The sequence below is a fragment of the Podarcis erhardii genome (assembly GCF_964252035.2).
Source record: "Podarcis erhardii genome assembly, chromosome: 1".
Taxonomy (NCBI): Eukaryota; Metazoa; Chordata; class Lepidosauria; order Squamata; family Lacertidae; genus Podarcis; species Podarcis erhardii.
This window is the reverse complement of record NC_138497.1, coordinates 29,941,538-30,085,716: the sequence shown is the minus strand read 5'-3', so window position 1 is coordinate 30,085,716 and position 144,179 is coordinate 29,941,538. Positions and strand designations below refer to the sequence as shown.

General features: G+C 43.3%; 4 protein-coding genes and 1 long non-coding RNA gene across 13 annotated transcripts in view; 2 read left to right on the top strand and 3 right to left on the bottom strand.

Moving 5' to 3' along the window:
* ALKBH1 (alkB homolog 1, histone H2A dioxygenase) overlaps window positions 1–3,097 on the bottom strand; it is a gene marked incomplete at its 5' end in the record, with an annotated part of 22,940 nt that extends 19,843 nt beyond the window's left edge. For all 5 annotated transcript variants that reach the window (XR_014157105.1, XR_014157106.1, XR_014157107.1 and 2 more), the window contains one exon: window positions 2,906–3,097. Coding sequence is in view for 1 of the 5 variants with exons in the window: in XM_081864462.1 (XP_081720588.1) it covers window positions 2,906–3,097 (192 nt within the window). The remainder of the gene's footprint in view (window positions 1–2,905) is intronic.
* SLIRP (SRA stem-loop interacting RNA binding protein) lies at window positions 3,082–10,268 on the top strand. The gene is made up of 4 exons (XM_081867290.1): window positions 3,082–3,215; window positions 3,684–3,742; window positions 5,946–6,053; window positions 10,136–10,268. Exons 1-4 carry the CDS (start codon window positions 3,143–3,145, stop codon window positions 10,199–10,201), a joined length of 306 nt encoding a protein of 101 aa, XP_081723416.1. The 5' UTR covers window positions 3,082–3,142; the 3' UTR covers window positions 10,202–10,268.
* Window positions 10,198–26,706, bottom strand: SNW1 (SNW domain containing 1). Its single transcript, XM_081862198.1, has 14 exons — window positions 26,560–26,706; window positions 24,543–24,696; window positions 23,897–24,058; window positions 20,392–20,487; window positions 20,204–20,310; window positions 19,123–19,227; window positions 18,962–19,031; window positions 17,174–17,239; window positions 15,567–15,683; window positions 15,128–15,269; window positions 14,545–14,641; window positions 12,702–12,819; window positions 10,975–11,141; window positions 10,198–10,896 (listed from the first exon to the last, which is right to left on the bottom strand). Exons 1-14 carry the CDS (start codon window positions 26,571–26,573, stop codon window positions 10,698–10,700), a joined length of 1,614 nt encoding a protein of 537 aa, XP_081718324.1. The 5' UTR covers window positions 26,574–26,706; the 3' UTR covers window positions 10,198–10,697.
* A 6,530-nt stretch (window positions 26,707–33,236) lies between these two features.
* Window positions 33,237–36,000, bottom strand: LOC309345580. Its single transcript, XR_014158312.1, has 3 exons — window positions 35,457–36,000; window positions 33,653–33,709; window positions 33,237–33,355 (listed from the first exon to the last, which is right to left on the bottom strand). It is a non-coding gene; the product is annotated as an uncharacterized lncRNA (long non-coding RNA).
* Window positions 34,929–140,292, top strand: ADCK1 (aarF domain containing kinase 1). Of its 5 annotated transcripts, none has more exons than XM_081862444.1 (11): window positions 34,932–35,203; window positions 38,346–38,491; window positions 40,677–40,760; window positions 71,789–71,992; window positions 110,047–110,205; window positions 111,500–111,658; window positions 118,807–118,923; window positions 134,534–134,683; window positions 135,444–135,641; window positions 137,487–137,680; window positions 139,262–140,292. In XM_081862444.1, the coding sequence occupies exons 2-11, from the start codon at window positions 38,357–38,359 to the stop codon at window positions 139,428–139,430; spliced, it is 1,569 nt and encodes a 522-aa protein (XP_081718570.1). In that variant the 5' UTR covers window positions 34,932–35,203; window positions 38,346–38,356; the 3' UTR covers window positions 139,431–140,292. The 5 variants fall into 5 exon arrangements, with proteins under 5 accessions (XP_081718573.1, XP_081718570.1, XP_081718571.1 ...); XM_081862445.1 differs by lacking the exon at window positions 34,932–35,203 and adding an exon at window positions 36,016–36,099; XM_081862447.1 differs by lacking the exon at window positions 118,807–118,923 and having other exon boundaries at window positions 34,929–35,203.
* Window positions 140,293–144,179: the final 3,887 nt, after the last annotated feature.

The window sequence follows — 144,179 nt, the reverse complement described above, 5'->3', positions numbered from 1 at the left end:
TGTACACATTATAGTTTTATACGTATATACCCCAAACATTTAGGTGGAAGCAAATGCACATATTTCAAGGAAGAATGGGGAGTAAAGACTGCTAATTGAAGAGATCTCTGAGAAAGAAGACGGGTCAGATAAACAGGAATATATCATGAGAAGACACACCAAGGCTCGGTATGTCGGCAATGGGACTGGATGGGGGGGACGACTTTCCTTTCTTTTCTTTATGTGATTAACCAAGAATCCCCCCTCACAAGTCAGAAATGCCGCTTAAATTACCTAAGCTGATGATTTAAGACTGTGTGGAGATAATTTCTAACCAAAAGCATGTTTTAAGGAGATCGTGGAAAGTTTAAGAGCTTTGGGATGACGCAGTAAAAAACAGCGTCGCCATTTTGGCAAGTTCTGTCGAAAGACTTATGTCTGGGAGGAGGAATGGATCTGTTTTCATATTGCGGGTGAGCCTCTTCAGAGGACTAAAGAAGGCGACAGATTTGTGAAGATTAATGATGGAAAGAGTGCTTTTATTTATGGAAGTGATGATATATGGAAACCATCTCGATATGGTGACTGGACGAATGGAAAAATTCACACAGGATTATAACTGGTGTTTACCTGCTTAAGGAGATTATCAGAAGAGATCACAAAGAAAAAATAAAAATATATGAATAAGATGAGATGTGGGAACAGCAAAATAGGACTGGATAGAAATATGAACATTATTTGGACAGATTTGTGGATATTAATGCAGCAGTAAGAAGATGATTGGAATCCCCTTCGGAACTTGAAATATGGGTACCCCCAACAAAAAATTTAAAATTCGGCTTTGTAATTCGGAATTTACGTGATGTGATTTGATTTGATTGGTCGGTTAATAAAAATTATTAAAATAAAATAAAATAAAACAAAACTGAGCAACTAGGCAGGACCCATGTCAGTCTGTTGAGGCAGCACTGAGCATCAGATAAATTTGCGGGAATGTAATTATAACTTCTTTGATTACACATGAAAAACCAGCTATCTGGTAAGCGCACATGAGCATAATTAAAAGTAATCTGCTGAACACGTGAACAATTCCAAGTTGGCCTTCCTGTGTCCAGACAGCGAGTTGTTTCCTTACTGCAATTCACAATCTGAGCACAAGAAGTGTCCGGCGGTGCTGCAACTCTAGGTGTGTATAATGATATTGTATCCAGAGGTAATTTTCTCAAAGAGCTTTATGAAATTAACAGGCTGAAAGTCTAACCCCATTTACCTGGGAGTAAGCCTCACTGATCTCAATGGGACATACTGTGGTACCTCGGGTTAAGAATTTAATTCATTACGGAGGTCTGTTCTTAACCTGAAACTGTTCTTAACCTGAGTCACTACTTTAGCTAATGGGGCCTCCCACTTCTGCCACGCCACCGCTGCACAATTTCTGTTCTCATCCTGAAGTAAAGTTCTTAACCCTATTTCTGGATTAGCAGAGTCTGTAACCTGAAGCATCTGTAACCTGAGGTACCACTGTACTTCTGACTGTAGCCATTTCCCTTCAGTGGAAAAGATTAGAATGCTGGTGACAGATCAGTAAACTGTAGCAGCTGTAAGATGCTAATCTTTTGAAAATGCCATGAATATCAATAAATGTATATTTGCTTGTGCAGCAAAAAAAAAAAGATATCCTAAAGACAACCAGCCTACACTTAGGCCCAGGCTATCCAAAGAACCATTTTCTCTCAAATGAACCTGGCTGGGCTCCAAGATTTTCATGAGATGCCCTTCTTTCAATTCTGCCACCCTCACAGGCATGTTTGGTGGGGACATGAGGGAAGCCTCCTTGGTGACTGTTCCCAGGCTGGAACTCCCTTACTAGAGAGGCTAGACTGGCTCCCTCATTATCCTTCTGCCAAGAAGTGAAGACTGTAATCTTCTGGTGGGTTTGGGGGAGCTAACTGTTTTTAAGGAAAGGGCTTTTAGTAGTGCTGCACTGTTTTTTTCTTTACTAGATTTGTTTTCATATAATTCTAATTCTCTTATAGTTAAAGCAAACATGGATAAAAAACAGAAAGCTAAAAGCATATGAAAGATAATAGTTGAAAAGTAATTGAACTATTATTTTTTATATGCTTTTATCCACGTTTGCTTCAATTTTTATGACCTACTTTTCTGGGGAAAAAGTTGGGATATAAACGAACAAACAAACAAATCATCAGTATTTGTAAACTATTACTGTATAATAAAAGACATTCATTTCTCTAGCTGCCCACAACCGTTCATGAGGATTCAGTTTACCACTCTCCTTCACCCCTTTCGCCAACAATCCCAAAAGCACACACCAATCAGAAATGCAGGGTCATTTTGTGGAAAAGCCACACTTTGGTAATACAGTACTGCGCACTGCCTTGAAGACTAAACGTTCCAGATTTAACCGCTGGCATCTCTCTTATGGCTGGTTAAAAGGCTAACAGTAGATTTTTCATATATGTTAATTCATGCGCCTTATACAAAAATAAAGCAGAATCCTGTATTGCTTCAGACTGCACGTGTGTGAATTATATTTTTGAATGCTTGTGGCTGCTTGCATGCAGCGATAAGATGTACTAGTCTCTTTTTAAAATTAAAATTAAAAATCGACACTCTCCCTACCTGAGGAATTCCACACCTGTGCACATGTTGTGGGTGGCTGGCCTAAACCCGCCCCCCCCCCAATAACTTCAGTTCTGCCACAAGAGGAGCCTTCCCACCTCCATCCATCCGGCATTCCTGCTCAGCTGCAAATACAGAGGCAAAATCTGTACCGGGGATGGAGAGAAGGTTCCCCCTCCTCGGGGGGGGGGCGGCACGTGCAAGAACCCGGAAGGGGCAGCTGTCACCATGGAGACAAGAGCGTGCGTTGGCGGTGCGGTTAGGGCACTACCGTCCGGTTTACCTGCCGCGCCGCTGGCTTCGAGAAATCAATGGCCCCAGAAGGGTCCGAGCCCTCCCACCGCCGGTAGAAGCGAAAGAGCCGGCGGAAGGCGTCCTCGCCACCCTCCCGCGCCGAGACGGCGCCCGTCGCCATCTTAGCGCCGGAGTGACCTTGCTCGCGCTCAGCGGAAAGGGCAAGAGCGCGCCTCCCCATTGGCTGGGCGGCGAGAGCCCGCCTTACTTTCTCCTGGCTTTCAAGATGGCGGCGGCAGGTCCTTCCCGGCGGCTCTTCGAGGTCTTCGTCGCCCGCGTGCCTTGGACGGCGGGGCCAAGTGAGTGGGGTGCGGGGTTAGGGGAGGGAAGGGGTTTTAGAGAGTCCCAAGGGGTGCTGTAAGTCGGCCCCCTTGGCGTCTTAAAAGAAGGATAGCCGGGGTTATAGCGTGGGTGCCTGGCGCTTCCCGCTCCCGAGGTTTTAAGCCCTTTTCTCCATCCCTGCATCAGATGCTTGGGAGGCCCGAGACGTGAGTCGAACCCACCTTCTTTCTTGTGCTGCGGGCTTTGTACCCCGGCTAAAGGGCTACAGAGGAAGGGATTTCGGCTGACGCCATGCAAGCAGCACCCGCCTTTCCTCTGCAACGGTGCAGCGCTCTGAATTCTTTTGCAGCGGTCCATCTTCCATGTGTGCAGCCCTAAGAGGATCTCCACTATTCTCGCCCTAATTTAAAAACCACGTCGTCGTCATGCACAGAAACGCCCCAAGACAACCTGGTTTGATAAATGACCCTCTCTCTCTTTTGCAGATGAAGTAAAACAATATTTTGCTCAGTTTGGCTCTGTGAGAAAATGCTTGGTGCCATTTGTGAGTATCATTGCCGTTAACTGAACCTAAACTCAACAAAATATTTCTTCTCCACCGCGTTTTAGTTTTATACAATTGCAATTTACATATAACAGTAAAATTCAGGTCTGGCACAAAGCCACCTAACAAATATTAATATCCAGTTGGTATCATCACGTGCATTTGGATTTTAAAACGCATCTGAAAATTATAAAAGAAAAATTCAAATGATTGAGACAATGCAGTATTCCCTGCTGGCACCTTTAGAACTGTATTTCAACACACTTAGCAGAGGCCACCAATGGTTCTTTTTCTTCCCATGCATTTTACAAACTTTATTTTCAAATGGACTTTCAGCTAGTCTCTGCCCTCTGTGATATCTGCATCTAAGGGCTGCTTGTGCTCAGACGCTGATATCTCAGGGTTAAAGAAAAGCATGCACTATCCACTTAATATGAAGGGCATACAGTTCCCACTTTATGATAGATTGCTTCCTATCTTGTGCTGTTCACTGCTTGTGTATTTAAATCAGGGATACAGGGACACACACACACACACACACACACACACAGCTTTTGCTGTGCTAACACAATGACAGGACATCAAAAAATGAGCACTTTGCGTTTCATGGGAATGCATTACTTTTGTACTGAAATCTTAATGATTTCAGTGGAAGGGTTAATTATGCAACTATGGCTAGATCATGTTCCAAGTTGAGTATTTTGTGTTTGGATACTGGCAATCAAGTACAAAATGTTACTTGTAGAGTAACTGCTTTCCTTTAAATTTTATATTTACAGTGCAATCACATATGTCTACTCACAAGTAAGTCCTCTTTTAATGAGGATTTACTCCCAGCTTATAGGATTTCAGCTATAACTCCACCCATTCCCAGTGGCCTATCCAAAATTAGTTTCCCCCAGAAAATTCTCAACCCCCCAGTGAGGCGTTCACAAAGTAAAGGAAGGATTGAACTCTGATTAATAAGAATAGACACAGAGACTTGAACCAGCAAGACTCTGGGAAGGGTGCGTATAATATTCTGTCTGTCTGCAGCCCCTGGCCCAGGTAGTTTTATTTACAAAAGAGCTTTTTACAGATTGTTCGTAAGAACCAATCAGATTTCTTCTGAGCATTTCAACAAACCCTCGTGGGAAGAAGAAAAAGAAGAGTTTGGATTTGATATCCCGCCTTTCACTCCCCTTCAGGAGTCTCAAAGCGGCTAACATTCTCCTTTCCCTTCCTCCCCACAACAAACACTCTGTGATGTGAGTGGGGCTGAGAGACTTCAAAGAAGTGTGACTAGCCCAAGGTCACCCAGCAGCTGCATGTGGAGGAGCGGAGACTCAAACCCGGTTCCCCAGATTACAAGACTACCGCTCTTAACCACACCACCACACTGGCTCTCCCGTGGGAACAAGTTAAACCACCAAAACTAATTAACAGAACTACAGAGGAGTCCATTTGGCAACCCCGGAGGTGATAAACAAGCAATACACATGATAAGGAGGACAGCAATCATTATCACCTTCATGTGAGATCTGTTTCCTGGCCCTAAGATTACCATTTCAGAAAGCTGCATCAAAGAAGCTTGCCCACTACCTTTATGGCCCAAGAGCCTGCCTGGCAAAGCAACTGGGCTGTGTACGTGACTTTTGAAGCAAGAGAGGTGGAACAGGGATACAGAGGTGTGGATTTGATAGGAAGAATCCTATCAAAATAGTTTAAACCCAGTCAACGCAATGCTTTCATTGCTGACACAGATGGCTTACTCTATATTTGTTATAATTCCTCATAGCAATCCCACCTGATCACCACCCCAGTAACCCCAATAACTATGGAGGAACCATTCAAGGGTCGCCTTTGTGCATGATGCCTGGTGTTGATGGAAGTTTGAATTAAACAACATGTGGAGGGTACCACATTGGCTACTCCTGAGGCAACTAGTTAGCTTCCAGCAAATTCATTCTTGTCATCCCACATAAACCAGTGAAATAAGTGGCTAGGAAACTTCCTAGTCTGCTGGGAAGAGAATATAATTTGCCAGTTGTGTAACATTTATGATTGGTAATGGCTTTCTGCATGACGCTGTTGTTCACCAGGTTTCTGTTGAAGGTGAAAAGGGCACATGTAGTCCATACTGAAGTAGCATTTAAGCAGTAGTTGATTAAGTACATAGGATCCATCAAATCTAAATCAATTCAATGTACTTGTTTTTGATTAGGATAAAGAAACGGGATTCCACAAAGGTTTTGGCTGGGTTGGATTTTCTACAGAAGAAGGTCTTAAAAATACTTTGCAGAAAGACACTCATATTCTAGAAGGAGCTAAGGTAAGAGGCTATGGTACTGTGCATACTGAATTTCTTATCCTAGAAGAGAATTGCTATTTTATATTTAAAGATGAACATGGAGAATGGCCTGGTTAGCTTGTTTGTTGCACATTTCAGACCTTTCACAAGTTCAGACCTAATAAGTGACTTGAGACTTGCATAAAACAACAGATTTATAAGCAGGGGAGTGAATAGTTTCTAGTTCAGCTTTTTGGACTTCCGGGTTAGCGCGAACGGCTAATGGCGGATTCCCTCCGAGCTCCGGAGGGAATCGGCTCTACTGAGGACGGGTCTTGCCGTGCCGGCGACACGGGGACCCTCAGAAACCGCAGGCGCGGAAGCCTGCGGACTTGGTGACTCGGTGGGCACCTTAAGCGCCCTCCCCGACCCACGAAGAGCCTTTTTAAAGGCTGCGGAGAGGGTACGGAGAGTGGCGTGGTGCTGAGAGTAGACCGCTACCTCAGTAGAGCGAAGCCGCAAGCCATGGCCGGAGAGCGCTGACTTTCTTCCCAAAATTTGGACTGGATAACAAAGGACCCGTGAGTAGTGGAATCTGGACTTTAAAATTTTTATCCTGTGAATTTGGTACGATCGGGGGATGTGTTAAAGGGAAGTCCGCACCCCCTCTACTTATAGACGTTTCAAAGCAAGGAACGGAGAATTAAGGCGGAATGAATACTGTTTTGATGATTTAAAAGTTTCTCACAAATTTGATAGAACAAGATTTTTGTGCTGGAGAGAAAGGGAATTTGGAACTTTGTGTGTATCCCCCCCCAAAAAAACCCGGGAGTGTCCTATTTGGGTGCCGGAGGAAGAAGTGAAAGGAGTTTGACAGCTGTCAAAGAAGCTGTCAAACGGGCGGACAAAGTAAAGAATTTTGCTATTTAACAACTCTTGGAATTAAAGCTGATACATTTGGACTGAGGCGATTGGAAACAAAGTATTGATAATAACAAAGTAACAGATTATTGGAAAAGGACTACTAAATAACTGAAAGCCCCCTAGGGGGAATTAGTGACATTACAATGGCTGCAGAGGGAAAATTACTGGCGGAGATAGAAAAAATGTTTTTTCTCGTGGGAATCCTGCAGGAGCAGAGTATGGCTCTGAGTAAAGTTTTTATGACCTTGAATCCTGAAACAAACAACTCTGCTGAATGCACAAAGGAGACGCATGATAAAAATTCTGCAGCTGAGCAGGAAGAGATGCCTTTGGAATTGACAGAGAAAAAAGAAGGAGTTCAGACACTACAAGTGGAAAATATCAACCAGGAATCTGCAGTGTTAGAGTATGAGCAAGAAGACCTCTGGATTACAGACCTGCGAAAGATGAGAAAGAAGAAGAGAGAAGCCCCTGGAGTACTTGGAATATTAAAACTAGAAAGAACAAAGCAACATGATTGGGACTTTTCTCTTGAGTATGGAAAACTAGATGGTCTTTCGCAGCAAACACTCTTCAACATTCTGGATGAAAGAAAATATGATGTGACTCTGACTGAACTCCTTCGGGGTCTTAGGACCATCAAAGAGGACTACCAATATAGTTGGCAGAGAGGGACTGACAGAGAATCAGACGCCTCGGACGTGAGGAATCCGGGCTAGAACTACTGTTTGTTTGTTTTCTGGACATTTGTCTAGGAAGGGACAGAAACCGGGGCAGGGGGGGGAGAGAATAGAACTATAAAATGTTATGTTTTGTTTTACTTGGTCAATGTGACCTATAATTAATATAATAAAGGGAAAATTTGTGAAGGGGAAGTTAGATCGACCTTAAAAAAAAAAGAAATTAATGATTATAAGAGAATTGGATAGTTGAATATAGATAAACAAAAGAATTTAATCTTTAAAAGCAATGTGAATATCTTTAAGAGGTTAGGTAAGAACTTGCTGAATTAATTTTGGAATTGGGATGTAAGAGGAGGGGGTGGGGGGAAGTCAATGAAAGTGGGTAAAGAAATTTAGGGTATGTAATTGTATTTGTGTGTTTGTTTGTCTTTGTCTTTGTGTGTGTGTCTGTTGTTATAAAATGTAAAAACCCAATAAAAATTATTTTAAAAAAAAAAAAAATAGTTTCTAGTTCAAGGGGCATAATCCCTTGTGGACAACTTTCTAGGCCTACACCCCAGTGGTGGATGGAGTCCAGAAAGTGGGCAGAGCAATGGATGTGACTTACAGTAGGCTACCTAAGAGCCATGCAAAACCAGAGGCTTTATTTAGTTTGGAGCAATGGATCCAAACTACAGGAAAGAAGATTCCACCTAAACATTAGGAAGAACTTCCTGACAGTAAGAGCTGTTCGACAGTGGAATTTGCTGCCAAGGAGTGTGGTGGAGTCTCCTTTTTTGGAGGTCTTTAAGCAGAGGCTTGACAACCATATGTCAGGAGTGCTCTGATGGTGTTTCCTGCTTGTCAGGGGGTTGGACTTGAGGGCCCTTGTGGTCTCTTCCAACCCTATGATTCTATGACCTGTCCATATAGAAAAGCAAGAGGCGGCACCACAGTTAAAGAACATGTTCCAGATTGGTAAAAGAGAAAGGTGTGGACTGGGGAGTCTTGAGAGCCAGCATTTGGTGGCATGTCTTTGTTTTACCCACTCCTGATCTACAGGGTGTAATATATCATCATGGTCTGAGCAAGGAGAGGGTAAGTTTGCGCTCTCCTAACACATTCTCATAGCTTGATTGCGTGGAGGAGGAAGAGAATTGTTTCGTACTGTGTTATAGTAATTCCCCCCCCCCCGCCCTTACAGGCAGCACTGAGTAGGGGGCAATGCTAGTGTTAAGCCTCAACCCACCACTTTCCCAAGCCGAGCTGATCACAGAGAACAGGGCAAGGAGAAAACAACTGACACAGCTGATTTGTACATACAGTGGTACCTCTGGTTACGTACTTAATTTGTTCCAGAGGTCCGTTCTTAACCTGAAGCACCACTTTAGCTAATGGGGTCTCCTGCTGCTGCTGCTGCGCTGCCACCACGATGCAATTTCTGTTCTCATCGTGAAGCAAAGTTCTTAACCCGAGGTACTATTTCTGGGTTAGCAGAGTCTGTAACCTGAAGCGTATGTAACCCGAGGCGTATCTAACCCGAGGTACCACTGTACTCTGTTGTGGTACTTGAGAGGCACCTTAGGTAGCATTGTCATCCACAAACATTTATTCACAACGGATAGCTACATTTATTTATCTACCGCTTCCAATTGCAGCAGAGGTGGTGGGCTGGAGTTGAAATACTCAGGGGCATGTTCTTAAATGTGCTTCTTGGGTCTTTGCAGCTCAGCTGCAACGCAAGCCAGGCTGTAAAGCTATGCTTTGCAAACCTAACTTTCAGCAGGGATCAGTTGTACTAGGGAACTTGCGTAAAGAGCTCCTGAGTGCAACCAGTTCCAGTGGGTTTTGCATTTGGTGCCAATTAAAAGGAGCCCAATGCAATGCCTGCTTGCCAAGGAACATTTCAGAGACCTTGTACCACTTATTTTCTCAGCTAACCCTCCTCATAGGACTGTTACAAGGATGAAGGAGAGGAAAATTATGCACCCCACTTTCAGGTCCTTACAGGAAAGAAGAGAAATAAAATGGCTCTCATGTTCTATCCTTCATAGTTCAATTCATACCTGAAATAAGTTCAGTCTAACAGTCTTTTCACAGACATTTACTTCACAAATGAAATTTTCCAAGACTCATTTTCATGGAGTGTGAGGTTATGGAAATCTATAATGTTTAAAGTTCTAAATGTGAAATGGCATATATTGAATAAAGGAAAGTTGGTTGATCATTAGTCAGTGCATTTACAGTTGAAAGTTGGCATAATTAAATGTTGAAAGCCATTTATGAAGCTGTATCTGAAACACACATTGTAGTAATCCTAGGTAATTTTAATTAATAAGCTGATCTGGTATTTCTTTCAGCCAAAAACGTATTTCATTAGGGGTTCATAAGAGGCCTTGATTCGTAGAAACTTACACAAATGTTTTATGAAAAGTGGAACATCACCTCAAAAATGAATATATTAAGTATATCAACATTGATATGGATATTAAGATTGTTTCTTCTACTGCCTTACTAGCAATTTGTTCAATCTTTCAGCTTGATGTGAAACGTCAGAAAAGCAAAGGCCACTTTTCAAACAGAAGAACTGCTGACATCGGTTAAAGGAAGGAGACTTTATTTCACTGCTGTATAAAGAAACTAAAATAAACTTGGATATGTATTCATCTCAGTTAAATGAATCCAGCTGTTTCTCATAAGCTTAAGATGAATGAACTATAGAATCACAGCAGAGCAAATGAACCACAATACACTTTCTTCCCCCTCTCACATATGTTACAGCAGAAGCGGGGCAAACTATGTACAAGGGGGAGTATTATCAGAGGGAATAAGCAGCTTTAACTAAGAACTCCATATACACCAGGCAGCTTATTCTGACCTTAAGAGAACAGAGCTCCACCTGTGTAAAAACAAAGGGGCAGCACAAAGCTAGAGCCCCAAACACAAAACCTATAATTCAGTGGTCCAGTTTTTTCTTACTTCCTCTGTTCCTTGGGCAAAAGTGTCCCTTTAGCTGGGTGCCTATATCCACTATTCAGGAACTGTCAGGTGGTTTAGACAATCCCCTGCAGTCTTGTTTAAAATGCTTGAAACCAATTCCTTACTCTTTCCTTCTCTTCTTGCCTTCATGCTCATGTTCTTTAGGACGGCTACTATCAGAAGGCCTTTTTGAGCCCCCATGCTGTTTGGCTTCCTCCAAGAATTTGTCTAGACCGAAAGGATCCTCCTCAAACTGAACTGGTCCTTCTCGACCTCTTTGCCTGCGGTCTGAGCCAGAAAATTCCTTATCGGGAACAAACCTGCAAGAGCAAAAGAAAGTAGTAAATCGAGTGTTCTAGTAGTAAAAATACAATTGGAAATACTTGAAATTTCCATACCTGTTAGTAGTTTTTATTCGTGCCTCCAAATCATCGCCATACACGTCCTTATCCACATTTTTACTAGGTCTGTAGATGTTCTGGGCCATGTCTTTACCACTTCTCCAGGGCTGGTCATAGACATTGTAAATTTCATCTTCTCCTCCAGCAAAGCCACTGTCCATACCCTAGCAGAACACCAAAACCATCTATATTAGTTGGATACTAACAAGCACAATGTCCAAAAACAGGTTCCCTTAGAAGTCATCAATACTACTCCGAAGCCTACCTAACCGCATTAGGTAAATTGCTATTCAGAGTCAGAATACAGCATTCTCTGGGAGAACAGAAATTACTCATAAAACCAACAAGTCCCAACTTTGTTGCATACTAGCGTAAGAGAAAAGGATAGAACTATTCAGATGAAAGGAGAAACTTGGTTCTCAATGGCTCGGGATACCAGGTTCAGGTTTAGCCTCCAACCACAGTGGTGTCAGAGGGCACTCTTCTCCGCTAAAGAGAAGTGCTGCATGCTTCAAAACACTATTATAGTGAATGCTAAATTTACCCATAATGAAGGCAATACTGCAGGATAGTGCAATGCATTTTACTTTTAACGTACCCATAGTTTTCTAACCACTGCTCATTGAGGGGCTTTGGTAATATTAAGTTATATTTAGAGGTGGCTTATTTTGTATTAAATTATACTGGAGTGGGCACACATTTTTCCTGTTGAGGGCCACATTACCTACTTTAGGGGTAATTTGGTAGGAGGCACATGATGAAGGGTCAGAGCCAAAGGGGGGGGGGACTCTTCATCTCTTTCTGCTGCCTCCTCCACCTCAGCCTAGCAGGTTGTGGGGGTGGGCAGATTATTGTATGCCAGGGGTTTGAACTGATCACTTGCAGATGGTTTTTAAAATCAGTACTGCATAAAATTTTCCTGAGGGCCAAAGGTTACCCACCCCTAATTTACATGTTGAATTCCTAACAACTGAAAGGCACAGGTTGGTGTTAGAATCTAGTGCTGTAGAGGAAATGAAGCTGTTTAATTGTATCGTCCGGAGGAAGTGCTGAGTTTGCTTTCCTTCACTCACTGTGTTCTAGGATAGGGCTATCCCATTCTTGCTTTAATAGGCCCTTTCCTGTGGCCTCCCTAGGTCTGGAACGCAACAGTAGAGAGTGCTTGGTAGTTGCCCCTTCATTACAGAAATAATCTTGAGGACATGTGTCTTCAGAGTCCAATTTCTTTCCTACCCACGCTCCACCAGCCTAATATTTTCCACAACAAATGTATAACCTGCAAGACACACTAGTTACAGGTTCCTAGTTGTTGTCATCTGAGTACTTTAAATTAGAATTGCTGAAAATTATGAACATAGGCTCAAATAACTGTTTTCAGACCTACAACACAGTGAGCTATTTGGAAAACAAGCAGATAAAATATGGCTTGTTCACTCTATTGGTTGACATGTTATGGCTTAGGGCAGGCATCCCCAACCTTTGGCCCTCCAGATGTTTTAGACTACAATTCCTATCATCCCTGACCACTGGTCCTGTTAGCTAGGGATCATGGGAGTTGTGGCCCAAAACATCTGGAGGGCTGTAGGTTGGTGATGCCTGGCTTAGGGTATTTTTATTTTATGTCATAGCTATCTTTTTAATGCTGTACATCTGGCCATATACATGGCACTTGTCTCCTTCAAACGTAGTGATAACTTTCCAGAGCAATGGATGGCATTACTTACCTTACTCTGGTTGAAGAGCCTTTGGTCATACTGGATCTCACTGGATGTCCGAGGGTTAGGAACACCCAAGGCAATGACTTCACTAATATCTCTGTTCTCATTCCTTTGCAACTTCGACCTGAGTTAACAACAATGTATACTGGTTATGTTGCAAAAATATCAACAATTAAAACTTCCATGTGAGGAGTTTGCCTATTCACAATAAAGATGTTGCGGGGGGGGGGGGGGCTAGACATGCTTTGAGGAAGCAGTGCTGATTTGCTTGAACACAGGAATAACGTAGTCATAAATGACATTTGAACTACCCAGTGGTTTCTTTGAATTTTTCCATCTTCATAAAGCTGACTTCACACCATGACAAACTGTTTTTGAAACTCTCAACTTCAAAAAATAGCCTGCCATACAAGCCTGGACAACAGCAAGGGAAGTGCTCTTTCAGAACAAACAAACCTAAAGTCCTCTTAGGTCGTTAGGAACAAGTTTTAAACGTCTTTGGATTTTGGTATTCAACTTCAAGGAAGTTATCTTGCTTGTAATACAGAATACAGAAAGGTAATACAGGTAATACAGAAAAGGCCAAACAGAAACAGACTGTAAAATTAAACTATTCCCCTTGTCTCGAAAGCAGGTATTATTCTGTTGCGCAAAAGAACTGGGCTGCATAGAAGTTGTGGAATATATTGTATAAAGGTTCTTATTAATTGCTACTTAACACAATTAATTGTGTGTTAATTATTCTAGCAGCTACTTCACATGTATGCTTGCTCAGGAAGTGCGTAAATTAAAACAAGGGAAATGATTTGAAACAATTTAAATCTTCAGATGCAAATTTAATCCATTAATGTTTTTTTTCTGGGTGATTTAAAAATCAATCCACCCTGCAAAGAAATGGTTCTCAAAATACAATAGACAGCTAGTCCAGCTGGCACAAAGTGTGCAGCCTAAGAGTAAACTAGGTGGGGGGAAATCTACATGATGGCCACAGGAGAACCTGACACATTCAAGCCTTTATCCAAGCATCATTCCTGCCTAAGGGTAAATACTGCATTCTACAGTGTCACTCTCCTGTCTGACCATCAAAAACAAGATCATGGTGGTATTATTAAATTTATATACCTCTCTTCCTCCAAGGATTACTGTGTGGTTTACAGTATAAAAACAACAATAAATATCTTAATAATAAACAAAACCATAACCCCTTCCCACATTTTAAAAGGCCATAGATTGTCTAACTGTTTAATGTTCTCCATGCTAATCTTCAAAGTTAACTTGTTCCCATCAAAATATTTTAAAAAATAAAACAATTGTTCAGTAGCACCTTAGAGACCAACTAAATTTGTTCTTGGTCTCTATGGTGCTACTGGACAATTTATTTTATTTTTTTATATATTTCAACTGCATCAGACCAACACAGCTACCTATTTGAATCTTGTTCCTATCAGATGCAGATCCCATCATAATACATCCTTGGTCCCTCCTTTGGGGCTGACAGAGAGAAACTAAGGAACTAGTGCTATACAGAGCCTCAACTAATGCTATGTAGAAGAACACACAAGCACTTAATACATAGAAGCACAAAAATCGACACATACTACTCCTTTTAACATAATAGTGTGCCATAGCACACCAGAAATCACTTCACTACAGGTATGTACATTTCCAAATCATGTAAATTGCTTTGAGGTTTTCTCCAATGAAGTGGTATATAGATTTTATATAAACAGTAACTTAATACAAAAGAACAACCAAATGAATGCTAATTTGTTAGGTTAGAATCAAAAGTTTTACATTTACCTTGATCAAGTAGTATACTGCCCAGTTATTATTAGCTGAACAACTTTACCTTTTGTCAGGGGCTGCTCTGGAAAGATTCCGGTCGTGCTGTCTCTCTTTTCGTCTGTCATGTCTGATTTCGTCACGTTCTCTAGCTTCTCCATCCTCTGCACAGATACATTTGAAATTCAAAATTACATGCAGCCATCTCTTATGTGAGTTAACAGCAACATAGTGGAAGCTGAACTTGCAGCTATGAAGAACACAGTGGATGGTGGACTAAGTACTCAGAAGTTGAAGGGTCTTTTAACATTTCTACACTTGTTCACAAAATACTTAATTTTTTTCTGGCCCAACAAGTTTAGGGCTTTCCCCAGTTTTTATCTAAAGGTTACATTCCATTAACAAGAAGCCATTTAAACTACAATTGTATGCACACCTACTTGGACGCCACTCAACAAAGGAGAACTTACTTCCACATAAACATGCATAGAAATGAGCTGCATTCTTTTTGCATGAGGAACGCTATGCACGTAGAGGCCATCCTTCTGTAACTGCATATAGTGCAGTCTTCCTGATAAGGTCAGTACACTTGTCATGTGCAGAACCCTCTTTGGAATATTTTATGAAAACCGCAGGAGGATGGGATATACCTTTCTCCACATGGGTTTTGATCCCTGCCCTTCGCTCCCTGGCCTTCTGGGCCATTTCCCGGAGTTTCTCCTCATGCTTCTCTTTTTCCTTCTGGGCCATCTTCCGCTCCACCTGGGCTCGCATCTCCACAGCCTCACGAGCCTGCACAAGATTCAGAGCACAGCCGGATGGTAAGGAGAGAACAAGAAGACCTAGTTTTTATGCTTTTGAGTGGTAATATAAAACAGGATGTACAGTCCAGAACTGGAAACAGCCAGCTGCTTTGGGCCAATCAAGAAACTAGGCGAGGGCTAAAAGAACAGTATAGAAGCCATGCCACACTACTGACACAAAGCCATTTCCAAGCAACCGGCTAAAAGTTGCAATGCTGCTCAAATTTATTCTGTGGAAAGAAATTACTCAGAAAGATGCACTGCAGAGAAGCAACTATAGCCTGACCTTCCTGTCAGCAATGTAGAGAGCCTCAGCCAACTTGGCAAAGTTTTCATTAATGTGGACAGTCTGCAGTCCTCTGCCATCCGCAGCCAGACGCTTGTCTAATGGAATGGTGTAACCCTGGAGGAAAAACAGACAAGACAGTTGATCAATAAGGAAAAGACATGGCATGCCAAGAAGCTGCCCCAAATCCTTACTTGTAATTCAATATTAATTAATTAATTAATTAATTAATTAATTTCTATACTGCCCTATACCCGAAGGTCTCAGGGCAGTTCATTTGCTCTAGGTGCAAGTAGTTGCATTGTTTGGCTCCTACTTTTGTAATCCTCCATACACCAAGCCCCTGTTTATGGCATTAGTTAAAGTAATACAATTCCCTCAGTTTCCAGATTTAAAATGGTCTTTAAAACTTCCTTGATTCTATCTATGCAACACATTTTCCCTTTTCACTATTTGTTGTATACTGAAGAATCCCAACAAATGCAGGAGTGATTAGTGCCACCACCACCAAGTATCTGACTGAAGCTGCAATCCTCAGCACGTTTATTTAACAATGGGAATAACGTTCCAAATGAAAGTAGCACCAAACATGTTTAAGTTGCTGGGGAAATTAATCATGTTTCTACAAACTAAAGTTTTATTAAAAGAATCAAAGAAACCCCTGCACCTATGACATATTCAGTGGCCTCAATGTGATATTCTCTTAGTAAGACCTGCCACAGAAGTTTTAAAAACAAGGAGGATTATCCTAAACACCACAGGAATTCATCACTACTCCCTCTTCCTGCAAGTACTGAACTGTCAATGTCATTGTTCTCTGAATAGGACAACAAAGGGCCTTTGCAAAAGAGAAAAATAGCTCAGAGTATAGGAGAGACACAAAGGCAGCTGAGGCAGTTGAAGAATAACCAATTTATTGTGGCACGAGCTTTCTCTAGCAACATCATAGACCTTAGTTGGTAGACAGAGAAGGGGGTACATATACACACTTACTGCAACAGAAGCTAGTTACTATAAATACCATAAATGTGAACCAGTAAATAATTTTATAATTCCTCCCATTTGTATCCTGCTCCAACTCCATTGTGTATATATGATTACTCCAGTCTATAGCAACAGTCCTGTGAAGTATGTTAGCCTGAGTGTACACAACTGGCCCAAGGTAATCATATAGGGTTAATGTGGGAATTTGAATCTAATTCTTTCTGATTCAAGTCCAACACTTCCAATGACTTGGATAAATAGATGCTACTGCAAGAATATATCTTTTTTTTGGTAAAGGCTTGAGAGCATCAGGGCAAATTGGTTTCATACCCTGCAAACAGCAGTATGAGGGAATTTTAAATACTTTCCTTTGCCTAACCACAGCTGATCACGGCAAAACGGCAATTTACTATCTAGCAAATTCTTTGCCCTTGTCATCTTGGCAGTTTTAAGATAAAAGGCAGAGAAGAGTCAAGCCCTATCACTGCAACCTCCTTTCTGAACACAGCTGGTTTACTCAGCTCTGGATGCTTTAAAGTATCATTCAGACTGCAGATCATTTTTTGAGGAGTTTCCCCAGCAGGATGCAACATTACAGTTTGACGTTATGACAAGTTAATTACCTTAGCATTTTTCCAGTTTGAAATGCAAGGAGGAATTTTCCATTCTTGTTGCTCCTTCACGGTCATCTGAACAGAGAAGAGGTAAAGAGATTTTAGATTCCCCCCCCCCCCATTTTTACCAATGAGAGGCGGGGATTCATTCCCATTCTGAAACACAGTAGCTGAGTAGCCATGAACCGTCAAATAGGAAGTGTCAACAAAACACAGTGAAATGTTTTCCCCCCAGCAATTGTCATGTTCATTCAAGCTGCATCTCCTGGAAAGCTAAAACTAAAAGAGAAGCTATCAGCAATTCTGGCAACAGCAGCTGAATGTTTAAACCTCAGATACCAAACCTAGGTCAGTTTATCCAGTCCAACTCCCCAAAATGGGAACTTCCATCCATATTCAATGAGTTTAATTCACATAATCCTTATTGGTAGCACTGAAAGTTTCTTCAACAAATAGTAGCCCAAAGAACATTCATGGCTTTTACAAACATCACCACATTGCTCAAGTAGCTATCAGGAATGAATGAACAAGGTTTACCATGCCAAGGTGCCTACAGAATAGATGGCTCCAGACCTCTCAAGCAAGCAAGTCTAGCCACAAGCTATAGGGAAAAGAAAAACAAAAAATCTGGAACATCACTAGACAATCTAACCAGGGGGAACATAGCTCAGTTGGTAGAACATGACTCTTTAATCTCAGGGTTGTGGATTCGCACCCCACATTGGGCGAAAGATCCCTGCACTGCAGGGGGTTAGACTAGATGACCCTTGTGGTCCCTTCCAACTCTACAATTCCATGATTCTAGCTCAGGTCAAAGATCCATCTAGCCCAACAACCTGTTTCTCAGAGTGACTAGCTTTATTGAATGACCCTGGTTCTAGTATTATGAGACAAGGAGACAAAACAACTTTCTATCCTCTTTCCCCATGCTGTGCATAATTTTATGGCCCTGAAACTTATTTCCCCTTGCTTACATTTTTTATAAACTATGAATCCCCAGACACTGTACTCTTACTTCTAGGGGAGCTGCTGCAGCCTCTGATCCTTTTAGTTGTCCCTTTGTGCACCTATTTTCAGGATTTCAATATCATTTTTCAGGTATGACAAACATAACTACACACAATATTCCAAGTGTGGCTGCAGGCATTAGCAGCAATTATATTTTTGATTGAGATGCCCTAAGGTTTCCTAAAATGGAACTTATCTTTTTCACAGCTGCTGCAGAGCAAGTAGCTGTTTCACTGAGCTCTCCACCACAAACCCGATCTTTCTTTTCTGGTTAGTCACTGCTCTCAGATCTCCTTGGCGTAATATGTGAAATTAGGATCTTTCCCCTCAATTTCCATTGAACCACTTTTGCTATTCTTTTGTACATTCACCTAGTTTATAGAGATTCTTTTGGAGCTCTTCACAATCTTGGGTTTCACCAAACTGAATAATTTGGTGTCAATCTCAACTTGGCCACCACACTGCTTGCTCCCAACTCGAATCCATTGATCAACAAGTTAAAAAGCAGTGGTACCAATACAGATACTTAGAAGAACTTACATCCATCCATTTTTTAAACTGTCTAAACTGACACCTCAAAACTACATTTTATTGTAATCCATGTCCTTCCCACTCTCCATCATGTCTCATGCTGGGATAGCTTGTTAACTTCCCTGAGGCTGGAGAAAAACAGTTCCTGCCCAATGGCCCCCAACAGATTGTCTGTTGATACATACACTTGAATCCTCCATACTTTATGCATCAGATGTTTAAAAATGTTACATAAGAGTTGTCACAGTTGTCCATTACCTTTCTGCTGGGAGAGTGCATTACAGGAGCTGGAGGTGATGGTGGTCCACGAGGAATTTTCTTGTTAATCCTAATGAGTTGAAAAATATAGTAACCTTAGTATGTCAATCTCCACCCCTGGACCCTCTATGGCACAATAGCTGTACATTTCTGATTCTTACTTGAATCTTGGTGGCTCCATGGGGTCTTTTTGCATCTCCACCATTCTAATAACTCTCTGTTTTGCACCAGAGTTGAAGGCCACACCTTGTTGTGATGGTGTGTATCTGAAAAAACAAGGAAGAAATTCAGTTATCAGTACAGACCCTCTAATGAGTCTCTTACTTACAGTGGTGCCCCGCAAGACGAACGCCTCGCAAGACGGAAAACCTGCTAGACGAAAGGGTTTTCCGTTTTGGAAGCGCTTCGCAAAACGAATTTCCCTATGGGCTTGCTTTGCAAGACAAAAATGTCTTGCGAGTTCCTGCGGGTTTTTTCCCCTTTCCCCCCCCCCTTTTCCTAAGCCGCTAAGCTGCTTATCAGCTGATCCGCTGATAAGCCGCTTAACAGCTGATTGCTAAAAGCCGCTAAACCGCTAATAGTGCTAATCCGCTAAGCTGTCAATGGGCTTGCTTTGCAAGACGAAAAAACCGCTATACGAAGAGCCTCACGGAACGGATTAATTTCGTCTTGCGAGGCACCACTGTACTTTGCCAGAATTTTAGTTTTGCTCACAGACATTGGATTGCCAAGCATACACACTTGAGTAGAAGTGCAGAAGTAGATGATGTGTCACTGTTCTTTCAAACTGAGCACACACTGAACTACAGAGCTCTGTTTCAATCACACAGCAGAGCCCGACGTTCTAATTCCTATCCAATTTTACTGGTAGGATAGTAAAAATCTTTCCAACTGGATACCCTATATTTCAGACCTATATATTTGAAGGTAGCTTCACAGCCCTCATTGTGCTATTCACCATTTATGGGCCATAAAAACCATAATATATTTATTGCAAGAAAGTTCATTATCAGAAACAGACCAAGAAGAGAACACATAGCCACACAGTTTCCTATGCATAGCTAAGTACATCACGTTCTCTGTAACAGGACTAATATCACATTTCATTAAACAGCAATAATTTCTTAACACTCATGTAACTGCTTGTGGCCTGAGATAATGGTTATGTTTCACACTCACAAAAAGGCCTTACATTAACTTTGCATACAAAGAAATTTCAACAATCCAAAAATTGTCCAGTACCGAATGTATTGAGCTGGAGCTAGTTTATCAGCTGCTCGGACTGGCATGGCTGCTGCAATTTTCTGGGAGACAGACTTTTCCAGTGCTGCTCGAGTCTTTTCTGTAAGCTGCAATCAGAAATGTTACATTAAACACTTGGACGAGATACAAGTGGCTTCAATAGTTAGGTGCATCACTGACCACAATACCTCTCTGACAGCTTCTTCATCAGGTCTTTGCAGATCAGGGTCATCCACATTCATAACTTCCTTTGGAACCAGGTCTGTGTATTTGCTGTAAATGACCTGAAACATTGAAAACAGCATTATGAAAAGGGAATACTGTAAATGAACAAAAAATCCTGCATACTCGTGGAGCTTCGTTTCCCTCCTCATTTATGGAGCTTTTTTTAATTTAAAAAAAACAAAAAACTAGATTAGCTTTCCAAAATAGAATTGTCCATATGAGGGCCAAACACTATGAATATATTTAGAATTCCAAATCAGAAGCCTTTTTATCATGACCATAGAATCAAAGTTGAGTTGATCAAAAACCTGGAATTCTTTCATACCCTATTTGGAGCTACTGGGATATTTTGCTTATGTCTTTTCCACCAAATGGTACTCAAGGTGGCTAACGTTAAAATACAAAACATAAAAACAGAAGGTAAAAGATAAATAAAATAATAATTGCAAGGAAATAGCTCATCCTCTTGTGCAATGGCTGTCTGAAACTTTAAAAGTTGCACAAATTGCAAGCATTATGGAGTTTGATTGGTTAAGAAAAAGCAGACAACACAGAGTGCTTTGCAAAGCTGTCATATTTATTAATTTTTGAGACCAGAACAAGTGAAACACATTTGTGTCAATAAGCTTGAATTATTGAGGGCTTATTTGTGAGAAGTTCATTTTATAGGCAACTCCGTTTGTGAGGGGGTTGCATGAAATTGCATATAATTTGAACACCCATTGAAGAAGCCTGCAAACACCCAGTTCCGCACCCCCCCCCCATTTTTTCAGGTCACATCTGGGTTTGGCATGATGCATGCCTGTGAGGTTGCACACATACCAGACGCGCCTAAAATGGTTGCTGCATGTACTGCATTTGCTATCAACATCACTGCATTTTTGTGGCAGCTTTCTTCTTTAAAGAATAAGGTCACGTTTTAAGAGCTTCTGGGCAATGTTATTCAGGTTCAAGAACTAGTGCCCCTTTGCCATCTAGAAATGGGATAAGGCAATTATGTTGCAGCAGGATGCATGTATAAACGTGTCTACCAAACTTAATCTATATACCATTTACTATAGACTATGCTAGGAGCCAAGAGAAATGGTAACACGTGTTATTTTTTGTGGTGCTACCAGGTAATTTCTCTCAAACTACTGTGACATGCTTTTGTGATTGCTTAATCTTTTGCCTGTGTGGGAGGCAGTAATACCACACAGTTTTCTCAAAGCATGTGTATAATTACACAACTGTGAAAGCTAAAAAATGTATTATAAACTCTAATATCCAAAACACAACATATACAAGAAAGGATGATGGTAAAAAATAAAGAAATAGAGAACTAAGTCCTAGCAAACCAGGAATTAAGTTGTTCTATATATCCATAAACTGAGACTAATTGCTCAACATTACTCAAGGAGGCAAGTATTCACTCCAAAAGAGATTGCTCTAAGCAGCACCTCTCCATTTTTTATGGCATTTGCCTAACTATAAAAACAGACCTGTAGCTCAACTAATAATTTAGCACAGGAACGATTTTCCAATTCTCATCCAAGTATTCCAGAATTAACAACCCTTTAAATGAGTATCAATGGAAACACATCTCACAAAGCCAAATGAAGGACATTTGAATAGCAATATTTCTTCATGGTAATTAACTATAAAACCCCCAAGAATCTCAAAGCATGAAGAACCAAGCTCACTTTAAGAGCTCAAAATATCCCAGAGAATGAAAGAAGATGATGTTCTAGCCACATTAAAACAAGTAAGCTCTGAATATGATAAAGCCACGATTCATTATCCACTGTTTATGAGAAAATGATAGTAAACCGAGTACCATGTGGTAGCCTTACTGGTAATAACAGGCTTGCAATTACCCACTTGCCCATTCATGTATGGAGAACAAACGTTTCCTCAAAGCAATAAGGTGAGTCCTGCCTACTGGGAGGACAGACCCACATGACTCTTTGGTTCTTTCCCATAGTGCAACTCTTAACACAAGGCTACATGATGGAGGTTGTTCAAAATGCTCTTCGCCCTCTCTTTTCCACATGTTTAGCATTTATATGCATGGAGGCTGAGCATTGGGTACACTGTCTTTTTCCTTGATCCTGGAGAAATAGCTCACACTACTGAAGGAAAAACAGCAGAATATGTCTGTGTGGGGACGATCACACTCTGAGGAACTATTAGGAATACTAGGTAGAAACACATTTCCACTTCACATGACACAAACATCATTTACTTCAAAATAATTAACACAGATTCATCATAGTCTCACACTCACTTCTAAAGCTCACAGTAATTAAGACAGGCTCGATTCCCTATTTGGTTAATAAGAATGCACTGAGAAGAGGCTTTGCCATTCACCTTGGCTGGGTAAAGACTGAGCCAGGTAAGTATCCATGCAGAGTATGCATGGTGTGTTCTAGCCTCAAAAGGCAATTTGCTTTTTAAAGGAGAAGCCGAGCTGCATAACCGAAGAGGCAGCGCTGGTGTGGTCACTTTCATATTTAGCTGTATGTGCAGTTTTGTCTCCCTTTCACTTTAAAGGCTACTGGATCTTTAAGGCAGAACAATTGGTGTGTTCATAGGCTAATATGGTGAAAATATAACTATCTCCACCTTCGCTGTCCTTTACTTCCTGCAACCAAGGAAAGTAGTGCTCAAGCATCTATCCCTTTGGTTGGCTTCCCATTCTTGGGTGAAGCTAAGTAGATTCCCCAATCTCTACTTTCCTTGGTCCCAGAAACATGACACGTAGACTGCGTAGGCATCCACAGTAGTGCAGTGGGCACCAACACTCTCAGCAACTAACTGTGAGAACAGCCAAATCACCTACTCCTTAGTCACTTAAGGACAGGCACCCCCAAACTCGGCCCTCCAGCTGTTTTGGGATTACAACTCCCATCATCCATAGCTAACAGGACCAGTGGTCAGGGACGATGGGAACTGTAGTCCCAAAACAGCTGGAGGGCCGAGTTTGGGGGTGCCTGCTTAAGGACAATACTCTAGGTCCTGGATCTATATATGTAGCAGAATGAGGTGGAAATATTCTAAGATGGTAGAATTGGCTGTAGTACTTCAAACTGAGGATGGAAGGTTGTGTTTTTGAATGCTGCCCTGCAGCCTGAAGTGGTACAGCCCACTCTATTACACAATTTTGCTGCATATGGAGACTAGGCCTCAGTGATGTTGACTATGTGACCACATAAAGACTCACATCCTTATAATAGGCAGATGCTATGAAATGTGTTCCTATATTATTTCTTAAGAGTGTAGCAATTCAGAAAAGTGTCTTCCCATGTTATACTTTCAAGAAATAAATCTCATGTTCTGCCACTGTACTGTTGGACTTGTGAGAAACTCATCTACAGTTCATAACAAAACTTTTCCAGGTTGCATTAGAATTGGTAAGCCAAGTAAAATATAACAATATCCATAACAATAAAACTGTATCTATATACAAGCATCTGGGAAGTCTATTACCTTGTCTTTTGACTGTCCCTGCCGAGCTATAGCATCGTATTTTATTTTTCCTTCTGCATCCACTTGAACAGCTAATGCATTGGACATTTTCTTTTTTCGGCCCATATCCAGAGGATATTGGGCAACATGAATTTCTGGGAAAGCACCTCCATCTCCAAAATCCTATACAGTAAAGTAAATTGGAAAGGATTACAAAATGGGCAAAAGAAACAAGAAGGTATTGTTAGTACTAGACTAGTCATTCAGAAACTAACAGCAAAGGCTAGGATTTTCATTTCATTTCACTTTTAATTTGTATACTGCCTTTTTATATTACTATACACAAGGCGGTTTACAAGCTGAAGAAAAAAGAAAATATACAACAAAGTTCAGGAACAGTAAACCTTTGGCTCTGCAGATGTTGTCACACTCCAAATCCCATCAGCCTCAGGCAGCATGAGCAAAGGTCAGGAGTGACGTAATTCAACATCTGGCAGGCCCCAAGTTTCTCACCACTGAACTAAATGTTAGGATGGGTATCTATGTAAGCAGCAGAGTTATAGAAACAGACATATTATAGGCCCTTACATTCAAAAGCCAAGATCTCACTTCTCTAAAGTAACTAAAATAATTATTCTTGTCAACAACTGTGCACACCACTCTTTACCTCTAACATTCGTGGTATCCATCCTTTCCGATAACCGTAAGGGGGTGGCTCCCTTCGTGATGACACCAATGCAGTCTGTCTCACCCTTTGAGATCTTGCCCTCTCTTCTAATTCCAGCTGGTCTTGAGATAGCTGAGTTGGTGCTGGCAAAAAACTAAGTAAAAAGAAAGAAGGAACTTAATATTTGGATTATATCTGTACACATTAGAACAACACATGAAATATTGTTCTTATTCCATTAAACTGTTTTACAAAGAAACTGCAGTTCTGCGCTTTTGATTTATTTCCTCTAATTTGCCTCTAAAGAGCTCTTTTCCTTCCTAAACTTCAGGTTCCTGGTGCTACAGTTCTGATACAAAATCCAAGGTGGTTTAGGTAGAGACCATTCTGAGTTCTTGTGACAAAGTCATTCTTCCTTTCCACTGGTTTGCAATGCTGATGTTACAATAAACATTTGGTTTAAAGCATGAGCATATCTGAGCATTACTCCAACTAGACAGAAAAGACAGTGGGCTGTATCCAACATTGTAGCTCCACTGGCACAACAGATTTCCATGTGTGCAAAATAACTTTATTTCCCTTGCGTATCCCCTCCAGCCTCTAAAGGTAAAGGGACCCCTGACCATTACGTCCAGTCGTGACCGACTCTGGGTTGCGACGCTCATCTCGCTTTACTGGCCGAGGGAGCCGGCGTACAGCTTCTGGGTCATGTGGCCAGCATGACTAAGCCGCTTCTGGCGAACCAGAGCAGCACACAGAAACAACATGTCAGAAAAAATCCTGAAACCTGCACATGGTTTGATAAAGTTGAATACAATGGTACATCGGGTTAAGAACTTAATTTGTTCTGGAGGTCCGTTCTTAACCTGAAACTGTTCTTAACCTGAAGCACCACTTTAGCTATTGGGGCCTCCTGCTGCCGCCGCGTGATTTCTGTTCTCATCCCAAAGCAAAGTTCTTAACCCGAGGTACTATTTCTGGGTTAGCGGAGTCTGTAGCCTGAAGCGTCTGTAACCCGAGGTACCACTGTATATTAAGTATTTTCACCGTGCATACATGTGATTAACATGTAACAATGGCACATGAAAATGTAAACATGGCTTTCACACTGTCTTGCTTATTTCATACATGCACTGCATCAATTGACTACTCCTGGTAAGCTGAAGGTGTAAACAGAGCATATTGAGAAACATTTTGTTTGAGGAAACACAAACTGCAATGGTCCATTTAGCTGTTGCAGAAGATTTTAGGTGTAAGTATTTCCCAGCCCTACCTGGAGCAGCCAATGACTCAATATAGAACCTTCTCCATGCGAAGCAAGTGTTCTACTACGGAGCTACAGCCCACTTCATGCCACAGTCCCCAAAGCCTTGTTCACACGTTACACTGAACAGAGGTACAAACCGTCTCTACAAATGAGCACGTGCGTTCCGTAGAGCTCAACTGTCGTAGCGTGTGAATAACGCTACAAGTGCACAGCTCAAATTCTGTGTATAGAATTGAACGTAACGTGTGAAAACCCCGCCTGGACATAAATCATGCGAAGAAGCCCTTTCCCAACACAACAGGGCATCCCGTATGAAAACCGAGCGGGGTACAAAAACAGTTTCCAGGCTGAGGTTAAATCCTTGCCCAGGTGCGGCCGACAGCAATCCAAAACCACGTCTCAATCAGTGTACCCGTATCCGGCAACCCAGATCATCGCCCCGCCCCCATCGCGGTCGATTCGCACCAGCCGTGGATGGGAACCCACCACCGTTACTAGACATGCCAGAGGGAGAGAGGCCTCCCCACCCCCACGAAAACAGCGAGGCCTTCGGATCAACCTCTCAGGAAAATGCCCGGATCGGTCCAGGCCTCACTAGCGAAACTGCGCCGCCATCGTAACCTCCTCACAACCGACTACCATAAACAAAAACCTGGGACTCCGGTTCAAAAGAAAACGAGTTCCGGAAAAGAGAGGGGGGGAATCTGCTCCCACCGCCTCGCAGGGTGCCGCTTCAGGCCCTCAACCAACCTGGTCAGCGCCATCTTGCCGTTCTTCCTCTTCTCTCGGCCTCGCCAGCGGTTCCTGACAGCGTCGATAAAGCAAGGCTCGCTTGGGAGCCAAAGGCATTCTGGGAATTGTAGTGCCCGCGCTTCCTTCGTTTGCCGACGTGAGGTCGCGCGGCGGCTTTCGGCGCATGCGCGTCAGTGGCCTCTCATGCTTCTGAGATGGATGCGTGGGAATAGTATGCCATGGGGATGACGGCTCCCCCACCCCACCCGCCTGGCAGTATTCCCTACCACTCCCTCCACTACGGGCAGAAAAGGAGAAACTTGAAAACGAGACAGGTCAAGGAAAATGCTGTTTCGGCTTTGGACTACATGGAACTCAAGGGGAGCATATAGGAACTAATTCTGCAGTCTCTTGATAGAAAATCCACATTCCCTTCAAGTTGGCGCAAACTCCATTCGAGGAGAGCGGGGTTGCATCCTCTGAACAAAATAAAAATATTCGTTCCAGTAGCACCTTAGAGACCAACTAAGTTAATTAATTGTATGAGCTTTCGTGTGCATGCACACTTCTTCAGATACACAGTGTGCATGCACACGGAAGCTTATACTAATAACTAATTTAGTTGGTCCCTAAGGTGCTACTGGAAGGAATTTTTTTATTTTGTTTCGACCATGGAAGACCAACACGGCTACCTACCTGTAACTATCCTCTGAACAGTCTGTGCAATAAAGGAGCGCCGATGATAGCGCACACACACACACACACACACACACACACATGATAGGGCTGTGGTAGATAAGCAGTGCAGTCCTATGAAACCCTCCTGACATCCTTTTTATTGTGCCTTCCTAATGGAATTTTAATATTGCGTCATGTCCATTCAGGGCTTGTCCTGTAACTTTCTGCAAAAATCCTGTAGCTTCTATACCACCAGTGTTTGGGGGTTGGTTGGTTGGTTTGTTGCACACTAGTACAAAGTTCCCCTTACACAGACAGCAGTAATACGAACAATGGGGAGTCATCACAGAATGATTAATAAAATGGACCAATGTGTGGATGGTCTAGTATCAATCCACCGCTAATGCACTCCAGCAGACATAGGCAAACTCGGCCCTCCAGATGTTTTGGGGCTAGAACTCCCATCATCCCTAGCTAACAGGACCAGTGGTCAAGGAAGATGGGAATTGTAGTCCCAAAACAGCTGGAGGGCCGAGTTTGCCTATGGCTGCACTACAGTATTACTGCATCAATGACATGTTGCAGAATGTTACAAGAAAATAACACCAGGCTGGAGGGGCTCTATTCCAAAGTAAATTTAGTTATGTAACTTGAATCTTGATTTTTGGAATTGTTTTTATACGTTGGAATGAACCATTGAATAATTCAGTTAAGCCCCACCCTGCCATCCCATAAAAGACCGAAAAGCAAAGGGAGTTTTAATATTTATATATCAGTAAAGGGCGCAATTTTCATATACATTAATATTCACTTAGTACTACTTGGGCTGTAATTACAGTTGGTTTCTTTTATGCCATGTTTGCCTGGTGTGTACTTTTCACACTAATCTTGTTTAGCACTTTCCTGGTTAGCTGGCAGTTGTACAAAGTGCACTACACCTCAAAAAAGGCTTGATGTAGGATTCCACACACCCCTTCTGCTGCACCTACTGTACTGCATTCAGCCCAAACCTGTGTGTATTTACATGGAAGCCTCACTGAGGCTGCCTGCATTCCTGCAAAGTTTGTATTATAAAGTGTAGTTTGCACTTTGACATTTTTATTGCCAATTTTATTTATTCCTTGTAAGCCACCTTGCATGGTAAAAAGTGAAAAAGGGATATGAGTAAGTAATACAGTGGTGCCTCGCAAAATGAAATTAATCTGTTCCGCGAGTCTCTTCGTCTTGCGGTTTTTTCGTCTTGCGAAGCAAGCCCATAGGAAAATTCGTCTTGCGGAACGACTCAAAAAACGGAAAACTCTTTCGTCTTGCGAGTTTTTCGTCTTGCGAGGCATTCGTCTTGCGGGGCACCACTGTATGTGCATTTGCGTGGAAGCCTTATTGAATCTAGTGGCATTTACTTCTCAGTAAATATTTTTATGACAGAGCTAAATGTTTCGTATTAAAGATGCAATTGTAGGTAGTGGGCTTACTCAGCAATTTAAGAATTGAATTATGCCATTTAAGCCTTGCTTTCCACTACTGTACTGTACTTATTATTTTCAATACAGAATATCACTTTCCTATTTGCAGAAAATGCTGTGATCCTAATGGCAAGTGTGATATCAGTTTTGATGTTCATGCTGTCTTTGATTTGCCTCCTGTGAATATTTAATGCCATCACATGTCTGGAAAAATATAAATATCAGGAAGACCTTTCAGACCGTAAGAACTGTTTGACAGTGGATCGGTCTCCCTCGGGAGGTTGTGGACCCTTCTTCCTTGGAGGTTTTCAAGTAGAGGTTGGATGGCCACCTGTCATGGATGCTTTAGCTAAGATTCCTGCATTGCCGGGGGTTGGACTAGATGACCCTTGGGGTCCCTTTCAGCTCTACAATTCTGCAATTCTATGATTATATACAATGCAAAAAGTTACTTCCAACCAACCAATCATTTTATTTGTATGCCGCCTTTCGAAAGTCAAAACTGTGTTCAAAGCAGCTTACAAATATATTAAAAATTACATAACTACAAACACAACAAAAATAGTCATAAACAGCAGGCAACACACCTGGTAGTAAAGGTTTCCCTAGACTGCACTCCTTGAGGCTGCCAGTGGGATTGCATGGTTGAATACTTCTCCTTGGGAAGTATAGGTGATTTTTGCATTAAAAATGAGCAAAAAGAGAAGACATGAGAAATGGGGTTTTGTTTTTTTGTTTTTTGTATGCAGGGAGTATTCAGACATGTAGTCCTTTACTTGCATCATGAAGTGGTAGATAATCGTTTATCATTTTCTTTTTCAGGACAATCTTTCACCATTTTCTTCTGTTGATTGAATCAATTGGTCTTTAGTGTTTTGTGGGTAATGCGTGAGCAAGCTGTGAGCTTATGCAGGATATTTGAAATTGGTTATTTGTTTATCAAGAAGATAAAAGCATTCTTCCTTGGCAGTTTTGGATAATCTCTGAATATTTTTGTACTTAAAAAACCCCCTGAGCTATTTCTTCAGGCACCGTCACACAAAGAGGAAATCCAATCACTCTAAGTAGGTGCACATTCTAATAATAGAATAGTTTGGCTTTGATTATAGAATTACCTCGTGTTCTGGGGCACATGGTATTATACAATTGGGGTATTCTTCCTTTGTCGCAGCCTCAGATTTTGATTATTTAGTTAAGAGCCACAAGAAGCAGATTATTTTGCATCAAGAGAACAAATGCAGATAGAAGGCAGATATAGACACATATTTCCCTTTCGGACAAGACTTGTGATCCCGTGATTAAAAGAAAAAGTAGGTTGGAATTCAAGGCAAATCATGTTCAACATCTGTTTCGACAGATAGCAGAGCACTGGAATTAAAAGTGATTACATCAGTGAAACAAATCCTAAGCAACAGAGTAAGCCATTAAAACCATCAAATGCTCAGTGTAACATTGTAACATTGTGTATGGGTGGGTAGAACAATGAAAAATGAAAAGTAAATGGGACTTCAAAAGAACTTCATTCAGAATTAGTTTTGATAGACTCAGTATGGTTAAATGTGCAAAAGTAAGACAGACCCTTGCCCAGGTTGCATGAGTTATATATTCTAACATTCCAACATTAGTGCTCCTGTTCTGATTATCCTAGCTTAGTGGGAAATGATGTTTTTAGGCTGCTGTAGCACCACAATATGGTAAAACGTCACATTTACACAACTGCTATGCATACAAAAGTCCTAATGTTGAACAATTGGCCAATTAATGTACTTATAGTTGTAGCAACACCCTAGAGATCCCAGGCCCTAAGGAAGTCAGATTAGCCTTAACCAGAGCCAGGGCCTTTTCAACATTGGCTCCAGCCTGGTGGAAAGTTCTATCTCATGAGGCCAGGGCCCTGCAGGATCTGATTTCTTTCTGCAGGGCCTGTAAGACAGAGTTGGCTTGGAATCAATTTGATCTCCTCCCCCTCTTTCCTTTTTCCTTTCTCCTTCTGTGATGGAATTCCTATTTGGGGACTTCCCTGGCTTTTTTCTGGCCCACATAGGACTAGTCTGGATAGTTGGCCTTGATGAAGATTTTACGTTTTCATCCCAAAAAAAGTTTTTGATTTGAGTTTCTACTGAAATAAGGCTGCATTTTAATGTTGTATTTTAATCTTGTTTTTAAGTTGTATTTTAATCAATTGTTTTTATACCTGGTGTTAGCGGCCCTGAGCCCGGTCTTGGCTTGGGTGGGCAGTGTATAAATAATATTTATTATTATTATTATTATTATTAAAATATATTGTGGGAACAACTTAAGGATTTACATTAATCTTGTAATCTCACTGTATACAAGTTGTACATGTGACAATAAAGTATTTCAAATTAAATTGGAATGCCACAGGGTTCAGCAGCCTGCAAGGCACATGAACATTAGTGGGTACTATTTACTGGACATTCCTCCGTATCTGCTTGGCTGGAGGCTGAAAGGAACTGTTGGACAGGTCTCCTGCATGACCTCTCCTGATCTGGATGTTTCAGAGAAACAGAGCTGGGCATCAGCCCGTCTCCATTGAACCACTGATGGCATTGCCTCTGTGGCTGGTAACAAGAGGTGCTGAAGGGATCTTGGTGGCTACATTCTCCCCTCAAATTTCAAAATCTCTGTAACCCTCCAGTACTCTCTTCTCCCTAGGAAACTCGCCCTATAGAAAGTCTGCCCCTGAAACTTCCTACCAAGTCAGCAAAGTGCAAAACAAGCTTATTGGTGTCCCAGAAAGAGCATCTCTATATTGACAATGCTACGGCTCAGTAAAAGATGCTCTGTTCTCTTTCTTGATTCTCCTAGAAAATCTATTTTAAACTTTTTTTTAAAAAAAAAAATCTGTTTAGCATCATCATAATTATTCTACCACAGCTTTAGAAAAGAAATCAGCTCCATCTTCCTGGAAATGGTGATGTTCGTCATTATTCTCCTTTCTGGTGGTAGGGAGGCCCGAGTTAAAAGCCAGCTGTACAGGAAGCTTCATTCCTCACACCTGCAAATGTTTTCCCTTGTCATCAACACTTCCATTGTTCCTAATGAGCACATTTATCCTTGATTATTGTCAGTGGTGGCAGTGGAGAGATGTTGGGGGGGGGATCCATTTTATGGAGGATTTTGATTCTTGATAAAGATATTGAATATGAGCTGGGGTATGGGAGGAACTACTGGAGGTTTTGCCTATTATACGGGAAAGGGAAGCAAACATGTCATAAAACAGCATTTTTGCCAAAGTGGGCTGATGGGCAGAGTGCCACATCTTGAAGGTCTAAGTCCTATGTCTGCCACTGTGTAAAGTGCTTTGCAGATACAATGAAGCCACTCCTATCTTCCTTTCTCTATGGCTTGGTTGCATTTGACATTTAATGGACAGTAAGTTAACCTGATACAAAGGAGGCCAGCCTCTCTTGCACCTTTTAATTTGCATAAGAGGGAAATTCAGCAAAGGTAGCTTGTAACTCAAATCCCCTCTTGTTGTCCTCCATCTGTCTTGGGCGACAGTGGAAGTGTGCACCTTTGGGGGTAAAGTCGAACCATTGGAGAGTTACAGTGCCTGCTGTGGCTGTACAGAAGGATATGGGGGAGACATGTTTTATTACAGGTGGGGCAGATTGAGGTGTCCTGTTTTGCTGCTGCAGGTACACTACGGCATTTCTTCTGTCTGCACTCCTCCCAGTGGTAATAATAATAATAAAAATTTATTATTTATACCCTGCCCATCTGGCTGGGTTTCCCCAGCCACTCTGGGTGGCTTCCAACAAAATATTAAATACAGTGGTCTGCTAAACATTAAAAGTTTCCCTAAACAGGGCTGCCTTCAGATGCCTTCTAAAAGTCTGGTAGTTGTTTTTCTCTTTGACTTCTGGTGGGAGGGCGTTTCACAGAGCGGGCGCCACTACCGAGAAGGCCCTCTGTCTGGTTCCCTGTAACTTGGCTTCTCGCAGTGAGGGAACCACCAGAAGGCCCTCAGTGCTGGACCTCAGTGCCTGGGCAGAACGATGGGGGTGGAGACGCTCCTTCAGATATGCTGGACCAAGGCCATTTAGGGCTTTAAAGGTCAGCACCAACACTTTGAATTGTGCTCAGAAACGTACTGGGAGCCAATGTAGATCTTTCAAGACCGGTGTTATGTGGTCTCGGAGGCCACTCCCAGTCACCAGTCTAGCTGCCGCATTCTGGATTAGTTGTAGTTTCCGGGTCACATTCAAAGGTAGCTCCACATAGAGCGCATTGCAGTAGTCCAAGCGAGAGATAACTAGAGCACCACTCTGGAGAGACAGTCCGGGGGGAGGTAGGGTCTCAGCTTGCGTACCAGATGGAGCTGGAAAACAGCTGCCCTGGACACAGAATTGACCTGTGCCTCCATGGACAGCTGTGAGTCCAAAATGACTCCCAGGCTGCACACCTGGTCCTTCAGGGGCACAGTTACCCCATTCAGGACCAGGGAGTTGTGGGAGTCCCCCACTGTTGTGGGAGTCCCCCACACCCGCCCGCCTCCTGTCCCCCCAAAACAGTACTTCTGTCTTGTCAGGATTCAACCTCAATCTGTTAGCCGCCATCCATCCTCCAACTGCCTCCAGACAGGGTTATTCCTTTGCTGGTCATTGCTGTGGATACACAACCTGTCTGTCTTCAGGCACTGTGGTCATCTGCAAGGGATTCACATAAAGCAAGGTTAATTTTGTCAGCCTTCATGCCACGTTTGCAGACATCTTTGTGATGCAGAGTTTTTCTGCCAAGACGCCTAGTGCCTGAAGTTAGCTCCACATAAAACCCATTGGAGTTTCTGCTGTCTTCCATTCTGGCCTTCCTACCGGCATCTGGGTCCTTGTTCCTAGTGCAATCCTTGAGCAGATCAGCACAAGCATAAGGCTGATGATGACCCCCTCATTGACCTCACTTAGGGCCTCACTGAGGGTTACCAGTGTAGCAGAATAGTAGAACACCTATGTTATGGTCTTTGTTATTGGCCCTGGCAGGATTCAGATGTGAGCATCTGGGATCTGTAGAAAAAGATTTCCAGTGAAGGTTTGTATAAATTAATACTTTAATACTAAACTGTCTTTCACCTCCTAAGGTGCACTTCTCCATTGTTTCCTGAGACAGATGGATGCCAACAACACATATATGATACCGTCAGTGCAAATCTGGTTATAATTTTGCCACCCAGTTGGTTGTATTCCCCTGCATTGTGAGTAACCTCAATAGGGATGCATCAGTGCAAACCCTAACGTAGAACACCAAACCAACAACAACAACTTTTTTATATGCCACCCATCAGACTGGGTTACCCCGGCCACTCTGGGCGGCTTCCAACAAATTAAAGCACTACTCTGTTGCACCCACTTAATGTATCTATTAATTATAGGTTTTCTACCCCTACCCTTCAAGCAAATTATCAGACTGGCTTCCACCAAATATTATACTGGTATATTAACAAATTACTATAATATACTGGTGGTGGCTCAGGGGCGGGGCAGGCAGGTAGCAGTACAATCCTAAATGTGTTTACTCAGAAGTGGCCTCTGATGTAAACACAACACAGTCTAAGGCACTGCTTTCAGTTTATGCAACCAGATATTTTAGGAGACAGCAAAAGCCACCTCAAACCTAGGCAGCATTGATATGCAATAATTGTTTAGGATGGCGACTGCCTCGAGGACCATGAGGATTGGGAAATTGTACTTCTAAAACAGGAGTGGGTGATGGGGTTTTAAAAAAATAGTTTTTAAATCATTATTTCATTCTATATGTATACAAAACAGAGGTGACCATTAGACAAAACTTTAAAAATGAGAAACAAAATTATATAATAGGTAGAATGAATAGTTTACACATGAGTTAAAACAAGTACAGACTATCATCTGTATCAAATCATTAATTATATTTCCAGATTTGCCAGGCTTGTCTTGAAAGCAGGAGCGGTTTGTCCTGTTTTCCCCACTAGCTTTCACAGAGCACGACATGCTTGCCTATTGCAAAACTACCAGCTTTGTTGCTGATACAGGTGAACACATGTAAAAGGCTGACTTACAAACAGGCAGATAGGTAGCCGTGTTGGTCTGCCATAGTCAAAACAAAACAAATTCCTTCCAGTAGCACCTTAAAGGTATCTGAAGAAGTGTGCATGCACACGAAAGCTCATACCAAGAACTGACTTAGTTGGTCTTTAAGGTGCTACTGGAAGGAATTTGTTTTGTTTTTACAAACAGGCGTCAGCGAAGGCGGCCTCTCCGGCTGACAGCAAAACACGCCGGCGCTTCACCCCCCCCCCTCTTCCCTTTCAATGAGCTCGCCCGGTGGCTCCGGCCTTGTAGTTCTTCGAAGCCCAGGAGCCCCTACAGATCCCGAGGCTTTGGCATCCGCGAGAAAACTACAAGTCCCAGCATCCCCGGCAGGGGAAAGCCTGTACTACGTGCGGGAAGCAGGGGGTGGGAAAGAGAGGGGAGGAACCTTGGATTCCGCCGAATAAAAGCGTCCCTGTGCCCAGAAAGCCGGTAAGTGTGGAGAGCGGCGCTGTCCTTGTTGGCTGTGGCTGGACGGCCAGATCAGGGGGACGGGGACCGGGCGGGCAGAGGGTCCCCTTTGGAGCCATTCCGGCGGAGGGACAAACCTTTGTGGAATCTAGAACGTCGAGTAATGAATGAGAAGTCAGCAAGGGGTTCGAAGGGGCCGAAATGGGACCTCCCCCGCACGTCCCCGTAGCCCAGTCACGAAAGTAAATTTAGGGTCCTTCCGTATCCACTTCACCTATGCGCTGCATTCCTTCCTAGCCCCACTTATGGGACCGGCTTCATTCAACGCTCATTTCAGTGTGTCGATTTGCCCAGTAGCACCGTGTCCTGACCTTTTAGTTTTTCCAGAAGTGCTCTCAGTCCCCCTTGATCTTCGTGTCCCCCTTTTACTACCGTATTCAGTCCCCGGCTCGCTTTACGTAAGAGCTCGGCCGTTCATTCACCTGCCACCCACTCTCGCCCCACCCACAACAGTCCACCTGAAATTTCCCTGCTTGTAGGTTGGGGGAAGCAAGATCGGGTGAGTTGTCAACAGCTTCAGGTACTGCTGGCCATGCTCCTCCCATCGCGTCTCAGTCGGAAGGAGAGTCAGTGGTGAATCTCACAGACCCATCTTTGGGAAAAGAAAGTTTGGCACTGAAGGCAGAGGCCATGAAACATGAAATTTATTACAGTCAGAGACCGGCTTGAGAAACACAAATGGAACTACAATCCCAATAGCAAAACATTTAAAATGCAGAGGCCAATTTAGTGAGTGCTGTTTGCTTAACTGGAAAATGTTGATCTTCCTTAAGGATGAACACATTTAGGCTGCAGTCCTGTGCTCACTTACCTGCAAGTAAGCCCCACTGAACTCAATGAAACTTATTTCTGAGTAGGTATGTATTTTGTTGACTATATCTCTTAACCAAAGTTCATAGCATAGCGTAGCCACTGGCCAGAGATTATGGGAATTGTAATTCAGCACCTGGTGGACCACAGGTTAGCCACCCCTTTGTTAGATGAAATGAGGCACAAAGTTCTTCTTGCATGCCTTTAGATGGGCTTGCCACTTGGGCATCCAGCCAGTTGAAAAGTGTACAGTATATGGAAAGCCTGTGTTGATGTCTCTATGCCCTTTTTGAAAACTAACTTTTGGCCTTTTTTCTTAACAAAAGTTGGCCTAATTCTCCTCCCCAATATTTGTGTTTTTACTTAAAAAAGTATTTCTATACAGCCATGTCAGAAAATATCAGGGTGTTGTGCAACAATAAAACATAAAACACCATTAAAAACATTGCAAATAATAATTAAAGTGACTGGCTAAACAGCTGCAAAGGCCAGTCAGCACAGAAAGATCTTCAAGAGACCCCTGAAAGTTAAAAGTGAGGATACCTGTGTACCTTTGCTGGAAGAGTGTTCCACAGCATGGGAACAGCAGTGCTAAATGCCTTCCTTGTAGCTGAGGCCTGTTGGGTGCCCTTAGCGACCACATTTAAATGGTAAGGATTTTGATCATGCTGATATCGTTGCAGGATGGATCTCTTGCTATTCTCGCTTCCTACAATTACATCATTTAAATGGTAGAGATAGGTTGCATCATCTATGCTAGATTTATGGGAGCCCCTTGCTATTTGTCTTTCCTTGCCTTTCTACTGGAAATTGAAGGACCACCAACGTGGATGGTTTAAAAAGAGGATTGGACAAATGCATGGAGGACACAGCTGCCAACAGCTACACACCACAGGGTGTCTCTGAAGACCGGTTGCTGCGAGTTGCAGGTGGGCAGAGTGCAGTTGTGCACATGTCCAGCTTGCAGGCCTTCCAAGGGCATCTGGCTGATGACTGTGATAACAGGATGCTGGAATAGATGGGCCACTGGCACGATCCAGCAAGCTCTTTTTGTGTTCTTATGACTCAACAACATTGAACCTGTTTTCTAAAAGTGTTTTGCTGCAGGTGCTACATAGCATCATATGTGAGACTGTGGAAACAAGGACTGGAACAATCCTAAACACCTAGCAGAAAACTTCTAGCGCACAGACAAAGTCCCTAATTGACACCAACAGTTTTAATAATGAAATGAACTTACACTGGCACTCTGGTTCTCACATCTTTTGCAATAGCAAAGCTTCAGTAGGATTTCTGCTGTTGAGAATCGGGGTGTTAAAAACATACCGTACATACATTTACGATTCCCTCCAGGGATGTCATAGTTGCTCGTTTACATGCGAGAAGCACACCGATGCCTTGTGGAAAATTTCCAAAGCAATTTATTCTAACTGTTGTTTTCACCTTATATATTTTTAATAACTCCATTTTTATTGCAAGGAGAAATTAGCACAAAACCAGGTGTCTTTGTTGCTTAAAAGCTCAGCTGCCACTCTGCACCCCCCCCTTGAAGCCGCCATCCTGTGGTAGGTGTTGCAATTAGTGGAGATGGCAATAGTCGTGATGACACAAATGGCACAATATGGCTTCAGGTGAGAATAAACAATGGTAGCAGATGGAGTTTTCAGGCACAGGATCTTAAAAAATAATAAAATGAAGGAGGTGGGGGAAAGAGAGCTGAAAAGGAAGGTGGATTTCTTTAAAAGCAATTGCTGCCAAAAAGAACTAGGCCTCAACAGCTACTATAAAAGGAAAGCAATAGGAGTAAAAATGTTATTCGTTAAAGAAAAATATGGTTTTGAAGGTCCCCACCCACTGAGTGCAAACCTAAAATGGAAGATTCTGTGACCATCCTGGCTAAATTACTTGGTGGTTGCTATAGTTAAGAAAGACTTTGCTGTAAAGTTTAGCCTAGATATGAACAGAGGAGGTTGTCTTGTACTCACTGAGCCTGAGATCATTGATTCATCAAACACAGAACTGCTTCCTTTGATTTGTAGTGACTCTCCAAGGTCTCAAGCAGAGATCTGCTGCATGAAATCACTTTAACTGGAGATGTGAGGTCTTTAACCTGGTTCCTTCTGCACACAAAGGAAAATTTGACGTTGTAATGGGAATGTCTGGGATTCCCAGTCTCCATAGTTAGGCCCATGCACCCTCCATTTGTCTTGTAATTCTCATTCTGCCAACTCATTTGAGAATCTCTCTCACATCTACCCCATCAAGTAATGACTCCTGCTTTATTTCTCCTCAGTGTTTGCTGTCATGGCCAGAAGGGCTTTAAAACTCGCATCGTTGGCCACTGCAGCAGCAGCCACCACTGGGTTTTACCTGTATGGCAACAAGCACTTGGATCCCAACGATTTTGGAGTTGTTCGAGTAGGCAGAGCATTTGCCACAGTAAGTTTCATTCTGGCATCTTGTGTGAGGGAAAGCATAAAGTCATCTTGAAATCCACAGGACCTATATGTTGCCAAGTAATAAACCTGATTTGAGTATTTCTGGTTTACAGCGGGCATTTTTCATCAGGAATCCATATTTTAGAGCACTTGTGTTGCGACATTTGATGAAAAAGGGAAACTTGTAAAAGGAATATAGAAAGAATCTAGGGAAAAGCTGATATAAAATATGACAGAAATTGTGCAGGAGGTGGGTATCAACATTATTTTAATCAAAAGTACAAAAATCACTGGAAGGACAGATTGTTAAGTTGGGGCTCCAATATTTTGGCCACCTCATGAGAAGACTCGACTCCCTGGAAAAGACCCTGATGTTGGGAAAGATGGAGGGCACAAGGAGAAGGGGACGACAGAGGACGAGATGGTTGGATAGTGTTCTCGAAGCTACCAGCATGAGTTTGACCAACTGCGGGAGCAGTGGAAGACAGGAGTGCCTGGCGTGCTCTGGTCCATGGGGTCATGAAGAGTCGAACACGACTAAACGACTAAACAACAACACAACAGTAAGCTGGGACCTAGAGATTTCTATTAAAGGAATGCTGATACCCATTTACTGAGCACTTCTGTCATTCCCTACCCACCCCCCTGCAACAGAGCAGGGATGGGGAGCCTGTGGGTCTCCAGATGTTGCTAAACTACAACACCCATCATTCCTGACCGTTGGTAATGCTGACCGGGGTTGATGGGAACTGCAGTCCAACAAGTTCTGTAGGGCCACAGGCTCCCTAACTGATAGAAGGATATGAATGTTCTTGATTCTTGAGGTGATTGGATGGATTGGTTTAGGTCCACCGTTCTCAAGGTTGAGAGCAATCTTAAGCAAATGTTACAGGTACGTTGTGAACACCATCCCTTCTGCTTCCATTCTCTCACAACCCGCCTCTCTAAGTACAGGCTCAGATTTGCATCAGATCCCTCCCTGCCAGCTCATTGGATCCCCAGTAGTCTTGTGTTGCTCTAATTTACATTTGCCACCTTTCTGTTTTCTGAGAGATGGTAGTATGTGCCTTCAAAAGCTGTCAGAGATACATCAGCTGCAGTTTTCCTCATCTCTGCAGCTCTGTAGGAGAAACATCACCTGCTGTACTTCTGCCCATTGCAAAGTTGTTAAAGACACAAAACCTGTGTCAGGAATAGGGTGGAAAAGCAACCTTAATTAGATTGCATAACCTTACAGAGACAAAGCAGAGAAATGATCTAGCAAAGGTGACAATTCAGAAAAGACAGTTTTCTGTTTCCTGAACCATCTGGACCTATGCTTTTGGTGTGTGATAGGATCTTTATTTGTTGTCTTGGTATCCAAGTCGTATCCATGCTAAGGCCTAATATTTAGTCACTATGACAACAGGTATGATGTCACTATAGTAGATTGTGATGCCACCAGCTTTAGGCTGCTTTCTGTCAGGACTTCAGACTATTGAGTCCCTTGTTGATGAACATCCAACAGGCCAGGGCAGACCATTGTTTCCACTGAGTTCCTGACTTCATGTTCTGCATGTCTGAATTAGAAAACCCCTGATCTATTCGTCAGAAAGGTTGTACTATTGAGATTATTCCCTAAAAGGTAGTCCATAATTCTTGTCATCTTTTTTTACACTTGCCCTATATATTTTTAGGTATTGGTGGGCAGAAAGTAGATAGAGATCTACTGGTAGATCTCTGGATGGCTTGTAGGAGATCAGGAAGGGTGTTTGACTCACAACTCTTTGACAAAATGACATTTTCATTTCTGCTGCTGTAATGGAGAAAAGGCTGAAACCTGGAAGGGACTTTTTGGTAAAATCATTTTGAGTTCAGTGAAAACAAATTCCCAGGATGAGAATGTGCTCAGAGACAATCTGACCATTCTGAAGCCTGCCCACTCATGCTTTAGGGTAAACCTGAATTTGGAAATGAGTTCTAAACAAAGTGCCAAAGGTTTTAGGAGGAAGGTGAGGACCCAGTGTGCTTGGGATGCTCTGGTAGCTTTCTGAACTGAGGATTCATTTCTAGACGGGTAGAAGTGGGAGCAGTGAAGCCCAATGGCTTAAGAAAGGACCATACTTCTGGATCAACCACAAACTCATTTTAGTAAAACGAGCCATAGGATACTTTGCTTATGCTGTTGTTTCTGACTTGTTTTGCAGACAGCAGTTATTACCTTTGACTACCTCACTTCTCTCCGGAGTGTTTCACGCGGGACAGAAGAATATGAATCTGTCAAATCACAGGTAAAGGGCCAACAGGAGGGGAGAGTACCTTACCAAAGGCCATTTTCAAAGCAAGCCCACCTGATTGCTGACTTTGCAGTCTTAAGGGCTGGAGAAGAAATGGATTTGACTTCCCACAGCCTGGAATCATGCGTAGAGTTGGTAATTCAGCTAGTGCAGATGTAAAAACACAGATTACTTGATCGGGTTAGCAGGAATCCTTGGGTAGAAGGCAGTGGCTACAGGGAAGATCAAATGTGTGTGAGAGAGAGTTGGATTGGGGCATGGGCAACTAAGGCCTGGGGGCCGGATCCGGCCCAATCGGCTTCTAAATCCGGCCCACATATGGTCTGGGAATTGGTGATATACATATTTATATATTGCTGCCAAGCAACTGGAAAGTTAAATTGAGAGCATCCCAAAAGAGTGATGAAAAAGAAATAAATGATGGTCAGATTTAGTTATGCTGTATGCAGTTCAGAAGACACCAGGGGGAAGTTGGTTGGACAACTGCTGCCCATCTCACACTGCAGAAAGAAGTGGAAAATCAGTAGAAGTAGCAGCAACAGCAACTAGAGAGTTTTGCAGTAATACATGACTTGCACCCAGATTCATTGGAAACGTGACCTGTGTGTGTTTTTCTTTCTGGAGGCAGGGGGAGGCAGAGGGTGTGGTGCCCACGGCTCTTGCTCCAAAATCCAAATGTGCACACAGTCCTGAGAAGGCTGGTGGCCCTTGCTGTTAAGGGATGCAGATTTCTGAAAGATCTGAAGCTTCTAGATTGCAATCCTGCCATTCTGGAATCTTCCTTGGCCCTAGTGCAATTGATTAGGAGCGATAATGACCTTGACACCTTTACCTACAGAAGAGTTGATTGTGGTTTCCTTCTGTGCTGCAGGCAGCTTGTGGTTGGATGGTTGTTGCCAATAGCCCCCCCCCCCCGAAGCTTTGACCCTTGGCCTTGTGTCTCCATGGCCTCATTAACCTCTGTCAGGCGCCGGCTGATTTTTTTTGGTTAATGTATGGGGGAAAGGCTCAGTTCATCTCAGCTGCATCCTTCTTACTTGGCAGCCTAGTTGTCCGTGATTCAGCATTCAAGCCTTGCCAAGGTTAGTGGTTAGTTAGTGCAATGCGTATCAAGAAGATTTTTGCTGTGCTCTCTCTGTGTGCCTTGAAGCCTATAGCCTTGAACCTTCCCAAGCTAGGCCTGGATAGAAAGAAACCTGTTGTCCGGCAGGCTGTTCAGTGCTCTGTAAAAAATAAAAATACTTAATTGAAATCTACTTCACTCTCTGGTGGGCAGTGATCAATCAAACCTGTAATCACTACTGGACTTCCTTAAGAAGCTGAACTCTCTTTTTAACCATAGCAATATGGCTTCCAAGTCATGGTGAAGGAGAAACAAAGGCTGTGCAGAGTTGGAGTATTTGCTTTGTTCCATTTCCTGTGTGGAAAGCCTTAAACCAGCTTGCTGGTTTTCTTTTCTTTTGTTCTGCCCTGATAATTCCCTCCCCCCAGCCCCCCGTTTGTACTGACTGCCTGTTTCTCCTTAGCGTTCCCTTAGTTTAGCAATGCTGCCCAAACCATTTTTTCCCCTCTTGAATTGAAATAAAATAGTCCCAAGAAACTGGTTCTGTGAATCTTCTAATACTGGAGTTTCGTATAGGGCTGCAATACGTCTGGGTTTTCCTGGACACATCCGGGAATCAGGCAGCAAAATGGCGTCCGGGAGGATTTTCGCTAAATCGGCAAAATGTCTGGGAAAACTGGCAAGTAGGGCAATTGTTTCTTCTTCCAAAAAATGCTTTAAAAAATCAAAGTAAAGCCCCCAAATGTTTTTTGGGGAGATGTTTCCAAAAGAAGTTCAACAACTTTGACCCAAAAACAAAGGAAAAAAGAGGAAAAAACAACTTTGTCCTGATTTTCACTTTTGGGAATATGGCAACCCTAGTTTTGTATGTGCTTCCTTCCAAAACTTGTTTTGTGGAACAGAATATTATTTCGGTGTGCGAGAGATGGAAATCTCTGAGTTGCCATATGAGAGACTTTGCTCTCATGCTTTTAACTAGTACAGGTACACTCTGTTTTTCACTTCTCACCTTGTAGCTGTTGCTTTACCCCTGGAGATAGTGTCTGCTGTGATTGTGGACAATGCCCTGTAATTAATAGTCTGTGTTGCTTAATAGAACAGGCATAAATGGTAGTTGGGAGATAGGAAACCTCAGTGCCAGGCCGGGTCCCTGAGCCTGCTGGGGCCAAACAAGGACATTGTCATTAGGAAACAATTACACAGAAAGAAGATTAAGCAGGGAATGGGCTCCCCATGGGCACCTAGCAGGCTCCTATTTAGCTTCAAGGAAACATCATCAGTTCCTCTCTGTTTTCCTTTCATGTGTGAGCTGCTCTTGCTGCTAATTCTCACAGCCGGGCAGTTCCTAGCATCGCTTTATGGGCAGCAAATTGGGGGACTATTTACTTCTTTCTGTAGGGAAATGAAACCAAACCTGCTTGCTTGGATTCTCCAGAAATATTAAGCAAGCATCTTTCTCCCAGTTAACTCTTTTGGCTTCAGAACTGCTGTGTCAGGGCCATTTGGGGAGGTTAATTATCTCTTTTATTTTGGCGAGCAGAACTGGGATATTCTGTGCTTCTGAGGTACTGGGTTTTTTTGAGCTGAAGTTATCTGAGCAATTTGTTCCGATGCCATGTGAGGAGCTGCAGTGGGAATTTTTTTATGATGTCAGGAGAATGCTAGGCTGATCTTGCTGAGTTTTTTTGTCTCCTCAACTCAAACTAGGATTTCACTGCTGACAGTACAAATGTACTAAGAATTGGAGGAGACCAAACCTCAGCCAGTCCCTAAAACTGGGACCTTTGCTAACACCACTGCACCTTTTAATTATTTCTTAAGCAAAACCTGAAGTTTATATATTTATTCATTTGTATGCCGCCCATCTGACTGGGTTGCCCCTGCCACTCTGGGGCAAAGTGGGTCACAACAACCATATATACATGTGAAAAGCACATAGAAATTTAAAATTGGATCACCTACTATCATAGAAAGATACTTTCTTGATTGCCTGAATAAGCTTGGTGGCACAGAAAAGTTTCCAGCAGATGTTTAAAGGTTAAAACAAGAGCCTCCCACAGAACTGGGCTGAGGACTCTGAAGGCTTGGTTTTGTGTCACTGTCAGATGAGCCTCACCACCTTGGGGAATGACCCTCAGATAATTTCAGTGATTGAGCTGGAATATAAAGGTTCATTCAGTCCTAAGGTACCCTGAACGTAAGCTGTGTGGGGCTTTGTAAAAGAAGACAATGTCTCCAATAACGTCAACAACCATTCCTCCATATTAAACAATAATAAGTTTTTCCATCTTTGTCCACACAAGAGTTTCTCAGCTATGATAGTTCATTAAAATAATATTCCATAGTTCTTTACTTATTATGTATTCATTAGTTTGTACCTGGTTCCGTATCTTCTGTTCCCATTTCCTGTTGTATTTGCCGTAGTTTTTCATCTTGATTTTTAAAAAATAGTCCCTCCGTTTACGCTTCTTCTATCCCCCCCCACAAGAAAAGTGACAGAGGTTTGATAGCTTTATCATCTGAACTGACTCCAAGTTGTACGCAGAGACCTTTCACTCTCAACTCTATCACTGCCAGTTCAGGATGTCTCTTCATCCATGACTCCATTCCACTCCTCCAACTTCCCAACTCTGCCATTTGGTTGTTTCATTTCTCTAGTCTAGGCACATATATGAAGGACTTTTCCACTTCACCATCTGTTGCCTCCAACTTCACCACCTCACCCTCTTGTTCTGGCAATCCTTCATCCATATTGCTCTCTGAAGTCTCTGTGTCCTCTTTAATTCCATTTTCTATTTCATCTTCCTCTAGTCCGCTTTCATTCACCATTTCACCAATCTCAGCCCTAAGCTTTTATCTGCTTATCAAACAATTGCTGAATGATGCCAACAGTCAATGAGAATGTCCAACAATGTATTAGCTATACTGTATGTTTTTGATCTTATTAACAATTCATATTCCTTTATGCCACAGGCGTGACAATTGCCAGAAATTGGAAAAAAGAATTTGTGCCAAGAAAAATGGAATGGCAGGATAAATTACTAAATTATATCGAATTGGCTAGATTAACAGAGGCAATTAGGGGACTCCCCAGACAAGAATTTCAAAAAGAATGGGGAAAATGTAAATAATACTTTACAAAACAGTGCCCTAAAATACACACTTGGACTTGTTTCGATTAATGTCTGCAAGAGACTTGGTGTTGTTGTTTTTTTTAAGTCATAATTTGAAAATAATAATAATAATAATAATTCATAAAGGAAACAGATTATAAGAAGTAAATAAGGAGACCATGTACAGGATAAAGGAAGTATTTTATTTTGTCATTTGTTTCATTTTAAGTTATGTTTATTTTATGTTATGTTCATGTCTAATTGTGGTGGATTCATTTATTTGAGTTGTGGTGGATTTATGTTGTAAATAATAATAATAATAATAATAATAATAATAATAATAATAATAAAACCACACACACACACACACACACACACACACACACACACAATTCAGTCTCCACCTTGAGATCTCCACAATCTCCACCTTAGGATCTTCAGTCTCCCTTCTCCACCTTAAGATCTGCTGTGATGTAAGCTTTGAAGTCTTGGTTGTTAAGCACTCACCTGATTTTCTTACCCTGTGCTTAGACTATGCTTGATCTTTATTGTTCATTCTGATTTGTTTGCAGAGAGGTTATATGATAAGGAGCATTTTTCTTGGTTTGTCTGCATGGTATTTGTATATTTCCCTGTTAATCATTTGCTCACCTCACATGTTCCCTGTCACTTTCCTAACTGCAAAAAGTCTCTTGTTGTGTAAAAGTGAATTTGTTGTGCTAGAGCAACATAGGGCTTTAAGGTCATCATTGTTATTGTTTAATAATAATAACAATAATAATTCCCTGACAGGGACTCAGGGCGGCTTACAGATAAAATAAGAACAGCTTGAAATATAGGGGGAAATAATTAAAAAACAATTAAATATTAATACACACACATATAAATTTATTAAAAACATACAGACAATCACAACGAAAGCAGCAAGGCACCAGCCCCCTCATTAAAAGCAATCAGTTACCAAATCTGGTGGAAGTACAACAAGGAGCCACTCTGATTTCTCTAGGGATGGAGTTCCAAAGTCTGGAAGCAGCCGCCAAGAAAGCCCCTCCTGCTTCCCCACCAAATGTGCGTGTGAGGGTGTCGGTATTGGAAGAAAGTCTCAGAACCAGGGCAGGTTCATTTGAGGGAATATGATTTTTCACCTAGCTTCATCATCATTTTCCACAGGCATCCCAAGGCAATGGAGAAAATCCACTTCACATGTACAAACCTTGATTTCCAGTGTGCTTGTATCCATTCTCCAAAATGGTGACAGTCCTGGAGGTGACCATGTCTGTTTGGTTAAAGGGTACAGTTTCAGCCTTTTGAGAGGCTTCTTTTTTTAAAAAAAGGAGGGGACATGTTCACTGTGACTTTTAATAGGTACACTTTGGATAAAATTACGTAAATGGTGCCTTGTCGGGCCAGCACCTTTCACTTCAGTCGGCGTTGCTCTTCATTGCCTTCCATCCTGTTAGTAGAACAGTTATTTAAACCATGTCTGATTTAATTCCCAAGATAGGATTGAGCTATATGCCACTCACAAAGAAGATACTTCTCCCTGGTTTGCAGGCCTGGTTCTATTTATTTATTTATTTCATTTTATTTCATTTTATTTAAATAAATAAATAAATAAATAAATAAATAAAATTCTGCTTTCCCTGATTTATTCCTATATGTCACCTCCAGGTGGGGCTGTTCCTTTGTTGTTGGATCAAAGATAGGCCTAATAGATTTATCTCCTTAAAGGACTTCGGCCCTTTCCATGACAATTAAAAACAAAGCAAAACTGGTTTTCCATCCTTGGGGCTCTTTTCATGTTTGTCCCAGTTCACTGCCAGCATTGTGATGTCCCCTTCTCTTGTACTGGATTGTGAAGTGGCAGTGGTGGGGATATATCTTTGCCATGGTGACAGGCTGTACTTGAGTTTCTCTCTCGTTTTTAATCTGGAGAGTTTTGGGGACACGTGGCTTTCAAAGAGGTGTACAAAAATTAATAGCCAACAACAATGCCATATAGGTAGTTTTCTATTCAATAAGGATTTCACTGATAATGAGCGCCATGTGTGCATTAAAAGAGGTGCGAAGGCATATTTGCAATTTGCCCGTCAGGAGAACATCAGTTAATCATCTGCCCTATTAATTCTAGTTTCCTCAATTCCCCCCCAATGGAGAACTTTCCATCGTAGGGTGACTCTGGGAAAGTGGTTTTGCCTTGTCTTGAAAGCTACCCTAAATGTAAACTGCTCTTTTGTAAAAGGAAGCCATTCGAATGAAGGCCCCAGATCTACCCAAGCCTATAGTTTGACACTACTCTCCCAAATAATAGGGTATTTGTCCAATAAATGCAGAGCTATTACTCATTTGCAGTATAGGATCCAGATTATTGCCTCCACTCCCACTCAACACTTTTTGTGAGATACCAGCAGTCAAACCCTGGTATGCTGTTGCTAGAAAAATGTGATTCCGCTCCCAAGCCAGTTAAGGCTATATTAAGCCCAAGTTGCACATAATGGTAAGACAAAGTCCAAACAAGCAATGCCTGACCATTCATGAGCAGTGCACCTACCCTGCTTCTCCCTCTTCTGTGCCAAGAGGAAACAAATCACAGTGCTGGCTTAGCAAACCAGCACTCATGGTTTGTTTCTCTCCAAGCAAACTATGACAAGTAAACCAACAACAAAGCAATGGCTTCCACCAGTGCTAACCCAGTGCTGTGGTTTCTTGCCTCCCTGCACAGCAAAAGCTGGGGTGGGCACAGTATGAGCAGCGCTCACCAGCGTGCTGTTCATCCCCAGTAAACCATGGTTTGTTTGGACTATGTTAACAAGCGAACTGCAGCACTTTGTGGGCTCACCTGTACAGTGGTGCCTCGCAAGACGAAAAGAATCCGTTCCGCAAGTCTCTTCGTCTAGCGTTTTTTTCGTCTTGTGAAGCAAGCCCATTGACGGCTTAGCGGCTTAGCGCTATTAGCGGTTTAGCGGCTTTTAGCGGTTTATAGGCTTAGCAGATAAGCGGCTTAGCAGCTTAGAAAAGGGGGGGGGAGGGGGGAAAAACCGCAGGAACTCGCAAGACATTTTCGTCTTGCGAAGCAAGCCCATAGGAAATTCGTTTTGCGAAGCACCTCCAAAACGGAAAACTCTTTCGTCTAGCGAGTTTTCCGTCTTGCGAGGCGTTCGTCTTGCAGGGCACCACTGTATTACCATTCAAAGGCAGGAGTACAGATCCATTTCTGTACTGTTGGATGCCTCTGCACGGCAGGCTTCCGCTCAGCTTCCCTCCGTGGTTGTGTATCCCCTTCTGTGCTGAAGGGCACAAATGGTTATTAAAAGGGCTGTGTGTGTGTGTGTGTGTGTGTGTGTGTGTGTGTGTGTACAGCAGCGCAGTGTTTTTAGCTGTCTGAGTACCAAATGGATTTTTCAGGCCACAGGAAACATCTCAGCTTGCAAAGCAAAGGTCACTGTGCTCTTGTTAGGTGACATTGTACGGATTGTTGTTGATATCTGGACCTCTTATAGGAGAAAAACTGGTCTGGGACCGTAATAAATTTCTATCTATCTTGTAGGAGAAGTCGTCCTAGATTCTGAACATCACTTGGGGAGGGGTGAAGGAAGAAAACAATTCTTAACCCAAAGGGATGGCTCCTAGTGTGTGTGTTTTAAAAGGCAGTGCAATTTATTTAAGAAAATGTATCATGTAGCCCTCCCTACCACTGTAGTCACAGTGACTCTAACTTCTTTAACTGTCTATGGTTTCTGACAGAAATCTTCGTTTCCAAATAACTATAATAACTTTACTTGGCAAAATAAAACTTCACAAAAATGAGCAGCTCAGGGTGACGCTCATGCAGCAGTTAGTGTGGCCAGATACAACATAGGACAGGGCTCCTAGGCCTCTAATAGTTGTGTAGAACCGGGAATTTCAGCATGTGTAGACTTCATGCCATGCCATGCCTGCTGAAATTCCCTCTTCTCCACAGCTGTTAAAAGGGTAGGATCCTTGTACCCATTTGTATTGGGCCACCATAGCAGCTGATAAGGATGTCCATTCAAACATGGGGATGTGCCATAGCTCATATGCTGTTTGCCAATGCCTTGAACTATAACTCAGTACCTGGGGTCCTTTAGACATGGTATAAAACCAGCCAGACTAACTTTCTAAGAAAGCAAAAGTGATAAGTTTTTCTATTATTAGCTATAAAAAAGGTAATATAAGCTCTCCATCTGTAAACAAAAGTCACTTGCTTTGTAGCCTTGCTTTGAGGAAGGACGAAGGAAGCCTTGTATTTTTTAATTTAAAAATTTCAATACGCTAAAATGATGATCACCATTTCATTTTGAGATATTTGCACATGCTCAGTGAGTTGTTGGGTCAGGAAAGCATTGATGAATTTATACACGGACTACGAGAGAAGAAGAGCAACAGGACTAAATTGTTTCCCCCTGGTATGCTTACCATATAGAAAAGATGTTGGACTGCTGGTATTAGACTTGTTGTAGCAAGTTAGCCACTGGATCATGTAAAGGATTTTTGCAAGGATTGAATAGCAGACTTAGCATAAATTCTGTGGGCTTCTTCTGCTAAACCAGTGACCTTATCAAAATCTCCCTAAAGTGTATCAGATGAAGGAAAGTGCTTCAGGCTAACACACAATTAGCTTACCTGTCAAGCCAACGTCTTCATTTTACCCTGCTCCGTCAGTGCCAAGGGGATAACTGAAATTGGTATTGGCTTGTAGATACTTCTCCAAATTAGGGAAGGATCTTAAGGGTGATTCGCACAACCATTGGGTTGATTCATATGTTTGCTGCTTTGAAGCCCTTCTGGTGGAAAGGCTTGACAGAGTAAGCTAAATAAATAAATTTAAAAATCGGATGCCCACTCCTTGTCCGTTGCCAGCTGCTTGTGTGCAGGTGTGTGCAGGATTAAGCTTTGTATGTGTTACTGCAAATGCTGGGAAACTCAGTTTTCAAGTGTTGTGCAAAAGGCTTAGTTTCACACATGGCGGCAGCTGTGTGTGGTTGGCTGACAACTAGGGGTAAGCTGACATGGGCAGCTTTTGGAGTGGCTACCCTTCCTGGTTGTGTGAGTCAGCCTTCAAGGGTCCACCTAAATGTTGGCAGTTAATCTAAGACCTTGGTTAACCTGCTTAGATGAAAGGTGCACCGTGCCCCCCACCCCCAAGCTGCAGCAACTGCTGATTTAATTTGGAAACAATAAAATGGAATTCTGTGTCTGTAGCCTTTGCCTGAATAACTGAATTGTCCGGGTGCTTGATCCAGTAAGATGGGTAAGAATGAGTGTGTTTGCTTCTGTAAATCTAGGCAATCATCTTCGAACAAGGCCATATTGAGCTATACTTGGGAGCATCCCAAAGTCTGGAGATGGTTACAGGATCATAGCTGCAGCATACAGTACTCTTGAAGGGCACATATGTTAAAAGAGTGGGTAGGTGAGCTAGGCAGTGGCATAAAAATCCTAAAACTGACATTTCCCGCTTTCTTCTTCTTCTTCCTCTTCTTCTGTCATTTGTAGCTGAGTAAGATTGTCTTTCATGAACATGGTCCTAACAGTGAGTCTGTAAGTGGCTGTTCTCCAGTTGGGGCACTCACAGGCCAGTGTTCTCCAGTTGTCAGTGTTTATACTACATTTTTAAAGATTTGCCTTGAGAGAGTCTTTAAACCTCTTGTTGACCACCAGCATTACGCTTTTTGTGCATTATATAGCCAACGTGTTTAAAGTATGTTTCCGAGCACAATTCAAAGTGTTGGTGCTGACCTTTAAAGCCCTAAACAGCCTTGGTCCTGTATACCTGAAGGAGTGTCTCCACCCCCATTGTTCAGCCCGGACACTGAGATCCAGCGCCAAGGGCCTTCTGGCGGTTCCCTCATTGTGAGAAGTGAGGGAACCAGGGAACCAGACAGAGGGCTTTCTTCGTAGTGGCGCCCACCCTGTGGAAAGCCCGCCCATCAGTTGTCAAGCAAATAAGCAGCTATCCTATTTTTAAAAGACATCTGAAGACAGCCCTGTATAGGCAAGTTTTTAATATTTAATGCTGTATTTAATGCCCAGAGTGGCTGGGGAAACTCAGCCAGATGGGCAGGGTATAAATAATATATTATTTATTTATTTATTTATTTATTTATTTATTTATTTATTAATTATTAAGTCAAAGCTAGATATAGCCCTGTGTCTGCATAGAGCAGGGATGGGGGGACTTTTTCAGCCTGAGAGCTCATCCCCTCATCTTATGGAGGCCGTGTGCCATTGGTGGACAAAGCTAGAGGTAAAAATGGATGAAGCAATGGATGTGACCCTAAACTTTGTGCCGTAAGGCTACATTCCATCCATGCAAATGCCACAGGTTTCTACACATATACACACACTCTTACACTCATTTTGCCTTCTAGGCAAACAGGAAACAGTTGTTGAGGGAGTACCCGGAGCGTGTCCAGTGAGGGATGTGGTCTGGCATACAGGTGTAGCTTGAGGAAAGTCCCAGGGGTGGGATAGTGAGGCACGGAGGGCCACATTTAACCCTCAGGGCTGAGGCTTCTTGCACTAGTGTAGACGGATAACTTAAGATATTACATACACTGATGACAGCATAAAGCAGTTGTTGTTGTTGTTGTTGCTGTTGTTAAAAAACAGAGTCCAGGACAAACTGGGATCTTTACTTTAAAATAATTATGTGAGAACAGTATTTTTTATCTGCTCCTTACAATTAACCAGGCTTCAGACAGCAGTTGCTGTTTCTTCATCGCACGCCAGAAGGAGAGTGAATCTGTTCCCTGTTTGGGGGAAAGTTGAAATGGTGATAACATGCTCATAATGAAGAGCAGAATGGCTGTACTCTCCTCTTTGCATCACTGCAGATCTTTTTTTTTTAAAGTGTGGAGTTAGCAGCTCAAAGGGGAGGCTTTGGGAAGTCTGCTGCTATATTCCGCAAGAGTTAAATCTTCCAAACTGTCGCCAAAGCAGCCCTGCAAAGTTACATTTTATTTCAGAATGTACCCTTAGCTTTGTTTGCTGAGTTCTGGAAGGCTTTGCACAATACAGATGGTCAAGCTATGGCATGGCTTCAGCGGCAGTCATTTGCAAAATCCATGTATGATGATTTGTGGGATTTTAAATAAATCCAAACCCACAATCTCACCTTGTAGCAAGTGTGTGCCCCCCTCTTTCTCGCTCTGTGTTTTATCTTATCTAGCCCACCTTAACTTGCTTGAGATTGAGTAATTGTGGAACATATGTGCAATTAATGGATGTTTCTTAAATATATAAATAAACTGTTGACTGCTTGTAAATTGTGGGACATATGTGTAGTTAATTAAAGAGGAAGAGAGGCATAGATTAGGCCACTACTGCACCAACCCGCCCCCCTCCTGCCATTCCCCAGTGACAGATGCCCCCCCCAAACCTGGAATGCTTTTAAAAAAATGTTTATATTCAGTTGGAAAATGTTGTTTCAATCACAACATGCCCCGTAATTAATTGCATAGCAATTCCAGTGTGCAGCTCTGTCACCCATGATAGGGACAGGGGAATGGGAATGGGGGAAGGTGTTGATATTTTTGTTGATGGTTGAACATTTGTTTTCCTCATCATTTTGACATCAGAGGTAATTGCCATCCCTGAAATATTTTTCTTGCCGCTATTACAAGGGAACTGTTAGGGACAAATTAATTATGAAGTCTCTTGCTATGGCAGATTAATAGGCCGATGGAAGAGATTTCTTCCTGTCTTCTACAACTTTTGGCTGGCAGGGTGTTGGGCATTTATGTACTAAAACATCAGGCTTTTCTCAGACACATGATATAAAGCATGTTATCTATATACAGCAGCAAACTAGCATATCAGTTTGTTGCCGAAGGCAAATTGAAAAATTAAGAATAACAATCATAATGGGCCCAACCTGACAGAAAACAGAACCTTTCCACTGCAAGCCAATTCCGTTCTTTTTAAAAGCGCTTGTGTCTACCAGGTTCTTTTTGCAGAAATAGGTTCCATTGTGCATGGTGCAAAGGGATTGATCCCTGCCCTGAGGGCCTTACAAACCAAAATCTGAGATGGGGAGGCAGGGAACTGGAGTCATGGTGCTAAACTAGGGAAGAATATGCAGGCATTCCTGTTACATGTACTTAGGCTTAATTTGGAGAGGGAGGATGAGTTAAAGGACCACTTTCCCCCCCTAGAATAGGGTTGATCTTCTCAAAATGTTCCTGTTGCATGTTCAAATTCAGTAGAGAAGGCTCTGTCGAGAGAGGAGGTTGATTATGTGATGGAGAAGACAGATACTTTCTGTACCACCAAGGCCTTTGTGATCAGATATTGCCCACACATTTCTTAAAGGTCCCCCTCCGCCCATATTTACAAGAGTTAGAAACCTGCCCTGTTGAAGGAAAACATTATTTAGGCTTCCATGGCAACTGCCAGATTTGGAATCAGGTGCCGTCATGGAGACCAGGCTAGTGAATTCGGTAATGTTTCAGGTACAGATCAGACTGTGACTTATAAATGGTATTGAAAAGCAAATTGGCTATTAGCTCCAATTTTGCTCTTGTTGTTAAATGGAATAGGTTACATCCCCCCCAATTGCTAGATCTTTAATGCAGACAAGTGGGCTGCAATATGAGCCAGGGCATAGTTAAGCTGCTATTCTCCATGCCAGCTTTCCCTAACCTGGTGCCATTTGGGTGTTTTGCACTAGAAATCGCATCCGCCTCAGCCAGTGCACCCAGTGGGAATTGTAGTCCAAAACACCTGGGGGGGCATTGGGATTGAGGAAGGTCGCTCCGTGTCAACACTTGACATAATTACATTTTACCCCATTAACCTGATACCTAACCATAGAAGCAAACTTGGAACATACAGTCTTATTTTTAATTAACCCACAGTAGAACTTATGTATGCTTAAACAGCAGAAGCACGATTGGGTTAGCAATTAAGGATTTGATAGCTTATTGATTGCTAAAGGAAAGAAACCCTAATAAGCTTTAGTAAACATGCAGATTAGTCTGGCAATCTGCCTTTTCACTGATGCAGCAAGCATAGCAGAACAGAGGCATGCTTTGAATGTGGCCAAACCCTTGGCCAAGCAGGGTATTAAGAAATAACAAATTAAACAGTTCATTTAAAGAAAGAACAGCAAATTTAGGAATGCTGGAAGCTGCCTTATATTCAGTTGGACCATTGGTTTGTCTAACCCAGTATCGTCTCTGCTGACTGGCAGTGACTCTCTGGGGTTAAAGTGGGATCAAAATGCTTTAAATATATAGTGTGGATAAGCCCATGCTCCCATGGGGCTGCCCTACTCATTCTGTACTATACTATAATTTACTTGGTTCTGGAAAGCAGAATGAGCCATGCAATCAATTAATGCTACAGCCTGACAACAACTGCTGAATATTTAGTGGTGGTCTTTGCATCTGGGGGTTTTCCTGTTGTTATTCTGTCTCTCATAGCTACAATAAACCTACCATTAAAATTATGGACTGGTCATTTCTTCGTCAGAGGGCAAACGGGCAAATACTTCCCCCCCTCACTGTGTCTGATTTTTTACCATAAGTGGAACTTCAGGTCAAAGCAGAAGCCCTTTAAAGGAAGTCTATTTTCTCACATGCCGAAAAGAAGTCGTGTAGAGTCTTTAAAAATACCCAGCTGCCCAAGAGTTATTCAGAGTTCTAGGTAAAGCCAGTTTTTTGGTGATTAGACATCTGTGTTCATTGATGCACCACAATCCATCCCATTTCTCCCTCTTACTTCATTAGCATATTAAATGCCACCAAAATACTGACAAATCTGAGGACATTCAAAGGAGAGCAACATAAAATGATCCGGCAGCTGGAGGGATTGATCAGTAGAAAATGGAGTTTAAAACATGGAGGGGAGTAGGACAGAGGCAGCTAACCTGCGGCTAGCAATGAATGAATCTGTCAGTTACAGTTTTTCTCAGTTTTTCATCCCCCCCCCAATCTTAAGGTCAGTTCCTTACATTGACTTGTGATTTTGTTAAAAGCCCACATGAATATTCACCTTTATTTTAGTGTGAATTTCTCCTACTATACACATTTTTGCCCAGTGTGCACATTTCCCCCCTGAAGTAATTTCCTCTCATATAATATATGCATTTTAATGCACCCTTTTGGTATGCATTACCTGGTTGGAGAGTTGCATTGCAAAATTCAGAGAAGTATAAACTTCAAAGGATTTCTGTGTTTCACAGTTTGCTTATTGTTTCCGATAGTGCAAATTAAGTTGGCACGCCTTTAAATGTGAACGAGACTGCATATCTCCTTCCTACCTGCAACCCTCCAGATATTGCTGGCCTCTCAAATCCTGTCAGCCTGAACCTGCATCGCCAGTAGCAAGGGATGATGGGCTTTGTAGTCAGACAACGTATGAGGAGCCACAGGTGTGTCCCCCCGGTGTAAGTCTTGTTTAATGCAGCGTGTGTGTATTTTATTAAAGCTAGTGAACTTATGAATGCAAAGCAGGGTCAGGGCAATGCTCTACTCAGCTTTCTGTCGAAGGGTCAGAGCTTGAACTCCTTGCCTGATTTTTACTGAGGCCCAACTCCCACTGACTCTGACTGAATTTGCATGCAAGTGGGGTCTGTTGTGTTAATTTCTGAATAAGCAGCCACCTTAAGGAGAGAAAGTAAAAAGCCATTGAGGTGAAGGTAGTTGGTGAGGTTGTTTATATGTGTTTTCATGAAAAAGGATTGTTCCAGCAGTTCTCTTCAAAATCTCTGAAGAAGCAAAAGGTTGCCTCCAGCGTCAGTATTTTGCGTGTACTGAAAGTTTAGGTTTGCACAATTAAGTGAATTAAAGTGTGCTGTTGCCCTCGTAACAAATCCACTTAAACAAAACAGCAGTTAGGAAAGTGATTTTGCAGTTAGGAAAGTGATGAGGAAATGCACTGAAAAGTGTGGAATGAATATGCAGTTTGGGATGAATATGCAGTTTGCATTTTTTCTTGCATGCGATAAACTTGACTTTGTTGGGTGCCCAGTTTTAGGAGTTGCTTTTGCTAGTGTTCTTGGTTTTGCACGTTCCTTATTCCTCATTTTCATGGCCATGATTTAAAGGGAAATGTGTCTAATGTATTATTGTTTACAACTGCCTTGAACTGAAAGCTATAGTCACACAGGATCCAGTTGCCTGAAATGCTTTGTATGGTTTTGCTGCGGCTCTTCTGCCTTTCCATATCATCTGTGATGTACACTTGTTCACATTTTAATTTGGCAAAGCAGCACGCACACATTCAGATAAAAAGTTTCCACAGCCATGAGGCGGTTGGAGAACCAAACGCCGTCCTCTGGACACTTCATTGCTAGACTCGTCAATCAGCATTATTGGCTTCCTTCCTAATATGAGGTAATGTCATCCCATTTTTGGAAATCCATTTTGGTTCATGGGTTGCCCTTAATTGGAGAGATTGTGCAAATGACCCTCTGTTCTGTCCTCTAACCTTTCAGCCCCATTAATTTTAGCTGAGCTTGGACCAGTTGGTGGTTTCATGACGACAGATCCTCTGTCTAGAGAACAGGGGAGGTCAAATGTTCCCACCCTTTATGCCTTTCTGAGAGGAGGACGGCAATAAAAATAATAGGCTTTGAAGGCAAGGCCCATGCATGCCAGCTGAAGTATGGTAGGTAGGCTAAGCTTTGGAAGATTCAGGGTTGCCAGAGGTCAGAATATTTGAAAGGTTACCATAAAAGAGAGGGAGAGAACAAATGTTCTCAATTGCCAATGCAGGCAAGACTTGGTGAGTATCTGCTGGTGGATTTGCAGGAGTCTGGTGCATCAAAATATGTGAGGTCTGTTTTCACAACTCTTCCCACCAGGGATCTACAGACCTGGGGCAGTGGCAGCACTGTTTGCTCCATGGACATAACCAAGCCTTTTCCTTTCTTTGCACGTTGAACACTTAGGTCACATATACATCGTATGTTTAAAGCACATGGCTCCCTGCAAGGAACTTCAGTTTACCCACCACAGAGCTCTGAGCACCCTTAAACTACAGTACCCACAATGCTTTGTGTGTGTGGGGGGGGAGCCATGTTCATTAAATGTGCTTGAAACGTTTGGTATGGATGGGATCTAGATTGGAGTGCAGGAGAGCTGCAGTGGGATTTAGAAGGTGGTGGTTTTTAATTCAGAAGCTTTTCAGTCAGCTTCCCATGTGGTGGCCATTATGTAAAAAAGTGTGGTTCACAAGACAATCATATGGCAAGAATGATTGAGGGCTGAGCCAGATGTGATGTAGAGAGAAGAGCTCCATGATTAGGATTTCTTGCAGTTTTTGTTTTGCTAATTAGCAGTGTCTTTGGGAGAGGGTGCTCAAGCCTTCTCTCCTATGTCCTTTCTGCAATGTATATCTCTCACACTCTTGAAATGCTGTTGCCTCCGCAAGAGAAAAGGAAGAGAAGAAGAGCATTGCCAACCTCCTGCATCATATCTGGCTTGACCCTAGTAGAAAGGAAATGATGTTATACAAATTCAGTTTTAGAGACACAACAGAGACCATAATTCTAAACAAATGCGTTTTATAAATGAGAAGTTTTACTTGCTGGTTTCTCTGCATAGGTAAAACGAACTGTTCAAGACCAGGATTTAATCCAAACTCTCCAAGCCCAAATCTAGAGTTCTAGTGCAGAGGTGGCTATCCTGTTGCTGCCAAGATGTTGCTGGGCTCCAATGCCTTTCATACTTGACTTTGGCCATGCTGCCTGGGTGCTGATGGGAGATGAAATCCAACATGATCTGGACAGCCACAGGCCAGCCACCCCTGTTCTGAAGACTGGGTTACACTGATAGATGCAGAGATGTTAGGTGGGCTGAAGTCACATGGCTTCCCCAAGGAATCCTGGGAAATGTGGTTTGTCAAGGGTTCTGGGAATCATATCTTTGTGAAGAGGTAAACTATAATTCCCAGGATTCTTTGAGGGAAGCCTTGTGCCCTGAATATGTAGAAGTGACCTTTAGCTTGGGTAACTCTGGAATTGGATTACAATCTCTGTCTCCACCCAGTCCGTGTGTCTGAGAATACCATGGGCCAGATAATTGTGAAATGGGCAGGAGCAGCTCAAGAGCACAGTGGTGGACCATGACTTGGTGTCCTCCTTTGTTCTTGAGCAGTTCCCATTTGTTTCACTGAGTCCTGCGCTGGTGAACTGCCCAGTGTGTTATGTTCTTGGGTATTATTATTATTATTATTATTTTAAATTAGGCCTGGCTTCCAAGATTTTCTAAAGAGGCCTTGTAAGAAGGGTTCCATTGTTGCCTCATTGGGATGTAGATGGGGAACAGCTGCTCCCTATACACATTTCGCTCCTCCCCCTTAACAACCCCTATTGATAACTAATCGCAGCCCAGACGCTTCTATTAGCTATTTACCCAAAATCGAGTTGGCTAATGAAAATGTTTCTAATTAATACGAGGCAGATTAAAACTCATTACAGCAAGGTCGTTGGTAATGAGAGATAATCAGAGCGCAAATGACCGAGCTTGGAGCAAAATGAAGATGGAGCGCGAGCCAGGAAATCGGCACCAGCTGTGTGTGCCTCCAACGGCAAGGGAGGAAGGGAACAGGGCAAGGGGGCCGGAGGATTTGTGCAAGCATTGCTGCAGGCTCGGAGGGGCGGTGGCTTAGTCTCTCTCTCCTGGTTCCATGGCCCATTTGGGTTGGGCAAGTGCCTAAGGTGCTGTGGCTGTGGGAGTGCAAGGGTTTGCAATAGCAGTGGTGACTTTGGAGAGTCAGGATGGGCGTTTCTTTCTCACCCCCCCCCCCACCTGAAGGTGACTTGAACTCCCTCTTCAAAGGCCTCCTTTCTAAGTGAGTGGGGAATGCCCACTGCAGGAGTTCCATTGCTACATGTTCCCCATCTGAGGTTGGCTAGATAACAAGCTGCTTTAAGAGGAAAGAAAAGGATTGCTAGAGTGAAACGGCTATGAGTTAGCTGTGCAACCTTTTCCCTACATGAAGATAAATCTCAATACAAAAAACCCAAAACAAAACAAAATCCATGAGCAGTTTGAAGACAATGCCAAAATTTATTTTGTCGCCATCAAGTATTTTGCTGTGGAGTAACTTCCATAGACGTGGCAGTTTTTCAATATAAATAGGAACACTTTTTTCCAGACATGGTGATGTATGAGGTTTTCTACGGGGAGCTTATTTCGTGTAGGAAAAAGAAATCACATTTAAAGCAATTCTTGGGACACATTTATACTACAGAGAAACTTGTCTTATACTCATTACCTTTCCACAGAGAACTGTGGCTGAATTTGGGGATCTAGGGATTTCTAACAGAATCTGCAGTGTCCTTGCCAAACTACAGTTCCCAAGATCATTTGAGGGAAGCCATTACAGTTAAATTGGTGTAAAGCCAATATAAGCTTAAAGCTTATATGACACTAGGCACAAGATTCTTGCACAATCTTAGACCAGTAGTTCAGAAATGTATAGCCCCATCTCCTGTTTTGAGACAGAAACCTTTGTATTTATACTCCCTGAGAAGGTTAGCCAACCCATATAATTATAATTACATTGTGCTTCATAGAATCATAGAATTGTAGAGTTGGAAGGGACCATGAGGGTGATCTAGTCCAACCCCCTGCAATTCAGAAATCTTTTTGGCTAATGTGGTACTTGAATCCATGACCCTGAAATTAAGAGTTTTGTGCTCTACCAACTGAGCTACCCCACAGGCTCAAAGATGTGCTCTGCCAACACATAAGTGCCAACTTCAGTGCCATGTCAGAGGTGCTTATAGTAGGGTTGCTGAGTTGAACAACTTTGAACAATGAAGGTTTTTGTTTTGCTGTTTTTAAGGAAATTTACCAAAAATTCAACACTTCTGTCATGATTTCCATACGCCTGGGTTTCCCCAGACAATTTTAACAATTTTTGTAAATTCTGTCCGGACACTGTTTCCGATGGACAGATCCCAGATATGTCTGGGAAATCCTGGATGTTTGACAGCCCTAGCTTATGGGGCAAAAAGGTGTAAACTTATTTGACTTTTTCGGGTTTTATTTTGTGTGCTTGTGCGCTCGCACTCGCACTCGCACCCCCCCCCCCATATAAAGCAGTGGTTCCTTCAGTGATGTAATTTACTTCTTTTAAACCAAACATTTATTTTTAAAAATACAATTTGTGGGGGAAAGCTTAATAACTCAAGCCCAGTAAATCCTCAGAGCCCAGAAATCAGAAGGCAAACAAAAGCAACCCAATCCAACATACACCTTGCCTTTTTTGTTGTACCACAAAAGTTACGATTCGTATGTCAATCATGTGATTTCTTGGGCTTGACTAATGCTTTCTATTATTTTGACTCTGACACGGGTGGCACAGTCTCATTTTTCAGTGTCATTGTCCTCGTAATCTATTCTACGTTTTCATTTCTGTCCTTTTGTTTTAATGCACCCAAGCACCCTGTTGCTGCTCCAGTGGCTGCTGTGTTATAAAGAAACATCTTTACTGATCTGAATTCCATCTGCCATGTGGCTGCCAGCTCTCCTAGTGTGTTTGACTCCATCTGGAATTTGCCATAATCTTTTCAAAGCCCAATGTAATGCAGATATATAGGCTCGCATTGCAGCTTTAACCAGCCACAGCCATGTTGTACTACCTAGTTTTGAGGGAAGAACCACATGTTACCAAAAAAACCATGCGTTTCCAAACCTTATACTATTGTAACAATATTATGATGGAATAACAGACTACAAAAACATGTGGAATTTGAGATGATGCTCAGATCTGTTGATGTGAAGGCTATAAGGTAGAGGAGAAGACTCTTAATTTATTTTGTGTTGAAGCCAAGATAAAACTGCATTATCTAGACCAGGACTGGCTCACCTTGTTTGGCCTGAGGGTATTTCCCTTAAAACAAAAAAGCCTTTCCCAGCCTGGTGCCTTTCGCAGGTTGTTGAACACTTACTTTCACCAGCCACAGCCAATATAATTGGTGGGTTGCAGGCATGGTTTTTGAAGAGTCATTCCTCCCAGTTTGAGAGAAACAGGGGAATACCTCATTTAAAAATAATCAGGGGTCCCCAGCCTTTTTTGGTTAGTGGGTGCATTTGGAATTTTGAGAAAATGCCGTGGGTGCCAGTCACAAAATGGCTGCCGCGGCATGTTTAACATAATGCAAAATGGCTACCTCATTTAAAAAAGCAGAGAGAGAGAGGACCATCAGCACTTCCTGTCAGTGGGTAAAACCACCAACAGGCACACTTCCGTGGAAAAGCTCTTCAGATCTTTGCTCTGTTCAGAATAGAAAGGAGGTTGGGTGTCCAATCCTGGCATCTAGTAAAATGTGACTGTTCAGTGTAGGAAAGGCCAAGCCAGTTTAAGCAGGAACTGAGCAGGAAGCGTGAACAGTCTCTCATGCAGAATGGATACAGAAGGTTATTTACTAAGAACTTTTGCAAGTACCATAGGAGGTACCGGTGGGCATTCTGGAGCTTGCCAGTGCCTTGTTGGTGACTGCTTTGTATTAAAGAATAATCTGTTGTCTGTTGAATTGAGGGTAACGGCTGCCATGGAAGTGCAATTCCACTGCCATTGTGAGTGTTGTTCCAGAACTTTGACTCAAAGAAAATGGAATTCTGTTGGTGCCCTGGTAGTTTCAGAAGGGCTTTAGATCTGGATGGAAGAGGAGGAGAAACAGTTTTTCTGACTTTCCCTCCCAGGGCCTTTTTTTCAGCCAGAACTCACCGAAACTCAGTTCTGGCACCTCTCAGTTGGGCACCATTGCCATTTTAAAAGAACAAGGGAGGCATTCATGGTGAGTTTCAGCACCTCTTTTTCTAGAAAAACAGCACTGCCTACACCTTTCCTGTAGTGTTCCCCAACTCCCCTGGATCTGTTTTTTTTTGGGGGGGGGAGTGGGGGTGTTGCTGAGGGCTGCAGGGCAGAAAGAATCCAGCCCCACTCCAAGCACTTGTAGATTTGACCAAATACCGGTAATTGCCACTCCAATTTTAATACTGCCCATGTACTGCCCATATCTATTTAATAAACTGCACATTCAGGCATGACTCTTAAGGTTAATGATACCAACATCTGTTCAGGTATATGTGTGCATCACTGCACATATGGAGATGAGGACGTGTGGTCTTTAATTAGTTAATATAACCAATTAATTTATTAACCGCTGCAGTCGTAGTCTAATATGTATTATTTGTATTATTTTTTATTTGTTTTCTACACTACCCCTTGTTCAACCCTACAGCTGAAGTCAGCTCAAAGTATTTTGCTGATTGTGAGAGAGGGGAAAGAAAAATGAAACTGCGAATGGGTGCCATCATTTTATTTAATTAAAATTTGTATAGCCTATCCTAATTCAATTTTGTCTCCAGGGAGGGTACAATCGTGTTTCTAAAACAACAATATATAAAACAGCAGTAATTACAGTAATTAGTGATTACAGATGTAAGTCGGTTTTGGCATAGGCATTGGGTATCTATCCTGAATCAGTCAACCCCACTGTTGGCTGATAATTCCGGGTGCATGCACACGAAAGCTTATACCTAAAACTACTCTGTTGGTCTCTAAGGTGCTACATTCTATTTTTTAAATTCTTTTGGAAGGATTCTTTTAAAGACTTTCTTAGATCATATAACTTTTTTGAAGACTTGATTCTTAAGGAACTCTTAAGGGAGTTTTTAGGTTTTTAAAAAGAGTCTTTTTAACTATCTTTTTAAAGAATTGTTTTAATTTATTTTGACTACGGCAAACCAACATGGCTACCTACTTGAATTCCGTCAGGGTGGATCCTGGGATTAAGGATCCCCACATGATGCAGATCACGTCATAGGGTGATTATACCAGATTGCCATTTGGGGTGTTCTGTGGCCCGTAATCTTTTGGACAGAGCCTTACTGGGCTACACTTAATTTTGATCCAGAATCTGGGGGTGGGGCATACACTCACCCCTTAGCATTTGACTGAAGAATCCAACCCAATGGCTTTACCTGCCAAAGTTGTGACAGTTGCTATGAGGAAGGCAAAAACCCCTTTGTCTGCAAGCAAATTCCTCCCTGGCCCTGAGTAATCCCATAACAAGACCATATAAGTGCACTGCCCACTTACCTCCCGGCAGAGCCACAGTATACCAGGTGGGACGACTGACCAGGTATGTCACAGCGCAGCCGACTTTATGCCCTGGCAACGGACATGACAGAAGAACATCCCTGCCACGTCCATCGCCAAAGCAAACCCCCCCCACTAGGGCCATGTTGAATTTAAATTTTGGCGGGCAATTCTGCCAATCCTTGTGGTTGGCTGAGATGAACTGTGACATCAGCCAGTCATGCAGGCTAAGGGCTGTTTGGCTGTGGGGGGCTGCAGCTGCTGCTGTTGCTGCTGCCTGGATATGGTAGGTGGGTCAAGAGAATTTGGTGAATACCAGGTTGGAAAAAGCCGTAGCAGAGCATTAGTTGAATAGAGGGAGGAAGTACAGTTGTGAAGAGAGGGTGCTTAGACTTTTCTCAGTGTTCCCATACCACTAAGGCTGCAGTCCTATTCACATGGACCTGGAAGTAAGCCCCATGGAACTTGATGAGACTTATTTCTGAGTAGACATGGATAGGCTTATGCCATGGGTCGGCAAACTAAGGCCTGAGGGCCAGATCAGGCCCAACTGCCTTCTAAATCCGGCCTGCGGACGGTCTGGGAATCGCCGCGTGGACCGCCAGCGTGCGCGTTCTTTCCCGCTCCCTCCCTCTCCCTCACATGCTGCCACTGCCGGCGCCTTCTCCTCCCTCCTTCCTCCTGGCTTCTCTCTGCCCTGCCTAGAGGAGGAAGGGGGCTGGGCTTTGTTGATGCCAGCCCCTCTCCAGAGCCCTTTTGTGCACCGCTCATCGTTCTGCTGCTGCCACCAGCCCCTGCTGCTCATAAGACACAGGAGCCATGGTTGGCTGAGCGCCCCTCTCAAGCTGCCACCATTTAAAGTAGCCCCTCTCTGGAACCCTTTCGTGTGCCGCTCATTGTCCCTCCTCTGCCTTTCACCCCTCCCAATATAGTCCGGCCCCCCACAAGGTCTGAGGGACAATGGACCGGCCCCCTGCTGAAAAAGTTTGAGGACCCCTGGCTTATGCTGTAGTCTGGCCTGCTGGGAGCCTGACTCTCTCTACCTGGCCCAGGGCAGGGCCTGACAGGCTTCATAAGAACTGCTGCTACTGCCCAACAAGGACTGGGGTATTTGGGAGGAAGTTTTGTCGGGAGTTTTTGCTGTTGCAGATATTAATTTTTTGTATCTTTATTTTTATGTGGAAACTGTTCAGTTTGGTTATGTAGTTTTTGTTGTGTTTTATGTATTATTATGACTACTCTGCTATGTTTGTAACTATGTAAATCTTTTCATATTGTAAGCTGCCTTGAGCATTGTTTTAACTGTGGAAAGGCGACATACAAATAAAATGATGGAGATGATGATGATGATGATGATGATGTAGAGTTTATTTGATATAACACTTGATTGTAAAAAAATTAAAAATCCATTACAAGAGGAATAAAACAATAAAATCACCAGCAATCTCAGTTAAAAACAGTTATTTAAAACATCCAAAAATGATGAAAATTTGCAATAAGTTACAGAGTTCAAAACACATGTAAACATTGTACTTATCTGGGTAGGTTTATCTTAACATAAATGTTTTTAGCAAGCACTGAAAAGAACAAAGTGAAGGCATGTGCCTGATGTCAATAGGCAGGGAGTTCCAAAGAGTGGGAGCTGCCACACTAAAACTCATATCATCCCTGGGAGTCCAGCAACAGCTGGATGGTCACAGATTCCTCATCCCTGGCATAAGGCAACGTCATATCTTGAACTTAAAGGTAAAGGTAAAGGGACCCCTGACCATTAGGTCCAGTTGTGGCCGACTCTGGGTTTGCGGCGCTCATCTCGCTTTATTGGCAGAGGGAGCCAGCGTACAGCTTCTGGGTCATGTGGCCAGCATGACTAAGCCGCTTCTGGCGAACCAGAGCAGCGCACGGAAACGCCATTTACCTTCCCACCGGGGCGGGACCTATTTATCTAGTTGCACTTTGACGTGCTTTCGAACTGCTAGGTGGGCAGGAGCAGGGACTGAGCCACGGGAGCTCACCCCGTCGCGGGGATTTGAACTGCCGACCTTCTGATTGGCAAGTCCTAGGCTCTGTGGTTTAACCCACAGCGCCACCCGCGTCCATCTTGAACTTAGAGCTAGTTTAAAGTGGGGCTGGCAAACCCCCAAGACTGGCACATCTTGCCACAACTTCTAAGCTAAGTTTGAATGTGGCAAACATTTTTGCAAGCACATGTATCAGATAGGTACGCTCACCGGGGGAGCTGGGATTGGTTACATCTCCCTTTTAAGGAGAGACTGGTTTATGCTGAGACTAACTACAGACACCTTTGCTGTTCTTATAAACTACATTTCTGCATCCTTCTAAGCACGCATGAGTATCTGTGCTACTATTTGATTGATTTACTGATTTTGACTGATTGATTTCTACCCCACCCTTCACAGAAAAAGATTTGCCAGGGCACGGTGACTCAGGCAGGTTCACAGTGCTCTGTGCAGAAATGCTTACAATGAAATTGGCTTTTGTGAATTTCATTCAATGAAAAGGTCAACTTATATTAAGAGTGAAAGTCAAGAAAATCCCCTGGGCTAAATGCGGTTGGAGATCTAGTGAAGTGAAGGGCTGGCTTTGGATATGAGGGACTCTGGTTCAAATACAATCGTACCTTGGAAGTCGAATGCCTTGCGACTTGAATGTTTTGGCTCCCGAACGCCACAAACCCCAAAGTGAGTGTTCTGGTTTATGAACGTTCTTTGACCGGAATGGCTGACAGAAATTCCCTGGCTTCCGATTGGCTGCAGGAGCTTCCTGCAGCCAGTTGGAAGCCGTATCTTGGTTTCAAAATGTTTTGGAAGTCGAATGGACTTCCGGAACAGATTCCATTCAGTTTCTGAGGTCCAACTGTACTTGTATGAGTGCTGTATGGTTCCTCTTGTTTTTCTAAATAAAATAGCCCAGCTTGTTTCAGTATCTCTTCCTTTGCTAACCTTTATGCCTGGCCTGTTTTCTATTGCTTTTCCTCGAGGTAGGATAGCCAGAAGTGACTGCAAATATACCATCAATTTAGGTGACAACACTGATGGTATTTCTTGTGATAGCAGTCATATCTCAGAGGGGAGGGAACTTCATAATTGAGGTGTCACCACTGAGAAGGCTCTCCTGTTACAGCATAGCATATATCAGAATGTTGCAGGGCCTTTCTCATAGATCTCAACAGGGACAGACCTGGGCAACTCACTGTCTCTCACCCTCACAAGTAAAATGGGAAAGTAAAAGGCCTACAGGTTTGATGCAAGAATAAACAGGGTTATGTTTGCAAAATATATTTTTTAAAATTAAAACAAGCTATATCAGACAATTAATACTGTAGTAACGATAGTTCAATCATCGCTACTTATTTTATTCCGCTGCTATATTGTGTCAGTCAGGGCATGACAAATGTTTTCCAATATGTTGGGTTTTGATGCTAGTGTAGGCTTCTCATTTCTCAGTGTCACTCCAATTTTAATAAAGCAACTGGCATTATATCATTGGTGCTATCTGGTGCCTTTCATAATGGCTCACAGTGCCAGAATAAACTGCAATATTGCTTCAGAAATCTTGTTACCCCCTAGAAGTTCCACATCTGCTTTCTGAGCTGAATCTGAATCTAGTGCATTGGCAGATGGTTGGGTGTGACATTGTTAAGGTGAACCTGGCCATGCCTACATGCCGAGCTGGCACCATGAAATCCCATTAATCCTCTGTTGCTCATCCAGCTCAGAAATCCAATCGGGCCCTCAAGACCACCCAGCAGACCCGGGCAGCCCACCTCAACTCCTCTGTTTTACAGCATCAGGAATCAATTCAGACATTTCAGGCCCTGCCCAGTCTATACATGAAAGGAGTAATGGCACCTCCTTCCTCGTAAGACCTCAGTTCCAGGCCCTTTTTAGTGTGTGGGGTATAGGAGCCAACCTCTAGGGGCTGAGGGGTCTTTGCCCCCCAGTAAAATATTTGAGGGAGCTGGGGGCCCCCAAAGTTGATGGGCATTGCCATTCAAATGGTGTGTGCTCACTGCGTCATATGATTAATTATGCGGGGCAGGTCTTACCTGGGCCCCTCAATAATTTATCACCCTTGGGGTGATAAGCAGGGTTATGGTCTTCCAGAATAGATTATGTTCAACAACCGAGTTTCCACTGTACTGGAAAAGTTTAGCCAGTGTCTGATCATTGGCCATGTGTTTGCATCTCATTCATTGATTGTTTTCTAACTGTGTGTAGGGGATTTTACCAAAGTCCACTTGAAAATATTCTGCTTAAAAATCTTCTCTTTTCTCACTGTCTCTGTTCTTTGCTAGAATGTTCACAAACTAATAAATTGGAGAGGAAATGGTTTTCCCCTCTCCTTTGGCAAAAGCCATGCTGGTTTGTCACGTATCATATTCAGTGAGGTGATTTATAGCTCTGTCATTAATTATTGTTTCGGCTTGTTTATTTGCTGCTGAAATAACTGAGAGCCCTGGGATGGTTTTGTAGCTAAAGGATAAAAGGAAAAAAAAGGAAAAAGAGGAAACCAAAGTAAAGCATAATACAGTTCAGGGTCAGGAGACCTAGGTTCAACAACAGATCAACCATCAACTTACAGTGTGACCTTGTGGACGGAAATACAGTGTTCAATAGACTGGTGACTGGGAGTGGCCACTGAGACATATAACACCGGTCCTGAAAGACCTACATTGGCTCCCAGTACATTTCTGAGCACAATTCAAAGTGTTGGTGCTGACCTTTAAAGCCCTAAATAGCCTCGGTCCAGTATACCTGAAGGAGCGTCTCCACCCCCATCGTTCTGCCCAGACACTGAGGTCCAGCGCTGAGGGCCTTCTGGTGGTTCCCTCTCTGTGAGAAGTGAGGCTACAGGGAACCAGGCAGAGGGCCTTCTCGGTAGTGACACCCACCCTGTAGAATGCCCTGCCATCAGATGTCAAGGAAATAAACAACTATCTGACTTTTAGAAGACATCTGAAGGCAGCCCTGTATAGGCAAGTTTTTAATGTTTGCTGTTTTATCAGGTTTTTAATACAGTGGAACCTCGGGTTGCGAACATGATCCGTGTGGGAGGCGCGTTCGCAACCCGCAGCACCACATCTGCGCACGCGTGTGACGTGATTCAGTGTTTCTGCGCATGCACAAGTGCCGAAACCCAGAAGTAACCCATTCCGGTACTTCCAGGTTTGGTGTGTCCGTAACCCGAAAATGCGCAACCCGCAGTGTTCGCAACCCGAGGTATGACTGTATTCTGTTGGGAGCCGGCCAGAGTGGCTGGGGAAACCCAGCCAGATGGGCAGGATATAAATAAGAAATTATTATTATTATTATTATTATTATTATTATTATTATTACCACTTGGGTTGACTGGGTTGATGAACAGTAGCGTCCTTTGTGTCCATTATCTAGGTGGTTTTGCTGCTCATCAGAGATCAAGTAAATAATTCCTTCAGACTGTGAGCTGCCCTTGATGGTGTTTTAACTCTACTGCCAGAGTCCCTAGTCTGAGTCCCTTGGCATCTTAGATTGTGTTGTTTCAGATCCATCCCAATCTGATGACTTGTTTCATTTTAATTGGTCAATTTACCCTAGGCAGTTCTGTGCTCTTGCAGCTTAAATGCTATTATATTTTTTAAGTTGCTGGAGTGAACAGTTCATCTTCTTTATCCCCATCCTTTCAGATATTTCAAGGCTATCATCCTTTCATATTGGTTTCTCTAAACAAGGCATGGCTAGTTTTTTCTGTGTTTTCGTTAATATGATTCATTACAGAAGCTAGAAGTAACTCGAGCAGTAGGAGCAACTTCCAGGGCATTTTCAGAATGAATTGTTTGAGTGTCATTTCAGTGCGCCAGACACTTGCATGCTACATAGTACAGAACTGTGTTAATCTCATTGCTGAATGTTCCTAGTATAACCAACAAGCTGGGAATCAGTAGGATCAGCAGAGTTGGCACAGTTGAAAACAGCTAGAAATTCCTATGCCAATTGCCACCTTTATCTTGCTTTTTCTTAGAAGATTCATTGAGGATTCCTTAACTTACGTCACTCTTGAAATACCATTCTCCGTATTTCCAGTTTAGACTGCACCAATGCATAAGTTGTACAAGGAAACTCTAGTTAGAACGCATCCTTAGGGTTGAAGTAGACAAGATGCCATACACACAATTAGAAATTACATTAATGCCTTAAAAAAAATGAGGTATGGTGGTCCATTTGGGAATCTGGTAGGGGTGATAGTCGATAAGGCGACTTTAAAACTTTGCTCTTCACTGTACATAATATAAATTCCCTCCATTGCAAAGAAGAGGTGAAGCAGGCCTTGATTTGAATTGGGACCACCACGAGGGGCAGAAAGGTTAGAGCTCTTCCATCCTCACCCTGCCAGGGTTTCAGTCTGGATTGGGGCCCCTGCTCTGACCACTCTTTACTGTTTTAAAAGCCATGCATGAAATAGATAATTGTGTGAATGGCATCTAGTTGAGCTTGACCTTTAGTCTCTCTTTAATTCAGTCATGATAACAACAACAACAAATTACATAATGCAATCTGTGAATAATGAGCAGGATGTTTGTTTTGTTAAGTAGTATTAAATATTATCTATTCAGTAAATGCTTTGGAAATGGCAAGAAACAAACTTTCCCCCTCAAGTTATTTATTGTATTACTTGCTGGACAGGTTGGAATAAAGCTAGTAGCTTGAATTGTATTTTGCAGTGTCATGGCCAGGGATTGTTAATTACCACGTCAAGTACACACAATGAACTGCAAATGGCGTTCAAAATCTTCTTTTCCTTGTTTGGCTGGAGTACCTGGCCTTACAACGTCTTTTGTTGACATGGCTGCCATCTGTTCTGTGGCCTGTTTTTCAACCCGAACATTTAAAGGAGGGAAAATGCTCTTCCAGTACCTATTCCATCTTGGTGACCAGTGTTATAAATCCGCAGGAATCCCAGTGGGACTTGCTCGCATGAACTTCCTCGTCTCTGGATTGAGGCAGAATCGCCATATGGTAGAACCATGCTTCCCTTGCAGTGACACTTTGGCTGCAAGGCAATCACTTGCTAGTAACTGGCAGTTAAAAAAGATTTTGAACTTACATTTTAGGAGGTGAATCAACATTGGGGGTCAGATGTCTCTTTTGCTCCCTTGGCTCAATCTGGTGCGCTCCCATGTGGGCCTAATTGTGTGTTTGCTTTGTGTGTGGAGTGTGGATGGGTGTTCCCAGTAGCCCTGACACTCTGTACAGTTCCTGAAATTTTGTTGTTGTTGCTGCTGCTTTCTCACCATGAGCAATATCTGGGTTGAAGTGGCATTTTCCCCCTCAAGTGTGCCCAGCCTGCCCTTCCTTTCTCTGAAATGCAAGTTAATTCCGGACAGCTATAGATAGCCCCTCCCTGCTTTTGCTGCTAATCCCCCTTCCCTCCGCTTTCTCCTCTGTTGGAGACAGTGTCGAGGACAATTATCCAAGCTGCATAAAAGCTGTTTCCCTGTAATGGGCTGAACTCCCTGTACTGTGACAAACTGCCCAGCTGCTCTGGCTCCATCCCTCTCTCCCCCCCCTCTTCACTCCCCCCGCCCTCTCTGCACCCTTTCATTTCCAATCCATTCCAAGCTTTCTCTCTCTCTTGATATCTCTGTCACTCCAAGCAACCACATCAAGGGAGCAATGTAAGGCATGCTGCGTAGAGCTACTGTACTCGTGACCACACATTTCCATGGCAGAAGCTTCCTGCTCCTTGCAAGAGTATTATTTTTGAGTCTAGAGCTGAAAGCTGCTTTTTTGCACACCATTGCCCAACCACTGCAAGGGGGTTTGCAGAGGCAGGTGGAATGGCAGCTTCTGCTTCCAGCAGCCCAGTGTAAGGAAGTGGTGAGCACCAGGCTTTCAAGGGACTGGAATCCAAATATCTTGCCTGCATGTTTGTGTACCTCTTTGAGGCGGGGGTACACAACCTCTTTGAGGCGGGGGTACACAACTTTCTTCAACCTGAGGTCCACATGCCCTTCTGGGGACCACATGACAGTGGTGGGTGGAGTCAGAGTCAAAAGTAGGTGGAGCAAATAGGGGCATCATAGAATTGTAGAGTTGGAAGAGACTACGAGGGTCTTCTAGTCCAAGGAATCCTTTGCCCAACATGGGGCTTGAACTCATGCTCTACTGACTGAACTATCCCAAGTCAATTCTTTTCCTTTGTACAGTAGGCTAGTTTCTACACACACTCACAACCCCTCTCTGTCCCCAATCAGGGTTCAAGGACGCATTCCAGTAAGGGAAAAACATTTGGGGGAGGGTTGAAGCAAGGCCACTGAGAGGGGAGGGTGTGTGGCCTGGGGAAGTCTCAAGGGATAGATAGGCCCAGAGAGCTGCATTCAGACGCTAGACCTGAGGTTCCCCACCCTGCCTTAAAGCACTGTCTGCATGGTGCTTATTGAGGAGACTAGATGTGGTCATGCAGAACTTCTAATGCCTGCAGTCTGCATACGCATGTAGGTACTGGCCCACATCAAGCCCCGGTCTGCAATTGTAGGGGCATCCTGGAGAAAACAGTGTCTGTTTTCCCCAAAGATGCGTCCTGTTCTAATGGTAAACACAGGGAGCCTTATGGTAACACACACCCAGAACAAGCAAAATGGCAGCCTGGGAAGACAAGATACGAAAATAGGTAGGGTATGGTTGGAAGAAAGGGATTCAGTCAAAGTTTTGGATGTTTCTGAGTCTTTCAACCTCCCTCCCTCTCTTTCTCCCCCTCTTCAGGTGCATCTGCGCTCTGCAGAACGTCTCCGAGACCTGTGTTGTGCCAACCGGGGCACCTTCATCAAAGTGGGGCAGCACCTGGGGGCTCTCGACTATCTCTTGCCTGAGGAATACACTCGCACACTCAAGGTGCTGCACAGCCAAGCCCCTCAGAGCAGCAGGCAGGAGATCGAGCAAGTGATCTTGGAGGACCTGGGCAAAGGGGTAAGTGTGACAACAGGCATGTGTTGACTTGTCTGCCAAGCACGAGCAATAAGAACATAAGTATAGCCCTGCTGAATCAGGCCAATGGCCTGTCTAGACCAGCATCTCACAGGGCTCATCCACACTACTACATGCTTTTGAGGCACAGGTCTGGCCTTTCCAGGTGCGTGCCTGAGCAGTTTGGTCCCTTGCTGCATTTCAGCGGTAAAACACGGGTTTTCCTGAGGAAAGTGCTGGGACCAAAAAAAGACCTGCTTGGATGCTGATCTGGAAAGCCTGAACTTGCACCTAGAAACATGACACAAAAGGAAGTGTGAACGAACCCACAGTGTGTAACTAGATGCCTTTGGAAAACCTGATAGCTGGGCAGGGGAAGAAACCAAGAATTCAATATAAGTTATTAACAGATGTTAAAGAAAGAGGGGGCTTTGCCCTGCCAGACTTGAAACTGTACTATGAAGCATCTTGACTTTGTTGGTTAAAGGAATGGATGTTGTTAGAAAATACAGATTTGTTGGATTTGGAAGGTTATGATAATAGATTTGGTTGGCATGCATATTTATGGTATAATAAGACAAAAGTCCAAAAAGGATTTGGAAACCATATATTCCGAAGATCTCTATTTGAAATATGGGATAGGTATAAAAACCTATTAGAACGTAAAGCTGTCTCCATTAGAAGCGATGAGTGTGAAAAAGATAAATATGAGTAAAAATTGGGTTATATATAAAAAATTAATACAAAAGGACGTAAATGGAAAATGAAATTTTATGAAGAGGTTAAAGGATATGTGAATGACTGGCTGCACTATCGCCAAGTCAATGAAATGTTTAAACAGGATTTGAGAGAAAAAGGATTTGATGATAATAAATCAAAATTTGAATAAATATTGAATAATAAGTATAAAATTTTGTCTAAAATGTATAAATTGCTGCTTGAATGACATTTGAAAGAAGAGGAGGTAAAGTCGGTGATGATACACTTGGCCAAAGATTTTGGGTATAATATACAGTTAAAAGACTGGGGAAAACTGTGGAAAGAAGGATTAAAATTTACTGCATGCAATGCTTTGAAAGAAAATGTGATAAAAATGATGTATAGGTGGTATATTACACCTGTGAAATTAGATAAACTGTATAAAACAAGTAACAAAGGTTGGAAATGTAAAGAAAAGGAAGGTACTTTTTATCACATGTGGTGGGAATGTAAAAAAGTGCAAAACTTCAGGGAAATGATATAGATGTTGAAATATACATTTATTAAGAAATCAGAAGCATTTTTACTTGGCATTGTAGGTGATGATATTAATAGACAGGGTTGTAAGTTGTTTTTATACGCAATGACAGCAGCAAGAATATTATTGGCACAAAAATGGAAGCAAGAAGAATTACTGACGAAAAGAAGAATGGAGGGTGAAACTGAAGGACTATGCAGAACTAGTTAAATTAACAGGAAAGATTCGAAACCTGCGGGAACAGAGACTGGAGTAAATATACAAACTATCTGAAAAGTAATTGTAATGAACAGTTACAGATAGGTAGCCGTGTTGGTCTGCCATAGTCAAAACAAAACAAATTCCTTCCAGTAGCACCTTAAAGACCAACTAAGTCAGTTCTTGGTATGAGCTTTCGTGTGCATGCACACTTCTTCAGAAGGAATTTGTTTTGTTTTGTAATGAACAGATTACACTAGTAGGACTGCAATAAGTTTTGTAAGGAGGATTATCTGAAATATTGCAAGAAAGACTATGAGGAGAATTATTAGTTAATGACAATTAAGAAATGCAGAATAAGTGATAAAGAATGAAAAATCATCAGAGGTGTTGATGGAAGTCTAAAACATTGTATAAGAAGTTATGTTATATGACTGTTGGAAATGATATGTTAAAAAACCCAATAAAAATGTATACATATATAAAGAAGGAAAACCTGCTAGCTGAACAAGCGTGCAGCAGCCACTCGCAATTCCCAGCCACTTGTATTCAGATGCAAAATGCCTCTGATTGGGGAGATAGCAAATAGCCATCATGGCTAGTAGTCATTGATAGCCTTGCCTTCTATGAATTTGTCTAATTTTGGGTAGTACAGTGAACTGAAAGCACTAAACAGTGGTTTGTTGCTGCTTTCTGGTAATAAATGCACATCTGCTTGTTGCTAAGGATACAGGCATTGTTTTCTCAACAAAGTGCTTCTGTTGCAGAAATATTGCATTTTTGCAGTGCTGAAACTGGAGTATTTTGTCACTGCGAAAAGGCAGATTCTTTCCCCTAGCTCTCACAGCTGTTACTGTTGAGATTGCTGTGTGCTATGTGCAGCATAATGTGATTGTCACAGACCTCTGTTGATTGTTGAGTGCACCATTGCTAGTAGTGAGTTATACCTGCCCTTGCTGTAAACGCGTATCACACTTTATAACACAGAGGTGGCTAATCTGTGTTTCTTTAGGTGTTGCTGAACACCTAACCATCCCTGACCATAGGCCAAGCTTGGCCTATCGCTCAGCATCCAAAAAACCAAAGTGCTGCACCAACAAGTACAAAATAACCCCTCTGCAGCGCCATAAGTCCAACTCAATGGTGTAACGTTGGAAAATGTCGATCACTTCTCCTACCTGGGCAGTTATCTTTCCACAAGGGCCAACATTGGTCCCGAAATCCAGCATCGCCTGAGCTCTGTGAGTGCAGCTTTCTCCCGATTGAAATACAGAGTATTTGAGAGCTGGGACATTCACATGGAAACCAAAACGCTTGTTTACAAAGCTATTGTATTACTAATCTTACTGTATGCTTGTGAAACATGGACCACTTATAAACGCCATCTCCAACTCCTTGAAAGATTCCATCAACAGTGTCTCCGAAATTTTTTACATGTCACTTGGGAAGACAGGCGAACTAATACCAATGTACTGGAAGAAGCAAAGATCATCAGTGTTGAAGCAGTGATTCTTTAACATCAACTTCGTTGGACTGGTCATGTTGTGCAGATGCCTGATTATCGTCTTCCAAAGCAACTACTCTATTCCGAACTTAAAAATGGAAAGCGTAATGCTGGTGGTCAACAAAAGAGGTTTAAAGACTGTCTCAAGGCAATTTTAAAAAAAATGTAGTATAAACACCAATAATTGGGAAACACTTGCCAGTGAGCGCTCCAATTGGAGAATAGCCTTTACCAAAGGTGTCATGGGCTTTGAAGACACTCGAACTCAGGACGCAAGGGAGAAACGTGCTAAGAGGAAGGCACGCTTGGCAAATCCACACCGTGATCAGAAGCCAACGTCCCCACTATGGAAGGACGTGTGGATCCAGAAGTGGCCTCCACAGTCACTTATGGACTCAGTGTGAAAACCTTGCTGCAAGATAGACCCAAAAGAGAAAACAATAGAAAACCACTAGTAATCACATACAGCTCTCAAGTTAAAACTGTTCAACGCATCATCAGAGATTTGCAACAGCTCTTAGATTAATGACAGCTCTTTTTCCGAAGCTCTGGAAGGAAAACGTTTAATTGCCTACAGAAAGCTACCCAATCTTAAAACAGTTCCTCACACACAATAATACAACAACCAGACCTAACATGGACACTGGCACAAGAGCCTGCAATAAATCTAGATGCCAACTTTGCTGCCACATACACCTGGACAGCATCATTATTGGCCCCAATAACATCAAACATACCATCTCAGGCCTATTTAATAGTTCATCTTCCAACATTATATATGCTATCAAATGCCAACAGTGCCCTTCAGCTCTTTATATCGGACAAACAGGACAAACTTTACGCCAAAGGATAAAGGTAAAGGGACCCCTCACCATTAGGTTCAGTAGTGACCGACTCTGGGGTTGCGGTGCTCATCTCGCTTTATTGGCCGAGGGAGCCGGCGTACAGCTTCCAGGTCGTGTGGCCAGCATGACAAAGCCGCCTCTGGCGAACCAGAGCAGCACACCGAAATGCCGTTTACCTTCCCGCTGGAGCAGTACCTATTTATCTACTTACACTTTGACGTGCTATCGAACTGCTAGGTTGGCAGGAGCAGGGACCGAGCAACGGGAGCTCACCCCCTCGCGGGGAATCAAACCACCGACCTTCTGATTGGCAAGCCCTAGGCTCTGTGGTTTAACCCACAGCGCCACCCGCGTCCCTACGCCAAAGGATAAATGGGCATAAATCTGACATCAGGAATCATAAAACAGAGAAACCAATAGGAGAGCACTTCAGTCTCCCAGGACATTCTGTGCAGGATCTTAGAGTGGCTGTCTTCAGTGGCGGAGCTTCATGCTCTGGCACTGGGGGTGGAGAGCAGGCGGAGGCATGGCTGGCGTGCATCCCGGGGGGCGTGGTGTGCATCCCAGGGGCATGGCGTGCTGCCCACAGGGGCATGGCGTACGTCCCAGGAGCGTGGCGCGTGTCCTGGGGGTGTGGTGCCCAGCACGGCCGAGGGGAGCAACCGTGATAGCACCCCACCGGGATCATGGTGCCGGGGGTGGTGTGCTCCCCTGCCCCCCTCTTCCTCCGCCAGTGGCTGTCTTATTACAAAAGAATTTTAGAAATACACTTGAAAGAGAAGCTGCTGAATTACAACTCATTACCAAACTAAAAACTATGGAGAGACCTGGTCTGAATAGATATATTGGATTCATGTCCCATTATACATACTAAAGCATATCCCTTTAAAAATCCCTTGCCCTTCCTTGTGCAACCAACTGCCATAACAGTCATCAACAGTTATAAGGTTGAAGCGACCTCTGCTTCAGAGTATCTGACGAAGTGTGTATTACACACGAAAGCTCATACAGTACCTTGAAAGCTTATATTTAGTTGATCTTTAAGGGGCCACTGGAATTACTAAAAAATATTTTTTCATCTTTCATCTTGTTATTTATTATTTATTCTTGTTATTATCAACACGGCTATCCACCTGAATCTGTTAAAACTGTGCTTATGGAAGACAATCTTACTCAGCTACAAGTGATCGCCAAAGAAGAGAAGGAGGAGGAGGAGGAGGGGAAGAAGAAGAAGAAGAAGAAGAAGAAGAAGAAGAAGAAGAAGAAGAAGAAGAAGAAGAAGACGACGACTAGCAGCCAGGACTGATGGGAGATAGAGCCCAACAAAATCTGGAGAGCCCATAGTTTAACCTGCTTTGTTTTAACATCTAATACAGGGATAGCTCTTGGGAGTGTAGCTTGTAAGATGCAGCTGTGGGAGTCTGCTGTTTTTAGCAACTGGAGACAGACAATATTTGCTGCACAGAGTTTCAGAGTGTATTCATGTCTTCTACCTTACTGAGAACGCCCAGTTAGTGAAAAATGGGCTAGGTGTGAATTGTTGAGCCTGGGCTACAGAACAGATACGAGTGGCACAGTGGTTAGATGATGTCAGACAGGAGATAGAAGACAATTTGGCAGGCTGCATTGCAGTAAAAATGTCTGAGACAGTATTGATCCAAACCAGCAAATCACGGACGGCCTTCTACCTTATTACCATATGAATGTTTGTGGGCCAGAGTTCATGGATGAGACATGTTACCACTGAGCTGCTGAGCCCTGTTTTGCTAGAGTGGGTCCCTTTAAAACTTGCTGCCTTGTAGCTAAGGCTTGGTCACTCCATAGACATGCCAGTTTTGCTCAGGCCATTGTCAAAGCAACACCCGTCTTTTGTGGGCGATCTTTTGGGTCTTGCAGATCCTTCCTTTGGTATCTGGAACCTGATATCTGCTTTGTGCTGCTAGAGTGTCTCCTCCAGGCCTTGGTCATCACCCTATAGGTCAGGAAACAAGATCCCATGGCTGCCTCTACATAGTGCCCTTGTTGTGAAATAGCCACAAGGTGTTCACTCACCTTTTAATGGGCATCTGCATGATGTCATGTAATGAACAAAAATGTCTATGTTTTCCCTGTTCCGCTTCTGTTTCATGCCTCCCACCGACCTCAGGTGATCCAGCTCCTCCCCCAAATAATTAACACCCCCCCCCCCCGGTTATGGTCTTTATAATTTTCCTTCTCTGTGGTCCAACTCTAGGAGTTAACACTATCACTTTAACCCTTCCCTTTCCAGAGAACATAACCTTTATATCAGTTTTATCCCATCCCTCCCTGCAGTGAGGGAGAGGAAGCAATAATAATTAGCAGTGTAGTGAGGGGAGAAGGAAGTATTTAACACTTTCTGATATATTATTTGGATTCCAGAAGTCTGGAAGCAGGGCTGCTATTCTCCTTCTAGTTTAACACTGAATAGCAGTGACTGGGTTCTGCAAAATTTCCACATCTGGAAGCACCCATTGACAATGGAAGTTGTTGATTCTAAGTGTGCTGTAGAGAGCAAAGTAGGGATGGGCAGATCTGTCAATTTCTATTTCACCCAGTTTCTCTTTTTCCCCCATCTTAAGTTTGGTTCTCCAGATTTCCACATCATTTATCAGCATCTAAGTGCAAATTTATCCTAGTATACACATTTTGGTATGCAATTTCGCCTAATAAGCACATTTAAAACAAAAAACAAAAATCAACCTGCCCCATATTTTTTTAAAATGTTGTTTTCACAAACATATGCACACTTTACCCTAGCATAGACACTTTTGTACACAGTGTTTGGCTAAGAGAAGTGCAACTTTTGGAAGATGCCTTTGTTTCAGTTTGCACACTGTTTCAGAAAGTGCGAATTAGGTAAGTTCACGTTCAAAGGTGAACTGAATTGAATTTCTCTCTCATCCCTAGAACAACGGTAGGCATAGGAATGGAACATCAGAGGCAATATAGATGGCCTGTGGCAGAACCATGGAACCAGGGCCAGTCTTAACATTAGATGGCTGCCTTAGGTGGAAGATGCAGAGAGGCTGGAAGGGACAGCAAGGTGCTGGAGGACACAGCCTGTCCTGCCCCGCTAAGCTAGACTGCAACCCTCACATGTGGTGGAGGATGCTGTCCCACTGACAGTTTTGAACTGAGGTACCATACATGGGACACAGGTGGCGCTGTGGGTAAAAGCCTCAGCGCCTAGGACTTGCCGATCGAAAGGTCGGCGGTTCGAATCCCCGCGGCGGGGTGCGCTCCCGTCGCTTGGTCCCAGCGCCTGCCAACCTAGCAGTTCGAAAGCACCCCCGGGTGCAAGTAAATATTTTTTTTTTTTAAATAATTTTTATTGATTTTACAACATAAACAAAAAACAAATAAACATAACACGACTTCCCCAAACCTCCCCTTCCCTGCATCCATATTTTAAAATTTTTAGCAATTCTTCATCCCATTTTTATATTTAGTTCTCTTTAAAAAAATTCTATTTTATAAATTTCAATTTATAGCTGTAATTCTTTGTATCCAATCCCTTGACATCTTAACATTCCAAAATTTTACAACAATTTTTAAGATAGATTTTAAATTTTTTCCAGTCCTCCTCCACTGTCTCTTTCCTCTGGTCACGGATTCTGCCGGTCATCTCTGCCAGTCCCATAAATTCAGTCACCTTGGTCTGCCATTCTTCCAGAGTAGGTAATTCTTTAGTCTTCCAATACTTCGCCAAAAGGATTCTTGCTGCTGTTGTTGCATACATAAAAAAGGTCCTATCTTTCTTTGGTACCAATTGGCCGACCATGCCCAGGAGAAAAGCCTCCGGTTTCTTTACAAATGTCCACTTAAGGATTTTCTTAATTTCATTATAGATCATTTCCCAGTAGGCCTTAATCTTTGGGCAGGTCCACCAAAGGTGATAAAAAGTTCCTTCACATTCATTGCACTTCCAACAATTGTTATTGGGCAAATGATATATCTTTGCAAGCTTGACTGGAGTCATGTACCACCTATAGATCATTTTCATTATGTTCTCTTTCAGGGCACTGCATGCCGTAAATTTAATACCTGTGGTCCATAACTGCTCCCAGTCAGCAAACATAATATCATGACCAATATCCTGTGCCCACTTAATCATAGCTGATTTAACCGTTTCATCCTGTGTATTCCATTTTAGCAGCAGATTATACATTCTAGACAAATTCTTAGTATTGGGTTCTAGCAATTCTGTTTCTAACTTTGACCTCTCCTTCTGAAATCCTAGTTTTCTGTCCTGCTTAAAAGTTTCATTGATCTGGAAATAATGTAACCAATCTCGGACTTTAGGTTTCAATTTCTCAAAACTCTGTAGTTTCAACTTTTCACCATCATATTCTATAATTTCACAATATTTTGGCCAATCTGTATCCATGTTCAGTCTTTTTACCGCCTTGGCTTCCATTGGTGACAACCACCTGGGGGTTTTACTTTCAAGCAAATCTTTATATCGATTCCATACATTATACAATGCTTTCCTAACAATATGGTTTTTAAAATTTCTATGTACCTTTACCTTATCATACCATAGATATGCATGCCAACCAAAACTATTATCATAACCTTCCAAGTCCAGAATGTCTGTATTCTCAAGAAGTAGCCATGGTTTCAGCCAGCAAAAAGCTGCTGCTTCATAATAAAGTTTTAAGTCCGGCAGGGCAAAGCCCCCTCTATCCTTTGCATCACCGGGTGCAAGTAAATAAATAGGGACCGCTTACTAGCGGGAAGGTAAACGGCGTTCCGTGTGCTGCACTGGCTCGCCAGATGCAGCTTGTCACGTGACCCGGAAGTGTCTGCGGACAGCACTGGCTCCCGGCCTCTAGAGTGAGATGAGCGCACAACCCTAGAGTCTGTCAAGACTGGCCCGGACGGGCCTTTACCTTTACCATACATTTAAAGCTGTATCCTACCACTTTAAACAGTCATGGTTTTCCCCAGAGAGTCTTGGGAACTGTTGTTTGCTAAGGTTGCAAAGAGATCCCTATTCACACTGACAGTTACAGTTCCTACAGTAGTTTAATAATTCCTCTTTCCATGGCAGTGTGGGAATTATAGTTCTGTCAGGGGAATAGGGGGTTTCCTATCAAGTTACAGCACCCTTAGCAAACTACACTTCCCAAGATTCTTTGGGAGAAGCCATGATTGTTCAAAGTGGTAGGAGGCAGCTTTAAGTGTATAGTGCAGATGGGATCTAAAACTCACTTGCCAGTCCAGTCAGCTTCTGTATATGGAATGGAAAGAGACACCATTTTGCCTTTTCCCTCAGTTAGGAACATGTCTTGGGGCTGCCCTACATGGAGCTCTCCCTTAGTAGAATAGCAGGCGCTGTTAAAATGAACTGCAAGCTTGCTCTTGGTAAAATGCTACACGTGGGCAAGTTGTGCTGGCCTTTTGCTGCTCTATAACCATTTCCAGACAGCACTGTCAGCCCTTCCTTTTCGAAAGCCCCCTAATTAACCCTGAATGAAAAACAAATAAATCCCCATAATAACCACATAAATAGCTGTTGCCGTTTACGCCAAGGCCATGTGGTGGCAAGGAAGGCTATGTCAACCATGAGCGCTTTATGGCTGGTAAATCAGATTACTTTCCCCCAGCTTCATTTGTGATCATACTTCAAGTCTCTAGGGTGGATTGAGAAGGGTCGGTGGTGAAGAATGGGGATGCAGGGTGTGTAGGCGTTTGGAGGTGGTGAGTGGGGTAGACCTATCTGTAATGCCATGGGGCAGGGTGAAATGCAGTCAGCGCAGCATGATTGGAACATCTAGTAAATTTGGGGTTGTTTGTTTGTGGTGCAGGAGTGCATATAAAGGAACATGCTGTCATTGTGGAGAGTGAATGATGTTGCCATGGATTGTGTAGTTCAGATAGGCAAGGGCACATCTGAGTAGGTGGGCAAGCCCCCAAATAGCCTTTTGTTGGTAATCATAGAATCATAGAGTTGGAAGAGACCACAAGGGCCATCGAGTCCAACCCCCTGCCAAGCAGGAAACACCATCAGAGCACTCCTGACATATGGTTGTCAAGCCTCTGCTTAAAGACCTCCAAAGAAGGAGACTCCACCACACTCCTTGGCAGCAAATTCCACTGTCGAACAGCTCTTACTGTCAGGAAGTTCTTCCTAATGTTTAGGTGGAATCTTCTTTCTTGCAGTTTGGAACCATTGCTCCGTGTCCGCTCCGTGTGAGTAGAGATGGGGGGGATTGTGGAGTTGTGGGGAGATAGGCCTTTTCCCAGCCAAGGCCCAAGCTGTAGCCTGACCCTTACTGAACTGTGACATCATAATGCAATTTATGACCACTACTGGGATTTGCTGTTGAAATAATCCTGCCTGCTTTCTGAGCAGTGCTGTGTATGAAGCTGCCTGGTGCTGAGTCAGACCATTGGCACATCAATATTGTCCTCACTGAATTGACTAGCAGTGGCTCTCCAGAGTTTTGCAGGGGAAATTCACAGCCGGGATGGACTTTGGAACCTTTGGAACCTTGGAACAAAGGAGATGCTCTTCCACTGAGCCACACCCTTCCACCATTTTAATCAGAGATACTGTGGATTGAGCTTGGGAATTTTTGTCTTCAAGGTGTGTGCTTTGCCATGAAGCCCAGCTGGCAAATATTTGTGCTTTTTAAGTGTCTGGTTTGGCTGTGGTGGGAAGCAACAGTAAGTTTTAGAAAGAATGACTAATATACCAGTTTAAACCATATAAACCAGATAACTCTGCTAAGACCTTTGCCTGCTACCACCTCCGTTCCAGCTGCCAGCAGCTAACACAAATGAAATGTGATTATTGCTTCTGGAAGGTGCTCATTTTTGAACCTTGGTGGGTCTGTAAGGGAAGAGATGTGACTTGGTCTGTAAATTCTAAGTCGATCTTAGAAATTATGATTGGCCATAAATTGAAGAATATGTTGGGTCAAAACCTTGTTTCCTCCTGCTCCGGAGGTTAGGACTCGAACCAATGGATCCAAGGTCCAAGAAAGGAGATTCCAAATAAACATCAGGAAGACTTTTCTGGTGGCAAGAGCTGTTGGACAGTGGAACAGATTCTCTCAAGAGGTGGTGGATTCTCCTTCCTTGGAGGTTTTTAAGCAGAGATCGGAACGGTATCTGTCTTAGAAGCTTTAGTGGAGATTCCTGCATTGCAGGGGGTTGGATTAGATGATCCTTGGGATCCCTTCCAACTCTACAGTTCTATGATTCTATGAGTCTACGATTCTGAGGGCTTTATGGATTAAAACCAGCACCCTGAATGCCTGTAGCAGGGATGGAGAACCTGTGGCAACCACCTTCCCAATGCTGCTGGACTACAACTCCCATCAGTGCCCATACTGGCTGCAGTGGATGTGAGTTGTAGTCCAACAACACACATGGAGGGCCAAAAATATTTCACCCCTGGTCTGCAGGTAACCAGCACAGACACTGGCCATTGGAAGCCTCTTAGGAGTACATTGAGTTTGGTTGCGTTTACCCAGAAGAGGAAGAATGTGTATTGTTACTCGATATGTCTTCAATGAATTGATAAGCGATTAATCTATTCCCTGGTGAGCCCTGCCATACATTAAGTCCTCTCAGTATTATTCATGGCCTCCCCAAAATTGTTCCCCCCCACACTCAGAACTCTGGGGAGAGATAGAAAGGCGATATATTGAAATACGGCATATGATTTTCTCTCGCTCTGCTTTGGCTGTGTGCGGCTTCTGCGACGGGCCTTTTCTTCTCTCTTGAATACGTTTTCAGCCGCTACTGATCCACCCCGGTTCCTTTCAGCATTTCAGGCGCTAGACAGAGCCTTCTGTGCCTCATTGATTCCCAGCGAGGCAGCTCGAATCCCCTCTCAGCTGCAGACTTTCCTTTCAGCGTTACTTTGCCCGCATGGGCAGAGCCAGGGTGATATTTAATTTTAAAGAGACAGAGAGAAAATGACAAGTGTGTGTGTGTGTGTGTGTGTGTGTGTGAGAGAGAGAGAGAGAGAGAGAGAGAGAGAGAGAGAGAGAGAAAGGGAGATAGGGAGAGAAATAATAAATGAGAATAGTTAGAAAGATATAATGCAGGAGGGGTATGGGTTATGGTACTGAGTAAGTGGTGTGGGCTGTTAGTTTTGAGGAGTAATTTATACTGGAATATGGAAAGGGTGTTGGGAACCTCCTCTCTGTTGATGGTTTAGGATGGGGTCTTATTCAGCCAAAGGGCCACATTCCTCTCTGGACAATTTTCTTGGGGCCACATACCAGGGGTGGGCAGGGCCAGAGGCAAACACATGCACCACCAGAGGCAAAAGTGGGCCAAATAACAAATGTGAATTTTACCTTTGTACAATAAGGCTCATTTCTACACCCGTCCACACAGCTCTCTCTGGCAATCAAGTGACATTATTAGAACTGAAGGCACCTTCTAGTCAGGCAAAAACACTCACAGAGTGAACGAAGCTGAGGCTGCGAGATGCCTGGGCCGGTGTGGGTTTTGTGGCCTGGGGAGAGTCCCAAGGGCCAGATACAGAGGATTGGAGGGCCACATTTGGCCCTCAGGTCTGAGGTTCCCTACCCCTACCTCAGGAGCTCTTAGCGGTTTTCATTATTTATTTAACAGTGCCATTATATTGCCTGCTATTGGAAAGAAATATTGAAAGCAGCTTCCAGAGATAAAATGTACATTAAAACAATTTTAAACAGAAAAACAACAACACAATTTCACGGATATTAGAGAAATCCAGGGCAGAAAGATCCAGTGGTGGTGGCTGGCTGCTAGCGAAAGCCTGAGGAAACAGATGGTTTTTTTAAAAAACCAGCATTGGAAGCTCCCAACAGTCAGTTTTGATATTATTTATTTCTTAAATTTGTAATACTTCATGTATCATTAAAGCCCTCTTTGCTCAAGCTCCCAGTTCCTGGTCTTCACAAGCAGCAACTATTGGACCTAGATGAGGATGCACACCACCCCCAAATGCCCTTGATTTCCAGAAGGTGCTTCCAGCAGGCCCATTAGGGCCTGGATGAGCACCACAGAGCACATGACGAATCTAGAAAAATCTAGAACCTCATTCCACTCATTTTAGTTGTGCATCACACGGATCACTCTTATTAGATGAAGCCAACAATATTGGGTGGAAGTCCATTCGATTACTGCTGGGATAAATTTAGCCCATGCACACATTTGCTTGGCTACTGGTTATGTTTTTATATTTCAGAGATGTATTTTTAGATCTTTGAGCGATTGTAATATTGTTTTTTCATGATCCTGGGATCCTATAGGAGGAAGAGAAGGGAAGAAATACACATGACAACAGCAGCAGCAGCAGCAATATTCCATACTAATATTCAGCATTGTGCTATGGTGAATGTTCCATCTGCAGAAGCATTGGAGCTTGCCAGAAGGAATGACCCTCTCTTCTCCCCTTGTGCACTGTACTGGGAGTTCTCCCAACCCCCTGAGCCGTGCTGTATATGCAGAAATCCTTGCATAGTGCTTCTTCCTTCTGACAGGCCTGACTAGGTGAATCCCACCCTCTATTTCTAAAATTAATACTCTTATTAATGGGGGGGGGGAGAAAGTTCTACAAACATAGAGGATTAAATGCTTTGCTACATCAACATTTAAAAGCTAAGATGCACTCTAAGGGACACTGATTATGTTTTGTAGTCCTTTAATGATCTGGAGTTAGAGACATCTGGCAATTCAAAAACCAAGGATTTTATAATACTTATTATCCTGCTGTTCTGAGAAGCTAGTGTGGAAGCCTGGTGGTGCCCAACAACTATGAAAATCACTATATCTGGAGAATATAATTGATCCTGTAGGAGGTCAAAAAAGCAATAAGCAATGGCCGGTCCATTACCTTTTTTGTTCCTGTTGCTTTGACCTGCTGTAAAACTTAGTGTCCAAACTTTTGCCTGTTGTTTAAAATAATATATTTACAAATGTCCTTTTTATAGTATATTTTAGAATATATTTACTTAAGTGAAAGAGAAAAACATTTGCAAATGTTAACATGGAGTTTTACAAGGTCAAATTTGACAATGGGTAGTGAAAAAAATCAGAAACGCTGTTGTTTTGTGCTGGATAAATAAATTTTGGTAATACTCAAAAGACAGTACAAAAGTATGTGATTAAATTTTAGAGGCCATTTACAAAATGTCTTCAGGTTGAGTGTTTCAGGGTTGACCTCTGTCAGGGAACTGTCATCAGTGCTGGAGGGAGAGAGCAAGCTCCAGAGGGATTCCAGAGAGCGTCCCGGGATGGGGAGAGGCAGCCCATCTTCTGGGGAAGAGAATCCGTGTAGCACCAGTGGAGAAGGGGGGCAGATGGGGGAATCGGCGAGGTGGTCCCATGACTCCTTGCCGGGGACCAGCGGGGAGAGTAAGGGTCCTCCGCTGCCTACGCCCTCCTTGCGCAGAAGGCTTCCGCGCAGGGAGAGTAGGAGGAGACTAGGTGTCAAAGAGCTTCTTTGCTGGAAGAAGTTTAAGATACGCCCACTGACGGATTCTGCCAGCAACTGAGACAGAAAAGGTTCACTCAGGCAACCCAGCCAGGTGTTGGCACCGGCTTACGCACGAGCAACCCCTAGAACCATTACAACCTCATTTTCAAAGAGTGAAGATTTTATCCCTTATCTGCAGCCCAGCTGTGATGCAAACTAGCCAGCTGAGCCAGAGATCCACAGGATCCTAACTCACTGGTGGAACTTGAATTTGGACTGTCCCCTTAGATACCAAGGTGACCTTGCTGATGACAGAAGAAAGTATTACATGTGAAAAAAACAGAAGCAAGATGACTGTTTGAAAAGTGACCTGCTGTACAGTGCAGTATGAGCTAGATCAGTCTTCTCCAACATGGTGCCCTCCAAATACTTTGGGTTTCAACCCCGATCCATCCTAGCCAGCATGGCCAATGGTCAAAGATGGTGAGAGCTATAGTCCAAAATATTTGAAGGGTATGAGGTTAGAGATGACAGGGCTAGGTGCTACAGTGCCTTAAGATTTCTAGTCTTATCAACCTACGTTTTATTCTACAGAAGAAATGAGGTAGCTGTGGGATTAGCCCAGGTAGTGGAAGCCACGCAACAGAAAGATGCATAGATCCCCTTGGCAGAGGGCCTTCTCAGTAGTGGCACCTACCCTGTGGAATACCCTATCATCAGATGTCAAGGAGATAAGTAACTATAGAACCTTTAGAAGACATTTGAAGGCCTTAAACATCTGTTTAATGTTTGGTTATGTTTTTATATATGTTGGGAAGCCACCCAGAGTTGCTGGGGCAACCCAGTCAGATGGGCGCGCTACAAGTAATAAAATGATGGTGATAATGATGATGTCACTGAACACATGAGCCTCTCCTTCCCACCAGTGCTCAGGGCAGCTCTGGCTTCAGGCTTGTGCAAGAGGCTTTCCAGTGGGTCCTCCTGAACTATGGCCCCTCATTGAGGCCTACCCCTCCTTCAACAAGAGTGCTTGGCTCCTTCATCCACAAACTACTGGTCTCCCAAGTAATGGAAGGAGAGAGAATAATGAGGATGAGGGCTTGTCCTGGATGGGGCCTTGCTTTCCATGGTTTCCGGCAGCTGCCCACCTTGGCCGCGAGTGCTAGTGTGCTAAGGCACTGAACTGTGGGCATGAGGTATATGGAGGTAGAAGCAACATGATTTAGGGCTACGCTCACTGTAGCATTGTGTTGTTCTGAAGAGTGGCTTGTTGTCCCTGGATAACCTCGCAGAGAGCCTGCTCAGAATATATTGCCGAAACCTCGTGACCCTCAGAAATGTGAACATTTTTCAAAGAGCGGCCCAGCTGACAAGGTTCTCGGCGGAGTGACTTTTGAGAAGCGGTATAAAGAATTTAAAACTAGGTACTAGGCACTGCGATAAATTCTTCATTTAACCTCATTTTATCTATGCATGGGCTAATGTGAAATGCAGGTTAGGGGGCACATCTTGCCAGAGGGTTCAAATTCCTACCATTGACTACCTATGAGACCCGAACGAAACAATAAATCTAATGGCAGTTGTAAGTATCTCTTGTGCAGGTGGGGGTTCTTCTGCACATTTGCGATTTCACAATACAAGTATTTAAGTAGTGATGATACTGAGTCAAACAATTGGCCCATCTCACTCAGTATTAGGGGTCTTGTGGGAAACTGCGCAAGGGTGCATTAGAATTCAGAGAATGATAGAGCTGGAAGGAGCCTTGGAGGTCATCTAGGAAAGCCCTCTGCTCAGTACAGCACAGTCTGTTTTGAATGGCTCCTGATTCTGCCTCTTTTCATCCCCAGCGCTGCGTAAAAACTAAAGTTTACTGATTAAGTAGGTGGTGGTGCCAGCAAGAGCTCCTTGGACGAAGGGGGAATGTCTGGCTCCTTCCTTCCTTCCTTCCTTCCTTCCTTCCTTCCTTCCTTCCTTCCTTCTCTCCTCCCTCCCTCCCTCCCCACCTCCCTCCCTTTTTAAAGCAAAATGAGTAATTGCTAGTGCTTTGACCCTTCCTTTCTGTTTGGAATCTTGGGAGTTGAACTACAGGTCTCATAATCTTTCACAGGAAATGCTAAACTGGTCAGAAGAGAGTCCCTGGAATCACTGTCTTGAAGTTTTGATGTTGGATGTTTTCAGGCTGAGCAACCTGCTGCTCAGCCAGCCCTTCTTGATACTGTCTGTGCTGGTGACCTGATTTCTGAGGCCATTTTATTTGACTTGTATTTTATTTGGCTGGGTACTGCTGGACAGGTGGGGAGCAAACCTTCTCTTCACTTGGAGATTGTGCAAACACAAATGGCTGCTTCTCTATCATTTACTTCTTTGGTATGTTTCCCTAATGACATAAACAACCGACATAAACAAGTTCCTTTTCTTTATGTATATGTAATACGTACAGTGATACTATGCTTGACCATTTCTCAACTGCTCTGGCAAAATCTGGACGGTTGGCAGCTCAGGACACCTCCATATTATCAATATTTTGCGGGAAAGATTCAAGTGCATACCAGGAAATTTAGGTTTAGAAAAGTGACGGGGATAGTGCATTGAAAAGTGTGGAACGAGAAAATGAAAGACAAAGTGCGAGATTGGTTACATTATGCTCAGATTAAAGAAGTTTTTAAACTTGATAAAAAGCTAGGATTCCAGGTGGAAAAATCGAAGCTAGAAACGGAACTGTTAGAGCCTAAGACTAAGGTACTTTCAAAAATGTATAACTTGCTGTTGAAGTGGAATACACAAGATGAAACGGTTAAATCGGCTATGATAAAGTGGGCACAGGACATTGGATACAACATTATGTTTGAGGACTGGGAGAGGTTGTGGACTACTGGGCTGAAGTTTACTGCATGTAATGCTTTGAAAGAAAATGTTATGAAAATGATATATAGATGGTATATGACCCCAGTCAAACTTGCAAAAATATACCACTTGTCTGATAACAAATGTTGGAAATGTAAAGAAAATGAAGGAACATTCTTTCACCTCTGGTGGACTTGCCCTAGAGTGAAGGCTTTCTGGGAAATGATATATAATGAGTTGAAAAAGGTACTTAAGTATACCTTCCCTAAGAAACCAGAGGCCTTCCTTTTGGGTATTGTCGGCCAGAATGTGCTAAAGAAGGACCGAACATTTTTTATGTATGCAACAACAGCAGCAAGGATACTTGTCGCCAGGCATTGGAAAACCCAAGACCTACCCACACTGGAAGAATGGCAGATGCAACTGATAGACTACATGGAACTGGCTGAGATGACTGGCAGAATCCGAGACCTGGGAGAGGAGACGGTGGAAGAAGATTGGAAGAAATTCAAGATTTATTTACAAAAATATTGCAAATTGTATGAATGTTAAGAAGGATGCTAGAGTATAAACAACTTGGCACCATTGAGTTAGACGAAGTGAATTATGAAGATAAGCTAAATTTAAGAAAAGATAAAAATTTGGAAGATGTAACATTGGAAAATTAGATATTAAGATTAGAAATAAGGGGATAAATTTGTTGAATAAAATTTTATAAACAGGAACGCAGGAGCGGGAGATGCGAGGGAGTCCAAAGAAGTGAAAAGATCTATGTTAAGAGATGTTATATTGTATTGTTTTATTGGCATTGTGATTTAAACAAAAAATTGTTAATAAAAATTACTATAAAAAGAAAAGAAAAGTGTGGAACGAACCAGTGATTAATGGATGACATAAAATCCTGCAAGCAAATCAGGGTGAGTGCAGGATGACGACGCATTGTTACAAAAGCTGCCAGTAAGCAAATCAGAACAAATCCTCAGTGAGGACTGGACAATGTGCAAGCAAATCAGGATGAAGTCTCAATAAACAGGTGGTCTGGGGGAGTCCTCGGTGAATAGGGCAGTCTTTTTGCATGACTCCCCTGGAAGTCCTGCTCCACAGTGACCAGTAGATGGCCAGCTAGATCCACCCTGAACGGGACCGGTTACGGAAGTTGCAGGACCAGCATGCAGAAATCTGGATGTAAATAAACTCCTCACTTATTTTTGTTTTCTTTTATTTAAAATAGTCCTCTTCTAGTAGAAATCTCCTGGTGAGATTCTTCCTCTTCCTCTTCCTCTTCCTCTTCCTCTTCCTCTTCCTCTTCCTCTTCCTCTTCCTCTTCCTCTTCCTCTTCCTCTTCCTCCTCTTCTTTGCTGACAGATACCAATCGTTGCCAGATGCTGGTGTTTTTGGAGAAATTCCATAAGAACATATGCTGAATTAGACCGTTGTGCCATTGAACCCAGTGTGGTCAGCAGCAGCTCTCCACCCTCTCAAGCAGAGATATATTCCCATTACTTGGTACCAGAGGTCTTTTTTTTTGGGGGGGGGGGTTCAGTCTGGAGATTTCAGGAACTGAACCCAGGATTTTGAGTATGCAAAGCATATGTTCTTGTCACTTAGTCCAAACTGAGATAATCAAATATTTGTATGTCCCTTTTCCAAGCCATGCTAAGCCAAGCCATTTTGTACATTTTTCTGACATTGTTGAACATCGGAAAAATATACATAATGAAACAGAGCATTTCAAGATAATGCACTTTAAAATTACAATACGTAACAAAATAGTCATTCGCATTTTAACAGGCTAGTCAAAACACCTTATCTTAGTAAAGATTAAATCACCTACTAATATTTCATAATGAGGCCTGAGAACAGAAATACAAGAAAATGGCAGCAAAAATAACGTGTCTTCTCAAAAAATAAAGGTTTTCCACAGCAGCAATCTCTAAACAAGATTGTACACTGACAGCTTCTAGGTCACCTTTCTGCAACCTGGTGACCTCCAGCAGAGCCGTAGGAACGTCAGGTGGTACCCAGTGCAGAAAATTTCTTGTCACCCCCCTCAACTGAAAGGTGTTTTTTTTTTGCCTGCAAAAATGGTTTTACGTTATTTCATATTTTCTTACAAAGGAATGTGGATTCTGGGCCTCTGATATCAAATAGCTGACTATGGACAGATACTTAAATCTACAGGATGGATTGTGTTTTGGCTTGTGTTATTTTATTTATATTCATTGTTTATTTATTTAATAAAATTTATTTTAAAAAAGCTTGCAAAGTGGTTTACCAAAACAAAAAACAAAAAAAACCCCACAGCAGTAAAATCAAGAAAAAGTAACAATCCTCCCTTAAAACATACAAAAGCTAAAATATTAAAATTAAAATTACTTCAACTTCCTAAGCATCTAGGTATGCTTGCCTAAAGAAGAATGCTTTTAGCAGGTGCCCGAAAAGAGTCTAGCAAAGGCACGTGCTTTGTTGCAATAGGCACAGTAAACAATGTAGTACAGATGTTATGTGGAACCTGTTGTAGTGCTTGAAACTACTAAAGGGGAGGTTTTATTTATTGTGATTTCACCATGCTCTGTATTATCTGAAAAGGAAAACATTTATTTAAAAACAGGACTGCACAGCAGCAATCTAGTCTCATCGTGATCAGTGGGAGACTTATTCCCGAGCTGACGGTGCATAAGATGGGCTGCAGTCCTATGCACCCCTTACATCCAACTTCTACCTAAAACTCTGCACCAGAGAATTGTAGAGTTGGAAGGGACCCCTGAGGGGCATCTAGCCAAACCCCTGGGGCAATGCAGGAATCTCAACTAGACCATTCCTGACCAATGGCCATCCTTCTTCTGTTTTGCTCCTCATCCAGGACACACAACAGATAAAGACACAACTATGGAGACTGGAGGTGTGGGAGGGAAGCCCAGCAGAGGGTAGGGCAGTAGGCCAGTAAGGCGATTCATAAAAATCTTTTTTTAAAAAAATGCCTGCTCCAAAGGTCTTATCTTACTAAACTAGGGATTATATAGCTATATCTGAAATTTCATGCATATCAGTGAATATCTTGACCCTACTCCACTGAATTGAAATTTCAGCCTTCGTGACATAGGAAAGCGGCCAAGTAAACAGCTATTTTTGTGGAGGAGGGTCAAGATATTAACTGATATGCAGGAAATTTCAGATATAGCTCTATAATCCTTAGTGTAGTAAGATAAGACCTTTGGAGCAGGCCTTTTTTTAAAAAAAATAATAATTATGAACCACCCTAGTAGGGCAGTAAGTGTTCCTTGATAATTTGTCACCCCCTCCATGATGGCATCTGGGGCAGGCCGCCCCCCCTTCCTACACCCCTGACCTCCAGATTTTTGGGACTCCAGTTCTCATCGACCTCTACCAGGGATGTTCCGGGGTTAGGGATCACGTGAATATTAGTTGTTGGAAACCACAGGAGGGGAGGGTACCCTTGTGCTTGGGTCTTGCTTACAGGTTTCCCACTGGCATTTGGTTGGCCCCTGTCAGAACAGGATGCTGGACTAAATGGGCTGTTGGTCTGATCAAGCAGGCTCTTCTTATCATTGTACATTGGAAAGGCACCAGTAGAACTTTAGTTTTCGCACCCATTTTCACCATAGATTGGGAATGCTTTTTGAGCTGGACTTTGCAGCCTGTTAGTGTGTCAGTGCAGCCTTTTAGGGCAAGCCCCCTCTAATGCATGACTCATAATGTAAAATACAACTGAAATGTATGTGGCTCATAACAGTATTTCCTTGGGCTGCATTGGGACTACTGCCTGCTATTCAGAGTGTCTGTGTAGCACTGTAAAATTGCTTTCTCTCACTCTCTTTTGGCAGTCTTTTCAGCATTACTTGCAAAAAACATTTGCTTGCTTATTTGTTTAACTGTCCTCACTTTCACTTGCCCTTAATGATGTCATCAGGTTTGATTAGCAACATTGTGTTGTGATGTCATCACTATGTGGCTAATCCAGGATGGAGGAAGTAGAAGAAGAAACTGGAGGAGAAAATAATAACCTAGTAGCAGCTGAGGAGAACAATGGCACTGCATAGAGCTGCAGTGGGTTAGATGGGGAAATCACTCTGTATAAGTGGTTTTCAGGAGAAATTTCCATCCCACAGATATAGCTGCTTTCAACCCCTAAATCAAAACTGGTAAATATTCATTGTAGCCCTAGTATTTTCCCACATCAAATATGGAAGATTTTGCATTCTAATCTCAACTTTTGGGACTTTGGGATGGAGTCTTTTTGTTTTTTGCTTGCCGCCTCAGCTTATGAAACTGAGAACCTCCATCCTTTGACATTTGAAACTTTCAGTGTTTGCAGTAGAATACTTGAAAGTGCAGCTGTATTATGGCCTATTAGCTCAAACGCCACAAGGCATTCAAAAATAGAATATTACTGTTTAAAATCTCATTCCTTTCAAAACAGTTTTGATTTTAGGTGCCTGGCTCATGTTTTCAAACCGTTCAGGATTCGCAGTCCTTAAGGAGTGAGGTTAGCCTTTATTGCAGTCAGGTTTCTAGTCAGAGGAAAAACGATGGGAAATAGATTATGCGGGAAGGCAGATGTAATGTTTTTGGAGCAGTGAGGCGGGTCTGGTAGTAGCCTAACAGCATTTATTTTGAACATTACTGTTCCTTCCTTAGTATTGACCTCTGAGAGGAAATAGCAAACAAACCACAGTTCTGCAACTTCTTAGCAACAACCTGCTGTCAATGGCATCAATTGGCTAGATATTATGATGTCACAAACTCATATCCTATAAGCCAGGAGGGAGGGACCTTTTCCAGGCTGAGGGCCACATGACCTCATTGATAGTGTTCTTGGGGCCACATTCTAGTGATGTGTAGGGCAAGAGGGAAAAATAAGCAGAGCAATGTGACTTCAACGTGTGTACAGTTGGATGCAGTTGAGCCACACAAAAGACAAAGGGGGTCTGTGTACAGGGGGTCCTTGAGATATTTCACTACACACTATTATGCTATAGAGTTACTTCCCTAGTAAATACCCTTTCCTCATTGAGTTCTAGAATGGCTGACTCATTTCAGCCTCTGCTTCCGTTTTGGTGGCTTCTCCTTAGAAATGGTTTTTCATTTAAAAGTCCATGCATTCCATTTCATCACTCTTCTGCCCCAAAGTGAGGACTCGAAGCTATTGGAGTGCGTGGGGCCGCTTTCCCCACCTCTTTTGTTAGCGTCTCCCAGTGGGTTTGTTGAGCTGTCCAAGCATATATCAATAAAAACCACATTTATATTAAAACTAAAATGATGAATAAAAAGGGAGGGGGCGAACCCTTCACATTTCTCCATAATAATGTGGGATATAAAAAGGGAGATTTTTATCAATTATGAAAAAAAAAGGATTTCAGCCATAAAAAGGTAATTTAAAGAGTCAGAGATAGATGGGAAGGAGCATTAATGTCAGCCAGAACAAATGGGACCACATTAGTCAACTGAAAGGTGGCATCACCAATGCTGCGCTTTCAAGCGAAGCGCCTACTTTCTGGAGCTCGTAGAGGCCTGCCCCACCCTAAAAAGAAGAGAGGTCTTTTGAGGGCAATCTCGGGCAAGCTGCTCATTTAGTGCACAATTCCTACCTGGTGCTGATGCGGGCATTTGAGGTTAAGCCTGATCTGTATCTCAAGCCAGACGTGGGGAACCTGTGGCCTTCAAATGTTGCTGGACTCCAACTCCCATCAGCCCTGCCACCATGTCCAATAATTAGGGAGCTACATCAGGTGGTGTGTGTGTGTGTGTGTGTGCTACAGCTCTTTCGGCCCTGTCCTAGGTCAGAGAAGTCAGCACATAGAGAAAAGGTTCCGCAGGGGTTCTAATGCTTTAGGGGTTCCATAGTGGGCAGTGCCACTACCTGAGGGGCAGTGTGATAATCTGGGGTGGGGTGCTAAGAGGCAGGAGGGTCCTGGAGTTGTAAATGACTATCTGAAAAGTTGATATTGCTGGATCCAGTTCATCAATTTTGCTGCATTAATTAAACTGAGAAGACCATGATGTTTGGCTAAATGGACAAATAGCCTGTCCTTGTATGTATAAGGTAGCTTTCTTTCTCTGCATGTAAGGTTAGTGGCTGAATTTGCACAAATCGTAGTCTCCCTGACCATCCGGCAAAACATACGATAACACCCGTCAGCCGTGCATCCTTCTCTTTCCCTTTGCAAATTATGCCCCCAGGGAGCAGCGGCAGTGCTGGGCCCATAAGTGCAGATGATTTATGTTAACCGTTGGAACGATAATGTTTAATCTGTAAAGTGCTAATCTATTTTTATGTTGATTATGAATAGGCCAGCTGTGCCTACTTCCCTATTCATAGAGTTTAGCGAACAAGCCCATTTTACAGGCTGGGCTTGGAGGATGATTTACATGCGGGCAGATGCTGCCTTCAGGGGAGTAAATCAGCTGCGCTGTGCTCCCGAAGTGGCGCGCAGGCAGCTCGGCAAGGATAAAGGTGGGAAGGGAAGGGAAAGGAAAGAAAGAGAAGGAAAGCGTGGACTGAGAAAGGAGGAAAGGGAAAAAGTGAGTGCAAATGGAGTAGAGATGTCAAGGAAGTTACAGTCGTACCTTCAGAAGTCCGTTCAACTTCTGAAACGTTCGACTACCAAAATGCGGTTTCTGTTGGCTGCAAGAAGCTCTTGCAGCCAATCGGAAGCCACGGAAGCCCCATCGGATGTTTAGCTTCCAAAAGAATGTTTGAAAACCGGAACACACACTCCCAGTTTTCAATTGTCTGGGAGCCGAAATGTTCGGGAGCTGAGGTGTTCGGGAGCCGACGTACAACTGTACATTGCACGGCTAAAATTTGTTGCACTAGCCTAACCATTTAGTTGGGGACCACTTGTTGAACTGGATGCAGATTCTGTGAACAAAAGGGCTTGCTCTGTTCCTGGAAGGGGCTGAGATCCAGTGGGTCTAATTTTCACACTGTCAAGGAGAGCTCACTGCAGGGGTTGGGATGAGCAGGCAGATATCCGCTTCCTGCAGCACCAGCACCCTGTGAGCAGAGTTCTGCTCCTGGGAACTCTGGATCGAACCCCTAAAGCAACAGTTTCAATAAACAGGTTTTAAAAAGAAGCCCTACATGCAGTGTTTATTTAGCTTATTGGCACACACCTAAGTAAGATTAATTAACACAAGCTGCTCTGATGGACTGAAAATAAAACTGCCGATATCATAATGCCTTTATTCAAATCTGTGGTTGCAGCTTCCCTTGGAATACAGTGTATAGTTCTGGCCACCACATCTTAAAAAGTATGTGGTAGAGCTGGGGACATGTTCTGAAAATGTGTGTGGCATGGGGAAAGGAGAATAAGGAGAGTCCCTGTACCCCACTCTCTTATAATAATAGGTGGTGGCCTGGTTTTGGGAATGAGTGATCACGGTTCAAACATCAGAGGACTGGTCTTTCCTACCAGCTCTTCTCGCTTCAAAGTGCAGTACTTTTTGATAGAGGTAGTTTAATGGAGCTGTGGAAGACTATGTTTTTAGTAATTCAGTTATAACACATATGGTGATTATTCATGCTTTTGTGAAACTGACCTATCCAAGTGTAACTCTGCGGCAGCCTGCAGCAGGCTGTGTTACAAATGTAAGGAATAAAAATTATTTCCTTCTACCTTGCCCAGTGACTTGAATGCTGATCCTTAGGTCTGATGATTTTCTGCATTGCTTCTTACATGCATGGCTATTGCTAGTTTTGATACGCAGGGCTGTCATAAGCATATGTGGTGCCGGGGTGCAAAGATCTGCCCGGTGTCCCCCCTCCCAGGTTGCCCAGTCCCAGGAACGCAGGAGGGCAGAGCCAGCCAGCCGTCTCAGTCTCTCGCTGGCTCAGTTGCCCCTGAACTTGCGGCGCAGAGCCGCCCGCAGTAGACGAGCCCGCCGTGGCGCTCCAATGGGCGGGCTATTCTCTGGACTCAACTCTCGGGCCCCAGACTCTTGGCCTGGTGCCCTGAGAGCCCAGCGCCCAGGTGCCCTGCACCCCTAGCGCCTATGGGTAAGACAGCCCTGTTGATACATCATTCATTTCTGTTGACTGATAGCAGAAACAAATGAGCAGAGAGCCCATGTATTGTATCTGTTGCTAGAGTATACCATTTCTTACTACTAGTGAGGAAATGACTGAATATTCCCTTACTAGACAGATCTGTTAGTTTCGCTTCTCTGTTTATCATTTTTCCAGTCTTAAATTCAGGTCTCCACATTTCTTTAGTAGTAGCAATTTTTAGTAAAAAAAAAAAAAAAAAACCTCATGAAAATTCAGTAGCATTTTACTGTGACTTTCTCCTAATTAACCCATTTTTATATGGCGTTTTGATTAATATGCACATTTTTGCAAAAGCAATTTCCCCATATATAATGCATTTTTGGTGTGAATTTTACGTATGTGCATTTTTACACAAACTTTTCCCTATAAATTTAATTAATAATAATGATATTAGAGGGTTTTTTTGGAATGCATTTTAAAATTTGAACTGCATTGCAAAATTCAGAAAAGTGTAAATTTTAAAGTATGGCTATATTTTGGTTTTCATCTTGTTTCAGAAAGTGCAAACTGACTTTCTCCCCCATCTCTACTAATAGCAACATAGGAAGCTGCTTAATTCCATGTCATACTGTACATCTAGCCTAATATTGTTTGCTCTGGCTGGCAGTGGCTTTCCAGGATCTCAGGCAGAGGTAGGTGTGTGTGTGTGTACGTGTACATATATAGCTATATCCTAAACTCTATCAAAGCTGTTTACAACAAAAGTACATAAAAAACATACCTCAGAAACTATATAAAAATAGTTTCTATTAAGAAAATATAGTTTCTTAAATGACGAAAATACAAAGAATGTATAATATACATGGCATTGCAGTGCTATTTTTCTAGAAAAAGAGGTGCAAGAACTCACTCTTTTTCTCTTATAATGGCAATAGTGCCTACCTGAGAAGTGCCGGAACTGAGTTCTGGTGAGTTCCAGCTGGAAAAAAAGCCCTGCATGGCAGAAAGATCACAGAGAGCTGAAGACTGGATAGTTCTGCAACATTTGGGTAACAAAACACATGGTTCTGCTGAAGTTCTTGCTTTGGTAGAAAGTGCAAATAAAGTGTAAGTTCGGAGTGAGGAACAGACATTGCTGAACTACAGCTGCCATCAGCTTAGTAGCTATGGTCATTGGCCAGGAATAATGGGTCTTTTGGTTCATTAACATCCAGACAGCTTAATAGTCCCCACACCTGGTGTAAGGTTGTGTTCATTTCCTTCTCCCTTTGTGGTATAAAAGAGATTATTTGTTGGAGTGGCAAATAATCAGGTAAGTAATAAATAGTCAGGTAAGTCATTCTCAGAGTAGGTCTATGTATTTCAGTAGGTCTGCTCTGAGTATGGCCAACATTGGAGATCATGTCCCATTTCCCACTGGCAATCAGGAAATCAAGGCTAGAATCTTGCTTCAGAAATTAAAAGAGAGACTGCTTGCTCTTACTTTTACAGCACATTTGTTTTAATTGCTGCTGCTGTGAAACTGCACCTTCTGAAAGAGCTACAGTTCCAATCTATCTTTGAGATTGGCAGACACAACTCCATCCTGACAGGCTAGCGCAAGAAGTGCATAAGATAATATTTCTCCAAAGAGAGAGAAGACAGTGGATTTAATGAGCATTGCTCAGTTCAGGTGGGAGACAGCTGGAGACAGAAGAGCAAATTAGGCAGAGACAGACTTGACATGGGGGGGGGACCTACCCCCCACCCCGGATCTAAAAATGCCTTGACTTTTGGCAAAGGCAGAGTCAGAAGGGCATTGGTGATATCACAGGTCACCAGGTTTTTTATACATGGAATACTGAGGAATTTATTTGGTGTTATATATCATCTATATAATATTTTCACATAATTTTCTCTTAAACCGTAACGTGCTGTAAATTTTATATCCATATTCCAAAATCGTTCCCATGCTTCCACATATACATTATAAGCAATATCTATTGCCCAGTGCATCACTGAAGATTTTAACTGCTCATCCTTTGTCTCTCATTCCAGTAATATACATTTTAGACAGCACTTTAACCTTACATTCCAACAGATCTCTCTCCAATTATGATATTTGTTCCCCAAACCCTCGTTTCCTATCTCTCTTAAAGGCTTCATTCTAATGATGATATTGTATCCATCATGTTAACTTTCTTGATAAGTCCTTAAATTATTTTAATTTAAACTCGCCTCCCTCCTGTTTTAATAAATTTCTATAAGTTGTCCAACATTCCATCATATTCTTTTTCTTTACCGCTATGGCTTCCAGCAGTGAGAGCCAAAGTGGTATTTTTGTCTCCAATAATTTCTTTATATTTATCCCATACTCTATACATTCCCCCCCCCATTATATGATTGGTAAATCCTTTGTGTACTTTCACCTTTTCATACCACAAATAGGCGAGCCAACCAAAAATATTATCATGTCCTTCTAAATGTCAGATATGTGGATTCTCCAATTTCATCCATTCCTTCAACCAACAAAGACAAGATGCTTCATAATATAATCTCATATCCGATAGGGAGAAACCTCTCTCTTTTGCATCTATCAATATTTTATATTTTATTCTCAGTTTTACACCTTGCCAGATATATTTAGAGATATCTTTTTGCCATGCATTGAAACAATCTGTTTTGCCAATCACTGGAAGTGATTGAAACAAAAATAACATTCTTGGTAAAACATTCATTTTTATAGTCAAAACTCTACCTAACAGTGAAAGTTTGCAAATTTCTTTTGATATCTTCCCAGGTTTTTAAAAAATTATCTTTATATTATTTGCTGTTAACCATACACCTAGATACTTAATCTTTCTTTCAATCTTTCAACCTGACACATCTTGTAAATTATTTTTACTCTTATCATTCATATTTTTTATCAAGAGTTTGGTTTTGTCTTTATTAATCTTAACACCTGCTACATCTCCAATTTTTTTTATCTCTTGTAATACTTTCGAGATTGACTCTGTTGGTTCTTCAACAGATATCACCACGTCATCTGCAAATGCTTTTAGTTTCTATTGCCTCTGTCCCACTCATACCTTTAATTTCTTGATTACATCTTATTCTTTGTGCCAGTACTTCTAAAACTAATATAAACAACAAGGGTGACAATGGGCAGCCTTGTCTCGTTCTGTTAGTTATTTTGCAATTCTCAGTCAGGACATTGTTTACTATCGGTTTAGCTGACTGTTCAGTATATATATTGCTTTGACTCCTTTTATAAAAGTGTCTTCACAGATCATATATTCCAAAACTTTAAACATAAAATCCCAGGAAACATTGTCAAATGCTTTCTCTGCGCCTAAAAACATTAAGGCTGCTTATTTTTCATTTCTCACTTGTAAATATTCTATTGATTATATTCCTAATATTGTCCTTTATTTGTCTTCTTGGCAAGAATCTGGCCTGGTCATAATGAATTACCTATTTTAATACCATTTCAGCCTGTTTGTTAATATATCTGCAAAAAGTTTATAATCGTTATTCAACAAAGATATAGGTTGATAATTTTTGAGCCGCTCAGGATCTCTATCTTGTTTAGGACTTAAAGTTATATACACATTCTTCCATGATTCTGGCAACTCACCTGTATTTAAAGTCATATTCATAATATCTTTTAATAGTTGTATTAGGTAATCTCGTAACTTCTTATAATATATTGCTGATAGACCAACAGGTCTGGGTGCCTTCCCAATTTTTGCCGGTGAGATTGCTTGCTGGAATTCCATCATTGTCACTGGTCCATTCAAAATTGCGGGTGAACTGCGTGCATTATTAATTAATACACCTTCAGGATATTCCCAACAATAAGGAGTTTTGTTGTATCTCAGTACATCTGTCAGGTATTTATAATTTTCTCTTTTATTTGGGGAGCCAGTGTGGTGTAGTGGTTAAGAGTGGTGGACTTGTATTCTGGTGAACCGGGTTCGATTCCCTGCTCCTCCACATGTAGCTGCTGGGTGACCTTGGGCTAGTCACACTTCTCAGTCTCTCTCAGCCTCACTCACCTCACAGAGTGTTTGTTGTGGGGGAGGAAGGGAAAGGAGAATGTTAGCCACTTTGAGACTCCTTAGGGTAGTGATAAAGCCAGATATCAAATCCAATCTCTTCTCCTCCTCCTCCTCCTTTAACAATCTCATCAGGATTTATTTCAAAATTATTATTTTCTGCTCCTCACTCCTGTTTAGGACCTGCATGTAGTGCTTTTTTCTGGGGGGATGCAGTGGTACGCATACCCCTAAACATTTTGTGAATCTAAGTTTGGCCTCATTGAGGGGCAGTATTTCAATGAGTCGGAAAATGAGAGTACCCTTAAACATTTTTTTAAAAATAAAAAAGCACTGCCTGCATGGATTGGTAGCGGCCTGCTGGAAGAAGAGAGGATCTACACTAACCACCTCATACTTCTGGGTGGATCCACATGGCATCTCAGTAGGGTTTCAAGATTCTACAGTGCAAATGAGCAGACCCTGCAGCAAGCACTGATCCGCCTTAAATTTTCCCAGGTGAAGGCTATTGCCTGTGCATTAATTTTTGCTGCCCATGTGGGCAGAATTCTAAGCGTTGCCATACAGTTGCCATGAGAAAATGTATTTACCTGTGTCTTCCCAGGATGCGTGACAGTTTTCCTGCTAAAAGCTATGGGTGGTATTCAACTAGGTGTTGCTCGGAGTAAACACATTGAAATTAATGGCCCTCTTTTAGTTATTTTCATTGATCTCATAGGGCCTACTCTGCGTAAAACATAGTTGAATACCGCCCTAGGGCCTCAAATGTTCGAAAATGACACAGACAAGCTAAATTAAAATTAATAATGCATGTGGTTCACCCGTAATTTTGTATTGTTTTATATTAAGCTGTAATCATCACAATTTTTAAAAAATGTCACCACTGTAAGCCTCTCAGAAGTAAAGGAGACATAATGTTGAATTGTGGAGAAATTCAGTATCTGGAGAGATAGTAAAGTAAACAGGCCTTAATAGATGATAAGGTAGCATGACACAATGTTGGTTTATTTGTCTGGATTTTCCCAACAGTCTAATGGGTGAGCTATGATTAGTATTCAGGACAGTCTTTTTAGAGTAGCATGGTATACATGCTGTATGTGCACTCCAGCTAGGTATCACTGCTGCTCCCCTCTCCTACCTCTTCCCTCATGGCATCAACACATTAGGGCATTGTTATCAGCCCAGGATTACTGATTTTTATTGCTAGCTTTGCATTTTATTAAGTATCTGGCCTTAATCAAGGTTATTCTGTGTGTTTGCCTGAGCACAGATGATAAGCAAGAGTAAATTGAGATGGAATAAAGAGCATGTTCCCCGAAGCATCAATTTGTAGGGGGGGGGGATCAAAACAAAACAGGGTAACGGCCAGCAGTATGTTGTATGCCAAAGCTGTGTTAAGTGGAAAGCAAGACTGTGTAGTCTTTGATCGTTAAAAAAAAAGAATCATTTTTTATCACAAAAAGTTAAATTTATAAATGATACAAGTACAGAAAATATGCATACCTTTATTTGTTTTGCAGTTTTATTCTGCTTCTGCTCAGCACAACAATGAGGGGGTTATGCAGACCACAAAAGTCCTGCCTTCTGACCACCAGAAAAACAGGCTGTCTTCTGACCTCTTGAGATTTTTTCAGGCATTGCCAACACAGTTTCAAGACAATCTATCCAGCCCTAGTTTGAAGTTTCTCTTCTTTTGTTTGCTGTTATGCACAGTTACTAGGGAGCCTTGTATTTAAGCAGTAGCCTGGTAGCCATATCTGACTAGGAATTCAGTGTAGATGAGTGAGGTGTGTCTTGCAGGTAGTTCACTGCACCACAGCAGGTGTTAATTCAACAGGCTTTTACTGTAAAAGGTCAAAGGTGTGCCCATTTAATGTCTATTTTAGCTCTAATCATTACTGACCATTGTGGGAATATGGTCATTTGTCCATAAGAGCATGGGCAATAGTTCATTATTGCAAGGATGATTTCATAGTAGAAAGCATTGCTTGGAAGCATGAGCAGCGCGTGGAGAGCTCATGCCATCCAATGATTGGTCCATGTAGTATAACATGATCAACTGCGTGGTCTGGTGTGAGAACATGAGACGAATGTATTGTATTGTCTTTTATCTGCTGACTGAGGCAAAGCTCTCTCCTTGAATTTGTATCTTTTCTCGGACTCACAATAAAGGTTGGGGCAGCAGCAGCTTCTAGAGAGAGCTGCGGCCAGAGATTTCTGCAACCCATCTTGGTGCGAGACTGATTATTTACGGATGGCGAGCGGGTTCTCGTCAGACCATAATTCATTAATTTTATATATTAAATTTAGAAAAGAGCCCAGGTCGGTAAACAGCAAGAGACAAAGCAATAAAAACATGTTAAGAACTATCCCAGTACAGATACAGAGTGGGAAAGATCTCAGCTTAAAAGGCTTGCTGAAGGAGGAAGGTCTTCAATAGGTGTTGGAAAGAAAACAGAATGCCTGTCTAGTATTCAAGGGAAGGACATCACAAAGGATAGGCCCCCAAACACACAAGGCCCGATTTCTACATTGGGCAGAACGGACCTCCTGATAAGATTGTTTCTGCAGAAGGCCCTCACTCCAGCATGCAGTGATCAGTTTGTTATTTAAGGGGTCAGATAACCTTTCAGGTATCCTGGTCACAAGCAATGAAGGTACCAGGGTGTCAGAGTATGCCTCTGTATACCATTTTCCAGGAATCACAAGCAGAGAAAGTGCTATTGTACTCAGTCCCTACTTAAGGGTTGCCCATAGGCTTCTGACTTGTCCACCCTGAGAACAGGATATTGAACTAAATGGTATTTGTCTCATCCAGCTGGGCTGTTATTTAGAGAGACGTTCTGTACAGCGTCTCAGTTTGGGGTGAGAAGCAGCTGTATCACCCACATGTTAGAAAATTATTATTTTAAAATACCTAATAGATATGCACTTTTGACAGCCAAGTTAGGGTCTCATCAATTAAGCTCTGCATTCATTAGTCAAGAAGAAGTCCAATCAGATTTCACAGGCTCAGCCCGGCTTCTATAAATTGTGGCCTGTTTGTTCTGACGTATGATGAATTATTCTTCATAATCCACTATCGGCTGCGATAAATCTAATCTTTCAACTTCTGCTGTCTTAATAACTCCTAGGGTAACAATGCAACACTTGATTTCTGAGCACAGAATGCACAAATTGATGGGGGAACTAGAGGATTTCATTTACTGCCCAGGTTTAAAGTTTAGAGTGGCTGTAGCTTGACATTTGCTGCCACAACAAGCCTAGGTCTTGCAAAAGCCCGTGGAATAATAAATCTTTAATTTCAAGTGCTGAGTACAATATATAGTTTGGAATAGGGTCAGGGTCGGTACATTCTGGCAGTGTTCCTCCACGGGAGGATTTTATGAAACACCAGAAGCTCCCTGAGACCTGGTGTAGTAATAGAGGGAGCTGCTTTCTAGCATCTTACAGTATTTGTCCATCAAGCCCAGGGGGTGGGGAATCATTTTCAGCCCGAGGCTCACATACTGCCATTGGCAACCTTACAAGAGCTGCATGCCAGTGGTGGTCCAGGGGCAGAAGTAAGTGGAGCATGTGACAGTAGATTACATTCCGGCCATGCAGAAGTCAAAAGTTTGCATCCTTCACTCCATGTTCCATCCAGGCTACCAAGAGGTGTTACCACATATTCCATATAGCGCATATTCCAGCCAGGCAAAAGCACTCAAGCAAGGTGTAGAACAGGAGGTACTGACTGGTGTGGCCTGGGGAGAATCCTGCAGGCTGAATAAAGAGGCTTCGAGGACCAGATCTGAGCCCCCACACTCCTGATGTAGCCCAATATTGTCTACTCCATTCATCAGCCGCTCTCCAGGGTCTCAGGCTCTGTGTCACAGGGCAGAAGCATTGCCCCTGATTTAGTGGGAGGTGGACTTTATACATTCCTCCTCCTCCCTGTTGTGTTGGAGCTGTGGCTTCCGGTGGTGCAAGATACAGTTTTAAAGAGTTTGAGACCATGCTTTCCAGGCTATCTCAAGCACTTCTGCATTGCAGAAATGGGGGTGAGGGTGAGGATATAGAAGGAATCCCATACTGTGGCAAAGAAAAAAGCAGTGGCCCACATTATGAAGCTGGTGCACTGGGGAGTGTTGGAATATATAGACAGTATATGAGAGTGAGAGAGAATGATTTGCTCTGCTGGGGTCTTGCAGCTCACACTGCTGTGTTATCTCAGCAGCACACCTGTTCATGTAGCTTCTATATCTTCTCCTTCCCCACCATTCTTCAGTTCCTGGAGACTCCACCAATCCTGTTTGGTGCCTGAGCTCTTTCCTTTCCTTACTTTCCTATGCTTACTTTCCTTATGGTCTATCACTGTAGTGAAGTAGTCACTACTGGCTCCGTTTACACGTAATGCTGAGGCAAACCATGACATTATGTCCAAACCTGGGCTTGTGGTTTGTTTGCCTCAAACAAGCAACATGTTTTAAGCCAAGGACAAATAGTGGTAACAGCTCATGGTTTGTTTGGAGAGAAATAAACCCAAGCTCAGGTGTGACAAGGGTGGCATGTCCTGTTTTGCCACTTGAAGCCACTGCCTGTGCCACCCTGCCTGCTGCCTCTGCTGCCAGTGGAGAAGTGATGCCAGCATTGGCATCAGTTTCAGGTGAGACCTCACCGGTTTCAGGTGAGATATTGCACACTCTGTGATACTGGTGCTGCTTTTCTGCTGGTGGTGGAGGTGGCAGGGCAGGTGGAGACGCCTCTGGGGCCCCACCTCAGGGACATCCGCTGCCTGAGGCCATGGCTTCACCCCACCTAATGGCTGTCCCGGCTTAGTTCACAGCAGGAGCAGGAAGGACTAAAGCACCTGTGATTTTAGCCCAGCATGCTCTGCTTTCACCTCTAGTCCATATGTTTAACTTTGGTTTAAAGTGAATGTAAACGAGGCCAATGTATTGCTATGATTAGATTAGGAACTGGAAGAAGATTGAGCACCAGCAATTGTAATGGAGGGTTTTGGCGGGAAACTTCATCTGGCCTTAGCTTGCTAGATCTCTCCACTCATCACTTCCAGACAAAATGGAAGCTGTTGTGCCAAAGTAATATTGAAGAGAAGGCACAGTGGAGGCAGCTAGTGTTCTCTGGTAGTACAGATGTTCAAAAAGATTTCTGTGTGTGCTGAATGCCCTATGCAAATTGAGTACCGTATTTTTCGCTCTATTGGACGCAGTTTTTCCCCTCCAAAAATTGAGGGGAAATGTGTGTGCGTCCTATGGAGCGAATGCAGGCTTCTTCCATAGCTGCGCGCAACCCCTCCGGCAAGGAGAGGCTGCACGGGGCTATGGCTTCTTTAGCCCTGTGCAGCGTCTCCCGGCAAGGAGAGGCTGCACGGGGCTAAAGGGGAAGCCAAAGCAGCGAGCGGGATCCATCCCGCTCGCTGCCTTGCCTTCTTCCATAGCCGCGCGCAACCCCTCCGGCAAGGAGAGGCTGCACGGGGCTAAAGGGGAAGCCAAAACAGCGAGCGGGATCCATCCCGCTCGCTGCCTTGCCTTCTTCCATAGCTGCGTGCAACCCCTCTGGCAGGGAGAGGTTGTGTGCAGCCTGTACGCTGCTCTTTGGGGCTGGGGGGGGGAAATATTTTTTTCCTTGATTTCCCCCCCTAAAAACTGGGTGCGCCCTATGGTCCGGTGCGCCCTATGGTGCGAAAAATAATTTAGGAGTTATGGGGAGGTAGAAGAAGCCATGGAAGCACCTATATTCCATTTATCCATGCCCGGTGGATGCTCTGTTCACCATCTTGTTTTACTTCATTACAGCCTGTATGCTTTTCAAATTCACCTCTGTAAACCTATGGGCTAGAGGCTTAGTTTAAAAAGAAAAGGAAGCAAGATGAGATTTTCAGAGTGTTGTACCCAAGTGTTGGGTTGTAGCCAACTAATTTCTACTCATAGTAAACCCGCTGAAATTGATATACCTAAGTTAGGCAGGTCCGTTCATTTCACTGGGTTGTATCCAGTGCTAGAGTAGACCCATTGACATTAACGTGCATGACTAACTTAGGTTCATTAATTTCAGTGGTCTATGAGTAGAACTTAGCTGGATATCATCCAAAGTGTCTACTCTGAGTAGGACTAACATTGGATACAGCCCAGTGTGACAACAAATGTGTGGAATACTCTCTGTTTTACATTTGAGGCAGGACCCTTTACTCAAGTGTAGGGGTTTCGGGTTCAGGTAAAAGTCACTTGCGGCTTTTACCCGCCCAAACAGCACCCAGCCCACGTGAGTAGTTCCCTCAAGCCACGATCTGACTCTCTGCAGAATCAATCATTTGCTTTGGCGGTGTTGGTGAGGAAATGAATAAATCTGAAAGTGAAAAAGAAGAAGAAACAACATCAAGTAAACTGTTTGAGGGGAAAGAAATTCCTTTCTGAAGGCAAGAATGTCAAAAGGTTTGAATCATGGATCTGCTGTAATTAAAAAACACATAACTAGTCGTTTTCAAATGTGGTTGTTCTACTTAATTGATTTTGCCGCCGGAGGAATAAAATAAATAAATAAAAGGCGCCTTGCCTGTGAATTACTGGAGGCGGTTGAGACTCCGTTTGAATCTAATTGCTGCAAATGTGCCAGTTTGTTGCTGGTAATAGTTATTGTAAAAGAAGCAGGGGTGGGGGTGGGGGCGATGGGGAAAGAGAGGCAGCGGTGTGTGAGGGGAGGGAAAGTCGCTGTCAGCAGGTGCATGTAGGCATGTAGGCCTCCTTCAGAGATGGTGTTTCTCTCTCCCCTCCCCCCCGCAGCTTCATCAACACAAAAGATTTCTGTTGAATGCTTTGCATGTAGGCTCTGCTTAAAAGTGTTTTATTCATATTTAATTGCCGGCTTGCCGCAGCTCCCGTCTTTAATTACTGTGTAAAAAAGTGGGATATAAAAATGCACCAGCATTCCATTTGTTTTCTTTTTTCCCCATTTCTGCATAAATTATGTGTTCCTTGACTGCTGGCCCTGGTGAGATTTGTGTATTGTGTAAGCAGGGAGAAGGCGGTCTTCTTCTAAGCCAACTCTATTGGCCAATTTTGCTTTAACATTGGGTTGGGCTTGTGGAGGGGAGGCAACCCTGGAAGGTTTCCCCAGCTATACAATAATATTTCTGAAAGGCAGCTTCTGCATTGGAACCCCACCGGTGTCTGATAAGCCTCATTTCATACCTGCGAGCTTTATCTGACCCAGTTTTGCTTCCTTCCTATGCAGCCTTGTATTTAACAGTTCGCCTGGTAGCCACAGGTGGTCAGGAATTCTATGCGGGCCAGAGGGGTAGTGGGGGAGAAACAGATCCCCTTCTCTGTCAGCTTACACGCAGTGTTTCTCAAAGCTTGGCCCCCAGCTGCTTTTGGACTACAACTCCCATCATCCCTAGCTAGTAGGACCAGTGGATAGGGATGATGGGACTTGTAGTCCAACAGCAGCTGGAGCCCCAAGTTTGAGGAACATTGGCTTGGAGGAAAATCAGAAGGTGCCTTGTACCAAGTCAGTTGCAGCCATGATGAGATGAGAGCCAGTGTGGTGTAGTGGTTAAAGTGTTAGACAGGGGGAGACAAGGGTTCAGACCCCCCACTCAGCCATAACGCTCACTGGGTGGACTTGGGCCAGTCAATGCCTCAGCCCCATCTACTTCACAGGGTTGTTGCAGAGACAAAATTGGGGTGGCGGCGCTGTGGGTAAAATCTCAGTGCCTAGGACTTGCCGATCGTATGGTCGGCGGTTCGAATCCCCACAGTGGGGTGAGCTCCCGTCATTCAGTCCCAGCTCCTGCCCACCTAGCAGTTCGAAAGCACATCAAAGTGCAAGTAGATAAATAGGTACCGCTTTATAGCGGGAAGGTAAACGGCGTTTCTGTGTGCTGCACTGGTGCCGGCTCGCCAGAGCAGCTTTGTCACGCTAGCCACGTGACCCGGAAGTGTCTCTGGACAGCGCTGGCCCCCGGCTTATAGAGTGAGATGGGCGCACAACCCTAGAGTCGGACACGACTGGCCCATACGGGCAGGTGTACCTTTACCTTTATGTCACCATAAGTTCCCTGGAGGAAAGGTAGAATTATTATATAATAAATTATAGTAATTAGGAAGTTGCCATATATCAAATCATACCTGTGGTCTCCCTCCTCTGTACTGCCTACCTTGACTAGCAGTGGCTCTACAGGGTTTCAGACTCAGAAGATTCCCACTTTTACTTGGAGATGCTGAGGATTGAACCAGGATCTTTCTGCATGCAAAGTTCATGCTCCACTGCTGAGCTTCTCCAAGAAGCTGGCTTGGGCTTTGTGCTGGCTGTGAAGAAAGGAGACCCCCCTTCCTCACAAACAGCACGGAAGTGCAGAGGGCTGTCAGAAGAGAGATGGCGTGCTCTGTTCCTCCATTGCCAGCCTCCTTCGTAGAAGCCTTTCTTTTCTTTCGCTAGCCTAACAAGAGGCTAGAAGGCATGGGGCTTCCGCTCTTCCGTAACTTTTGTGGACCTCTTCACATAGCTCTAAATGCCGTGTAGCTTCTGCCTGTTAAATCATTCCCTGTGGTTTTACCTGCTACCTGCCAGGAAGGAATTCAGTAGTTACAGCTTACCCCATTATGGAGCTGCTGTGACAGGAAAAACTTCGCCTACTATCATTTTTTCCCTGGCATGCAGCTGCTGAAAGTGCAGGAGCACTGCCAGAGCAAAAAGCTGACAACCGTACCCAGACTGACTTCCCACTTTTGCTGAGGAGCTTGCCTATTGAAAAGGCACACACCTTTTCTGGCTGAAATATACTGAGAGAACAGGAAGCTTGGGTTGCAGTCCCCAGGCTGTCAGGGCTCTCCGTCTGTCTATGGTAATTAATGTCTCTCTGCATCCGAAGCATACCTGCGGGCTGTTTCTTAGGAGGCTGACAGCTTCCCTTCTTTCTTCCCCTTGCAGATTAATGAGTTGTTTATAAGTTTTGAAGATGCTCCATTGGGGGCGGCATCCCTGGCCCAAGTCCACAAGGCTGTGCTACACGATGGGAGGACCGTTGCAGTGAAAGTCCAGCACCCGAAGGTTCAAACACAGAGTTCAAAGGATATTCTGTTGATGGAGGTAAATGGCTACATTCATGTATCTGCCCCCATTACAAAACAGACATGTGTCACCTTTGGCACAGGCAGGCTCAAAAGCTGGGCTGGATCTTCAGAACTCTGCCAGCACCATGCTTCCTTTGGCTTCATTGAGGGTTGTCTTTAGTTTGTTACATGCATGAGAATCATGGAAGCACAGTCGGAAGGGACCACAAGGGTCATCTAGTCCAACCCCTGGCAATGCAGGAATCTTTTGCCCAGCATGGGGCTTGAACCCATGGCCCTGAGATTAAGAGTCTCATGCTCTACTGACTAAGCTATGCTAGGCTCCAGATTTTTTTTCAGATTCTGCGGAAAGAGAAATAACATGGGTAGAAGTTAGCGCTTGGCTAACATTTCTCAGAAAATAATTTTATTGATTGATTTCATTCATGTATAAATCATTTCCCACAAGACATCCCAAAGCGATTAACAGTAAAAACATCAACAAACACGTCAACAATAAAAACAATTCCAAAGCCAATACAGATACAGGGTTTGGTCCTGATGGTCCTGTTCCACTAGCTGAAAAGATGCATGCTAGCAGAACAGAACTTTCCCCCATCTCCTCTGCCCTGTAAACCCTTATAATCAGCTCTAGAGGGTAGGGAAAACCTTTGGAGAAGATTAGGGGTGGAGGGAAGAGGAAACAGAAGTGGAGCAATGAATATAAATGTTTCCTTTGAACAGAAGGCTAGTTTCTACACACATTCGACACATGTCTCCATGTCTTCCATCCAGTTAAGGAAGGGGCATTATCAGAGTTTTCATCCAGGTGAAAACACTCAGGGTGTGGTTCAGGGCCAGTGAGGGCTATGGCCTGGAGAAACTTTCAAGGGTCAAACATAGCAGCCTTGAAGGCCACATTTGGGCCCTGGGCCTGAAATTCCCCAACTGTGCATTAAAACACAATAGTAAATCCACATACCTGTTTTTCTATCTACCTTTACTCCATCAATCATCATTTTTATTAGATGGGATGTTTCCACACTAGAGCTTTTTGCACAGCTTAGGCACCACTTTTCCAGTCATCTGAAGCCACTTCTGTCATTGGAGCTAACTGGAGAGGAGAATAGTGCTCAGGGAGGTAAACTGTGGCTTAAGCACCCTTCACATGCACACCCCTATCACTGAGAAAATTAGAAGCCACTCCCCACATCGAACTTCTCCCATCACCACCTAGCTTGGCCTTCAGTGTTGGCTTCTTGTTGCTGCCTGGTACTGCAATGTAGTTTAGGATCCTTTTGGAAACTTACGATGTGACTACTTGGTTCCAGGTCCTTGTCTCGGCCGTGAAGCAGATCTTCCCAGACTTTGAATTCATGTGGTTAGTTGAAGAATCTAAAAAGAACTTGCCTCTTGAGCTGGACTTCCTGAACGAAGGGAGGAATGCTGAGAAGGTGGCCCACATGCTCAGAAAGTTTGATTTTCTAAAGGTAATGTGTGCACATGCAATCTGCATGTAATCTTATGAGCGTCCAAGTGAGTGTAAGACTGGCATTCAGCAGGGGCAGTGTTGTTATTAATTTGCTATTGGGTGTGTGTGGGTGGGGTATCGAAAGTGAATGTAATTCTGCTGATGCTGCAGAATTAGATATCGTAGGGATATCATTGGCCCTCACCAGAATAGCAGGGAAGGGTGTGTGTGTGTCTTACATTGGTCCTGCAGGCACTGCCTGGAGGAAGGAAGAAAGGTAGTAATTTTTAATGACTAGTTTTGGGCGCCTCAGCAAAAATGGCAAAGAACACAGCTGGGACACTATTCTCTGCACAGCTCAGTAATTTCTGTGCTGAACGATTATTTCAGCCTTGGTACAACAGCTCCACGTAAACTCGGTCCTCCAGGAAAACTGAGTTCTAGAGCACTGGGTGGCCTCTTGATGCACAGAATGTTCTCTTGAATTGCCTGACTGTTCAGGCTGAGAGCATTCTGGGGTGGTAGCCAGCAATTCAGAATCAGTGTCTGGACCTGACGTTATAAGCCTGGCAGTGTGGATACTAGGAAGGAGCATCATAACCATTTTGTTAGAACTCAGAATGAGTTTAAAAAAACAACAACAAGAACCTACAGCACTGCTTGGAAAATGGAGACATCCCTATCCTGCTGCTGCTTTGCTGAGTCTACCGCTTGGCACTGTAATGAAATAATGTCTGATGCCACAGTTGGTCATGCGGCTAAGGGCATGCTTCACTGGAAGTTTCCTGAACCCTTGGTTTAGTAATACTTTTATTATTATAGTTCTAAACCAGAGGGGGAAGGAGGTCCTACGAGAAGCAAATATCCTTTTTGCTCTTTTCAGCAGAAAGCTAGTTGCATGGCTGGCATTGACAGTGGCCTGATCTCCTTTGGTGTGCCTTGCCGGGATCAGCTGGGGGTGAGGGTGGGGATCCACCATGCCAGTGGCGTAGCGTGGGGGGTGCAGGGGGGGCCGGCCGCACCGGGCGCAACATCTGGGGTTAGGGCAAATCCACAGGTTAGGGGGCGCAAATCCACGGGTTAGGGGGCGCAAATCCACAGGTTAGGGGGCGCAAATTACTTGCCTTGCCCCGGGTGCTGACAACCCACGCTACGCCACTGCACCATGCTGAACAGATCAAGATTTCTTTGCAGGATTGAAAGGTAGGGAATCAAACCTAATAATCATCTTAGGGGTTGTTGTTGCTCCTTAGGACAGATTTCAAGTCCTGCCCCCCCCTCTGAATTTATTCTTATCAACTACAGTGGTACCTCTGGTTACGAACTTAATTTGTTCCGGAGGTCCGTTCTTAAGCTAAAACTGTTCTTATCGTGAGGCACACTTTCACTAATGGGGCCTCCTGCTGATAACGCGCCTCTGCCGCGCAATTTCCATTCCCATCCTGGGGCAAAGTTCACAACCAGGAGCAGCTACTTCCAGGTTAGCAGAGGTCGTAATCTGAAGCGTTTGTAACCAGAGGTACCACTGTACTAGGCCATCAGAAGTCCCCTTTCATTATTTCCTCACAACAATGGAAAGGAACTGAAATAAAAGTAAGAGCAGGGGTTGTATTCCTTAATAATTTCTCAGTAGGGTAGGCATTTGAATAGCAGTTGCTGGAAATCACAAGTTGGGAGAGTGCTGTCCCACTCATGTCCTGCTTTTGGGCCTGCCATTTTGGCATCCTAGTTTTATTGTTGCAAACGGCCTAGAAGCCATTTTGGCATGTCAGGGGTATAGAGATTAAATCATCCCCATCGTCAGGCTTTGGTTGACTGCTGTGAGACTAAATGGGCCTTTGCTCTGACTACTGGGACTCTTCTTATCTGTGTGCACATTAATATATATATATATAACACGCTCACTCCCCTATAGCAATCTAGGCCAGTGCAATCACACATGGTTGCCATGTGCACACTAATATGAGTATACTGCTACCATAGGTACAATCCAATACATAGATTTGCATGTGTGAAGATAGGGGCTGAATTCCTCAGGTGCCATTGCTGAGAAATGGCCAACTTTGTAGAGTGCTCATATACTGATGCTGTCACATTGCTCCTGCACATAGACCTATAGTGGTCTGTGCACTTGCCAGGTTCATGCCTTCATAAATGATTGTAGGCCCCTGCACAGGAGCAATGTTGCAGCTCCTACGTCGCATGAGCCAGGCTGCTTCCTCTGTGCTGTGTGTGTGCCCTCTCTGCTTTTGTGTACATTCATTGACACATGTACACATACCTGGATATTGCAAACAGGCACACTTATGCAGGTATGTCTTTGCCTACATATGCACTTGTGCAATTTGCTGCTACCCTTCTGTTTCTCTCGAAAAACATTAGGCAAAAGCCTTGCTCATACATTCAGAGCCCCATGAATGTAAGAGGAGCCTGATGAATCAGGCTGCTGGCCCATCTAGTCCAACGTCCTGTTCTCATGGTGGCCAAACAGATGCCAGCTCTTTCAAAACTTGATTGCAACCCAGCGACACTCTGCAATGCTTCTTCCATGTGTAATGCTAAGCAAACAGGCCTTAAAAGGGCAGAAAAGGCCAAAGGCTGATGGCTTGTTCTAAGCGAATGTTTATCAAGAGTGTTGCGCCTTGGAGAGCAGCTCTGCTGCTGCTGTAACAAGTAAGAGAGTGTGGAGCAAATCCCCATGGAGACAGCCAATCACATCCTCTCTGGGTTAAAGAGCCACTGCAATATCGATTCAGGGAATAATAACAAATTGCTGCAAAAATGGCTAAATAATAGATTTCCCCTGTCCAACCCGTCGATTCCAAGACGTTTTCATCAACCCCAAAGGCAACAAGGGAGTTGTTTCCTGGTAATTCCCCCTACCCCCAGAGTTAAAAAAAACCCAACAAAAACACCCATAGCGCAGCAGGGAAGTGGATTTCTTACCATGAACCCAGTTGAGCTTGTAAAGCCAGAGATAAATTGTTTCCATGTGCAAGCATTAGGGCCAAATGTCTGTGCATCATTTAAGCTTGCCAAGGACTATGACTTTGTGCGAGTGAGACTTATGCACAGCTTAATAAGGACCATTGACTGCTGCTGTAAATTTTGGAATGGGGATAAATGTTGACGCAGGGTTAAAATAAGCTACAGGCTTTGGTATCAGTGGATTTAAGAGCCAGCGCATGGTAACAGCCGGGGCTGGGAAAGTTGGGAATCAGTGTGCTATCAATGGCAACTAGCCACAATTGCTATGCTCTGCCTCCACAGTTGGAGGCAGCAATGCTGCTGAATACCAGTTGCCGGAAACCACAGAGAGGGCAGTTCTCTTGTGCTCAAATCCTGCTTGCTTGTTAACCACGGGCATCTGGGAGGACAGGTGGGGCATCGGCCTGATCCAGCAGGCTCTTCTTCTGACCAGCTTTAGGTACCTTCCTTTCATTTTGAATGCATGGCTTCAGCAAGTATTCTGCAATGTGCTATAGTCTGAGAGAAGGTGAAAAGTGCTGTAGTTCTGTAGCGCTTGAGAAAGTGAGTTTGCAAACCCAGACTAAGGAGCAGTGGCACAGAAATGGAAATTTCTGTAATTTTGGAGCTATGTTTTTTTCCAGGGTAGAGGCTCCCCACTCTGCATGAAAAAGAAGTTGGAGTGGGGCATTGAAATATAGTTCTCTCAATCCCAAACGTACCTGATTATTTTAACAGGCAAGTGTATGTGTATAGTTGGAGTAACTAACCTTTGGTTCACCTGATGTTGTTACAGTCTAGCTCCCACCAGCCCCAGGCAGCATGGCTGATGGAGAGGGATGATCGGAGTTGTAGTCCTAAACTTCTGGAGAGCTATAGGTTAGCCAACCCTGGTGTATAGGATTCAGCCTACAATCTTGTACACATTTACCCGGGAGTAAGGAGCATTAAATTCACTTTTGTTCATTCATTCTTTCACTTCATAAATAAGTTCCAGGAAGCAGAGCAAAGCAGCTGAGACATCTCTCTCTCTCAGTGTTCTACTTCCTGTTCTTTACCCAACTGGTGCTGTGATGGGAGTAGTTGGAAAACCACAGTAAGAAGATGAAAAAACACCAGGGGGAGACAATCAGTAATTGGCCAACAGTGGTTGGAAGACAGCTGTTAGATGCACCTGATAGAAAGACCAGGAATGAAGATCAGTTAACACATAGGTTTATGGAAGGCGGTGTAAGACTCAAAGAAAGGGATTCTGGCATCTAGGCCCAGGTGCCTTATGCTCTGTGCCAATCTAAACTCACCTTGCCATGCCTTTTCTTCTCCTGCATTGCTGACAACTCGAACTTTGCTTCTTGCTTGCTTTTATCAGATTACATTGCATGCCTCAGGGCCTTCAGACATGTGGTTGCTCCCTTTGGGCTTTGTCCACTTGCCTGCCTCAGACTATCTTGCTTACCTCTGGCCCCTTCAGCTGCCATCTCTAGGAGTCTCTGGCCTATCCATTGAGCTGCTTGCAGGACTGATCTCACTTGAGTCCTGACAGGCAGATGAAATGGAAGATGCCGCGATTGAAAATGGTGCTCTGTATGCAGGAAGGGACTTAATGATCTCTCAGGATTTTTGCAAGGATCCTCCTATTTATGAGGCACTACCCCCCCTGCCAATAGCTGATGTGATAGCCTGGAGGCCTGTGCATGGGTCTTGTCAGCCTGGCTGCATCTGTGCTCAGAGGGACACTGCTGAAATACAGATTAGGATTATTTATTACTGACAGAACAATGCTGTGTGTGCACTGTGCATAACAAACAAGAGATGTGGGCTCTCCCCTGGACGGTGGTTTCTGCAATTCAGACATATGCAACAAGTTGTTGTTGTTTAGTCATTTAAAGGTAAAGGTAAAGGGACCCCTGACCATTAGGTCCAGTCGCAGACAACTCTGGGGTTGCGGCGCTCATCTCACTTTATTGGCTAAGGGAGCCGGTGTACAGCATGTGGCCAGCATGACTAAGCCACTTCTGGTGAACCAGAGCAGCGCATGGAAACACTGTTTACCTGGAGCGGTACCTATTTATCTACTTGCACTTTGACATGCTTTCAAACTGCTAGGTTGGCAGGAGCTGGGACCGAGCAACGGGAGCTCACCCAATTGCGGGGATTTGAACCACCGACCTTCTGATCGGCAAGACCCGCGTCCCTCTATTTAGTCATGTCCAACTCTTCGTGACCCCATGGACCAGAGCATGCCAGGCACTCCTGTCTTCTGCTGCCTCCCGCAGTTTGGTCAAGCAACCTGAAAAGGGTTACATATTCACCATGCTAGGTGCACAGGTCGCTGCAGATTCATGACATGCTCAGACACACATTTGCAGGTCTTTGATAATGCCATGTCCTCAGGTGAATCCAGGCACACTTGTATAATAAGTATGTGAACAAAGAAAAATGCCTTAAATTGAATGAAACCATTGGTCAGTCAGTATTGCTTACACTGACTGGCCGTCTCTCTTCAGGGTTTCAGACAGGATTTTTCCTGTGACTTACTTGGAAGTTACAGGCATTGAACCAGGGATCTTCTGCACAGAAAGCATTTGCTCTACTACCAAGCTCTAACTTACGCATAAAGACATAGAAGAAGAGCCTGCTGGATCAGGCCATTGTCCATCTGGTCCAGCATCCTGTTCTCACAGTGGCCAACTAGATGCCTATCAGAAGCTCTGAAGCAGGACCTGAACACAGCAGGACTCTCCCCTCTTGCAGCCTCCAGCAACTGGTATTCAGAAGCATACTGCCTCCAGCTGTGGAAGTAGAACATAAGTAGCCACTGGTAGTTTTCTCCTCCATGAATGAGTCTCATCTTAATAAAACCATCCAAGGTTGTGGCCATCACAGCCTCTTGTCAGTGGCGAATTTAGGGGAGCACAGCCAGTTTGGGGACACCACTTGGGATGCCATAACTGTTACTTAGAATGGGTGCAAGAGGTACGGGGGCACTGAATTTTGGCATCACAGAGGGCGCGGCTGAAATTTGAGACCCCAAGGTCTGCCACTGCTCTTGTGGGAGCAGATTCCATAGTTTAGCTGTGTGCTGTGTGAAATACTTCCTTAGCGCTCAAAGGCTTATAACCATTGTCAACAATACTACTTGACATCAGTGGACTTTAGCCCACTATTTTCAGTGGATTTACTTACCATTATACTTAGCTGGATTTCACCCAGCTAAGTTTGGAGAGTAAGGTGCATCTGTCTGTTAAGCAAGCAGAATGTTACGTTTACTGGAAGTTAGTTCAGCTAGCATAGCATTGAGGAAAAGTTAGTCAGGCAAGTTTGCTCCATTTGAAAACCAGAAAGATCCAGCTTGCTTGAACTGGCATAGAAATCACTGACTCTGCTTCTGGGCCGCTTAAAGAAAAAACACAATATGCTCTGCTTTTCCTCTAAAGCATGAGTCTGCAGAATTCTGGAGCCTTTCCACTGTGTCTTTTATTCATCATTCAGGTTTGGGTCTGTAAGGTTGCTGGCTGGCTCCTACAAGAAACAGAATGTTGGCCTTTATTTTACAGGGCCGATACAGTAAGGAAACCTCATTCACAGAGACTAAAAGAACACCACAAGATTTCAACCCTTTCCTCACATTTTGGCTTTCATAATCATTCCAACCATATGCTTTCTGACACATTCAAACACACACACACACACACACACACACACACACACACTGAAATGATGGTTCCAGGACCAAGGTGGAGAACTTACAAAGGTGGCCTAAGAGATTTTGCTGCTTGAGGCAAAGGACAAGATGGCACCCCTCCTTTCCATGCATACAAGCTGACTAGCTGTTGATTCTTGCTTCAATGTAGGTAATGAGACAGTGTCCTCTACTACTTTTGAGGGCAGCAGGCTAGTTTAAGATATGCAGGGCAGGTTGCTTGGAAGGAACACAGAATTCTGTCCTCCATTACTTTCCTGTCTCCCTCTTTATCTGCTGCCTGAGGTAGCAGCCTCCCTCTGCTTAATGGTAGGGCCTGCCCTGAGCGCTTACTTATGTCAAGTTATGATAAGGCCTTTGTCAAAAGTTTTGTGTGTTCTTCCTTCGAGGACTTGGATGAGCTCATTTCTCCTACTTCTTGGCACTTCATGCATATACACTTTCTCTTCTGTTCCCCTTAATCACACAATGTTCAGAGAGTTGTATTCTTTTTTCAGATCCCTAAGATTTATTGGGAGCTCTCAACAAAGCGTGTTCTTTTCATGGAGTTCATGGAAGGTGGACAGGTGAATGACAAGGCCTACATGGAGAGAAATTGCATCAATGTCAATGAGGTAATGTTCCCTCTGTCCAGATCTGCCCGTCTTTCTATCTACCCATCCATCCATCTGGTATTTATAGGCCATGCCTTAAACATTTTACATTAAACAATTTAGAATGTGATAGCAATAAAAACAAAAGATGTAGGAACCCTTTCTGCATTCCACAAAAGCACTATTTTTGGTCCACAAAATGAAATGAATGAAGTTTCAGCACAGCTTTACATACAGTTCCATTCTTTGTTAATAAGTCCCAGTTCTTTCTTTTAATTTATTTCCTAAAGGAAAGATGTGTGCTTAGAGATGTCATAGTCTGTTCCAGATGTGGTCATATTTCATCGCCTGGTGAAATGATTCCTGTGTGCTGGGTGCACATAGCTGGCTTTTGGGGGATTAAAGTGTTTGTGTCCGATGGGAAAGGAACCTAGTCTTTATGTGCAAGAACCGGGCAGGTTCAGCCTGCCATCCTTGCCTTCCTCCAAGTCAGTGAATTCTGATTGAATCACTGCTGCCTACTTTCCCCCCTGTGTGCTATTGATGAGTGTCGAAATGTCATTTGGTTGACTAGCTATCAAAGAGCTCCGGCACAAAATCAATTGTACTTAATCTGTCTGTCCGCCTGTCTCCGGAGTCTGGACTCTCCCTCCTCTCATCTTTTTTTATTCTGTGGCAGAGTTCACTCCGCGTCAATTATAGACATTCCAAAATATATCCAGAGGGGGGGGATATGGTCATGTGTTCATTGCCCTCCAAGAGGTTATGTCTTTATTCTCCTACTTCCCACTAGAAGGAATTGCTCACAGATGTAAGTAAGCTCACACAAATCACATTAATGCACTAATTGCAAGTAGCATGAAGGGAAATTAGTACTTAGAACCATTGCCTCATTGCCTTCCTATGCTTCCAAAGCTATCATTTAGATGCACTGTATATAACAGTTCCTAGCATTCCTGTCACATTCTGGTGTGACCAAGAAACCCTACCATGCGAATTGTTTGATGGGGCCATGCAAATGAAGGGGCAGGACAGTGCAGAGAAGTAGACTTGGGTCTCTGTGTCTGCTGTCATTGAGTTCACCAAGGGCCAGGGAGCAGATCCAGCACCAACCTTTGTGTTGACCCTGAGTGCGGCACTTTCCATTCCGAATACATGTTTGCTGTTCATTCCTGTGTAGTAAAGGAGAGCCATTCACTTGGGGACACTGTTGCAGGGAAGGCAAAAGCACTCACTGACAACATGGGAGGACATATTGTCTCACACTATGCAGAGGTCCTTGATATTTACATGGCTATTTTATCTGAGAGAGTAAAGTTAGATTTATTCCATCTTCTCAGGTCTTTGTTGCTTTGTCGCCGGAGAGGCTTGCAATTTTGGAGGTATAATTTGTTAAGGTTACTGGTTATTTGTACCCCCAAGTATCTTAATTTTGTATGGCAGAGTTTTATCTTTGTGATGTTAGTGAATCCTTTTTGGATATGAGAGGGAGTGTTGAAGCACATTGCCTCAGATTTAGCAAAGTTCACCTGAAGGCCTGATACCATTGCAAAAGTACTGAATTCTTTGATCCGTGTCGTTGCTTTTATAATGGGGTCTGGTGTCGTGATCATCAGGTCGTCTGCAAAGAGCCCTAATTTATTGTTTCAATTTTAATTCCACACCCTAAATATTAGGGGCTTCCCGGAGTCAAATTGTTAAGGCTTCCAGAGCCAGGATGAATAGAAAGGGAGACAGTGGGCATCCTTGTTTTGTGACTTTTTGGATTGTGATGGTGGTGGAGTCCATATTGTTGATTCTGCATTTAGCTGAGGCTTGGGAGTAAATTTGTTTGAGGGTTTGTAGTACAGAGGGATCAAAATTAATACTGGTTAATAATGCTAGTAGGTATTTCCATTCTAAGCAATCAAAGGCTTTAAGTGTATTGAGGGATATAATTGTCAGTGAGCTTTTAGTTGTTTTGCTATGATTGATCAGATTCAGTAACTTCCTGATGGGATCCGTTATGTTGTGGCCAGGGACAAAGCCAGCTTGGTCTGGGGCTATTAGTTTGTATAGGAAGGCTTTTAGGCGATTAGCCAGGATAGATGTGAATATCTTGCAGTCCTGATTTATCAGTGAGTTTGGGCGATATGATTCTACTATGAGGCTATCTTTGAATGGTTTTGGGATAGAGAATATTTTGGAGGAGGGCCAGGTTTTGGGGATCATGTCATGTCATTAAATAGGCAAGTCATGTAGGACGCTAGGGTTTCCTTGAATTTTTTTTATAGAAGTCTGCTGTGAAAAGCAACTGGGCCTGGGACTATGCAAGGTTTCAGATTTTTGAGGACCATCTTAATTCCTCTGGGGTGATAGGACTGTCCAGGGATTCTCATTCCTCTGCAGTTAAAATTGGCACAGATAGTCCTGCTAAAAATGTTTTGATTTCTTGCTCAGATGGGTTCTGGGAGGGGTATAGATTAGAGTAAAATTCCGCAAATGATTAATTTATTTCTTTGGAGGAGAATGTTGTGTTTCCATCCTTTTTTTAGTAATGCAGTGTATTCTTGTTTTAAGAGATTTTTTTCCTGCACCTGTTCACTAATAGTCTGGAGTTTCCCCCTTCATACTCATAAAATCGTTCTTTTGAATATGGGATGTTGATCGTTCTTTTATTAATTTCTAGGGAGTCAATCTCCCTCCAGCAGGGATATTCTTACATTCTTTAGGAAATATTTGTGGGGAATGTTCGTCTGTGAACGGCATAGCCTACCTGTTAATAATATGAGCTGTGTGTATTAATGTGTGTACTGTTTTTCCACACATGCATACCCACACCCTTAAAAAAGCTTAATATGTATAAATATATAGAGGGGAGAGAGCGAGAGTTAGTGGTGTGGCCAATCTATAAAAGTAGGCCTCAGCCATCACTCAGTGGTAGATTGCATGCTTTGTCTACAGCGTTTATTTATAAGACACCTTTCTCAATCGAATCCACCACCAAAAAACCAAAGAGATCTCAGCCTGGGGGAAAACTCTTCCTGGGGTCTTGGAGAGCTGCTGCCAATCAGAGTGGGGTGTGCTTGGCTTGTCTCTGTGTAAAGCAATTTCATATGCTTTCAAAGATCTCAGTTTTTCTCAGCTTTGCTACCTCATATAAATATATGAAAGTCCCTTTTTACTGGCTCAGAACATTGTCCCTTCCACCCAGCAACGCCTACTCTGCCTTGCAGTTAGTCTCTTAAGTCTTTCTCAGCCCTGCTGAGTGCTATTTTCTTCTCTTTTTTTAAAGAACAAAAACAGACACTGAGTGTGCTGGGGATTAAACACGGAGCCTCCTCTATGTTCTAGCATTGATCTGCAGTCTCTCTGTGGACCCACAATGGCAAGCATGCCACCTCACTCTCCTCTGAAAGAAGCCTTGCCATTTTTTATTTTTTTTGCTGGGAGGGGCTCAGAGGAATCTGTGCTAAGCAGGCTTTCTTTTGTAGAGCAACACAGCCTTGAAAAAAGTAGGCTGAGCCTCTCTCCTCTAAATGGAAAGGATCCCTGAGGTGAAAGCTCCCTTCAAACCAGGTTACTGACATTTACTTAATGCCGTCTGTAGCGGGATTATCATTAAAGCTGCCCAAAAGCACATTAATCTCCCTGGATCCATCCGAGCGCCGGACTGTAATGGCATTTAATCAGAGAAGCCTTTGATTTCTAAAGACAAGTGCAAACACTGAGATATCTGCCTGTGGAACAGTTACTTATTCATGTGCGAGTGCGGCCTAGAATGAGAACATAGCTGGAGGACTAAGGAAAGGCGGGGAAAGAACTCGAGAAGACGCATCATGAATATAGAGGGCAAGGCAAAGGGAAGGAGCAGGGACGTGTGTTTGGGAACGGAGATGTTTAGGCAAAGGGGCTTTCCCTGGATCAGGCGGCCGGATAGCGTTGCATAATATAGAGACAGGCGCATAGCAGCTGGTTGAATGTATTAAGATCAGAGAGTAGCCAAGTATTCTCACTCTGATCTCCAGCCCCTGTGGTCCAGGGGCTACAAGGATATTTTTGCATATAATTCCTCAGGCTCCATCACAAAAATGATGTTACAGAACTGCAAGGGCTTTGTAGTTGCAGAGCGCATGAACTCAGCTGTAGTGGTCACATTACGTACCGAGAAAGGAGATACATGAACGCAGCAGGTGGGGGAAAATTTGCAGACCAAGGGCAATATTCCCCTCTGGACGACCTTCCAAGGGCCACATGCTGGTGGTGGGCAGAGCAATAAATTTTAATGTTGCCTTAGTACACTAGGCTAGCTTCTTTCTGGGTCCTCCATCCAGGCAAGCAACAGGAGTTTGCAGAGTTCAAGAACACATTCAGCCAGGTTGAGGGTGTGAAATAGAGCGGTGACAACAGAACTGAGATGAAACCTGCCCTCAAAAGTAATGATGATGATGATGATGAAGTGTAGGTAGATGGGTTCCCATGAGGCAAAACACAGTGATAACAGCAAGAACCTTAAAAAAAAAAACTGCATTGAATTCTTTAAGAGACCCCAGTAACCAAAATCACATGCAGTTTTTTTAAGAATAAAAGAGAAAGGAGGATGTGAGTGGACAAATCAAAATTCTGAAGCCAAAGGAGCTCTGTGGTTCAAATCTGATTGATCCCAAGCTGTTTATTTACAACACAACATTCTGGACTCTTTACTCCCTAAGAGTAAATCAGCAAGGACAATGAACTGCACATTTCCTGATGGTCAGTGATAAATAGGGGACCCAGAGGCTAGCAGCGAAACCAGTGGGCCCTGGTCTGAGGGACAAGGACAAAGGCTTGCATCCCACAGTTCACTTTTAAGGAGTCTCTCAACCACGTTGGTTTGAGTGACAGCTGCCATTGCAGTCACCAGTCAGAACCCAAGTCACATTAGGCAGGTAACCCTTTGTGACGCCTGTTGAGAAGTGAGGGGATGCTAGATGCCTCCTGAGGAGATGGGAGATGGCGACCTTGGTGTTAACTGACAACCCGGATTTCCCCCAGATTTCTGCAAGACAGGCTCAATAATTGATCTATGGATTTGGAGGCTTGGTGGGAATTAGATGCTGGCCTTGCTTGAGGAAAATGGAGGACCAAGTAAACAGGGTTTTGTCAGTACATGTGATTTTCTGCTACCACCCCAGAAACACAGAAATAATATTTTATGTTCTGTGATGTGTTAGAAAGATGCTTCATGTCAAGCAAGAATTCTGATTCAAGTAGTAAAAATGTAAGTGCATCATCACAGGTATATGTGCTCTGTATCGCAACTATTCTCTTCCCCTCCTGCGTGACGACTGTGAATTCAAGCTTTTCGCAGCAGAGTTTTGAAGCCTTTTTGTTCCCTCTGTAAATAAACAGTCAACAGCCTTTTGTCCTTCCTTAAGCCTCCTTTTCTCAAGATCTCAAAGCACCCCTTCAAACATCAGTGGACTTTGTCAGGAAATGGCAAGATTCTGGAACTGGCTTATAAGATTCTACCAGCTAAGAACATAACAATAGCTTGCTGTATCAGGCCAAAGGCCCATCTATTTCAGCATCCTGTTCTCACAGTGGCCAGCCAGATGCCTGTGGGAAACCAGGGAGCAAAACCTGAGCACAAGGAGGCTCCCCCCTCCCGTGGCGTCCAACAACTGGTATTTAGAAGCATTACTGCCTCCAGCTGTGGAGGGAGAGAATAGCCATCATGGCTAGTAGCCATCAATAACCCTCTCCTCCATGAATCTGTCTAATCCTCTTTTAAGCCCATCTAAGTTGGCCATCATTCCTGGGAGAGTGAGTTCCATCATTTGATTATGCTCTGCATAATCTGTCCTAAACCTTCCAACATTTGACTTCATTGGATGCCTACAAATTTTAGTATTATGAGAGATGGAGAAAACTTTTCTCTATCTACTTTCCCCATGCCTTGTATCATTTTTTTTTATAAACGTCTATCATGTCACCTCTAAGGGCTCATTCACACTTCTGCTTGTCCTGCGCCTGAAAAGCACAGGGCTGAGTTGACCCACCGCTTTGCCCCCCTGGAAAACCTGCTCTTTAGCGCTAAATCTTTTTTTTTAAAAGATATTTATTAAAATTTTCCAATTTAATACAAAAAGAAAAAACAACAGACAAAAAAGCAAAAATACACAATTAAAACAAACAAAACAAAACAAATATAGTTCCCATTTCTTATTTCCATTACCTTGTATCGCAGACCTCCTCTCACCTCCCCCTTTTGTATTCCAATTCAGATTCTTAATTCAGCAAATCCTTATTATAACTTAATATAACTTATTTTAGCTTGTTGTTCAACCTTTACATTACAGCTGGTAACCATTTAATTTCTGTCCAACATCATTCTAACATTCATTAATTTTGCAGTATTTCTGTAAATAGTCTTTAAATTTCCTCCAATCCTCTTCCGCCGACTCTTCTCCCTGGTCTCGGATTCTGCCAGTCATTTCTGCCAATCCCATGTAATCGATCAGCTTCATCTGCCATTCCTTCAGAGTGGGTAAATCTTGTGTCTTCTTTAACGCTAAATCAGAACAAACAGCAATCCATGGAAGACCTGATTGCTGTTTGATCCAACTTGGCTTGGTGAGTGTTCGCAGGGCAAAGTGACAGGGCAAATGGAAGTGTGGATAACTCCAAACTTGCCTTTTTAGTTTAGAAAAAGGCAAGCAAGGGCTTATCCACACCCCAAATGCTGCAACCATTCTTCATAGGGGAGTCACTCCATCCCCTTGATCATTTTGGTGGCCCTTTTCTGAACCTCTTCTAACTCTGCAGTTAGGAACTGGGAGCACTGAAGAAGCAGAGTTTGCCCTCAGACCTGAAAGCAAACTTGACCATATCGCGAGATTCAAAGCTAGGAAATCTTACTGCCACTCCCTTTACCATCAGTATATTCTTTCTTGTCATATGCCATCTCAAGTGGGGTGATCTGGGCAGTCCAAGTGGTACTGGTGAATCACTGTAGCAGCATGCCAAAAGACAGGCCTAAGTTGGCCAGAGACCGTAGAACAGAATCATGTGAAAATGGAACCACTGCTTTGACCCATATCATAATGATACTTTAGGAGGCACATGTTGAGAGTGTGGAACTCAACTCCTGACTTGAGAATCAAAGTCTCAATCTGCAGCATGATGTGGTAGTACAGATCTGATTGTCGCGAAATTCCTCGCGGCGCTTTCAGCAGAAACGCTCAGAGTCCCAGGTTTTTCCCAGTGCAGTCTTTTTAATGTGAGCTATATACAGGTATTTACAAAAACAGTCCATACAGAGTACCTGCTCCTTAAGGCAAACGAATACTCTCCACACAGCATCACTGCACCACAGCACAACCACCACAGCAACCACACCCACTGTTAAACAGGCTTCCCTTTTTAAAACAGGTGATAGCCAATCACATTAATCACACTCCTGCTGAGTCACTCTGACCCAGCACTTCACAGAGTATTGCATCAGCCTGTTGAAGCCTGCAGACTTATTCAGTATCCTGCGAATCCCAACACTGATATGAGGTAGTGGACTGGATTATGACATGTGCTGTAAATTAGATATCAAAGACTGGTTTGTTTGTTTTTTACGCTTTCCTAGATAAGTATCACATCAGGGAGAAAGGTTTAATTTTACTTGGAGTTCATTTTACCTGAGGTAAAATGGCACCTTCCCCTCCTGCAATCTGAAGTTGAACAATTCGTTCTTCCGCATCATTTGGTTACAAGTATAGACCAAGTTGAAAATGCTGGTTCTCTGATTGTTTTTTTTTTAAAGCGGGCCTTTCTCCCCATCACTGATGAACCAGGGTTGTGGGGCCAGTTGCCTAGTTGTACACATTGCTTCTTTGCCTTAGCCAAGCTTTGCAACTGCAGTGCAAATCTACCTCCATAATTCCTCACCAAAATATTGTTCCTTCTGTGCGTTGATCTACTGTCCTGTTTTCTGATGGTGCTTTCTATGTGGTTCCATGAACAAGGGATATTGCAGAGTTGAGATGATGCGCAAGCAAGTAGTGTCAGGGCCCCTAGATGTCACACAACCTTGGCTAATTTCACACCAATGTGACTGGGGACCTGCAATGGCAGGGTGTTCGTTTTTTTAACCATGCTCGCTAATCCTATTAACCTTCGATTAAAGTTCCAAAATTAATGCTATTCTTTTGGCCTGAGGAGGTAATATTGAGCCCTGAGAAATGAGCTACCTCACGACCTTTACTTTTAATGAGATCAATAGAAGTTAGTGTCGCCGTCTCTTAAAATAATTGGCAAATATTAGGGCTGAATTCGGGCCAACAGCTAGTATCTGTTCTAAATTGAAAGAGACAGGAATAAATAGAGGAAAGACACAAACAGATCTGGTCTTGAGCTCCTTGTTCCTTTTAGGATTTTCGAGTGCTCAATGTGGATGATATGGTCAGCACAGGCACCATTCCAGGGGCAGGTAATGCGAAACACCCACAAGACACAATTGTGCACTGGTTCACATATTGCCAGGTTAGAATTTTGTTGTTGTTTAGTCGTTTAGTCATGTCTGACTCTTTGTGACCACATGGACCAGAGCACACCAGGCACTCCTGTCTTCCACTGTTTGGTCAAACTCATGTTCGTAGCTTTGAGAACACTGTCCAACCATCTCATCCTCTGTCGTCCCCTTCTCCTTGTGCCCTCAATCTTTCCCAGCATCAGGGTCTTTTCCAGGGAGTCTTCTCTTTTCATGAGGTGGCCAAAGTATTGGAGCCTCAGCTTCAGGATCTGTTCTTCCAGTGAGCACTCAGGGCTGATTTCCTTCAGAATGGATAGGTTTGTTCTTCTTGCAGTCCATGGGACTCTCAAGAGTCTCCTCCAGCACCATAATTCAAAAACATCAATTCTTTGGTGATCAGCCTTCTTTGTGGTCCAGTTAGAATTTTACTCTTAACTATAAATCAGTTTCTGGCCCTCAGTGGTTTGAGTTAAGCAATGGGATACCCAACACATACCTTAATCAGCTTAATGATTGGTGTCCTAGAAACCAGCAGAGCATTGTATTTTCTTTGCAAGGGCCCTTCCTGTGCCCTTTAGAAATTGTGTTCTCTGGGAAATGCAGGATACCTGAGCCGCCACAGGTCTGGGATTCCTGGAGGGGTGCAGATTCTTTCTCAGTGACACCTTGTTGGGAGTTGTCGGTGGCAGAATCTGTTAAGCGAGGGCCACTAGGTTGCTTCCGGTCAAGCTGGCAGCCAACCAGTGCCCCCAAGGCCACTGGGCACCTGTCCTCAGGTGGGAAGGCTTTCCTACCCTGGGCAGCCTCCCCACATGACACAGGGCAGCTTCCAAGGTGCAGATGGAGCCGTCTTAACAGCTGCAGTTATCCCTTTCCTGCAAACTGCTCTGGCTTTGCTTCACTTTGTTCTTTCCTATTTCCTGGATTTGCAGAGCCCAACATACAAATTCCTGGCTTGGATATCATTCTCCCCATGTCAACTGATGGCATTTTGCTGCAGTTGCACGTACCGTATTTAATGTTATTTCTTTTGTCTGAAACAGCAGCTATTGGAGATTGGTTCCTTGAAACATTGCCGGGTCCAACAGTCACTGTCCCAAGCACCAAAGTTGAAATAGGTTGGAGTTTTATTTGACAGGGCATCAATCCTACAGATTTATTCGGATGTAGTAGGCTGTCTTTTCCCTAAGGAACCATGGGAGCTGTAGTCCTGTGTGTTGGGAGATGGGATTGCTGACAGACAATTCTGCAGTGTAGATATACCCACTGGCGCTATGAGGAAAAAAGATAAAAAGTCAGGTTCCCCAATTATTATTATTTTTACTGGTTTGTCCGCAGTTTGCAGCATCCTCAGCTTCTGCTTTGATCCCAATACACATGAAATTCAAGCTTTTTTGCTTCGCACTGATTGGCCGATTGGTCCAGAGAATTAAATGTTGCAGCTGCTGTTCCCTAATTAAATGAGCATTCATCCTGTCATTAATACAGTGTAATATTTTGACATTTGTCTTATCTTTTCTTTTTTTAACCATTGGATTTTGTTCATGCCTGAAGGCAAACTCAAAAAGAGGCAAATACAGCCAGAGTAAAGTTTTGAGTGATATTTCACTGGAAATTGTTATTTTCCAGTCTCTTGACAGGCACAGATTCACAACTGGCGTCAGATTTATTAGCACTTTAGGCTAAATATGTACCTAACTGTCCATTTAAGATCTTCAAGGGCAGATCTCCTACAGGTGCCTCCACCATCTAAGATGCCAGAGAGGGGTCCTTCCCATTGGTGGCACCCCAGTTCTCCCCAGAAAGGTTAGCTTGACACCCACTTTATGGTTCTACTGATGCCAAGCAAAGATCTTTTATATCTTGCCAGTCTTATTAGATGCACTTTTAAACCTGCCAACCATTTTACATTTATTACCTTGTGATTGCATCTTAATTGTTTTATCCGGTTTGTAAACCATCCATGGGACTATGATCAAAGAGCGGTATGAAGCCACCAAGAGTAAATAAATGCAGACTCTACTACAAATTCACAGTTGCATGTGCACAGTCATAAAGCAGCATATCTGAGCAGGCATATTTGGATGCACTGGCATGCACAGATGCTTTACCATACTTGCTTTCTCACAAGCACACCCAGAGCCTCCTCACCTTGAACAGGGAAACCCACAGGGAGAGATGGGCTTCATAGCTGGGTGACATTTGTATGCTGCCTCTCCCCACAGACTGGGCCCGGATAGTGCCTCTTATTACTGCAGCCTTGTGATTAATGTTGATGAACAAATTTAAATTTCTGCCCTTGCTGTCGCTGCCGCCTGGCCCTGATGTGCTCAGAATTGCAGCAAGCTGTCTGCTTTCTGGTATGCAGCACAGGCAGGAGGAGCGTGTGTCTCTCTGCCTCCTGCCACCTTCTTGAATAATGAGCAGTGCACCTCATGGCCAAAGGCACAGTCCACCCCACTTTGCACAGAAGGTGTCCACGAGGTCTCAGAAGATGGTGGTTGTGGTGCCGTTGTGGTGGTATTCCTCCCCTTCAGGCTTCAGCTTCTGAATGCTTCTGAATGCAAACTGTTGCCTGGGATTCCACAAAGCAGCGCAAAGGCTCTCAGCCTTGCTCCACAAAACACATACAATTGCAATCCTAGGGTGCCAAAACTTGTCCTCCAATTCTCAGGTTTTTCCTCCCTTCCTCTGCAAAAGAGTTTTTCTGCTTTTCTGCCTTGTTCTCGAGGCACTTGAAAATTTCTTTAGGGTTTCAGCTGATGTGTGGTTTTAAGTTCACAATCTTGTGAGACGACCAAGGTTGTTTGTGGGAGGCGGAGTTATTGTTTTGTGCTGTTTTTCACTATTTCGTGCTTCTATCCTGTATTTCTATCTTATGAACCACGCTGAGATCTTCAGTTGAAGGGCAGTATATAAATTTTAACAACAACAACAACAACAACCTTGGTCATCTAAAAGGCTATAGAATATTAACCAGTCAGCGGTCTGGTATAATGAAGGCACCAGGTGAACCGCCCCAGGGAGAGCATTCTGCAAATGGAGAGCTGCTGCAGAAAAGGCCCGTTCTCATGTTGCCACCCTCCAGACGTCTCATGGAGGCGGCCCATGAGGAAGGGCCTCAAAGTATGATCACAAAGTCCAGGTTGCTTTATATGGGGAATGGCAGTCCTTGAGGTAGTTTTCTTCCTTGTAAACATTTATGCAGCACTTTGCAGCCTCCCTGGCTGCCTGCGCTTCCTGATCTGGAAAAGTCCCATGGGAGCAATTACTTTACAATGTTTCCCCTAAGCTTTAGTTGAGGCACAGGCATTCAGGGAAGCTGCAGAGCACAGACCACTAGTGAGATGATTTGTTGAATGAAAGAAAAGATGCTCACCAACGGCCCTTGGCCAGTTCCAAAATCAAGTCAGCGTAACAAAAAATGTGGATGAGACGTTTGCTAAAATTTTCCGTCCCCTTTGATAACCAAATGCAGTTTCTTTCCCATTTACTGATGGAGAATGGTTAAAAAACCACACACACACACACACACACACACACATATGCAGGATAAATGTTTGGCACAACACTAATTCATATTCTACCAGCTCCCTTTTCCTGAGCATCCAAAGCCTCCTGGGCCATATTCTGGCCTCTTTTCTAAACACAAGTAGAAGAAGCTGACATTGAAAGCATCCTTTATGAGTTTGTCTCATAGCTTCACTCTTCTGTTTGCCCGACCCAGCCCACCCTCCTCTGCTCAAGTGGCAGCCCTGAGACCAAGAGATAAGTGCTAATTAGATTAAAGATGCTGTCAAGGGCTGACCTCTGTGGGACTATAGGCAGAGGCTCTAGAGGGCATTGGCTTCTGGCACTCAGCCATTGTGAGTAACCCAATAAAGAAGTAAAATATACCAATTGCTATCTGTTCCCTCAGGGAGTTTTCAATATTTGATCTGCTCCCAACCTTCTGTGCTGAGTCAGCTTCAGATCTGAACATTCTTTCCACTGCCTGCAAGTCAGCTCTTCCACGACTCTTTCCCTTCTGCCTTTAGATCCCATTCTTATTTTCTGTGGGTGGCCTCTTTGGTTGCTAACTGTGCCTGTAGTCTATGCAGCAACCCTAACTTTGCTTTTGGCTGCTGCTGATTCCAACAATGAATCCCAGTGACTGCCAGCCTATCCTAGGTTTTTAAAGCTTGCATTAGTTCACATACCTCTAAGCCCTGGGGAGTAAACATTGACATTATGACCCCCGCCTGAGCTGTCATCAGTCACCACAGCTTTTTTATTATTTATTTTTTTAAAATGATATTTATTATGCAACTTATAAAGAATCAGAGCCTAAAGTTGCTTGTTTGCCAAGTCCTTCCCAGTCCTTTTCTCTTTTGCATTGTGTATGTTAGACCGTAAGCTTGTGTTGTCAATCTCTGCATGACACATAGTAATAATGACAACAGTAATATATTGTTAATAATTATGGAGTATAGCACCTCTCAGGCCCATCATGAATTTGATCATAGGAGTTTAAGAAGATGCTTCTACCTTTTCTGATTTTACACTTTAATTTTGAGTACAGTGGTACCTCGGGTTACACACGCTTCAGGTTATCTGTTTTCGGGTTGCGCACCATGCCATACCTGGAAATACTGGAACGGGTTACTTCCAGGTTTCGGCGCTTGCACATGCGCAAAAGCACCAAATCACGACCCGCGCATGCACAGACGCGTCGCTGCAGGTTGCGAACATGCCTCCCGTACAGATCATGTTCACAACCCGAGGTTCCACTGTATTTATAACATGAAGTTTTTCAATATATCTAATCACTTTGTGTCTGCCATCCCGGTAAAAGACCACTTGGGAGTTTCTAGAGATATGTTTTGATCTGCTAGTTCAGTGAAGGGGACTGTTTCAACTGATACTGTAAAGATACACCTGCATGTCAGGTTAGGAAGTGAAATAGAAGAATTTGGCATTGAGCACAGGATGCTCTGCAGTGGAATGTCTGCTGTGGAATCCCAATGGGTTTCAAAGAATTCTGCAACATGTTCTAGGCACATAGAACCCTTGCCAAATGGCTGCTGTAACAATGACCTAGAACACAACCAACACTCTCCTGCAGCTGTCTGCTGCAGAAGAAAATCAGGTTTTTTTGGGAAAGCTCTCCTTCCAGGAAGATGCCATTATTGAGGAGTCTTTGATGAGGATCCAGAACACACCAGGATTTCCTACACCCCCATTTGAAAAACTATGGACTGATATAATTGTTTCTTTTTACTCTGACTCTGTCCAGAGCTTTCAAAGATGAGGTCAAGGTTTCTTTATTTTTTCTTTACTTTTTTTACATTTGTGGGAAGTAATTTCTACAACACAATATTGTGTCAATATATGGTGTGGATTCCTAGAGTTTGAAACACGATTCCCTGCTCACGGCTCACCTCACCTGCTCTTCTATTATTTTTTGTTCTTTCTGTTTCTCTGTATTTGCTTGTAAGCACCTGGATATGGGCCTACCTGGAGGAAAGAGGTCAAGAGTCGAAGATGGGTTGTTTGATATTTTGTATGAAAACAGTGATTGCTTTATTAAACTTTAAACCAAAAAGCAGAATATGATAGGATTAAGTGATGATGGTGCTGACGAATGGCAGCAACAGGTCCAGCAGATTTAGTTTGTTTGCAACCTTCTGTGATGAAATAAATATGCAAAATTAGCTGCAGCCCTCCAGCTCATGCTACGTTCCTGACTCCAGTGCCATCCCATCAGGGTGCAGAAAGTGTGTTCCATACTTGGGCATGCTTGGTGTGGCGATCCATGCAATGTGCTCCAGAATCCTTCTCCTACATGGAAGTGTTGGGTCTGAGGTTTGTTGCTGGTGCCTGTGCAGACTCTCCCTCCCTACCCCGAAACACTTTGAAAGTTGGTTGCTTATACTATGTGCTTGTTGATGTGTTAAGGATGTTTTGTAATAATTGTCTTTTAATTGCCTCTTGGGCAACCTGCTGCGGGGCTGTTTGTGTCTTGCTGGGGGAAGAGGTTGTAAGGCAATGGCTAATGTGTGCGTGCTGTTTGTGCGTGCTCTTTTGACGCACAAGGGAGGGAGTGTATTCGCCCTCCCCAGTGAAAGTGAGATGCAGAGCTCTGGGACCCTTCCCTGCCTCTGAGCATAGCTGTCAACTTTTCCCTTTTCTTGCGAGGAATCCTATTCGGAATAAGGGAATTTCCCTTAAAAAAGGGGAAACGTTGACAGCTATTCCTCTGAGCTAGCTTTTAACTTTAATAAAATGGTGTGGCGATAAGGGGATGATTGGGGAGAAGGGTTGATGAAGGGGGATCACAGGCAGTGACAGAATGATTTAAACAGCCTCCTAGTGCTGCTTCATCTTTGCAAACATCACAAATCAGACTAACATCTGACTGAGCAAGGAGGTGTGGCAGTAACAGCAAGGAAGGGGCAGAGACAAACAAATGCTAACGGGCTGTGAGAGTGGAACCAAATATTATGATGAATGTGGGGCTTCCACTGAAACGGGCAGCCTTGTGTCAAGTTCTTGCTCCCTCTTCTTAGTCATAGTAATGTCCTGCAATACCATTGTGTGTTTTCTTGCCCTACTGCTGTTTTCACTGGCAGTTCTACTCTGATTTCCCATGACAAAAAGGAGACCAACAAACACTAATGGGTATCTTTAAAATTATGAGTGTTTGCTATAATGGGGGGGGGATTGAACCCACCAGATCTTTTGGTCACAATAAGCATATTTGTTGAAACTATAGTGTCTGTTAAAAACAACAATTTCCTGCATTATGTGCCATATTAATTATGCTCACCTATGTTAAAGACAGTGTTCTTGCATCACTTATGAATGCAACCTGTGTCTATCTCACTGAAACTCATGCGAAAAGGTTGATACACTTTGTCTGCACTGGGGCCACTTCTTGTACTTCTTTCTATCGTTTTTAGGCATGCACATAATATATTTTAAGTGTAAATGCATGCACATATTCACAAGGACACTGCATCTCTCTGTTGAGTGACCATTCAGTTTTATATCTCTGTACTGTAATATATGAAGCTGCACTCAGCTGGGCATTTCAGTTCTGCTTTTCATGATTCCCCTTAGCCCTGTTGCTTCTCAGAGTCTAATATGGTGCCCCCCTTTTTTGTTCAGATATCTTACAACTTGGGGAAGATGTACAGTGAAATGATATTTGTCAATGGCTTTGTGCACTGTGACCCACACCCTGGCAACGTGTTGGTGAAGAAGTGTCCAAGTACAGGCAAGACACACATTATACTTCTGGACCATGGGCTCTATCAGGTAAGCAGAGAGCAGTGAGAGGACATGGGGAGAGAAGGAGGGCTGCCCGTACTGAGGTCAGAACTTTGCCAGGAGGAATTATTTTGCCACAGTAGTAGATCGCAACCTTTTTCTTTCCCAGTGAGGTTTTTGTATCTACGTTATTCTGGTTTAGGAACCAGAATGGATGAAGAAGAGACAGGTGTTTTGATGATGCAGGGAACAGGCAGGCAGTAGGAGAGGCATGGGAAGGAGTCCACAACCTGCTGCCTTCCAGATGCTGTTGGACTACAACTCCCAGGATGATGGGAGTTGTAGTGCTACAATATCAGGGTAGTGTACCAGGCTGCAGAAGGCAGATCTAAGGTGAGGGTGCCTGGGTAGCACCAACTTGTAGCCTGTGGGCTGTGGCTCATAGAGAGGAGATGGGCAGCTGTCTCAGCTGTGGGAATGGATGACTGGCTCATTAGGAAAGATAAGCTACGGGGCCAAGCAGAATAAGTGAGCAAGACTGTCAAGAATATGAGCTGCTGGACCCACAGCAAGGAGGGCACCATATCCATATTCCACCTGGGGTGCAGCTTAGAGCTATGCTGGAGTAGTAGCCAATTGCCTGTGTGAATTAAACGAGTGACACAGGCCAACCTATTTTTTATTCATAGTTGTCACTTAATCCCAGCTGTTTTCTTCTCTCATAGAATTTTGTATTTTCTGTCCATAATGTTATTTAACGGTGCTTTGTGGGAAATTCCTCCTCCACCTCCTCCTCCTCCTCCTCCAGGTCCTGTCAGAGAACTTCCGCTTGGACTATTGCCGGCTTTGGCAAGCCTTGATCAAATCTGACATGAAGCGTGTCCAGAAATACAGTCGTCGCCTGGGAGCGGGCGACCTGTATCCCCTCTTTGCCTGCATGCTCACTGCCAGGTCTTGGGAGTCAGTCAACAGGGGCATCGACCGGCTGCCAGTCACTAAACAAGAGGTACATCTTTTATTATAGCTGTCTAGTAGGTTAATGTAGGGACGCGGGTGGCGCTGTGGGTAAAACCTCAGTGCCTAGGACTTGCCGATCGTATGGTCGGCGGTTCGAATCCCCGCGGCGGGGTGAGCTCCCGTCGTTTGGTCCCAGCTCCTGCCCACCTAGCAGTTCGAAAGCACTCTTAAGTGCAAGTAGATGAATAGGAACCGCTTTATAGTGGGAAGGTAACGGCGTTTCCGTGTGCTGCGCTGGTGCTGGCTCGCCAGAGCAGCTTAGTCACGCTGGCCACGTGACCCGGAAGTGTCTTCGGACAGCGCTGGCTCCCAGCCTCTTAAGCGAGATGAGCACGCAACCCTAGAGTCGGACACGACTGGCCCGTACGGGCAGGGGTACCTTTACCTTTACCTAGTAGGTTAATGTAAGTAATAAACAAGGAGACTGCCCTAAGAACACTTTGGTGAACAGTCATTGATACCTCAACTAAAGAAGGTCTGCATAGGAGCACCGGAACCTGCCTTATAGTGAATTATAGTCCATGTATCTCAGTACAGACATACCTCAGATATATTGCAGATTCAGTTCCAGACCACTGCAATAAAGCAAATTTTGTAAGAAAGCAAGTCACACAATTTTCTTGGTTTCCCAGTGCATATAAAAGTTATGTTCACACTATATTGAAGTCTATTAAGTGTGCAATAGCAATAGGGGTGGGAGGGGAAAACCTGGCTCTGGACCTAGCCAGCTCTACTTCCGTGGCCAAAAGAGGCGGGGCAAAGGGGGGGCGCTTCCTTCCTCTGGAGCAGCTGGGCTGCACCCGTATCCTCGTAAGCAGCAGCAGGAACAACTGTGTGGTTGGGACAAGCTCCTGTAGCCTTGTCTCAAACCTAGCAGCACAGCAACAGCTCCTCTGGTCCTTCAATTTGAAGAAAGAAAAAAAGGCAATATCTGCGAAGTGCAATAAAACAAGGTGTGCCTGTATTGACTGCACTGACTGTCAGGAGCTCTCCAGGGTTCCCGACTGCCACCTTTCCCAGTCCTACCTGGAGATGCCAGAGAATGTGTGCCCTGCCACTGAATTATGGCCCTTACCCAGTTCTTGTGCTATATCTTATGTAGAGGCCCATGTAGGAGAGCCCAGGTTTCTCAAGAGGGAAGGGCTGTCCCTCAGTCTTAGAATACATTTGCTGCATGCAAAAGGTTCCAGCTTCAGTTCCTGGCATGTCCCATTAAAAGAGTGCTCCATTTGGGAATGATCGCTGACTGAGACTGTGGAGAGCTGCTGCTGCCTGGAATAGACTGCACTGGACTTGATGGACCACTGGTGTTGTTCTGTATAGGGCAGCTTCATGTGCTCAGTCATTTAGATTCTCCTTTGACTCTCTTCTGGATTTTTCTAATTAGCATGCTAGCTGCTAGAGGACGTGGAGATAGCTTCTGTGTTTGTGAGATGTGCACCAGTGCTCTGGATTCATTGAAATGCTTGCAGAGTGTGATGGGCAGGTGTCTCCAGCAACAGACCACAGAGGGTGGGTTTACACTAGCCATACTTCCTATTCGTTGGACCTGGGCTTCTATTTGTTGAGCTCTGGATTGGCCTTCCCCAACCTGCTGCACTTAAATTGTTTTGGACTGTGTCTCCCGTCTGGCTCAGGCACCAGGCTCAGAGATGATAGGAATTATAGACCTAAACATTTGGAGGTACCCGGTTCAGAAAGGCTGTTCTACAGAGCAAGCCCTCTTCACAAAATCTGTGGTAGCTGCTTCTAGATTATGGCTCAGGGATTATGGATCAGCTCTCCATTGTGAACCTTTCTCACCCCTATCTCACCTACTGTCTGACTGTGCCAGGATGTGGAAATCCGGACGAACGCTGCCATGTACCTACCACAGATCACCAAGCTGCTGAACAGCGTCCCCCGTCAGATGTTGCTGCTGTTGAAGACCAATGATTTGTTGAGGGGGATTGAATCAGCTTTACAGACACGGGCCAGTGCCAGCTCCTTCCTCAACATGTCTCGCTGCTGCATTCGAGCTGTCTCCACGTGAGTTCCCTTTGCCCCATGAGGCACGATCCTCAGCTGTTGTTTGGCTAGTGATTCCTACTTCCTGGTACCTTGCAAAGGAGCTAAATAACACATGTAGGCCAGAATTCAGATGCATCTGGGTGTGGAAGATTTAGCCGGACCCAATCACTCCTGTTCTGTTTTAAGGTGGAAGTGGAATAGCAACTCCCTTTTGAATCTTCTAAAGCTTTGTAGCCAAATGGGTAGTCCCCCTTTCCCCAACACCATTATTACATTTTTTTGAGGGGGGGCCAGTTAATTGGGATTATTATTTGGGGGTAAGCACTCCCTCCACACCTCACTACACTTCAGATTATGTTTGTCACCTGTGATTTGGGGGCGGGATGAGCAGGGAGGAAGAAAGAAAAAGATATAAGGTAATTCTATTTGGAAAGGGGCAACGTGATAGAGCTGACTCCTAGAGGGGAGGAGAGATGGACCATAGAAAATGAAATGGCTAGAGCACAATCTCTACAAGCTATTACCAGCCTACAGGATAGAGGCCAGAACAGCTGTGAGATGGGCTATCTCATCTAGGCCATAGGAATCTGAGCAGCTGTTGCATTGTGTAAAAAACAAACAAACAAATTTCTGAGCTCAATAAAACTGAAGCTGAATAGGGGAAACATGAGAAGAGGATGTTTTGATCGCTATGTTGTGCAAAAAGTGAGTGGCAGAACGTGGCTGTTCTACAATACGTGTCCAGAGTGTGGAAATAACATTGGTGCCATGAAACATTTAACATCCTGAGGTGTCTTCAACCATCTTTATAAATCTCCTTTAAGATGGCGCAAGCAGAGGGGGAGGGTTGAGAAGTTGCCAGTTTGGGGTGCAGTTCTTTATTTCAGTAATGAATTTCTACCCCCTTCCTCCCCTTGTTAAGAGGGGGCAGTTGGTTTGCTTCCTCAGTTTGCTGCCTTCATTGCTGCCATATGGTACCCACTGTAGAATTGTCCAAAGTTGGCAAAGGCTACTAGGAACACAGGTGGACGTGGCAGGTGGAATGAAAAGGTAGAGGCCTGCCTGGTGTTTATGAAATACTTCCCCAAGGGAGGCTCACCTAGCACTTTCATAACATAACTTTAGGTGCAAGGCAAAAACATTTCACTTTAACCAGCCCTTTGGCTGATGTCCTTTTAAATGTATTTGTGGGAGGACAGGGGGTTATTGGTTAGTTCTTGTTCTTGCTTTTAATATTTATTTTGTGTTCTCATTTTGCATTTTTATGTTGTGAACTGTGATCTTTGGATGAAGGGTGGTATATCAGTTTAATAAATAATAATTTTGGCCCAAATGGGGTCCAAATGTAAGCCAGCAGAGATTGGTGCAGTGAATTTCACTTGACCCAAATTTATGAATTGGTTCACACAGTAAACTCCACCAGAATTGCTCTTTCACTGGCTTCTTGTTGCTGGGCTTTGTTCCTGTAAGACAGGGGTGGGGAACGTCCCCCCCCCCCCGGCTGGCCAGATCTGTATCTGCCCTACCCCTCACAGACTAATTTCGAGATCTCCAAATTGCTGCAAGATCTCACACGTTCCTTTTCTGTGTTTTCTCCAGGCACCAGAGGAGCAAGAGTGACTCACTGTACAGGAAGGCACAGATATCCATCTCTGAGGCCCTGAGCTTGTGGCAGATCAACTTGTACGAACTTTTCCTGCGGCTGAAGGGGTCCCAGCTGGGGAACTGGGTCATTGCTTTCCTGAGCTGGATGCACCATTCCTCGTAGTGACATGAACTGGTGGCGGAAGCTGGGCCTGATTATATCCTTGCCTTTCTCAGCTGTGGCATTTTGTCTCTATTTATTCTGCTGGAGTTTTCTGGGTCTGTTTTCATGTAACACATGGTGCTGTCCTTGTTGCCTTTTGCAGGGTCACTTTCTTTCTGAGGCAGAGAAGGCGAAATCACAAAACAGCATCTAGAGCTCAAGGGAGCCAGAAGTCTCATGCTTCCAGATATAGTTCAGGATGGTGGCAGCTTAGGGAGAAGGTTGCAAATTTCTCTGTCCGCAGATCTCCAGCTGAAGTCCTAAAGAACTGCACAGCACCAACAAGCTTCTAACAATACTATACAGGTTTCCTGGGCAGATACTGCAGAATTGTTGCATTAATTCCCTTTCAGTTCTGCTGAAATGTTCCAAAACAAAATGGATATCAGGTAGGCAAAGAACTGGAAGCCAGAATGTCTAAACAGTACTCCCACTTCTGGGAGATTTTGAACGCAAAGGCTGGGAGTGAAACCAGTGAGAATTTCTTTTCTAATTGTCACCCTACCCCTCTCCAGGTGACAGTTTTTTAAAAAACAACCACAACCACAGACATGTCTACTAGCCATGGAATTCAAGTAACCTGTTTTGGGCCTCTCTGGTTGTGAGGTCTGGGAAATTTGGGGACATTTTAATTGCCTTAATTGCCTGAGATGTAAACTAGAGGCAGCAACACCAACCTGCATTGGAAGTGTTCAGAAAGAGACACTGTTGAATGGCAACACATTATTGTCTGAGAACTCATTCACAAGTCAGTGCTGGTCATGTTTTGTGTATTTGCAAGGGGAAATAAACTAGAGCGTCCTCCCTTTGGGAGGTAAAAAGAGCACATGTGCCTATTTGGTTTTTTTTTTTAAAAAAAACAACCTTTCTCACAAGAGTATCCTGTCACTCTCTCTTGTGTTGGCAGTGAAATTGGATCTATTCACCAGCTCCACAGATGGAAACAACCATCCTGAAATCCTATAAATATGGACCTACTTTGCATAAAAAAGGTTTTCACTAATGCATCTTTCTTGAGTCTATAAAGACAGTTTGATAAAGAAGGAACAATAGACTTGTTCCCATAATAAAAAATATTAGCCTTTGCAACCATTAATTAATGACCATTTGGAAATCATTATCATCCTCCAACTGCTGTAAATAGCTTAAGAGCACTCACATATAGAGAATCTGCAGGAATTCTCTATTTAGAGATTTGCTCCAAATGTAATATAACTGCACCCCCTTTTTACTTGTTTAAAAAAAAACCCAAAAAACCACAAAGCCTTTAACATGTACAAAAAGTCTGTGAAATTTTCCATGATACCACTGATAACCAGACATCAGATTATACCGTAAATTAGTTTCAGTTTGTTTTTTTGGGTGTGAAGAACCATTCATGATAGACATTTTAAAGATTCTCTTTCCAGTTCATTGATATAAATCTTTTAGGTATATTATGCCACAGCCATTGCCAGACTTTTGTTGTTATTGCTACCCCTAAATCTTCCCACCATTTTATTTGACAAGCCATAGGTCTTATCAGCTAAGAGATTTAACACTGAATAAATTCTACCAATTTTACAGTCTTCTACTGCACCCGGTACACGAAAGAGAATACTTTCAAACTTATGTTAGATCTCTCTGATTGAGAACTGCATTTGACTGAGGGTCAAAACAAAACATCTGATTGGAAGGTATTGGGGGAGCTGTTGAATTCGTCCTAGCTTTTGATTGCTCAACAATGCCACTTTCAATAAAGTCCTTCAGGAACATTCATCCTTTGGTCCTCTTCCAAGCAAACACAAGGCCACGTGTCTTTTCTGTTCATATGTTACAGAAACATGAGGAATGCTGAAAGTGCTCAACGGGATTTTGTAGACATGCCAAACTGAAAAGACTACTGTTGCACATTTCCTCATGTCTTAGTGAATATTGTATTACAGCATATGGTTCGTGAAAAGGCTAGAGGACTGTTTTATACGAAGGCACGCTGTTTTGTGTACCTAACCCAGTATTGTCTTCTTTGGATGGCAGTGGCTGCTCAAGGTCCCAGGCAGAGAAAAGTTTTCCCCATCACACCCTGCCCAGTCTTTTCAAATGAGAGTGCCAGCGATCGAAACAGTGACCTCCTGCGTGCTCCTCCAATAGTGAGCAGGTCTAGAAACAAAAATTAGGTGGGGCAACAGATGTACCACTGACCTGTGTATAGTAGGCCACACAGCATGTAAAAAGTCAGTGGTCCTAAGTATACACATGCCCATCAAGGTATGCAAGAAGCATTGTGACAGTTCTAGCAAGGCAAGAACATTTTGTGGAGGGGATGCAGAGTAAGGCCAGTGATGGATATGACCCAGGGAGATTATGGGTGAGAGGACCCTCCAAAGCAGTCTTTTTTTTTTTTCTTCTCAGGAGGTGGGCAGAAGAGGGAGAATTGATGAACACCTCTTCCCTCCCCATTATGCTAAAGAAGCATTAATGTCAGCTGAGCGATACTGCCAGATATATCCCTCTTATTTTGTGTGTGTTTCCTCCCCTGGGTTTTAATGTTTTATGCCTGAAACTAGCTGTAGGATGCCTTCTTGGTAATGAAGAGAGGGCTTTAAATATTTTTCAGAAGCAAACCCATTTTTTCCATCAGTGCTCACACATTCCTGCAACCTGGCATTTCAGCTAGAGCTCTGAGGGCTTCCGAGTGCCCCAAAATTCCCTTTTTCTCATTTACGTGTTATGTTCTTTCCTAGCAGGAAAAGAGAGATAAATGGGAACTTCCACACTATTATTGTGTTTGAAGGAGGAACAGAGAGGAGGGGGAGTGTGTAAGTCCGAAGCTCATAATCACATTTTAGATCAGATTTAGGCGGACGCCTGAATTGGGCCTAAGAGCTGGAGCTACAAACCATGAAATCTGTCATTCATCTCTTGCTTTTGCCAATAAACTAGGTGGTCTTAAGAAAGCCACAGTCTCTTAGCCTTTGCCCCTCCCCCTGAAATCTTCTCTATGAAAATTTTGGCTTAATCAAACAAGTTGTTATAAGGATTGCAACAACGTAAGAGCAATGCTTTGAACATTAAAAAGCACAGAATAGATGATTATGGTTAGTCGTTCAACCCACATTTCATGCATGCCAATTTGGTTGTGTGAACTGGCCCACACTGTAGTCCTAACAGATTTCTGTTTAAACGTCATACATTTCTTTTCTGCAAATCCAGATTCCTGCCTTGTTAGTTAATGTGTTAGAACTGGAACTGCTTAAGGATCTCACTACCTAAGCTGGTTTCCTTTTGTGGTAATAGCAGAAATGCAAAAAAGGACTTAGCCTTTTGTGTTATCAAATGACAGCTTTCAGGGTTAGCATAATAAAGGGTCTCCCTAATTCATTTTGTCTCCATTTTGGATTCTGGAACTGGCTATTCGAGATCAACTCTTCCATGTTCCATATTTTGGAATAAGTTCTTATGGCTCATTGAGAACATTAACAAAGTCTAACCTTTCAGGGGCTACTTTTCAAGGAAAATGACATTTTATTTGGACTGTTCCTTCTGTCTCCGCTGACTCCCTCTGCTGGCCAACAAGAAAATATCAATCAAAGTCCAGGGCATAAAAATGTTTGCAAATCCTGCTGGCATTAAAGCATATTCCAGATGCCTGTGTTGCTTTAGAAAGAAATTCTAAGCACACGTCTTTGCTTCCTTCAAGTCCCTCTTCAGAAACCATGTTTTCCCAGAAACACTTTAGAACAGCCCCTGGTCCTAATAGGCCCCATGGCAACTAAATCAGTGTATATGTAATTGAAGTCATCACATTTTCTTCCCCTTCCTTCACTCCCCTGCCTTCCTCTGTTGTTTCTCTGTGTCTATTTTAAGATGTTAAGCCCCTTGGGGCAAGGAACTGTCAAACCTGTACTTTGCAAAGTGCCATGTCAAGAGATTGTACCATAATAGCAATAACAAAATGTAAAGGTAGCCAAGCTGACACGTAAGAAAAAAAAATTCCAAAATGCATACTGGGACAATAACCAGAATACCATGAAATAACATGTGTGAGCTTTTGAGTTCCTCGGAATGGCTGATCTCGTGTTTTCTCCTTTCCCAGTGGCCTGGGTGCAGCCTGAAACTTGCAAAGCACTCAAAGGAGCCTCATTTGAATGCCTATCTCTTCACACACTTTGCCCTAAGACTCTAAACAGATGCCGACAAGGATAGCTTGAACAACAAACCTGCACACCCACCCTGCTCAGCTTCTGCTTTTTGGCATCTGGCCTGACGGGAGTTCTGGGGCAAGCAAACGCTTGCTCACTAGTTTCTGACATTTTGGTTGGCTCAATAAAAGTATCGCCCTAATGTGGATTTTGGCTTTAGCATGGATGAAGTGCAAAATATGGCAAAAGTGCAAAATGGCCAAAGAGTGGAGTAAAAGTGCTTTAAATAAATAATAAAGAAGTTCTTAGTTTTTGTACATGTATGGGAACTCTTGCACATCCATGCAACAGATGTGAATGATAACCGTGGGTTAATATGGGAGAAACTAAAGGAGTGCTGCCAGAGACAACACTGCAGTGGAACTAAACTTACCCCCTGCTCAGTGAACCCAGTGCCTGGGATAAGGGGCAATTTTATTCCCTGTATAGTTACAGTGTTTATATGCATAGAATTGCAGAGCTGGAAGGGACCCCGAGGACCATCTCTTCTAGTTCAACACCCTGCAATAAAAAGATAAAAACGGTAGTA

Coding starts and splice junctions, on each gene's coding strand:
- SLIRP (XM_081867290.1), top strand. CDS start 3,143: ATGGCGGCGGCAGGTCCTTCCCGGCGGCTCTTCGAGGTCTTCGTCGCC. Junction 3,216..3,683: donor GCCTTGGACGGCGGGGCCAA/GTGAGTGGGGTG, acceptor TCTCTTTTGCAG/ATGAAGTAAAACAATATTTT. Junction 3,743..5,945: donor GAAAATGCTTGGTGCCATTT/GTGAGTATCATT, acceptor GTTTTTGATTAG/GATAAAGAAACGGGATTCCA.
- SNW1 (XM_081862198.1), bottom strand. Junction 24,059..24,542: donor GGATACCACGAATGTTAGAG/GTAAAGAGTGGT, acceptor TTTACTGTATAG/GATTTTGGAGATGGAGGTGC. Junction 15,270..15,566: donor TCTACATTGCTGACAGGAAG/GTCAGGCTATAG, acceptor AATCTTGTGCAG/GCTCGTGAGGCTGTGGAGAT.
- ADCK1 (XM_081862444.1), top strand. CDS start 38,357: ATGGCCAGAAGGGCTTTAAAACTCGCATCGTTGGCCACTGCAGCAGCA. Junction 110,206..111,499: donor AGGATATTCTGTTGATGGAG/GTAAATGGCTAC, acceptor ACTTGGTTCCAG/GTCCTTGTCTCGGCCGTGAA. Junction 134,684..135,443: donor TGGACCATGGGCTCTATCAG/GTAAGCAGAGAG, acceptor CTCCTCCTCCAG/GTCCTGTCAGAGAACTTCCG.